General features: G+C 41.4%; 7 protein-coding genes across 11 annotated transcripts; 4 read left to right on the top strand and 3 right to left on the bottom strand.

Annotated features, from left to right (window-relative positions):
- Positions 1-14,846: 14,846 nt before the first annotated feature.
- On the top strand, positions 14,847-45,133 carry ESYT3 (extended synaptotagmin 3). Its single transcript, XM_062498605.1, has 23 exons — positions 14,847-15,116; positions 20,893-20,934; positions 21,765-21,899; positions 22,397-22,473; positions 27,645-27,711; positions 28,335-28,424; positions 29,452-29,507; positions 31,506-31,626; positions 32,586-32,759; positions 33,291-33,373; positions 33,775-33,823; positions 34,442-34,531; positions 35,393-35,455; positions 35,550-35,618; positions 36,841-36,906; positions 38,243-38,329; positions 39,172-39,321; positions 39,839-40,272; positions 41,329-41,418; positions 41,945-42,076; positions 43,461-43,566; positions 44,150-44,199; positions 45,097-45,133. The coding sequence occupies exons 1-23, from the start codon at positions 14,847-14,849 to the stop codon at positions 45,131-45,133; spliced, it is 2,538 nt and encodes an 845-aa protein (XP_062354589.1).
- Positions 45,134-46,389: 1,256 nt separating this feature from the next.
- LOC134047098 (centrosomal protein of 70 kDa-like) lies at positions 46,390-55,357 on the bottom strand. Its single transcript, XM_062498024.1, has 12 exons — positions 55,335-55,357; positions 54,322-54,381; positions 53,555-53,684; positions 53,085-53,173; positions 52,679-52,753; positions 51,536-51,638; positions 50,742-50,912; positions 49,986-50,132; positions 49,306-49,474; positions 47,987-48,101; positions 46,959-47,038; positions 46,390-46,588 (listed from the first exon to the last, which is right to left on the bottom strand). The coding sequence occupies exons 1-12, from the start codon at positions 55,355-55,357 to the stop codon at positions 46,527-46,529; spliced, it is 1,224 nt and encodes a 407-aa protein (XP_062354008.1). The 3' UTR covers positions 46,390-46,526.
- A 13-nt stretch (positions 55,358-55,370) lies between these two features.
- Positions 55,371-57,251, bottom strand: LOC134047459 (centrosomal protein of 70 kDa-like). The gene is made up of 5 exons (XM_062498607.1): positions 57,243-57,251; positions 56,734-56,833; positions 56,461-56,584; positions 55,972-56,152; positions 55,371-55,657 (listed from the first exon to the last, which is right to left on the bottom strand). The coding sequence occupies exons 1-5, from the start codon at positions 57,249-57,251 to the stop codon at positions 55,484-55,486; spliced, it is 588 nt and encodes a 195-aa protein (XP_062354591.1). The 3' UTR covers positions 55,371-55,483.
- A 2,291-nt stretch (positions 57,252-59,542) lies between these two features.
- On the top strand, positions 59,543-70,748 carry FAIM (Fas apoptotic inhibitory molecule). 3 transcript variants are annotated; one of them, XR_009933442.1, is made up of 6 exons: positions 59,549-59,684; positions 60,037-60,265; positions 61,692-61,741; positions 63,113-63,282; positions 65,122-65,213; positions 70,731-70,748. XR_009933442.1 is itself a non-coding variant. In XM_062498606.1 (4 exons), exons 1-4 carry the CDS (start codon positions 59,574-59,576, stop codon positions 63,260-63,262), a joined length of 540 nt encoding a protein of 179 aa, XP_062354590.1. In that variant the 5' UTR covers positions 59,543-59,573; the 3' UTR covers positions 63,263-64,763. The 3 variants fall into 3 exon arrangements, 1 of the variants encoding a protein (XP_062354590.1); XR_009933443.1 differs by lacking the exon at positions 70,731-70,748 and adding an exon at positions 65,873-65,892; XM_062498606.1 differs by lacking the exons at positions 65,122-65,213; positions 70,731-70,748 and having other exon boundaries at positions 59,543-59,684; positions 63,113-64,763.
- PARP9 (poly(ADP-ribose) polymerase family member 9) lies at positions 59,866-74,473 on the bottom strand. Of its 2 annotated transcripts, XM_062498604.1 has the most exons (11): positions 74,408-74,466; positions 74,004-74,043; positions 72,462-73,297; positions 70,912-71,136; positions 70,612-70,824; positions 69,789-69,849; positions 68,983-69,345; positions 67,900-68,045; positions 67,013-67,178; positions 65,727-65,814; positions 59,866-60,030 (listed from the first exon to the last, which is right to left on the bottom strand). In XM_062498604.1, exons 1-11 carry the CDS (start codon positions 74,420-74,422, stop codon positions 59,979-59,981), a joined length of 2,205 nt encoding a protein of 734 aa, XP_062354588.1. In that variant the 5' UTR covers positions 74,423-74,466; the 3' UTR covers positions 59,866-59,978. The 2 variants fall into 2 exon arrangements, with proteins under 2 accessions (XP_062354588.1, XP_062354587.1); XM_062498603.1 differs by lacking the exon at positions 59,866-60,030 and having other exon boundaries at positions 64,875-65,814; positions 74,408-74,473.
- Positions 74,474-74,528: 55 nt separating this feature from the next.
- On the top strand, positions 74,529-82,329 carry DTX3L (deltex E3 ubiquitin ligase 3L). Of its 2 annotated transcripts, none has more exons than XM_062498152.1 (5): positions 74,529-74,705; positions 75,185-75,408; positions 77,288-78,823; positions 79,612-79,699; positions 80,984-82,329. In XM_062498152.1, exons 1-5 carry the CDS (start codon positions 74,531-74,533, stop codon positions 81,010-81,012), a joined length of 2,052 nt encoding a protein of 683 aa, XP_062354136.1. In that variant the 5' UTR covers positions 74,529-74,530; the 3' UTR covers positions 81,013-82,329. The 2 variants fall into 2 exon arrangements, with proteins under 2 accessions (XP_062354136.1, XP_062354135.1); XM_062498151.1 differs by having other exon boundaries at positions 79,482-79,699.
- Positions 82,330-83,969: 1,640 nt separating this feature from the next.
- Positions 83,970-101,303, top strand: LOC134047329 (protein mono-ADP-ribosyltransferase PARP14-like). Its single transcript, XM_062498402.1, has 19 exons — positions 83,970-84,168; positions 84,274-84,380; positions 84,464-84,497; positions 85,397-85,468; positions 86,189-86,386; positions 86,547-86,831; positions 87,729-87,965; positions 88,857-91,111; positions 91,984-92,217; positions 92,492-92,713; positions 93,683-93,764; positions 94,699-94,848; positions 95,541-95,603; positions 96,632-96,799; positions 97,659-97,871; positions 97,976-98,563; positions 98,996-99,141; positions 99,664-99,838; positions 100,061-101,303. Exons 1-19 carry the CDS (start codon positions 83,970-83,972, stop codon positions 100,348-100,350), a joined length of 5,718 nt encoding a protein of 1,905 aa, XP_062354386.1. The 3' UTR covers positions 100,351-101,303.
- The last annotated feature ends 1,466 nt before the right edge of the window (positions 101,304-102,769 follow it).

Here is a 102,769-nt window from a genome sequence, read left to right as displayed (position 1 = left end):
AATGTGTAAATTGATATCCATAATGTGCAGACAAGTTTATTTCCATTCACTGCAAGTAAAATTGCTACTGCTTCCCTTGTTTGGGAAGGATTAATTAGCTAAATGACAGTGCAACGATTTTGCTAATTAAGATATATCCATTTTGCCTGAAAAAGCCTGTCCTGTTAGCAAGGTTAATAAACACTGACTCACTCTTCAGCTTTTCTCCCTCTTATTACATAAATTAGCATTAACCTCTAAATCAAATAAAAGGTACATTTTAAAAATTAAGAAAACGTTACTGTGGAAATGATCCATGAGTTTAAGTGCTCAGTAATAGGATTATTAATCTCACTTACTGTTCCATGATGAGAAAACCCATCAAGGTCTTTAAAATGTAAATTAATTATATTTTATAAGAAGGCTGGGAGAAAAACAGCAGTGTGTCTGATGTAAAGAAATGGGTGAAATTATATTTTCAGTTCATAAGAATATTTAATGAACTAAAGAATCCTTGTTAGCTTTGAATTTGTAATGCGAGGTTCAGTTATTACAAGGTCTAGTTGAAGCGTTTTTGTCATCTGGACATTTTTCTGCACAGGTTTTCTTCTGTCTATACTCACATTGCATACTTTGCCTTATAGAAACAACTCAAATGCTTCTCTCCAGATATTTAACCATGGAGAACTTTAGCTCTTGCTGAGCCCTTTCTTTCCATTTAGTTGAAAACAGCAGGCAGGTTTATAATTTACTGGGTGACATGCAGATGGTGTCATTTCCTTAGGAGGCTGGATAAAGGTAGAGAGGAAGGTCTTCTCTGTGTACAGGTGTGGGTAAATTTCTTTGCAAATGTAATTGTGCTGCTCTGCAATCTGTGAGTGTGTAATTCTTAGGTTCCTTTAGAGACACTAAAAAGCCCATACGAGGGCTTCTGTGATCTTTGAAAATCACAGCTGTCACTAATGTACCTAGGTTTTGCATAGAAGTTATTTTAAGGCAGCATTGGTTTAAAAATTGGGGGTTTTCTCCTCTGTTTTCTGCTTCTCCTGTTATCAGTCTGTGTGTGCACTGGGTACCAGCACTGGTTGCTTGGAATAATTCCTTTTCTTCAAGCAAATGCAGCTTGTTAAGAACAGCCTTCTCAAAATATTTTTGTTGTTTTGGGATTTTTTTTCTGAAGTATAAAAAGCCTTCAGAGAGGAATTCTAAGCAGTGACTGCAACTGTTTGGTCTGGTATGGAATCAGCTCTTGCAGCCTGAGCAACATCCTTGTCACACTCCAGCTGTGCCTGCTGCCAAAGTGTGGTCAGTGGTAGCTGCTTTGGTGTAGGGCCTGGAGAGCCATCAGAAGTACAGTGCTACAGTCACACAATCCTTCTCTGGGCCTTGTGGTTTGGGATATTGTCAGTAGCAGGGTCTGTTGAGTTGCTCAGAAGGACCTCCTGTCATTCCCAGGAATGCAGTTCCATTCATACAGTTCCATTCATACCTCTCCCACAGACTGAAGGACTTGGTCAAAATTGTCTTCTAAGTGTTCATTTTTATGGACGTCTCAAATAATGTGTCATTTCTCCAAAGCTGGAATTGGTCAGAAGTCTCCCATAAACATTGCTGTACTGAGACATCCTTTCATTGGCTGTGTTCCTCTGTGTCCTCCAAGAAAGCTGAATTTGGCCAAAAAAGAAGCCAGGCACATCTGATAGGGCTATCTTTACCACTTAACACCTGCAGAAGGTAATTGGTCGTGAGGGACCTACCAGATTATGTCTGTATGACCACAGCAGGGACTGGAAAATTAAATCAAGCAGCTCTTGAAAAACTCCAGGTGATTTCAGAACACCTGCAGGAAGTATTTTTCCAAAGCACTGGTACATCAGAAAACATCTTCTGATGAGCTTCTCACTTGTGCCAGGCACTGTTTAATTCCAGCACGTTCATGTTTTACCATCCAAGGGTTAAACTGTTTAAGTGAATGAGAGCTCTCCAATGTGAAGAGCAATAACATGTCCTTCTGCCTTTAAAGAAATAAATTTCCAGTTCAGGACCCAAACCTTTTGTTATCTGAGCACATATTTAAGTGGTTTTTTCTTGTGTTTCTAAATACTTAGTCAATTTCTCTGAGTTTTTAATTGCACTAGAGACGGAGTTAACAGTGCATTATTTTTAATCAGTTCATTTTATCTGGCTTCAGAATTCTGAACCAAATTATCACCATCACCAACTAATTACTGGTTTATAATAATTTCACAGTGTGGAGTCTCCAGTAATCCAATATGCATTGCCTACAAAAGAACAATGCACTGTGTCACCTCAGGGATTTTGGCTGTATGTGCTACTGGCTGAATTTCAGAGCACCAGATGAAGAAACCAAGGCTTATTTCCCTTGAGTTTGGATTTGCATGATTAGTTCTCTGTATGTTATCCTGAAAATGGACATCAAGTATCAAGAGAGAATTGCTTTCAAACAATTCTCTTTTTGCTTCCCTGCCTCTGAAGTACCTTTCCCTGCAGGCAGCATCACATTTCAACCTCCTTCCTACTTCTGGTGACACAGCAGGAACAGATGTCCCTGTGCAGGTACTGTGAGCAATCATGGATAGCTCTTTTCCATGTTGGTACAGGAAAGCTCAGGATGTGCAAAGTGTTGAGGAACTATGTCCACCTGGTCCAGAACTAGGGATTAAAAAGCTTCTGATTCCTTGTGTAGGATACAGACCTGAGCATCTCAGATTTCTGAAGTTCAGTTCTTGTAATAACCTCTCCATGTCAATGTGAGGAGTATTCCCATTCCCTTCTGGAGCACAGCATAACTTGCAGTAGCTGTTTACTAACACTGTGGAACAGCTGAAAGAGAACAAATAACTGTGTCTGCTCTAACAGCAAAGTCCACCTTGGTCATTCATTTATCCTTTCTGCAAGCGCCTGTCTGTCTGCTTGGATCAACCCTTCCTCTGTGGATCCTTCCTCCTGGAAAATGCTGAAGATCCTACTGATGAGTTGTCTTTCAAACCTGCCCCATAATGCTGAGATCCTAATTCAATGAGGTTTTGCTGTCTGCAACCATCCCTTTTAATCTCTTGTCACTGGAAATAGTAGTTTATGGAACCAGGGTAATTTCAGTGCTGTTCCTATCCATCATTTTACTATCACTCAAATTAGCATAGTCACATTCTTGCCTTACTAAAAGCAGGTGATATAGAGGCTCTGAGCTTCTATTCATGGTGCTGATGCTCACACACTTGCTGAAGTGAGGAGTGATCCAAACTAACTGAACAGTTCCAATCCTGGTAGTAACAAAGACAGGCTTTAGTGCATCCTGGTCATGAATATCAATGTCCAGCATCCAAGAAGGCTCATGATGCTCACATTTAAATCAACCTTGGTTGAAACTAGCATGGGCAGCTTCTTTGTGCCTCAGTCGGAACACCCACCTTAGAAGAGACATGCTTGATGACTCCTGCATTTTGGAGTGCAACTCTGGTTCTTCACAATTAAAAGTTAACATTGACTAATAACATACATAATGAGTGATCCTGATTACTCGATTAATCAGAAGGAAAAAAGAGAGGAGACCTGAAAGAGCACCCCTGGGTATCACCATGAAGCTTCAGCTGATGCAAACCAATCCAGCCTTCTGGAGAACACACAGATTTTCAGTGTGTTGGTGTAGTCCACATTTAGAAAGTGAGGTAAGAAGAGGTTCACATGATTTCAGCACTAGGGATGAATGTCAAAAGGCAAAACTGCTGTCCAGATTTTAGACAATGTGCTCAGTAATGCTAAACACAGACATTTAAAGCTCAAGACAGATATCCAGAATGTTGCAATTATATTTAACCAATCTGTACTTCTTTCTCTTTTACTTCTGATTTCTGAGCTTCATGTTCTGCTCCAAGTATGTTTTAAAGCCCTTTCTGAAATTGCGAAAGCTAGAACCTTGATTTAATTTATATTAAAAGATGTATTGCTTAATAATCTGCAAACCAGTTATTTATAAAAACACTAGACACTGTTACTGTTACTGCTGATGTCCTAAAACTTGTATTTCTACTCTAGTATCAATGAAGATGAAGCTTCACCCAAGGACTGCTTTAGGATTAGATCCCATTTTTGTGGGAATAAATAAGCCTCTGAAGAGTGACCATGTTTGCATACATAGATTCTTTCTGTCTGTCAGTGTTGTTTGAGAATACTGTCTGTCATCTTCAATGCTTTCTGGTCCAAAGAAGGTGCAGTAAGGGAGGAGCAATCCTCAAGGAAACTTCAGCAGAACATTTCTGTAAGAAATATAAACTGTAAACAGCAAGAGCTCCATTAACATCAAAACTACTTTTCTGCCATTTCCTGTGGAGATTCAAACACTCTCTTGGTCACAAGTTCCTGGTCAATCTTAATTATTGTGGCTATTTCTAGTCATTATTGGATACATTATCCTGATGTATTATTTAGAAGACTGTTTATACCAACAGACAGATAAAAGGAAAGTTAGCTTTGCTAAAGCCACATACTGAAGTGTCTTCAGAAGTTCTGAGTTTCGGTTCTGATGTGCCTTGGCTGAAAACAAAAGACATCAATTCCATTAGCATTAGCCCTTTCGGATTTGGATGTTACTCACTGCATTAAACATTTGCCATGGACACAGTCTTATATTTAGGGTGATAGACTGGAACTTGGTTCCTGAGAGATCACTTCATCCTGCTAGAGGCTGGAATTACACAGAAGGGACCTGACAATAGCCTGCTTCCCGTGGAAATCCTCGACTTTGTTCTGCTGTTAAATGCTGCTAAATGTTCTCTGTTAAATCTTGTGTGTTTATGATGGCATCATATGCTGCTTCAAATCACTGAGGGAGCAGATGGCAAAGAATTCAAGTCCTATCTCCCTCTGATGCCCCTGCCAATGAAGTATCCAAATATTTTCCTAGATCTGAGTGTAAGGGCTGTGCCAGAATGCAAAGAAAGGAATCTTTAATCTCAGTCATTACAGCAGCTTGCTGATTGTGGACTGTCCCCCTTTCAGTCTCTCAGACCTCACAGGTCGTTTGCACTTTTTGCTCCGGAGTGTTCTAGACTCCCAGAGGGGCAGAGCAACATTACTACTTTATACTAATCACTCTAAAAATAACCAAAAAAGCTGTGGAAAAATATCAGGAAGGAGACAGTGGAAAAGCTCACCTATCCTATCTGCTCCCCTGTAAATATAGCATATCACAGTGAAAATCTCATTTTTAGCAAAACATGGTGACAGAATTTTGTAAGTAACCTGAAAGACAAATTCTCCATTCAAAATTCCCCACTCTGTGTACTGCTGACATCTCACATGGGAGAAGTAAAACTATTCTTGTACTCTGAGGAAAGACATAAGAAATTACTGCCATGCTTATGATTATTTAAGTGAATGCCTGTCACAGGAGTTGGAGATTGCTGCACAATTAAATGTCACTGGTGAGGTGGAGTTTATGTATTAGATTGAAACAAATATTCTAGGTGGGGGGGACAGACAGTGGGAGAAAGTGCTTCCCAAAAGGATGAAGTGAAAATAAAGGCCACAAGAGTGGCCCACATGAAAAATATTTTACCAAAGGGTCTCTTCGTCAAATCAGAACAATCCAAGTCTGATAAAGTGTTCATATAGAAAACCAAAAGGGAGCATCTGTGATGGAAAAAGGTGCCTGTGATTGATCACTGGATTTTTTTGGCTTTATGCAGAAATTACTGGATGAGACTAAACATGTTGACCATGCAAGAGGTTGTCACAGTCTCTTATCATTAAGATAAGATAATATATACAAGTCTGTCTCTGTTAAAATATGCAAATGTGAGGAGGTGATGTTTGCAATCTGATTTCAGGCCTCTGAAAATAAAGAAATCCAGACACAATGACCCAGAGACAAAAGTAACTATTTACATGAGATGTTATTTGTTTAACCTGCAGGTAGAACTCAGATCAACCTAAAGTCATTTATGCGTAGATTAGCACTGGAAAGTCTTGCATATGTCCAGACTCTTGTTTGGTTTTGTAATTTCAACATTTGCCTACTTCTTATTTTGTTCCCTTGGAGTATCTGTTGCACTTCAGATGTGTAACAGAAACAGTGACATAAATATAAATGTTCCTTGGCATAGAACACTCTTGGAAGCCCTGTTTACAAGTAATATACCTGAGGTAAATTCTTGCACTACCAACAGCAGGACAGTCTTAGAGTTTCATAGACAAGACCCTAATAATGTTTTATTTTTAATCACTCAATGTAATATTGGAATTACTGGTCCTTTAATTTCACCCATGGTCATCAGATATCAGAGAGCTTCTTGGACTGTCCTTCAGCTAGAAAGATTCCTGGTCACTTGTAGCATTTGCACCTCTGAATGCTTTAAAGAGTGTTGCCTTTTACAAATATTTCAAATATTTGAAAAAGACCAGTCTTTCAAATTCGTTTTTCATGTATCACACCGGTTTTGCATTTTCTTGTGTTATGCTACACACTGCCAGGGAGATACTCTGCATTTTTATAAAATCTCTCTCTTTTATCTTTGTTTAAAAATATGATTATACTTCTGGTTTTCTTCTGTGTGGAAAGCCTGACTGTGTCTCAGACCTATGCCTTCAAGATAACATACTTTCAACTGTTTAATTGAGGATTTAACTGTTTGTTTGAGGAATTATTTAGTGTGTTTTCTTTGATGCAGTTAGCAGCAGCAGCTCAAGTCTTAAACACATCCATAGTTACTACTAATGAAAGCACCTATATCATCACCTTATTTGCATCTCCAGGTAAGGCTTTAATTCACATTACAGGAAACAGATTCTAATATATGTAAAAATGCAGCTGTTGACTTGGACAGATGTTTCATTGGCTTTTAGCAATCTCAGATTTGAGTTTGATTAATATCCTGATTCTGATTAAAATAGACTCTAAATATTTTATGTGGCCGCTATTAAATACTGTGAGACATCTATGAACTTACAGACTCTATGGGTTGTAAAGTGTCTCCAGCCAGGCCCTGAGAATTTCTAGTTGATTTTAATATTTGGCTTGATTGATTTCATTAGAGAGCAGCAATTACATCAGAAAACTACTTGAAATAAATCTGACTGTCTCTGAGTTATGTTTCTAATGCATTTTTAAATCTTTTAACTTAATGTATTTTAGTTTGTCTGCAGCTACTTGAGTAATGTAAGAGGGAACAGCTTGTTTCCTTAGGAATGGAGATACTGTTTGTGAAATAGCCTTTCCAGGAGTAAGTCACTGATGAAAGGACGAAGTTCATTTAATGTGCCCCCATGAAAACTGCAAAAAGAACACTGAGTTTTTGGTTTGTCTGAAAGAAAACCAAGGGTTGATAAAGTCAGGCAGCATTAAATATGGGATCTTCAGCTGCCACATGAAATAAACTCTTTCCTCTTGTTATGATTTTGATAGCACTCAAAGTCAAAAATTATGTCTGGATTGTTAAGGGTTTAACATCTCAAACTGCTGAGCCAAACTTGAGTCCTTGCTAGAAACGAGTACTGCATGAAGTATTTGGTCCAGTCACATGTAATTAACTCTGAGTCACAGCTACTTCCATGGAAGTGGGGGACCTGGCAGTGAAGAGTGCACAGATTGCAGGTCCAGAGAGTGGACATCAGGTGCCCACCCAGAGCAGTTCTTTCTTTCCTGAGCGTGCCCAGGGGCTGGTGTGGCTGTGAGCATGAGGTGGAGCCAGACACCGCTCCTGCCTGTGCACATCCCATGTGCCTCTGGATTGCCTGCACAGCACGGAAAGAGTCTCCCAGGAGGCACCTTTCACCCCAGAGAGCTCAGATCACAAGTCCTGCTGGAGGGTAGTGCTGCCCTGGGAACACTGGGAGCCTATGGGCCAAGTTCAGGCCTGGAATTCAGCTCCACTGATTGCGGCTGTTCTCTGAACAGCGCCACCTAGACCGGTCCTGTTGGGGTTTGCTGACTTCAACTAATAATTGTCATGTTAGGTTTATTTTCATTTTAGTCAATGTCAGTAGCTTCATCTTATTAGATTAAGCTTCTTCTTATACCACATGAAGTCTTACTGGAGCCTGTTTTATAGGCTATAAATTTGTAGTCATTAATGCATTCAGAAAAAAAAGACGATCTCTTAGTTCTTCACTGTCTAGTCCTGATTGATTCATGACAGCTTTCATTCAGCAAAATAGAACTTTAATATCTTTCCTTCTAGGTCTTTTCAGCACATTCTGTCAGATTCAGGCCTGCCCTCCAGTGGATGTATTCTCTGCACTTTGGCCAGACTTGAATTCCCTATAGGGAAAAAGATTATAGAAAAAAGCCAAGTAAAATCACACAGTACTACTGGAAAAGCTGAACAGTTTTGGAGGAGATAATTAAGTCTAGTGGGTCTTTGCCTGCTCCTCTGAATAAAAGATTTTGTAGTAACAAACATATTAGAAACAAATGAAGGAACCGGGAAAAAAAAAAGGTTTTTCTAAGCTAATTTCCAGGAAGAAGAAAAGATGCAAGAAAACTTAGACAAAGAGATGGGTTAGTGAAGGATTGTTGTGTTTCCAGTTTGAAATCAATCATGAGTTTATTTGGTTTTATTAATAGTATATGAAACCCAAATTTTGTAGGAATTCTCTTGAGCAGAAGAGGAGGGGGGTTTATTATCATTATTTTTCAACAAAAGAACTAACCTTTTTATTTTCTGAATCAAAAGACTTTTCCATAGGCAACTAGTGGAGTCAAGCCCATAAGAGAATGGAAACTGTTTGGAAGGTAAGTGAAAGTACCTTGAGCTATGTTACCTTTCAAAGATAAATCCTTCAGTGAAAGACCACCAAATTCCCACAGAGAAACAAAGAGGAAAATACCTGTTTATAATCATAACTTTATATGCTTCTAGCTGCAGAGAATTTACACTCTCTAGAAAAGTAAAAGAGAGGCTGAAAAACTTGAGTTTTTGCTAAGAGGGAACACCAGGAAAGCAGCCCTATTTTTCTGATATTCAGTAAACAGCAGACATATCGGCTTTTTTCCTTTTTTTTTTTTTTTTTTTTTTTGTTTGTTTGTTTTTTGTTTTTTTGTTTGTTTTTTTTTAGGATCTCTCAGCTGAAGTGCTGGGTAAACAGAATGATATTTTCCATATCTTTGAGAGCACTTCTGTTCACACTTTTACCATAAAACTACTGTTCTTGGAAAAGTCAATCACTCCCAGCCATGCACAGTCCCAGTCTGTCTTCTTTGGGGCTATTCCTTCAACACCACATAAAACTGAAGGCTTAACAGATTACTTAGTTTTAAATCCAAAGGCAGCACTCACACCCAAAATTTGTCTTCAGTGATTTTCATTTGCACCCATCAGGGTTTTTTTTTTTGCTATAAATATTTCAGGCCTAAAACAAGCAGCTTTAGTGGAACAGTGATTTCCAGTGAGAACTTTCTGCCGATGATTAATACAGGCCTGGTGATGTTGTCTCTGCTACTCTCACCAATAAAATATCTATTAAATCTTAGCTGGATTCAGGACTGCTGACACTTTAGCAGATGCCGGGATCTCAGTCCTGGCCAGCAGAGGCCACTAAAAGATCGTAGGAAGAGTTGTACAAGACCCTGGAACCCTTGTAGTTCAGCATGCTCAATGCTGAAGAGATAGTGTCTGGATGTGGATCAGTATTTTCCCAAAAAGAAGGAATTTTTGGGAGGTTTTGGAAGGTGTCAGCTAAACAAGATACAATCAATGTGTTTCATGAAGGCTGAACACTAAAATTCCTTTAAGATGTTTCTGTGACCTCAGTCAAGTCCTTTAAGCACTTGAATCATATCAAGATCTAAATTGTACAGATTAGAGACTAAACTGTAAATTATTAATATAAGATTGTTCTGGAAATTCATCATGCACTTGAAAGGCAATTTTTATAGCCTAATCTATCAGTACCCTGTACTAGCAAGCTCTTTAACTCAGCAGAATCAAGAAGGATTTAAAAAAATGGGAAGACAATTTTTCTTCCTAGGGCTTTCTTGCTTGCCTTTCACTAACTGACAACAAAATCTAGAAAATATTTTATACTCCAAGAAATGTGTTGTGCTAATTTTAGACCAAAGACATTGTATATTGTACTCACAAATCCTGTTGCAGAAACAATTGTTCAAACAGAAAATGGAATAAATTCATGTTATAGCAATGGCAAAATTTAAACCAAACAGATTTAACAGGCTTTGCTGCTGAGATTGAAATATATAGTACAATAATAGAAGTTGTACTTGGCAAAGACTTTAAAAAATAAACTGAATTTCTTGGGCTCATTGCAGATCTCTGCTGATTCCTCTATGTGTAAAATATAGTCTAATTTCAGTAAGATTTTACTTTTCTGGTGGGAATTTATTTTTCCTCAATCCAGATTGTAAATGTTGTAATGTTCAGCAGGTGGCACCAGCTGTCTGTGGCCAGTGCTGGCTCCAGGATGACGCCAAGGTGTGCTTATGTGCATTGTGTGAAAATCTGAGTGGTACCCAGAGCCAGAGAAGTTACAGCTCCAACTCACAGGCCACCTCCAGCAGCACTGGATAATGCCCTCCTCACTGTAAGGGAAGTTTATTTTTTTCCTCTCTCTAATGCCATCTTACCTTGTGTTTGTATTCTTTCACATTCTTGTGCCTTACCTCTGCAGTTACATAATTTGTGCGTATATAAGGCAGAGCTTTTCTCAGTGTTTTGCTAACCCTGCTGTCCACTGCCAGGGCAGTGTGGGATTTGCTGGCAGGAGGGACAAGGCTAAGCAAGGGGCCATGGTCCACACCACTGTGGTGGACACACTGCATCCTCCTGCATAGCCCTTGCATTAACGACTGCTGTAAAAATAAGTGGATATGTGAAATAAATTGCTGTTACTGGCATTGTTATCTTGCCAAAAAGTCCCAGCTCTTCAGTGCCTCTCTATTGCCTCCTGTACAAAAGCAGTGAGGAGCCATCAGCCAGGCAGACAGGAGGCACAGTATGGGGAGTGAGCACAGTGCAGCAAAGCCCTTAAAGCAAGGGTCATGTACTCCCAGACTGGCTTTGCACATATTCCAAATGAACGCCCAGGACTTGCAGTTTTCTGCTTGTGATTATTTTTCATAGAAGAGATCCATTAACTTTACCGGTCCAGACCATATTTATAGATAATACCAGTTAGTTCTAGATTTGTATTTTTTATGACAATGCAATGATTCCCAAAACAGGACATCTATACATAATTATTTTCATGACCAAATTACAAATATCCTGCCAGAATACTATCCCTGTCTGAACAATGTAACCCAGACTCTTTTGAGCTGTCCAACTCATATTTAATTTCTGTACAGAACCAGCCAGCTTTCCCTGGAGCAATGCACTCCAGATTTACCTGAGCACAGACAGCAGGGTAGATACAAGGCTTTTGCCCTAATGATAGGCAGGACAAAAGCCTTGGATTTGGCTTTGCTTGACAGAGTGAACAGTGCATGGATGAAGAGTATGAAACCAGAGGAAGCTAAAAAAAATGCTTTGTTAAGTGACTGGGAGTACCAAAAGGGACAATAGCTTTTATCAGGTCTTGATACAGAAGTCATTCTGTTAACATAGGGAGTTAAGGTTTTAGCCTTACTTAAGTGTTTTATATTTTGCTGTGGAGGCACCTACTGCACCTCTAACATTTGCTAACATTGAAGAGAGAATTTCACAGTGGTCACAAACCCTGAAGCCACAAGAAAGTTAAGTCATAAAGTCATCTTCAGTAAACCTTTTGATAGCCTGTTGTTATGTGCTTTAATTGATTCTTCAGGTTAATTCCTTTGTATATTCTCTGTAGTTAAAAAGCGTTGGCAGTTTTTCATAACTCCCCACCTTTAAAATGGGTTGCCTTAGTTACCATGGCCAGCTTGAGAGACAGCAAATTTAGTACTAATACATTTTCAAATCTCTGCAGTTTCTGTAAAATCCCAGTGTCATAATCAGCTACAAGATTATACTTTTATGATAGTGTTTGATAAGCGTAGTAGTGATGTCTAATCAAGTTAAATAAGTAGAGAAGATTGTCACAGGCCAGAACAATAGCCTTGGGTCATTACCTTAGTGACTGTTCTGTGAATATTGGGTGAAACAGCTTGTGGAGTTCCCCTGTAACTGGAAATAAGGTTGGCTTCAAGTGGCTCAGATGTCTGTGCTTCGAAGGGATCTGCTTCAATCAAGGTCATACTTTCCCCAGGAGGAAATTGATATATGTTTTGTTCTTGGTTGGCAATTCAGTATTTCCTCTTGCACTTTAGAAAATCAGAGAAATCAATTAGTATTTTAAAGGGTAACTACTATCCACCATAAACAGAGTTAACAGTGGTCTCAAAGGCTATTGATTTATCTTGGACTCATCAGCACATTATTTGGTTTGAGAATACCTCTCTGTGTAACCTGATGTTATAGGAGTAATTTTCCACCTCTGCTCTATTTCTTTTGTTCATCTTTTAAAATTTTTAGTAGGGTGAAGTAAATTTTAGTGACACTTTATATTACTTAGGTAATTGTTTAAAGTTCCTAAAACTCCTTTAATTACAGAAAGACTCTTTCTCTTCTCGGGGTAGGGAGTTGGCAATAAAGGAACAAGCAGTGCCTGGAAAAGTGTGGCTGTTTCCAAGCTCAGGGTCTTAGGGGGCAGTGGAGGAAGGAATTTAGAGTTCTGTTTTCATGGAAGTATCTCCTTCTCTAAAGAGCAGCTGTGGGCTGTGCTGCAGGATTGGGTCTGGTCATTTGTACAGAGGGAGTACTTTTATTGTTCTTAAACCTCAGCCTAGGTTGTTGTGATCAGCTGAGAGAAGAATAAGAAACCAAAAACTGTGGTTTTATTTATTCATGAAGTTTAATGTATGAGATTAGCCAGTATGTTTTTCACTACTTTTCCTGCTGAATATATTGATACTTGTTGATGCTTCTAAACTGCATGGCTCTCAGTGTTTGAGATAATTATCTCAAACACAGTAAGAATAATAATGTGAAGGAGGAAAACACTGAATCTACTTTTTATATCTTCTCCTAATAGCAAAAGCAACCTTCCAAGTCTTCTAATCATTAAAAGAGCCCACTTTTTCTTAGAAGCTTCTGTTTTTCTGAAAGGTGGGGCTGAGTCTATCCTTGTGAAGCTACACATGGCTGAAATGACTTAATATGTTTTACAAAGCTTTAAGTGACAGTGGCAAGCAACAAGTCTGCCTCAGTCTTTGGTCACAGTTAGGACAAAACCAGGTGGTTTTGTGCACGTAGATTTATCTCCTGAAACAAGTAATTGTGCAAACTAACCACTGTGTGTTTTTTAATACATGGTATCAGGAAAGCAGGTACTACTTCAGCTTCTGTCAGTTTCTGGATGTTCCTTCACAGCTTTACAAACAGAAATGCCCTCTGGGGTCAGCCCTCTGTCCACTTGTTCCCAGTGGTGTTGCTGTTTAGGGGGAGGGCATGAGACCAGGCATTTCCTGCAGTCCTTTCCCCAAAGTTCCACAACTGTTGTGTCTATGATATTAGGGAATACATTTATGGGCCCTTTCCTTGAGAATGTACCTAATCCCTTTTTGAACCCATTGATACCATCTGCCTTGCAGCCTCGTTTTAGAGATTTACTGCCCACTGTGTACTGAAGTACTTCCTTAAGTGTGTTTTACAATGATTTATCTTTGCAACATCCCCAGGAAGAAGAGCATAGTCATCCTCATTTGACAGTAAAGAAAGATTGTTTCCAAAAGCACCTGTTAATAGTTGTCTCATGCATGAGTTTCTCTAATGTGAGGCATTTGAGTTTTCAAACGCAGATGCCTGAACTGATTTCTAGCCCAGAGCAGTAATGTGCAATGATTAACAAACAAATGAGGATCACTTGTGGTGTTGTTTATTTATTGACTGACCCATAATTAGATACTAATTCCACAGCAAAGCAGAGGCAAAACTTCATTCTGGTAGTCAGGGTCAACTACTGTTTCTTGGAGGTTTTTATCTGCCTCATCATTTGTTATCTTGTGCAGCCAATATCAAAAAGGGGCCGCAATAAAAGCTGTCATTATTCACTGATGTTCCAGACTTATCCACTGAACAAAGAGTGGCATTTGCCTGATCCAGGGAAAGCTGCAGTGGAAAACACAGTATAGAACTGTACAATTACAGCCTGTCTGTTAAGGCATGTATATAAAGGTATGGAATTAATGTTACTAGAGGGGGGAAGCATCCCAAAAAGTGTCTTTTAGAAAACATGTCTTACAAGGAATGGTCGAGGTAGCTGGGTTTACTGAGTCAAGAGGAGATTTAGGAGATGTAGGTTCACCCTCTACAATGACCTGACAGGAGGTTGTAGTGAGCGCCTGCAGTGAGAAGCCTAGAGGACTATGACCTCAAGCTGAGGCAGGTGAGATCCAGATTGCATGTCAGAAAAAAATTTTCCCTGTGGTCTAGGGGTGAGAGTGCTGGATTGATGGTTGGACTTGTTAATCTTAAAGGCCTCTTCCAACCCTGATGATTCTATGATTCAATGATCCCATGATTATCGGTATTTCAGGATCTAAACTCCCACATCCCCATCAAAATCAAAAGAGGACGAGAAGAAAGCGCCAAAGAAGAAGGAAAGCAGCAAGCGTCGAGAACCAACAGGTGGTGTGTGGCCCATGTCGTTCCACATCCAGCCGTGACGATGGGTCCCAGGGTGTCCGTAACGCCCCGGGGTACCGTGCTGGCCGGGCGGGTGGCGGGGCGGAGCGGGGCGGGGCCGGGCCGGGCGGGCGGGGGAGCGGCGGCGGCGGCGGCGCGGGGCGAGCGCACTCGGCAGGGACGAGCGTGGCCGTGGCCAGCCTGGCTGTGGCCGTGGCCGTGGTTGTGGCCGTGGCTGTGGCCGTGGCCATGAACCGTGCGGCCGCCCCGCGCCCCGCCGCGCTGCCGCGCCTGCTGCTCTCGTCCGCGGCGCGGGCGCTGCTCTGGCTCGGCCCCGTGTACCTGGCGGGTTACCTGGGGCTCAGCGGCAGCTGGGTGCTGCTGGCGCTGGCGCTGTGGCTCTGCTGGGGACTCAACCGGCGGGGGAAGCGCGACCGCCTGGCCGCCGCCTTCGCGCTGCTGGAGGATGAGCGGGAGGCGGTGTGCCGGGGCCTGGCCGCCCGGCACCTGCCGGCGTGGGTGAGTGAGGACCGCGGGCTCTGCCCCGCATCCCGCCGCACCGGGGATGTTGCGGGTCCCGGCGGTTCCGGGCGGCGGGAGCAGGACAGAGAGCGGGGTGTCCCGGAGAGAGAGGCAGAAGAGGTGGCAGTGATGCCTCGGGCCGAGCAGTATCGTCTTTGATTTTGAAGTCTTGCTCAGGAAAGCGAGGATTAAGCTAGAAGTTGTTTTAGCCCAGGGGATGTGTTCTAGCTGGATGGTTAAAGCAGACTCTTGTATCGCCAGGGATACCTCCCCTCAAATATATGTTGTAGCATTGCAGGTATTTTGCTGTTGAAGATACTTATTTTAGACTTTCTCATCTAGCAGATTTTCTTCCCTTTAGTGTCATTTGAAAAGAAACAAAAATATACAAGCGTAATATTCTCTTCCTGCTAAAACCCCAAATATTTAATTTTAAGGAGTCATGTCTGGACGGTACGGAAGGCCAACCCCGGTTTGTTGTTCACATTTGTTTCTAGTCACCCTACGTTTTAAAGTGAAGAAACTAGAATTTCCGCCTGCACATTTTATTCTGTGTCTTGGGTTATTTATTGGACAGCTGTGGTTGGCTAACGGAAAGGATGATGAGGTGTTTGGGTCTTTTTTTTCTTTTATCATCATTTATTTAGCATTTAAAAATCTGTCAGGGACTGGTAGGGAAATGCTTTTCTTGTAAACAATGTTGCATGGAGGCATTTATAGTCAGCAAACTTTTATACAGCCTACAGCACTTGTCTCTCCTTAGTTCTGTGGGAAATGAAGGCAGCTGGCAGTTCTGAGGAGTGAGGCCAGGGTCTCCTGCCAGGGCTGATGCGGCTCCCTGCACATGTTCACTCCCGCCAGGCACAGAAGTCTGTCTCTGAATGAGGTTTCTGCTTGTTTGTATTGACAGAGGATAAAAAAAAACAATTCAGGGCATTAATGAATGTGGTGGTGTCAGCTGTTGTCCTGATGCTGAGAGCAGTGTTGTGTTTTATCCTCAAGTGCCCTGAATCACTGTAACCAGAAATTGAGCCTCTCAGTCACTGTTGAAAAAATCAGCCTTGCCCCCACAGTGTGCACAAATTCAAAAAGTTCCATTAGGTTTTGTGGTTGAAAGTTTCAGGCTTCATTAGCGTGGGAGCAGGTGGTCCATTATTGATTGCCTTGTACTTGGCCTTCACAAAGCTGCACAGAGAGCACTCTGCCCCAGCCCAGGAGAGGGTTGGGCAAATGGAGAGACTGCAGCACAGGCCACTGAGATGATCAGGGGCTGGAGCACCTGGTGTCTGACTGCACTGGGGCTGTTCAGCCTCCTTAGAGAAGGGAAGGTTTAAGGGGTATCTCATTTCTATCTCGCACTGCCCAGCATGTGCTCATAGACATGGTAGAGTTAGACTCTTTCCAGAGGTCTGATTTGTCACTTGAGAATTCTTGGACCTTACTCCTGGAAGCCAGGATGTAGGACATAATGATAAAGAGGCTGCACAGTATACTTTTAGTTTTATCTATATTGCCACTTCATTTCCTTTTGTGTGTTGGTAACTTTTGTTCATCAGCTGGGTGTTTGCATCCACATTACTCTTGTCCTCGATGCTTTGTAACTCCTCAGTTTTGATTTTCCTTCCATCCCCAATCCTCTATTTGATCTACTTCTTCTATGTGCCCATCTTGGAAGCTGATTCTCACTGATGTCTATTCAGTTTATTCTCTGTAGTGTGGTCTTCTTTATATTTTGTTTTTTCCTTTCAGTGTTCATGGACCTTCAGCTGGGAGCTCTAAAACTTTCCTCTGAGTTCTTCTGCCACACAGAGGTGGCAGTAGGAATACAGTTCAAGGGGAACATGGCTTGGACTTGCAGTGTTGTAATCTTAGGAAAGGTTCTGAAGGTGTGGAATGATGGCAGTGTCTTGGGATTCATAAATCTTTGTCTCTTCATGTGGTCTGTAATAAGATGATGGGGATCCATCCAGTGAAGAGTTAAGAACGATCATTGGTTGTGCTGTTGGTTAAAATTGTTCTCCCTAGGAAGTAGCTTCTTTAAATTGGCTTGGGTTCTGCTCAGTCCTGGTATCAGTTGTTAGATATACAGAGCACAACCTTTCCTTTAGGGGGGATGCTGAGAGGGTTTCCCTAATCTATTCAACCATCTGTTTTGGAGAATTTGCAGGATTGTTTTGCAGCACCAGTTTCTTAGCTGAAGCCAGCCAATGAGTTTGGAATAGATGCATTCCTGTGTCAGACAGTGTACGTGGGCAGGCTGTGCTTCCTCAGGAAACCAGGCTGGAAATCTGTTCATGACAGGCAGTCAGATCCACGTCTTGGAGAGTTGAGACCTTCTGACTTCAGTCTTTGCAGCCTTTAGCATGACTTCTGTACAAGCAGGCAGGGCTCAGAGCAGAGGTAGCCAGGCTTCCACCTTCATTCCGGCTCCTGAGGTTGTGGTAACTGCTGTGTTGCTTTTGCCGCTGGTTATCTCTCTGCACATGGCAGAATCCAAGTATGCTGCATTTCTTCCTGATGTTAAACTCCTTTTACCTGGAAAAATACTTCTGGGTACAGAACTGTCCTTTAAAAAAGTGTCCTTTTAAGTGCTTGTTCATACAAAAGCCTTGTTTACACTTACTTTTTTCCTCCTGTATGAGTAGCTAAAAATCCTGGTTTTTTGTAAAAAGAAACAATCAGAACGCCAAAATCCCCAACAAAACCCAAAACAACCAACCAAGCAAGCAAAAACCCAAACCAAACCCTGGTGGATAGGTTGCTGTGTTGTATTTGAACAGAATGGTGGTGTTGTGTCAGACATGGGTTTTGTTGTTGCTGTGATCCTTGGTGTGGTTTGCTCCAGGGCAAGGTGGAGTCATGCACAATTTACACATTTTCTTTACTTGCTAGTAATTGCCCCTTACCTAGTGCTTTTGATCTTCAAAGCTCTTTTCAAATGCTAAGTAATTTTTGCTGCATTCCTTAAACTTTGGCAAGAAGTATGCCTGCTTTTATAGCTGGGTAAAACTCTTTCTGATACTGGGACTTGCCCAAGGCTACAGGATTAAATCTTACTCTGCGTTAGTATTAGCTTTGGCAGCTCTTAGTGTCTGCTTCTCGGCTTAGTAGGAAGTGTTTTGGGCTCCTCCTACCTGTGCTGTACTGATGACAAACTCGGGGCAAGACCTTGCTGGCGAGGCTCTCACCAGGGCAAGGGCCAGATGTGAGCCTGAAGTCCAGAGTACATTGTTCTGTGTGAACCAAGAAGTATGGAACTGCAGATGATTCTATTTTCAAAACATTTTAGGATATGTTAAATTCTTGGTATAAATGGTTGGGTCAAGAAAAGAACTTGGTAGCATCACTGGACAGAACTAGCCATGTGACATCCTAGCTAGCATGTGTGTTATGGGGATACCCTGTGGGAAGGAAAGGACTTGCTCAGACCTTATGTCTTACTACACAGTGGATAATGCAGTTGCAACACCTGGATACAGAGCTCTGCTTCCTCACAGAACTGCTCATTTAGTTCATACCATTAAGTGGAGCTGAACTTTGGTATTGAGAACCCACTGAAATTTGGTGGCCTGTCATAAAGGGCAGAAAGCTGTTTTTCACCAGTCATGTAATTAGCCAGTTACTGTGGTCTCTGCGAGCCCAGTTGTGTCAGCTCAGGAGCCCCTGGTGCTCTTTAGTCCCAGTCTTTGAGCTCCAGCAGTGCCATTCCTTCCATCTGTCAGAGAAAACAGAGGCACCAAATGCCTGGGTAGGAGCTGGGTTTCAGACACCTGAATGAGGGGGTGTCAGGTGGGGTGGAAATGTCTGCTATCACAGCATCTGAGGTGTGACACAGTGCAGTGTGAATCATTGCAGTTGCTTTAGGAGTTTGCTGTGGGCCATCAGTGGTTCAAGTGTCTGTGGTGCAAATAATAAATTCAATTTTACTTTTTCTTATCGTGGGTTAACCTACAGCCTCATTCTCATGGTTTTTTGCCTCTTTCCTGATGCTCCTTTGTGCTGTTTCAAGGCTCTAGGAGCCTTGCCTCTAGTGAATAATCCCAGATAACTTTAATGATTTATAATGGTCCACATTTCTCCCCTGCACATATGGGCCATGAGTTTCCCACTGAGAAGGCATAGCCTAACTGTTGTCCTGCCCTTTCTTTTGGGTCACATCCTTCTCCTGTCTGTAAGGTGTTTTGAAGAACAAGCTCACCATGCTACTTCCATCTCTGCTCTATCCTTTCTACATCTGATCCCAAGCTGTGGCCCAAGTGCTGCAGGATGCTGGTGCTTGGCAATTACATTGGAGCTGAGAACCCAGGAGTTATGTACCCTGGTGGAGAACCTTTAGGTGGAAGATGAAAGGCTGGCAGATGAAGTGGAGCTCCCCTGATTCACATAATCTGCCTCACTGTAAAATGTCAGCAGCAGTTTGTCTGTGTTGATTGTCTCTTCAGGTGCTGAGTTCTCACTTCATTGTGCAAATAGACTTGTGCAGGCTGACATTTCAGTGAACTTCTATTGTCTTATTTAATGGAAAAGTTGCTATTTAGAGCATCAAAAGAAATTTCTTATAAATAATATGGTAATATTACTTTGGAGTTTTATAGTGAGATAATTTGAAGCATTATTTGAGCAAGGAAAATAGGCTCTTTAATCATCTATGTAGCTATACTAAAAAGCAGGCTACTGTCCATTCCATCCAACCATCTCTGAGCACCTCTCTGAAAGCTGATGAAGAGTAAGCCTTTGCCTGAAAAGTGTAATTCACAGCTCTTGTAAGAGGTGGTATTGTCCTACCCAATGACTATTATCAGGCTAGATGATAGATTCCCAGATTCAGGTGCTCTAATGTCTATTCTGAGAAGCTGCTGCAGTGTCCTTCCTTTCTGTAGTAACCTTCTACCAGCTTGTAACACCAGCTGTAAATAATATCACATCCATAAGGCTTTAATGTGTGATTGTAGTCAGCTGATTGCAACTCTTCACTCAGCAGCTTCTTGATGGGGTCTGAGACATCAGTTATTTCAGCGTGGTCTCATACCCAGTTGTCCTGATGGTGATTAAGCAAGTCATCACTTCAGGGAACTGGTGGGGTTTTATAATGGACAGGTTCACTTTTTGTTGGCATTTGGTGTGTCTAACTTGAAAACATGATAAATGACTGTTTCTTTTTAATTTGTCCTTACCATCTTAAAAAGTTCTGATGTGAAAACACTGGACTGTTACACATGATAGTGTATGCTAATAGGCTTGAACTCTTACAGGGCTTATTTTCCCTGAAGCCATTGGCACCATGTTGATATTAGCAGAGAAATGCTGCCACGACCAATAAATTGACTTTCCCAAGCAGGTTCTTGTTTTCCAGAGTGTGGTGTCCTGGTTGAGGTGAGTGAGTACAGGAAACAGGTCCTGCACAGCTCATGCTCTTAAAGGGAAGTAGGTTCTCGTGGCTTCCCAAGGCATGACACAGAGAAGGATGAGAAATCTAATGCTGCTTTACATCATGAGCAGGATGTGACACTTGCTTTAATCATGTAAATGTGCCCAGAGGCATACTATACATCTGTGCACATGTGTTCTTTTGCCTTTTACTGTTCTTTACTGGCTTATTTGCATTTTACAATTTTTTGAGGAGGTAGTAAATTATAAAGGATGCATGTATGAAGGCAGAGGGATCTCAGCTTACTCTAACACTTGTTCCACATTCCATGCTATCTTTTGCATGCGTTGCAGTGTGCTCAAACAGAGGGCACATGGCACTCACTTTATTTTTCTTTGCATTCAGGTTCACTTCCCTGATGTTGAACGAGTGGAGTGGCTGAACAAGGTGAGGAGCTCTGAACTCCAGATGGTGAGGCCACCTGTGTGAGCTGCATCCCTCCCATCCGAACTCTGTCAGACAAGCCTGAGAAAGTTATCAAATTACTACAGTGTAGCTCAATTGTATCAGTGTCTGCACTGAAGTAAGGAATCATTTAAGTATGGAGTTGCCACTGAGGTTGAGAGCCAATGTGAGCTTGATTGATACAAGTTTGATAAATTCAACAACACTTCATTCTGTGACTAAAAAGAAATAACTAGTGTTTATCTGTATATATGGATACATACATGTGTATGTTATTGTAGCAAACCTAGTGGTATCTTCTCTTACCAGGAAATTTCCAGAGAGCATTGTGGTAAATGCTGCCCATCAGCAGGTGTGGTCAACTCTCAAAGCAAAACAGCTGAACTTGCAAATGAGCATCCAGTAATGCTCTTCTTTTTTTGGTGTTTATTTTTAGCAAGTTTTCTTTTTTATATAAAAGCTCATCTCAGTCGTTTCTAAATAAACCTAACTCCAGGGAACATTGTGACACTTTAGAATAATTAGGGACTGTTGTACTTTAGAAATTTAACCCTGGGCTTTGTTGGCTCCAGTGGTTAGAAGCAGTTGCTATGGTGCTGAATACTCACCCTTCAGTTCCTGAAACAAATTCCAATTCTGAGGAACAGAGATGGATCCTTCCATAAGGATGACTGAAGTGCACAAAGTTGACTTGGTATTTTAAAAGGACAGACATAAATGGCCAGCGTTCTGTAATGGGTGTGTCTCTTTCTCAGCAAGAGGTGTCTAACTCAAAGAATCTTCTGTGTGTTCCTGCTTTCACTGTTCTTTAGGTCCTTGTACAGGCTTGGCCATACTTCGGAACAATCATGGAAAAAACATTTAAAGAAGTTCTTGAACCAAAAATCAGAGCAAAGAGTGTACATCTGAAAACATGCACCTTCACCAAGATCCACTTTGGCGAGAAGGTAGTGGCAGTCTTTTGTAACACTTGTTTGCTCTTTTCTGAAAAGTTCAGGTGCAAGGAGAGTGAGATGTTCAGCTCTGTAATAGCTTTGCTCCCTCCTCATGTTTACTTGAGCATCTTTACCATGAAGGAAGGCTTGTACAGGAAAGACACACTTCTCTTCCCACTTGCTCTCAGTATGCTGGGAGTGGAGATAGAAAAAAGGACCATATCCATATTTATTTCTGTTGTACCCTTGCAACAGGAGTTTTCCGTGTTCTCTAAGACCTGCAGGATGGCCTAGGGCTACTTGCAACTAGCCCTGTGTGTGAGGACTGCCAATGCTGTTCTGTCTTTAAAGAAAAAAAAACAACAAAAAACTGGTGTGGTGTACTCATATTTTACATGCAGTTTTGCAAATTTAATTAATGCTTCTGTACTCAAATTCAACAAAGTGAGTAGGACTTTTCACTTGTGCTTAGCTTGATAGATGTTGTATCTTGCTTGTCTCTATTTCAGTGCCCTAGAATTAATGGAATAAAAGCCTACACCAAAGAAATTGATAGAAGACAAGTTACCCTGGACCTGCAGATCTGGTAACATTGCATCATTGATTATGTTGATAGTTCTTGACTTACTGCCTGTGTATGTGTCATGCTGAACTGGGCATGGTTTACTAAGATGAGCCTGGAATGATATGACATAATCTTGTCTCCCAGCTGGTTGTCCTCAGTAGTTACAGAAGGGAAATGTGCATCAGCCACTAGACCAGAAATAACCTGCACAGCTCTAAGTGTTACCTACTCAGCCCATCACAGCTGCCATGGGTATAAGCATGTGTCCCTTGGCTTTGCCATTGATGGCAGTGAGAACCCAAGTTTTCAAACTGTTTCCTGTTCTTAGGAAAGCTCTCAGGTCTGGAAGTGCTCAGTCTGTCTTGCCCACTATGGTTTCTCATTACTCCAACCTCTCCAGTTCTTCCAGAACTACTTGCACTATTTATTTTTTAATTCCTTCCTCTAGATTAATGCTCTGTTTTAGTCATCAATTGTTCTATGTGCCATCCAACCCATTTGCTTTTTTGATTACAGCTGTTCTCTTAGCAGAATACTGCCTCTAGCTCTATTAACAGCAACAACATTAGATGAAACATTTAATACCTCCCAGGCTGTTTTGAATGAGCTTGTATGTTTTGTTAGCATCAGAGCCATTGAAGAGCTAAACTCTCTCCTGGTTTAGCCCTGGAGAATGGAATTGCTGGGGGAATTACCACTTGCATGCTGCTGTAGCTCTAAGTTTAGTGGGTGACTGAGCTGCCTAATATAAATGGCTTTTCATGGTTGTGCCAGGAAAAAGCTGTGAAATTATGGACTGTCTTGGCAACAGCACAGAGCTCCTCAGAACTGTGCCTGCTGCTTAATGTGGCAATGGCATGGCAGCATCCCCAGCCCTGGCAGAGCATCATAATTCCCTGTAAATTCACGTGATTGATTTTCAGGTGTTTCAGTGCTGTTGGCAGAGTGCTCTTTGTAATACTCAGGTTAGTGTTAGGGCCTTTGACAAATCATTTGTGCTTTCCATGTTGAGATTGAGAGTTCTCTGTTATGCTGAAATCTCTTGATGCCTGTTAAGCCTTGCAGAAAGCTGCTGCTGTTTTCTGCTAAACTGCTTCTCCCACATGCTCTTTTTCACTGTCTTTTGACAATCCTCTGCAGAGGGATTCCCCTACCTCCACATTCCTGTCCCTCTGGCAGACCCATAAACATTTCCAAATTGGCCAAGCACTTCCATTCCTCATGCTGATGCTGATAACCTAACCCAAGCTGATGCCATATGATAACCCCAGTATTTTCTGTATTCACACAGGATTGTGCAGTTTGCCTTGCCTCTCTGGTGGGGGTCCCTTCTCTAGGGCTGCATTAAGGCCTCAGCTTCACTTGTGTTCGTATGCTAACATCAGTGTCTGTGACTAAGCTGTGTTGTGTATCCTGCAGTGTCTGCAGGAGATTGTGTGTTGCTTTCAGAAACAGGGAGAGGCAAATCTATGATCAGTGCTATTATTTACCTGCCTTTTTCTGAATTACCAATAGAACAGGGGTTTTTTTGCTACTTAGAGATGGAGTTGAGTTGCCCCAGTGTGAGGCTGCCATTCACTCTAACTCTTGGTCACTGTGCTGGTGAGGTTTAAATGATTGATCTGTTTACAGGGCTGTGTGCTGTCATCACAGCACTGGAGAAGAGAGTGATGTGCTGTGAGTGCCTGTGAGGTGCACTGTGCAGTGCTGGCACCATAGTGCTTTGGGTTAGGTTTCAGTGCTCTGTTGATGCTTCTTGCTTTCAGTCTCACAACAGTACAGAAGGACAGACTTTTTTTTTTCCCTCCAGTTTTATCAAGAAGGCAACTAGTTGCTGAAGCCCATAGTCTTTGGTTTGACATGGAGAAGATAAAGGAAGAGGGTAGGAGTAGAAAAACCTTTTCTTCTTACCCTTTCTTTGTAGTCTGTATGAAACCATTTGTGTAGTTTATTAGTCACTCATAGACATGTGAAGGGCTTTGTTTCACCTGTGCTCCTGATCTCACCAGCATGATGCAGCACTGAATGCCATGGTTCAATTCTGTGCCATGAGAAGAAGAGCTTCCTTTCCTCTGTGTTAAGTCTGTGGTATCACAAATTGCATCCTTTGCTTTGGGAAGTGTGAAAAATAGCCCTTAGAGGTCCCTTATTTGTATGGGCTGTAGCTGTCAACAGTTAGAGATGCAGGAGATCTGGTACAGCATGAAGTTACCCAAAGAGCTTGAGAAGGTTCTTCACTTAAATCTGTAGCAGCTTACATGACTGTAGCATCACAGCACTGGGAATGGTTATGTAGAGAACAGTCCTATTAGTGTCTTGACTGTCCCATGCAAAAGGACTATATACTCCATTTTTCAGAATGGGAATTGTCCAAGTCCAGCCACTTGACTTCCTACAGTTGCTTTCCTTTCCACTAATTTTGCAGCTGTCTGAGCTTCTGCATAGCTGAATAATCATAGTCTATAATCATCAGAGTTTCCAAGTATTTGAAGACACTATTACCTCCCTGAAAAATGCATTGCAATCCACTTTCTTCCTATTTCATTAATATGATTTAATATTAATAACAATTTCTCATTGGAAATATTCTGAATTTTCTTTTGCATGATCTTCTGTGGCATTTATAGCACGAGATATCATAGAAGAATGTTTTAATAATTGGCATATGTAAAAACTAATTGATTGCAATTTACTCTTAGAAGAGAATCTTTGACTTCCTGTCACATTTTGAGAGCTGGAAAGACAGTCTCTGTCTGATGAAAGAAGTCAAAAGAAATGTTCAACAATACTTTGAGTTTTGGTGGAGTTTGGGATAACTAAGGTTGTAGGCTCTTAAACTGAAAACATTTTGAAAATTGGTCAGTCCTGAGCAAAAGGGGATACCTGTCCCCAGAAGCCTGACTGGGGAGGGAGAGGAGGAAGGCAGAGGTGATCTGGCTTTTCTCATACCCTGTGTTGCCTGGTTATATTTTTTTATCTCTCTACTTTGTGTAATTCTGCGTGTTCATCTCTCAAGCTCAAAGGCAGACTAAGCGTAGTCTGGGTTACAAAGCACTTGGGAAAGTTGGGCCAAAGGGGCTTTCAGCATGGGGGCTATGAGAAGATGGGGCCCAGGGGCATTTACTTTACAGTGGGGGAATTGCCCAGGCTTTTTCTAAAGGGATGTGCAGACATCCAGATTAGTTAAACTTGCCAGCTCTGGTAGCAACCCTGCCTTGAGCAAGTGGATTGCCTTTGTACCATAACTGCTGGGCCCAGATTTTCCAGCAAAGTACAGAAGAGTGCACAGATCTGTGCACTTGAACAAGGTTCTCATCCACAGCACAGCCATAACTGCATCACCTTGTGCAACAGGTGATGTAGCAGAGAAAAGGGGAGTTCTTCCACCCTCCACAGGTGGGTGAAGCACAGTCCTGTGTAGGGTGGAGGGGGTCAGCCCTCAGCTTAATAAGTGTCAAGGCTTGAGTTTGGCTCAGGTGTCAGGACAGCTGAGAGCACGGTGGGGTTATGCAGATGGAAGCACAAGCAGCTGAGATTGGAAATGAGGAATAAACTAATGAACAAAGAGTTCATCCTTTCCTATCAAGCACCCTGGCAGGGGGGTGACACCTGTATGAGGCAGACTTAAGGCTAATTAGAGGCTCAGGCTCTGATAAGATTTCTCTGACATCTTTACTGGAGAAAAGAGATATCTAGGACTGAATGGGAAGAGTTTTTGACTGTGTGGAAAGGTAGAAAGGCTGTAAATTGAAACACCACGGTTCTTACTTGTGTTAGACACTTGCAAAAGCCAAATTAAATCCTCTTGGATTAATTACTGCAAATTAAGGAAGTAATTTTGGCTTCTCATTTAGAATTTTATTGTAACAATGCTCTATTAACACCCAGTGTAATGACCTATAAGATAATGTCAGAATTGTAGAAGTTAACAGACATAAAATAAGTTTAATTATGTCACTAGCTTTTAAGAACAATTGTGTTAATTTTGGCATGGTTTATGAGGTTGGAAATAAGAAGTGAGAATGCTCTAACATTAAAGGCTTTATTCTGTGTGTTATGAGATCCTAAAATTCTTTTAGGTGACTATCTTTAAAGAAATATGCAGAGAACCTTGCTTGCAAAGGTGGGGGCAAATTCATAGGCTTGTATAGTCTTGGCACATTTTTTGGGGATGGGAGTGAGTATGTCTATGTGCAAATTACAATTTGAATTTGTGGCAACTGCAGCACTATTTGCCCATATACATGTGGTCAGAGCAGAACTCCTGCCCTTTTCCTTTGATTATGGAGTGAAGCTATGCATGCAGGCAGCAAGCACAGCACATTCAGTGCTGCAGCACCTTTATATCCTGCTTTACCTGCAGGGTGTTTGTGTGTCTGCAGCCAGAGCTATTTCTTAGAGGGCTGAAAGGGAACTTGGTAGCTCCCTTAAGTTGTTTTCTGCCAGAGGCATCAACAGATCTGCGAGGTTCTGCTCTCTGGGGAGCGGCTATTGCTTTCTGCACAGGGTGATATTTGTACTTTAATAAAAGTCTAAGGTGCTTTCCAAATTGCCAAAGTACTGCATTCAGCATTTGCTTTATTTAAAGCCTGATGTTCTCCATGGCAACTGACCAAAATCTGATCTGAGTTGTTGCCTTTGAATTCACCAAGTTATTTTTGGTGATAAATTTTTCCTTCAAGTGGGTTTTTGGGTTGTGGACAAGAGTGATCAATGGGCTTTTTGGGTGTGGGCAAGGTGGGAACGCCATAAGTAATGACAGGATGAGTCTGCACCAGCTTGGTAGCTGGGTCACCAGGTTGTGGGGAGGGATCAGGCTTTTGACAGAGAAGGGAGCAAGAGGGCAATTGATCCATTCCTCTGACCTCGAATTTTGAATGAGCATCTTGGTCCCCTTCTTAGAGCAAGTTTGCTTCAGCCAACCGTCAGTCTTAGGAATGGAAAAGTAATCTGGAAATACAGATGTTGCTTTAATGTTTTACAGGTACATCAATATCTCAGCTGACTGCAAGGTTTCTCTTGTGAAAGATCTGACCTTTGTTCAACTTCCCTTTTTCAGTCACTTGAAAATCCATCTCTGCCTGTGGGATTATGTTCTCAATCCTTAAACTGATTTTATTTATACCTGTACAGCCCTGAATTTCTCATGGGAGTATTGCAAACTGTGGAATAATGTGAGAATTTTCTTTCAGTTACATTGGGGACTGTGAGATTCACATGGACATATCGAAATTTAATCTTGGCGTGAAAGGTGTACAGGTGCGTGCTATTGTCTGTAGCACTGTCTGTTGTCAGTGCTAACACTGTCTGTTCAGGGCTGTGTGGGGCAGGAGGCAGCACCTCCCCGTGGGGAGGCCATGATACTTAACTGGGAAACCAGCAGCTAGCAGGCTGGAATGATTGGCTTTATCTCCTTGTTCTTGGCTGGGGAAATGAGGCATTTAATGGAAAGCACTTAAATAGCACCCTAATATTCAGAGTGTGACTCTTAAACAAGGTCGGTGCTGGAGCACTGAGTATGTTGGGGCCAGTATCTGCCACTGGAATTCAAAGGAGCTCAGAGTACTGATGGAGAACTTCAGAAGAACTGTGGTGTTCATAAACTGGTGTAGATTAAACCAGCAGCCTGTTCTTAGAATGTTACAAGCTAATGGACAAATGGCTCCATTGTCTGACAGGATTGTAGAGAGACTCCACAAACATAGAAAGCATTGCCTGGTATCAGTAGCAGTGGTATGGGGGGAAACATTTTTTGTTATTAAATTCTAAATGAAATTACTTCAGATAGAATTTCCAAAATTATCTGCATCACTGAAAAGCTCCCAGTTTTGAAGCTGTATCATGGCATACCTTAACACTGAGCTTTCCTGTTCTGTTTGCAGTTGTATGGGACACTGAGGGTGATCCTGGAACCTCTCCTAACTGATGCACCTTTTGTTGGAGCAGTGACCTTGTTTTTTATGCAGAAACCGGTGAGTCAGGAGTGAGCTGCTCTCTGCAGGCTTCTTACTTCTTGGTCTTTAGTGCTTGGTCTTTGGTGAGTGACACAAGCTGTCCATCATTGATAACTCAAACTGCATGACTGTGAATACCTCACAGTCTTTTGCTTAAATGGCAAATTTCTAATTGTTCAGTGTCCCTCTTGAACTCCAGGGCAATGTGAATTAATTCTCTCTGTACTTTTGTAGTAGTGCCTAAACAGTTACTCACTTTAAGGATGGAAGGACTATCTTGTTGTGGCAGCACAGGAGCTTTTTGCTGCAAGGTTTCTGTCTGGTGAATCTTCCCATTCATATATTTTAAATGCAGTCATTTTGGAGACCATTCAGTCATGGTTGCCTTTTGAAAGCTTCCCTGTTAAAGGTCATGTCCCTTGTACTCAATTGTGGTTTAATAAAATATGAGAAAACTTCTAGTCTTGGAAGAACCAGCTATCTTACAGCACACAGCTTTGCTTGTGGTTTAAGTTCTGCTTGAGTTCATGAAAGTCATGCATTTTTGATCTTGAATGAAGCATTGTTGTGTTTAGATGTAGCATCATTATTTTAGCACATGAAAGAGCCTCTTTTTGTTTATTGTACAAATAGGAATACAGACTCCTGAAACTGGTGCTATTTGTAAATATCCCCTGCCTCAGGACATAGCCCAACACCCTAAGTGAAAGGATGAGAAAACAGCTTCAAATCTTACTAGAGTAGCTGAATTTTCTTCATGATCCCAGGGGACTGCCAGTGGCAATTGCTATGGGCTGAATGCTGGCTTTCCTTCTTCTTGCAGGTTAAGTTCCAGTGATACCCTCAATTCAGGATGCAGATAAAATAGATAAGGGAGTTGATACCAGCTGTTGATTCTCATGTACCTATGAAATTGGTGGTGCAGGTTTTCCTTTCTTTAGACATCTGACTTTGTTCTAGAAGCATTTCCCTTTAAAATTCTACATTTATTTTGAAATTAATTTTAATAGACCTGTATAATATTTTCTCCCTGATCCTGTTGTAGCATTTGGAAATCAACTGGGCAGGCATGAGCAACCTTCTGGATGTCCCAGGGATTAAGTGAGTGTCTGCTTTACTTTATTTTCTTAAAAACCTTTGGAAGTTGGGATGTAGTTCTTGGGTAACCATCAGAGCTGTTGTTGAGAGCATTGTATGCAAGGTGGTGTGCTGATGTTCATCCCATCATATCTGCCTGTAGCAAAACCTAATGAGGGTCCTTTTTACGTTCTATCAAAACTGTTTCAATAACTTCATTGCATTTAGGATGGAAATAGTAAATCCCCCAACCAACAACTTATAAATCAACAAAACCAGCCCTTCTGATTCCCATGTGCCAGTTATTTGCAAAGGTAGATGAAGTAGGTTTAGACTGGCAGTCTGCTTATTTTTATTTACAGTAAAGCGTAAAAAGGCAAGGTATATCACAGAGTTGCCAAACTGACAAACTCCAGTACAATCCATGATAAAGAGAACTGCACCAGATCTATAAGGAGAAAAGTTCTTTTCTTTCTGTGTAATCTGCTCAGCTTTTAGGTGTAGCTCTTTTCCAGTGCCTCTTGGGCTAGTATTACATACATAAAATTTGCACAGCAAGGATGAAAATCTTCGTGAGTTTCAGTACTGTTTCAGACTGTTTCACCAGATTGCAGATTCAGTTTGTCCTTGTGTCCTTTATTGTGAGGAGAAAATTCTGTTGCACAAGAGGAAAACACTGCAAATGCAGACACTTCTGTTCCTCTCTGCTCTCCTGCAGCTCATGGTTTGCAGACTCATAAGAAGCATCTGGTCACTTTAGGTGTCAGTTTATGCATTAAAGATCCTCTGAATGCTTTTGATGTTGAATGAGAGGAAGTTTCCTTTTTCTATTAGTTTGAGGCCTGAGTGGCCTTTGCCCTGAAGTTTAGCTTGAAAGCTCCAGTTTTTATCAGAGGAATTAATCTGTTCTTTTCTAACTTGGTTTCCCTAATCCTTGCAGGGAGAAGGCATGTAGGTGTTCCAGCCTACAGCCTCTCATATAATTAAGTGCAAATTTGGTGTCCTAAATTTTTACTGCCTGGTTTTCCCACAGGGATTTGCACACAGAAACCTTTGCTTGTTCCTCAGCAGTGCAATGAAAGCTGGGAGCACAACATGCTTGACCGTGAATGGGCTGAAGTACAGGTTGAACAAGAGCCCTCCCTGTCAAATGGATTTGGTTCACTTAAGATAGCAAAGAAACAGGACACAGTTGTCTGTCCTCGCATACAAGCTGTGTTTAGTTGGGTGTACCTGAGACTTGAGAGAAGGGACAATTCTGTGACATTCCTGTGGTGTTTTTTTTACAGGAAAGCCAAGAGCCTGACCAAGGTTCCTGGTTTACCATCTGGAGTAGAAGACTTTCCTTACATTCTTTATGTGTGAATCCACCCTCCTCTATGAATTAGGACAATTTTGTTACACAGTCTTACCCTTATAAGCACTAGGTCTATCACGAGGATGAGTCTTTCAGATACTTGGTGCTCTTGCTTTTTCCTCTTAATATTGTTTTTTGTGTACACACCAGGTTGTAGCCCCCTGTGAAATCCTGAAACTCTGTCCATCTCTGTTGTCATTCCTAAGGAGACCTAGAAGGACTTGAGTTTGACAAGTTTGGGGGTGTGCACGAAGATTTCACGCAGCCTAAGCTCCCATTCCTTGTTTACAATGATGAGCCAAGTTCACACCCTGAAACATGGATGTTCCACATTGCAAACTTGCACCACTAAATTGAAGTTGAATGGCTGTTCTCCAGCTCTTTCGTAGAATCATAAACTTTGGAAAAGGCCTTTATAGATCGCCAACACTGCCAAGCCCATCACTAAACTATATGCTTAAGCACTTTTACAGGCCTTTTAAATACTTCCAGGGATGGTGACTCAACCATTTCTCTGGATGTCCTGTTCTAATGCTTGACAGTACTTTGGGCAGAGCTAGACCTCGCCACTCACTTTGCAAAGTCCATTTCTTCCGCTGTCCCTCATTTTTCCGGAGTTGTGACTGATTGTGGAGGTTAAGGTTGCCTTTTTCCCCCACTTGCAGTGTAATGTCAGACACACTAATTCAAGACTTCATTGCTGCACGGCTGGTTCTACCAAACAGGATCACAGTGCCTCTGAAAAAGAACATGAACATTGCCCACTTGAGGTTCCCTGTCCCCCAGGTGAGTTGTTTTTCAGTGCCATTGTGTTTATCTACCTGAGTGTGCTGAGCTGCCACCACGTGGATGCTTCCAAGCTTAGTGTCTTTGGATGCTGCATCAACTCTTTCAAGCTGAATTGTGGGCTTTCAGTAGGTAGTATTTCAGAAATATAAAAGCAGTGTTGGATAGCTCATAATTTGGGAGGGGGAGACATAGGCACTGGGAGTTCCTACCCTCTCTGCGTGTCATAAGGAGTCTGTTAGTACTCTGAGCTCATTTGCCAATTAAACCTTTACTCTGTTACTGCAGATCTGTGCTACATGCAAGTTAGAGGATAAATACATAAGCAATGAGTATCAGGCTATTTGTTATTTTTAGTAATGCTGTGAAGAGGTAAATAGGGAATTTGGAGGATGACATCTCTTTATTACAGAAAAAAATCTCCTAAATACTCAACATAATCCAGGTTTTCAATCTCCTTCATCCATCAAATACCTAATACACTTATTGATGAGAATGAATATTAATGAGTGACAAAGGCATGCTCCCTGTTGCAAACTTGCATCACTAAATTGAAATGGAATGGCTCCTGTACAATAAAATAAGAACCTGCCAATGAGTGCTTAGTTCGTCCTTCAGTCAGTGGGAGTTGATCTTTACACTTGATTTGACTGTGGCTGTAATGCTCTGTGCATATGTATATTTCTGATTTTAAAATAAATTTAATAATATTTTCTACACAGTTATCTAGATTGAATTGTGCATCTGCTTAAGGGAGCTTTTTTCCCCCTCTAGGTAAATGGTAGAAAAAGTGTTTTATTACAGCTGTCATTGGAAATGTACTGCATCAAACTGTGTCTTTGCAGAACTGTCATGGTGACTACCCTTGCTGCCTGAAATAAACAGTTTTAGGAGGCAGCATATTACAATTATTCAAAGGTTGAATTTTCATTACCAATTCTGTATCTTATTTTATCCAGGGAGTAATAAGAGTTCATCTGTTAGAAGCTGAAAACCTTGTCCAGAAAGACAGTTTCCTTGGTGCCATCAGGGGGAAGTCTGATCCGTACGCTCTCCTCCGCGTTGGCACCGTGCAGTATCGAAGCAAGACAGTCTCCCGAGATCTTAATCCCATTTGGAATGAGACATTTGAGGTACTGAACCTTTTGGTCTTTCCATCTGTACGATACAGACATTTACATCCCTGTGCTTGCAGGACTTTCTCTTAGCTGGCTGCACTGGGGCAGGTGGACTTCCTTGTCTCTTGGTTGAGGCATTTGTGTCTCTTAACCAAGTTCAAATTTACATTGTAAACTTGAAATGTCATTCAGGTTGATCTGATTTACATGTGTGGGTTTTTGGAGGAGGTGCAAAGCACTGCTTTAAATATCAATCAATGCATCAGTCTGTGCAGCTGCAGGCTGCTCTAGCATTGGTTCCTCTCTACTTATTAAGGATACCAGTTTGAGGGGTTTAACTTGTAGCTCAAAAACAAGCAAAGTGAATGTGGAATATTTTCACTTATAATCAATTGTATTTGTTATGTATTTAACCATAAGAAAGGACAGCGAATGTCCTTAATGTGTTGGACAGCTGTCAAGTGTCATGTTCTTGTCCACAGCCTGAGCCTGAATATGTATATGTGAATGCTTTTTATTTTTAATCAATACCTCTTTCTCCTCCAGTTTGTTGTTCATGAAGTGCCTGGTCAGGACTTAGAAGTGGATTTGTATGATGAAGATCCAGATAAAGATGACTTTATGGGCAGGTAAATTAGCAAGACCTTTGATCAGGGTCCAGTAGCCTCTGCTGTGGGATACCTGGATTATTCATACTGGAAATTTAATACTGTTGGAAGTGATTCCCTTTGCCCAGATATTGATACTGTGTCATTAGTTCCTAGTGCAACTAATGCTGAACAAGGTTACACTCCTGTAGGGAATCCTGGGAAACACTTAAAAGTGATAGTTACTTGAGATTTACTTCAAGTTTATTTTCATTTTGGAAATATTTCAAGGGGGAGAGTTCAGGAGTAAAAGCATGTTCCTGCACACATGGACACAGGTAATGTGGAGAAGTTTTTGTTTGGAACAGATTTGAGAGTGAGCTCTTTTGGTAGTTTATGCTGTATGCCTCAGTATATATTGAAATTTGCCTTTTGCCTTTCAGCTTGCTGATAGGCCTAGTGGATGTAATGAATGACAGAACTGTTGATGAGGTAAAGATCACCGCTTATTTCTAAATGTGGCTAGTGGTGTATGCCTACATGCACTCATTTGTGCTGCTCCTCTGCCACTGCAGTGTTTCTTTGTACTTAAAGATTCATTGCACACATGCAGTGTGGTATTTTCACAAAAAAATAATACCAAAGTAGCCATTACAATAACTTTTACGACCAGGCTGGTAACCCCAGAGAGCTCTGAGGTTACACTGAGCCAGCACTGGGATATCTTGCTGATACCTTGTGTATCAAATGTTTTGTACAAAGCTGCAGATAAAGTTTGGTGAAGCAGCCTGTTGTCTGAGGGGAGAAATGATCTGACCTTATGGTGGTTCATCCTGCAACCCAGCACTCTACAAACAATGCCAGGATGCCTGTCTTGTGCTGCTGCTGGTTGGAAATGCCCACATGCTTTGCCTGTTTATGGGTGTCTTATTTTAGTTTTCTTCTGCCTTGTACCCAAGTAGATGCTACAGTCTAAGTGTCAAAAATGCAAGATAAGGCATTCGGAGTAAAATTCATGTTGCCTGTTGTGTGTAAGTCTCAGAGTCTGCAATACATATATGAAAGCTACTGTGCCTCTCAGTTCTCAAGTTGTTGTTTATCTCCATGTAGTGGTTTCCCTTAAGTAAGACGACAAGCGGACACTTGCATTTAAAACTGGAGTGGCTTTCACTAGTAAATGACCAAGAAAAGCTACATGAGGTGAGTGTATTTGCTCAGAGGATTCAGGTACTCTGATCCCTGTCCAGTCATCAACAAAGGAGTGTGTAAAATTAGAAACCTCAGGCAAACTCAGGGGAGTTTATTTTTGTCTGGCAAAGTGTTTATGTGATTCCCTCCCTGCCACTCCTGCAGAGGAAGGGCATTTGCTTGCTCCAGGTCTCTTGGTAATTCAGGAGTAGCTGAAATCTGGCAGCTCTTTTTGCTTGAATTAGCAAACCTTTTTTGGACTCACTACCAAGTGGCCTCTCAGGGGTTCTTTTCTTTCACATTTGGTCTCCTCCCTCTTCATCTAGGATTTGCGTAGGATCCTGGACCACTGAAATAATCTGTACTAGTCATAGGCAAATACCCAGCACTGGTGCTTGGTAGGGCTGTGTTTCCAAATGGTGTATTGTTTGTCCAGCAGAATTGCTTGGATGAAGCTCATCTCTCAAAGAGGCTATTTCTTCATAACCAAGCAAAACCATTTAAGTTTCAATGAAGTGAATAAAATTGTTCCTAGGCTTCGTTTTGCTGACACTGGATTCATGTTGATGTATGTGGTTGAACATGTTTTTAGGTGTCTTGCTGCACTGGAGAACCCAACCAGTTCTGCACTGAGAGACTGACAAACATTACAGGCAATGAATTGAAAAGAGTTACACATCTTACTGGTCTGCTTACAACTGTCATGCTGTGTTGAGTTGGGCTCCTCTCAATTGCAAGTTTTAGGAGAAAGGCAGAGAACTGCTTAGCTTTCAGAAGCTGTCCTTGGGATTTTGCTATGTGTTGCATTGTCCTTGGTGGGTGACCATGACTACTTTGTGTTTTGGTTTGTTTTATCTTTCCCTGCCTTTGCAGGATAAGAAGGGTCTGTCTACAGCAATTCTGATTGTCTACTTGGACAGTGCCTTCAACCTTCCCGTGAGTACAAATCCCACATGGCAGCCTTCACTCCTAACCTCCTATTTTTGAAGACAACAAATTAATTGCTTTAAATACTCTTTCACTAATTCAGAAAAACCACTTTGAGTATTCGAATGGTGAATGCGGAGCAAAGAAGATCAAAAATAATAAGTACCTCAAGGTAAAATCTGTATTCTTCTCCCATGCTTGCAAAACAATGTTCTGGATAATGTGGTATCATAGGAACTGAAACTGGCGGTGGTTAAAAAGAAATAATCTGTCAGAATCTAAGTGAGCAGGGGTTCAAAATAGCGATTGAAAGCCCACCCCAGTGAAAGTCTAGGAGGCCAAGGTAGGAATGCAACACGGAAAACTTTGATTGTGTGTATGGTTGTCTTTCCTCCTTACACAAAAGAGAGCCTCCAGACATCAGACTAAGTGATAATATCCTTGCTGCTACTGCTGCTGCTCTTTCTTCTGAGCTGTTCCAGCTTGACATTGAGCTGGGAGGAATACGCTCATTTGTGTTGACTGAAACTTGACCACCAGATTCTTCCCCCCTTGGCTTTAGAAGGAGTCAGAGGCCTCTCTGTCATTCATACCTTCTCTCTCATAGCTGCTGTTTACTTTTCCCCCCAAATACTGCATTTTGCTACTGTGATGTAAATGGCAGGTATAGGGAAGAATGTCTTTCTCCTTTCTTGGACAGGCTACTCATAAGTACAGCTCTGAGCTATGTAGAAAGCTTCCTATTTTCTCCAAGTTGCACCTCTCCTAAATACCATTTTTACAATTTAGATGTGTTACAAGCAGTGTGATACACATCACATTTATTTATTTTATTTACTTTATTCTGGATCTCACTGCATGTACTTTGTATGTAGTGTTGTGCCAAGACCAGATCCTCATCCTTAACTTCTATAGCATTAATGCAAAGAGGTGCAAGAGGTTCAGTATTGTTGCTTCCAGACAGAAATTGTTATATGATGCCAAAGACTCACTTCCAGCTGCTTTGGAGCAAGTCCTGAGCCTTGGAAACCAATTCTGAGAGTCTTGGTTCAGTCAGGAAAGACCAAGATTTCCCACTGAGCCTTCAGCTCTCCTCTCTGTTTCCTCTCAGCTTCTGACAAATTTTTAACTGCTCACCTGTTAAAACATAAACACGTAAAACTTTGGCTTAAATGTGTACTTTTGATAGTGGAGGGTTAGACTGTGCTGTATTATGGCTGGAGGCTTTCCTTTGTGCTACACTCCTCAGATGTCCCACATCCAGAAAATCCTGTCAGCTTTCCAGCAAATTGCTTCAAGTAATAGTGGTTTGATGTTGCTTCCTGAAAACTATAAATTTCTTAATGTTTTTTCTGCCTTTTTTTTTTTTTTTGCTTCCTTATATTAAATGACAGAAGATGGAACGAGAACCTTCCTCCTTTGTCCTGCTCACAGTTGGGAACAAGACTCAGAAGAGTAAGGTGAGGTTGTTTAATTCTTCTGCTTTCATTAGATACTTTCCATCTTATTGGTGACTGTCTCCAAGAGTCCCCTAGGAAGGGAAGGACTTCTTGTGAAGCTGATGTGAAGAACTGTAGTTGTAGTGATAGCTGTAGAGCCTGGGAGTGGAACCAGTGTGTCACTGAGTTATGGTGGTGGACGGTGTCTGATCAGCTGCTGTACACATGTTGTTCCATGCCTGTGTCCAGAAACCATGTTAGCCCAGACATTCTAGTTCTGTAAATCTCCAATCCAGCTCATGATTTCTCAGAGCAGGATGTCATTTGCATCAAACTGGTCTTTATTCCTTCCTCAGTCTTTCCTGGCTCCTGTGTATCATAGTTTTACTGTTTTGTTTTGTGGGTTTTTTGTGTTTTGTTTTGTTTCGTTTTGTTTTTAAACCCAGACAAGATGGATCTGCATCTCCTCCACTTCACTTTCAGTTCCTTTTTCATTATTTAGAAATTACTTCTGCCCCATGAGTATGAGCAACAGTTGAGCTCTGCTCTCCCAGTATCTGACACGTTCACTGTCCTGCATCTGGATGTGCCCTTTTTTCTTTTAGACTCCCAGCAAATAGGAATGAATCCTGTTGGCTACACATGAGCATACAGAACTGGCATCCATTTTCCTTTGTTTCTTCCACCTGCTCCACCCAGAAATGGAGTTCTGCTTGCATTTTTACCTTTTGTGGTTTTACCTTTCCCTACCACATCACCTGCCTGTCCTAAGTTAGGTCAGGCTTCCAGGCTTTCCCTGCTCCTTTTCACTTGCTGCCAGCACTCATGGCCTGGCAGGGATAGCTGGTTTACAGAGCAGCCACAGCTCCCCTGGGTGCTTTCCATGCTCTTTCATCTTTGAAGTGGATGGTGCTGAAGCTGTGCCCTCCTACTCTTCCCATTAGTCCTACACCCCTGAAACTCCCCCTCCAGCTTTCTTGCCCTTCCCTGTCAGCTCACTGCAGCTTTAGGAGCTGGCTCAGAGTGCTGCAGGCTGGAAGCAGCACTCTGGCTCTCCCTGGGTGGGAAGGTGGGAGGGAGGGAGCGGTGCTTTGCTGCAGGTGAGGCAGGCTGTTGGTCCAGGCAGCGCTGGTGGGGCCAACTGCAGCTCACCAGACTTGTTCTTTGGCATTTCCACGCCCCAAACAACTTGTTCTGGTTCTGTCAGAGATTTTGCTTCCATATGCTTCTGACCTGGAATTTCCACTCTCTCTATACACTTGTAGCATCAGTGAGGGTCACCATGGCCATCTCTGGTGATCAGTGTAATGGATTCTTTGCTTCTCAGAGACTAAGCTAATGTATGTTCTTGTTGCAGACCTGCAATTTCAGCAAAGATCCCAAGTGGGGCCAAGCTTTCACCTTCTTTGTCCACAGTGCTCATTCCCAGTCACTCCACATTGAGGTGAGAGAAAAGCCTTTTCTTTGAAGACCAACTGCACATCTGTAGGAAGAAACCTATTCTGTGGAGCTCAGTGCTGTTTGTTTCTGTGTGGGATTGTCACATACTCGGTTCCCCCAACTAAAGGTGGAAGAAGCATATGTTGCACAGACAATTCTTTATTAGGTGGTGATGGCTATATCTCTGTTTTTTGGTACCTATCTTTGTTCTAGCATTATGTAATGTGCAGTATCTTAGTTCAAAATGTGGGATGTTCCTGGCTGCAAAGGACATTTCATACAGGCCTGTGTGTAGTAAAGACATAAATATTTTGCTGTCAGAAACTTGCAGCCTTCATGATTCTCAACCAGAGCCCTGCCTCTTCACCTCTGTGTTCTGGCTCATTAAGTAACCCTGTCTCTCATTAGTAGCATTGCAGCCACAGCCAGTTCTGTGGCTGGTCACTTGGATGCAGAAAGGAATTGAACTTGGAAGGTCTATTGAGGTTAAATAGGCTAAACAAGCTATTACCTAAAATACAGCTGAAGATTTAGACCAGTTGCCATCTCAGGTGCTTGGGACATTGTCCCCAAAGCAAGTAAGGAAAATCAAGTAAGTCTCAGGACATGTTTCTTTTGCTAAAGCAGTTCTTTCTCTGCATAGTTAGAGATGGGATTTTTGTTCCAAACGTGTACTAACTTGTTACACTCCTGAAATAATGGCATCACCCATTTGGATGTAACCATACTGAAGTAAATAAGCAAATTTTGGTTTCTGTCTGAAATACCTTCTTGCTTTGCTGTTCCCAGTGATATGCTTCCCAGTTTTCCGGCTAATAAAACCTATTGTTTTCTTCTGTCCTCCAGATAAAAGACAAGGAGCGGGATAGTGCCCTGGGAACTTCAGTGGTATGTCTCTCCCACTTACTTAAGGACCCAAACATGACTCTGGATCAGAGATTCCAGCTGGACCATTCCAGTTCAGACAGCTTCATTAAGATGAAACTTGTATTGCGGGTAAGTTGTTATTTCCCATAGTCACTCTGTTTCCCCTGCAGAAGCATCCAGTTGTAACCAGGCAAAAGAGATGAAAGGTGGGTGTGGAGAAAGGCAGCTTTGCTTCACAGCTGAGTAGAAAGTAGAAGTGTGAAAAGGTATTTAAGTGAAATTGGGAGTGTATAGTGGAGTTGAGAGGTATCCCTGAGGCTTCCTAAAACTTAGTGCAGTGTCATGGCTAAAAATTTTCTCACAACAATAGAGTTGGACTGAGAAAATCTAAGCTGGGGAAATCAGCACTGATGCATAGGAGTTGTTTCCTCATCATGCTCTGGATCAGTGTTTATACACTGCTGGGTACAAACACAGTAGGACAAGAGGAGAGAACACCACAGTGAATCCCAGGGGCTTCTTTCATCTCTAATGGCAGATTGCTGCTGTTACAGTTTTGTGGTGAAATTTCCTTCTGGGTGGTAATGCTGGCATTCACCCCAGTGCTATGGGAGCAGCACTCACTGTCTTCCCTTGTGATTTTTAGGCACTGAATGTTGAAGAACCTGATCCACAAAGAGTCAAGGCTGGTGTCAATGCCTCGAAGCCAGGTCCTGTGCATGCCACAGAGAAGGCTGGAAACCAGCAGAAGTTTGCTTCTCCACAAGTCTCAAAAGTACCTCCCATGAGCAAAGACTCTGCAGCACTTGAATCTCTGCCAAAAAAAGACAATGGAGAAGACCTGGACATTAAAGACAGTTCAGGAGCCCCTGTACCAAGTGAAACTGTATCTGGCCTTAATGAAGCAGAGGGCAAGCAGAATGCAGAGCATGGCCCACCGTCAGCGTTGCCCCGCGGAGCAGTGGCTGTGCCCACACTGCCTGTCCTGCAGGAAATGAGGGTGGCACCCAGTGTCACTTCACTGGGGTCCCTGCCTTCTTCCTGCTTTGAATTAAGTAGCAGCAACCTAGACATTCATAAGTAGGTGTTTTTCCAGCTGAATTGTTCTTCTCTTGGGAAAGTGTAGGTGTTGCACAGAGGTGAATTCAAGGCTGTGAAGTCATTTGGGGTCTTGGGTCTCAAGTCACCTTACAAAGAATTGACCTAAGTATTCCAGTCAACAGCAAAGTAAATTACAGGGCACTGACAGAGCAGGTGTAAAGAAAAAGCATTTACTATATGGCTCTCCTAGGAGTCCTGCATGTGTTGCCTTTATATTGTTGAAGAGCTTCTCAACACTGATTTAGCAGCAGGATATTGGGAGTCTGAACCTCCCACTTCTGTAATAACTTAAGCACTTGATAGGCACCTCTGGCTGCCTAAAGCTCTGAATTTGTTTATCCAACACATTTTAAGACTGATAACGTTGTGAAGAAAGCTTTTGTGGATAAGTGTGCTTGTGTGTGTTCTTCCCGCAGTGCTCAGAATGAGGCTGCTCTGTCAGGTAGGATGGAGAGAAGGATTTGTCCCTCCTGGGGCACAAGAATGGAGCTTGTGGAATCCATAATGAACAGAGGTTACGAAGATCCACCTCACTGAAGAGAGCATCAGAGTAGTTACAAACTTGAACATCAAACTCAGGTCCAGCTGCAGTTTGGTGAATTGGTGACTGGTGAATTCTCTAGCTCTTAACAGGGCTTAATTTATAAACTATTTTTAAACTATTTTAAACAATGTTTTGGATTTTAAGTCACTTTAATAACATGCAGAATGAAATGTGAAAAAGCTTCCATTTTGCATATACAGACATTCCTGAGGGAATGTGTAACACACTGATCTGCACTTTGCTGCTCCATCTACAGTGGGCCATGTAGGGGCTTTTTTGTCATTTTGTGTTGTGGGACTGAAATCAGATACCTGCAAAGAAGGCAGGGACAGGGCTTCTGTGGAATCTCTGTGGCCCAGCTGCTTCCTAGACAGCAAACCTTAGGATGCCAGGAAGAAGAATGGTGCCCTGAAAGCTGGTTTTTAGTCTGCCTGTGGGCTGTTCAATGGCTGTATTTAAAATAAAAGTCTTGCCTGTGCAATGTCTTGCAGTGGGACTGAGATGCCTCTGGGGGAGATCCAGCTGACGGTGCGTTACGCTTCCATTCGGCAAAGCCTCGTCGTGCTGGTCAACGGCTGCAGGTAATGCTCGTGATGGCTCACAGAGAGAAGAACTCTCTGAGCTGTGTCAGTCATCCAGCAAAGCTGGAGCAGAGCCACGTGCAGCAGGAGATGCCTTAGCACTGGCTGGCTTCCAACTGTGCAGCCTTTCTGTGCCCAGCTCTGGTCAGTGCCAGCAGCAGGTCAGGGAGAGAACCCAGCGAGTTGTGCTCACTGTAGTAGAGATACTTCAGCTGTCATCCAGCCAAAATTTCCTCTGAACAGTATTGACAACTGGTGTGTGTCTTGGGGTGTTGGGATAGGCATCGTGACAAGGATGATACCTATGACTGAATATGTAATTGCTAATTTAGGAACCCCAGTGAGTGGCCACACCTTCAGGAGTAAAAATTTTAACACAACAGCCTTAAAGTTTTATTTGCTTATGTTCCAGCTCCTGAGATGAATGTTTTTGGCCTGTGAAGGTTTGGTCTGATGCCAAGAGAGCCAAGGTATTAAAACACACAGTGGGAGAACCTGCCTTGCTTGTCTGTATTTCTTTTAACAGAAACTTGGTGCCCTCTTCCAATCGTGGGGTCGATCCATATGTTCGTATATACCTGCTTCCAGACAGAAGATGGACAAGCAGGAAGAAGACTTCTGTTAAGAAAAAAACTCTGAACCCCCAATATGATGAGAAGTAAGAAAATGTGAATTATTATTATGGTTGGAATAGTTATGATACCTGTGTAATAACAGGGCTTCCTAAGATGTGCTGCTGTGGCTCCTAAGGACTCTTGTGTGAACATTTGCAACTTTTCTGAAACAAACAGCAGTTTGACTGATTTACAAGTACTTGGGGCTGGCCTTGCTCTGCCTGTGGTGTTGCAAGTCCCACAGAAGGATATCCCTTCCCTGTCTCCAGGCTGCATTTGCTTCTTTGCAAACTGACATTCTCCTACCGTGTTTAACTCCCTGTCACAGCAGAGGCAATCTGCCTATTCAGGTACTCCCAGAGCCTACTGCTCTGTTCACACTGCTTTGCCTGATGCTTATTCTGACTTCCTTCCAAAGGTCCAAGGCAGAAGTACAGAGCCTTTTGAGACTGGACCATCCAATGCTCCCACCTCTTTGCTAGCAGTGTCACAGCTCTGCCACTGAAATGGAATGTGTTTTGCATAAACCTCAACACAGTAATGCTTAGAAGTAGAGCTCTTTTGAGAGGTGGTTTTAATCCCATAATTAGAGGAAGGTGCACATGATAATATGTGAATATTAGGTGATCCTAGGTGGCTTATATTTTCCCTGTGTTGTGTCCTTTCTGTGTAAGCAGAAATGCAGAAAAGATTTTAAAATATTCCTTCTTAACATTCAAAACACCAAAGCTGAGGAATTTGCTTTTGTCTATTCTTAAATAACTGCACTGATTTAGTGCCATCCCAGCAGCTGGGAACAGCATCTCCTTTACCTCATCCTCAGTACTGACGTATCCTGTACATCCTCAATTAAGGATAATGCTTAGCTTCAAAACATGTTACCTGTTTCACAGCTCTGACTTGAGGAAAAGCTATTCAGGTGGGCAGAACTGGAGTGATTTAGCTTGGACAAAACTCACTTGACATTAGCCATGTGTGCCAGAGGCTTGAGTCAGAGCCATTAAGAATTTAATTGCCACAGGTTTCAGCCTTTGTCTGTTCTTGGTGTGATGCAAGGCTGCTCTGTAAACTTGGGGGGTTGGCTCATGACTACTTCCTCTTGAGTAATGAACATCGCGTGGAAAACACACTGATCTTCCATGGAGGGGAGAAAATAATGTAACATGGCATTTCGTCATGGATGCATGTTTCCCTCCTTCCCCCTGGCATGGTGGACAGTCTGAACAGTGTTGTCATCTTTCATGAGGCCTGGAACAGGTTTCCTGCAATGTGAATAAAACTTCACTCTAGAACTGCCTTTTCCGTATGTTCCTTCCCTGTTAAAGCCCTGGCTAATGATGCTATACTCTGTCACTATATTCTGCCCACTGGTGCTCTCAGGATTTTAGTTTTTGCCTTAAGTCTCTTCTTTTTAAACTTTATTTCAAGGTTTGAATTTTTTGAATCTTTGGAAAATGTCAAGAAAAGGACACTGGACATTGCAGTGAAAAACAGCAGACCGTTCATTTCACAGGAGAGGAAGGAGCTGGGGAAAGTAAGTTTAAAGAATCTCCACTACGTACATAACAGAGCTGAACACTGGGCGGTTCCTGGAATCATGAACTGTAGCTCCTGATGTGTAACTGATTCTCAGTAATAGGACTGGCAATCTGGAAACAACTTCTTTTTTGCCAGATTTTCATCTAAAATGAGGCTGTATCCTTGTGGAAGCTGGTTTTATGTCAGAAAGGTGCTCCTGAAGTAAGCTCTGGTTCCTGGGCCCTGGTGCTGCCCGTGTGGAATGGCTCTAAGAGCACAAACACGGAGCTGAGAAAGGCCTGGGACTAAACCCCACCATTTGCCAACAGTGCTTTGAGCTTTCTGTGAACAATTTTGATTCTGTGAAAAATAAACTGCAGTGGCTTCTTCTATGACAGGTAAATTTCCAAGTAATGCTATAGGAAACCGAGCTGGTCCATGCCTGCACCACCCTGGGTGTATGGGAAGCTCCATTTTTCCTGAAGCCTGAGCTGCAGCCCCACAGCTGGAAAGTGGGTCTGACTTGGGAGGAGTGGTAGTTCAGCTAATCAATTTGTATGCTGAATAACCTACAAACAAATAAAATTTGCTTTTTAAAGGTGCGCATTGACTTGTCCCAGGAGGATTTAATAAAAGGTTTTGCACAATGGTAAGTACTCATCTCCATACTTCCAAACCCTGCCCATTGCTTTGCTGGGAGCTTGCCTGACTGCTGTGGGAATGAGTGCTGGTAACTGGGCTGTGTTTGGGTGAGCAAGAAGAATATTTGACCTGCAAAGGCAGGACTAACTTGAGCTAATCTGGTAGTTCTATCTAAATTGTGTGTTAATCCACTGGCTGTGCAGTGCCTGCCCTGTGAGAACAGCTTTAATGAGATGCCTGTGTCAATTATAGTCTTCAGCATATTTCAAGTTGCCATAAAAGCCACAGGGGCACATAAGCAAAATAATTTTGTTTATTAAAGTAACCTTGCAACAAATTTTAACTTGAATAAAGATCTCGGCTAAATACCCTGATCAGCAATATATATGTATGATAAAACTTTAATTACAAAGCATTTATAGAAACTATTATAATAAGCCACTTAAGAGTTTTGCCTGTACGTTCATTGTGGTTCTGAGTTTTGTATGTTCCTGGTCTGAGGCAGAACAGAGAACCAGGCTTGGGTGGTTTTTTTCACTTCTGTGTCTTTAGTTAATGGCAGGAGTTCTTCCTTCTTTCTCCTTCAGTGGAGCCCAAGGAATGTAGTGTGGGTAGTCCAGGAGCTTGCCATCTGCACAGGCAGTGAGCCAATATTCCAATAGGAAAACCACACTTCCCTGGCCAGCTTGTGTGTGTGTCTCAGGGCAGCTATGGGAAGAGGAAAAAGGACACACCCAAAGTTCCTGGTGAAGAGCTGAAGTTTGAGGCCATCGCTGGAGCCTCCTTTGCTGTGCTGCATGTCAAGCACAAGCACTAAAGCAGCCCAAGTTCTCTCTACTGTGCCAGTTAAAATTTTTAAGAAAGTTTTCAACTACTGTAATTATTTATTGTGTCTGGCTTGCAGGTACGAGCTGACAAGGAGCAGACGCAAGAAAATCTGATCTCTTCTCATGTACATAAGTTACTAATTTTCAACTTTATATGAATGTATTATCTCTTGTAATTAATGTGTTTTGCACAGTCATTGCAAATTTGAAGCAGGCTCCAGCTCAGGACATGCAAATTTAATGATCCTATTCGGGGATTAGTTCTCACTGAAGTTAAACATATTTCCCCCCACATAGGGAATAATTTGTCCTTAAAGAATAAGTCCTTTATTTTTGCTATTTCTGGCAAATCCCCCCTCAAAGGACCTTTAAGTGTGAAACCTCTCTTAAAGAAGGGTTGTACCTGGGAAGATTTTAGACTGTCAGCCAAGTACCATTGCTTTGCTTGGCAGCCTGATGGCCCTAGGAACTTGTTCATGTTGTTTTAACATGGAAATGGTGTACTTTTAAAAGAATACATTTTGAGACAGTATTCTTCAGCTGTAGGGCTACAGAACCTGTTAAAAGAGAAACACTTTAACAGCTATTTTTTTTTTTTTTGAGAAACTAAGAAGTTGGTAGCCCACTGTTCAGAAGTACCTTAGCAGACTGTGGCTGCAGGTATGTAAATAATAAGCTTCCAAAAACAGGGACATAAATTTACCAAGATGTCATTAAGGTTTTAGTTTGTGATGCCTTAACTGGTTTTGTCCTTTGTTGCAGTACATTTTAAAAATCTTGTAAACCTGCATTCTGACTAAGGAACAGCAAAGTTTTGTAAACTAAGCCTTAATAATATTGAGGCAAAATATTTTTGGAAGCTTGGTGTACTTGTTTCTGCACAATAAACTTCTAATTGTCTTGCATAAGAGACTTGATCTATTCCTTTCTAAAACTGACTTTTGAAATACAATGCTGGTAACTTCAAACCATCACCTGAAGCAAATTTCAAGAATTTTTGGCTAGATTACATTAATCCAGTCTGACTCAGTCCATAATCGGAGAGAATACTCACTGACTAAAAATGTGTTCCCATCTCAAAGGATCTGGAAATGTAAACAACAATTTAAAAGAGGCTCTACAGAAAACCAAGGTTGAGCATTTGTGTAAGTGTGATGGCTGTGGCAGTAAGGGCATCTTTACCTCATACTTACTATGTCAGCAACATTGAAAATGGTCAGTGGTTAGAGTTTGCCTTGGTGGTGTGCTGGGTTGTTTCCTGGACTGATACAGAGTATATTGGTTCTCTCTCTAGCACTGAGTAGACCATTTGATAGCAGTTAAAGATATTCTTAAATTGACCAAGAATTAAAAAAAAAATAAAATTAAAATGCAGTATCTTTTATTTATGTTAAAAAATCTGGAATTGCTTGGGATAACAGTGCTTGGAGGTAGCTGCAATGTCATGTGCATCAACAGATACATTCACAGGTAAGAGAAATCTTGGTCAGGAAGAGCAGAGTCACCCCTAACCAGCTCCCCATTTCAGGTGTTGCACTGCAGGTAAAATATCATCCACATTACTGATCTCTGAAACAGAATGGAAAGCAAAAGGGTAAGGCTTATGAACCCACGACACCTTTGAGTTCAAACAAAATTCTAATTTAAACAGCTGTTGAATTAAATAAACTCATCAGACCTTTTAATGCTTTCAGAAAAAAATCAATTTGGCTTATAAATAATATGTTTAAGTAAATTCAACCCTATGTTCAATGAAAATAAAGTGCTTTGTTCACTTTCTGAGGGAAGGAGGAAAGAAGGAGAGTGAGGCAAAAGGCAGCACCTGCCCTCACATTCTCCTCCTGTTTTAGCACAGCAGAAGTAAACAAAACACTTGTTAACTGCTTAGAGTTCTGTGAGGAAGTATTGGCATTAAGATAATTACTGTTGCAAATATTACCTAGAAGACACAGCAAATCTTGAATGAGAGCTTGAAAGGGTGGAAAGAAGCACTCATGTTCTTCAAGCTTATTGATGATACTGGAATGAAAAGTGAGACTATCATGTAAGAGGTGCAAGGACATAGCACGTTCACCCTCTTGGCCGTTTTGTTGTTCTGTGCCATGACTTTGTGAAAATACTGCTACTTAGTACACAAAACCATGGACACCAGTGTTCTGGTCTCCAGTTTTGAACCCTGCAGCCAACAAGGATCACGAGGATCTCTCATTCACTACTCATGCTGTATACACATCCTTTCTTTCCCCCTCACATGGCACAAGGTAGTCTGGGACCTGAAACATTTGTCTGTGTATGCTAAATATACTGCCTGGGGGTGGCTGGTATAACTGCCTTGGAGGTGGAGCAAGAAATGCTTTGTAAGCAGCTGTTCTACAGTTAAAACTGAGAAATGAGTGCAGAAAGGTTGAGGGAGTGAGTATTGTTAACTCAGCATGTGGCAGACTTGCTGCCTGCTCCTATTTTAGTCTGTAAGGCACATGCTGAATGCAAGCCCTTAGGATCTGCTACCACCTAGATGTGGCTGTCATCTGTTGAACATATAACTGGATTTGTCCAGTTTCTGAAGTGTTTATAGACAGCCTGCGTCAAACCCTGCCTTAGCAACTAGAAGGCTTCAATATCACATCTGAGAGAGACTTGCATCACTTTCTCCTCCCCATCCAGTTGCAGGATTTGTCTCCTGATGAAACATGTATCCCATTAAGGCTTGTTTGATCACATTATCCATGCAAACCAGAGGGTGTTTCAGAACCTTCTGGCCTCAATTTTTACCTCTGTGAGCTTTATCCTTTTGATAGGATTCAAGATTTGTTTCAAGCAGGACAGCAGTAACTAAAACCTGCACTGTCACAGCTCACTGACTTTGTAGCAAATGATGAAAGTCTCTTTCAGCATCAATTTTTGCCAGCTCTTAATTACTGCATTTGATGTTTGAAAAATGGTCAGCAGTGGAACAGCCCCACATACCTGTGGATGTCTTGGGTGCCCAGAAGCCGCTGTACCTGCTCAGTCACGTTCTTATTAATGATGTCACACAGTTTCCCAACAGTATCCACTACCACAGTGGGTGGAGCTGAACTGTCTGTGGAAAAACAAACACCTCATGATCCTTGTAACACTAATAACAAGGAAGTGTTTTAGACACAGTTGAATTCTTGCAGGTGCACAGATGTTACTTGGTTTTCATAGATCTAGGCATACAGATTCCACATTCACAGGAAACAGAGTGCCCGTGGTCACAAATAACCAAATGTTAGCTAGGAATGGGGATTCTCTCACTAGTCCTTCAGTTGCCCAAAAAATTTTGGCAGACCTGTGTGTTCACAGCAGAAGGTGTACTAAAGTGCACCCTTACAATGTCATTGGAAATCAGCCAACTGAAATTATTATACAGAGAAGGGGTTATTCATTAGGTTCTTGTGACACAGCAGAGACACTATAGGGGCTAGGCCAATAAGGAACCTGCTTAACAAACATTTTGTTAATGCCCAGAACTTGTTTTGGTATTGAGTTTTAGCCTGTCTGTAGTGCTGTGACTGAAGGTAGCAGCCTCCTTGTCCTTTTCTCCTTCAATTGCACTACTAGGCTTGGACAAAGCAATCCTCTGAGCTGCAGTTATTAGAGGGAGGCAAGGTTCCCTCATCTCCCCCCTGCTGGCTGCAGGCAGGAACACTGCTTCCCTCCTTGAATAAGGCTCAGCAGCCCAGGAGGCTTGCTCTGGGGCTGGACATCCTACAGCCCAGCCCAACCTTTTCACCCGGGAGCAGCAGCAGCTGCTGTTCTACAGAAGTTCCCACCAGAAGGGAAATAACCAACTACACCTCTGAGTACTGTCAGTTTTTGACATTCAATAGCTTGTTTTGAAGTTTAGCAGCATAAGATTGACTCAATTACACTTGAAAGAATTACTGAGTAGAAATTTATATCCGAGGCTAAGTTATTTTCTTCCTTAAACTTGTTATCTTTCAAATAGAGGATAAACAATTATGAAGTCAGCTCACCAAAGAAAATGTTCTGTGGAAAGAATAAGAATTCCATTTTCCCTGTTACTCCCTTCTTCTGCCTCCCTGTTATTCCTCAACAACTGCTAAAGGCTTACAAATAATGGGGATTTGCTATCTGAACTGTAAATTTACAGGCATGTATTTTTATCTTCCCAGTGAAGGAAATACCTAGTTAATTCATTTCTCAATAGCTCAACATTATTTTCTATGAAGTAAGACAGCTTTTCACTTGTCTCCTTTCTTTGAAATGGTGTGAACAAGCAGCAGGTAGTAAGTCCTTACCTAGTTCCAGGAGCTCATGGAGATTCCTCATGGCATTGGTCATTTCCCCCAGCTTTGTGTAAACCTCATTCATTCGTGGATAAACACCACTCAGTGAATTCACATCAAACAACTTCTGGAAGTGAGAGACTATGGCAGACAGGGTTTGCAAGGACTGTGTCTGGCTGTCCTGGAGCAAGCAGGAAGAACTCATCAATGATACTGCTTAATAAGGCAAGGGTGCTTTCAGCTGTGAAACATTCTTAAAACCAGTCTGGAGAACAGGTGTAACTTCCCTTATGAAATCTCAGAGTTTCAAATATTTTTAAATCTGAAGACATAGTTTCAGTAGTTTTCAGGAGTAAACACACACCAAACCCAAAATACTCCTTTGAAAGCTTTCTTCTCTGATGCTGAGAGAAGCATTCATGTATTCTCAGCCCTGAGAGACAGAACAGGATAATTCCTGAGACTACAGACCAATGCAAATTCACTGCTGGTCAAGTGCCTTTAATTAAAGCATTCTTCCACAAGGTGAATTTATCCATTATGTTAAAACAATCATTGACTATTGAATGTCTTCAAACAGGTATTTCTTAAATGCTGCAAGGCTTTCAAATGCACTGATCTAATCACTGTGTGAAGAATGCATTTAAGAATTCCATAGTAAGTTGTGATCATAAATTTCTGGCAAAAATTACCTTTTCCTTGTGTTCTAATTCTTCCAAAATTGCATCTACTATCAACTGGAGGTCTTCAACTCGTATGGATTCTCTGTTTTCCAGTGGATCTTTAGTGTTCCAAGGCAGCAATTCCAGAGACAGTTTTCTCAAGGACCTATGCAAATCCTTTTGAAAGAAATGAGGGGACCCAACTTATTTTAGAAACTGCTTAAAGTTGTTTTCATTATAGAAACAGGCATTTTTCTGTTTCTCATATGCAGTAACATTCCAGCACTGGAGAAGTTAAGGTTTTAATTTTTATGAATTTAAGGACGGTCTTGCTGGCATTCTTTGATTTGAAAAGAACAGAGTAAAAAAAATATTATATTTGCTATGTATTACAGTTTCAGTGAAATAGGAAGTACTGGTCACAAAGAGTTTGGCTTTAAACAAAACTATTTCACTTGCATTTGGATCAAAAAGTCACTGTTCTGTTCTGGCCAGACAAAAGGAAGGAAGAGAATGCATCATCATTAATGTGTGAAGTCCAGACTCTAAAGTTTAAGTTTCTTTTCACGGACTCAGTTAATAAAATGAAATAAAAGATTTACACAGACAAATCTCTCTGGTACATATTTCACATGGACAGCAGATTATTAGTACAATTTATCACCAAGTCAGGCAATAATAAAAGCTGCACACAAAAACCCCCACAACTACACAGAGGGAGGGAAGGAGGAGTGGAGAGCAGATGAAAGGAAGACCAAGAAGCAGAGCACAACAACGTGTTGTTACCTTTAGGGCTATGAGCTGATCTGCCCACATTTCTATAGTGAGTGGAAGGTGCTCAAATCCACATCCCTGTCCATTCTCTTTCATGTAATTTTGCACTGGCCCTTTGCTGGGCCAGAATATTAATGGAGGAGCTCTTGGGCTTTGCAAAATAGAATCAATACGGGACAAAACCTTCAACAACAAATAACAAATGTTATTGCTTAAATATGTATGACATTTTGTAATAAAATCCCTCTCTATCACAGCCCTGATTGCCTAAAATTAAGTAATAAATAGCTCCAATATTACTATTGATGAATTTTACACATGCATTCAACATGGAATAGACTCAAAGATTGGAACATATACTAGCTAAAAGATATGTAAAAGTAATGCAAGTATATACTTCCCTTTGAGGGACAGTTGACATTCATCCACTGCAAGGCATTGTAATTTCCACAGTTTACATTTTGCTAAGTTTTATTATATTTAGGCTTTTTAATTAAAAGAAAAATAAAGGCCACTATCCCCCAAGATCTTGAACAAATACCCTGTCCTGAACAGGCTTCAGCTAAATCATATTTACCAGCCTAGTGTCTGCTGTCTTGCTGTGTTTTCAAGTAGTTTACACTGAGATAGAACAACAACCTGCCTACACCGACTGCCAAATCCAGAACATGATTCATCCTGCATAGAGGATTTGATAGGTCTTAGCCTCAGACCAGCATGCTCCAGTTGACACAGCTAAACAGAACAAGAATAATATTTCATTGTAACACTGCTAGAAACATGCAGAACAGATATAATTTGGGTACCTGCAAGTATTGCTGGCAAGCTGCCTGCAGCTGATCCACTCCTGCAATTTTCCCAGAGTCTTTCTTTTCTTCTTTTTTTTCTCCAGTCCTGCTCCCTGAAAATCTCCAGAAAAATACACACAGTGAGTCACACAAGCAGCCTTAGCAGGAGATGCTACCTTTTAACCTGATGGAAGAGACAGGTGTGAAGCACTTATACATACAAAGTAAATATCCATGTTATGATGCTGGCCAATAGAATTCCATCAGACCCAAGTAGCATAGACTGACGACACAATACCTAATGCAAATATCATTAATTTATCTCGAGTCTCCAGGCTGAGGCTAAGTCAGACTGCTTGCTGATTTAGAAGGGACACCACCAGCTTTTCTGTTGCCAGAGTTCTACTATGGCTGAAGACTTAAAATACAGAATTTTACTCTAAATGCTCAAATTCCAAAGTCAGTTGTTACCCACTTCTGCTGGAACATCTTTCCTGGTTTATTATACAAAGCTCACTACTACTCTTCATCTAAATGATACCTACTGTATGAGAGAATAGGCCATTTAAATATACACATGTATATTTATTTTAAAGTTTAAGTGATGTCTTTTTCAGGCTAGAAAAAATTTACAATTCAGTATACACATGGACAAATGACTAAATGAAATTACAGATAAAAAACACTTGGTTAGTACTGGGTCTGTTCTATCTTCCATGTATTTTCTTAGCAATATTTCAGAAAAAAAATTTCTAAGAATAATACAGACATAACTTCAGTAGCTGCAACATTCTGCCAACTCACACTTTCACATTCATAATCCACAATGAAACCAGTAGCTTCTTTTAGAGCTTATGGAAACAGCAAACACCATGGATGGCCCTGTACATATTGCCAGCAAAAGAACTCAAATCAAATCCAGAAAGACAAAATGAAATAAAAAACCCCCACACTGCTGTGCTCCCATTTGGAGACCCTGCCATCTTTTCAGAAATAAGGAGTGCTTTAGAGGTCCAACAGCACTTGCTGCCCATAACCAGGCTCCAAAGAATGCTGATAAAGCACATGCTCTATAACCTACCTACTCTCTACACTACAGGTTGCAGAGTAACTTTGCCTTCAAAAGTCCACAGGATTCATGAAAGTCCCTGATATACTTACTGGCTAGTTTTCTTTAAAGTTTTCTGTAGTTTCTTCACTTGGTGCTTGTAAAATTTTAATTCCTGTGCAGTTGGCCTGTTAGAAAGAAAAAGTACCATGTTACGTGTCTTGTCATTGGAAGGTATCTATACAATTCATTAAAGCAAAAAAATAAGAAAGCTTTGCCAGTGACAAACATCATTCTGGAAATGGAATTCTGCTACATTTCTACATTACAACAGGCAATAAAGAGCAAACTAACCATTAGCAGCCATTATTAACAGCGTAGGGAGAAGAGTGTGGCTGTTGCTGCCGTATCTCATTTCTCTGATCACAGATTTACACTTCACTTTTACAGCTGCTGGTGCTTTGTAAAGTCAAGTCTACTGAAATGGCATTACAAAGGGTGATACTTATCCTTTCTCACCTTATTTCCAAATCTTTTTTGAGATTTATATTTTCAAGCAAAAGCTGTTCGTTCTTGGCTTTTGTTTCAGTGAGTTGCTTCTGGAAAGACTGCAACATAGACTGGGTTATTTCTTTTATTGCACTCATTTCATAATGAACAAGCTTCAACAATTTATGTACAATTTAAGAAGGGTTCCCAATTGGCTGGACAGCAAAACAGCATGGATGAGGAATCAGATGATCAAGACCAAGAGCCTGGTGCATTAGACCCCAGGTGGAGCACTGTGACTAAAGAGATCTATGGAATCCTCAACAGACTCACAACATTCTGCTGAATCTTTGTACAGGGAACTCTGCCCACAGAGGTTACAAGTTCAGAAGACATGACAAGAACAAGGCACAGAAATCAAACATGCTTATGTTTCTATGTTGCTCTTGAAGGGTTACCACTGAGAGATCTGCACTGACTTGTTCTTGGCACTTCCATACCGTGAGCAGTGCTTTGTAATTAGGAGTAGCATCTAGATTTAAGAACTCTTCATTGTTTTTTACTTCTCTCTGCACCTCGTCTTCATCTTTTTTATATTGCCTATTGGGAAAAATAAATTGGTTCAACTTACTGCAGTTCAATTAGCTTGAAAATTTAAGTTGGTTTAGTTAGCAGTTATGTATGATAACAATGTTTCCATAAACTACAAAGTAAATGGAATAGAAATTCTGCCCTAAGATCCACGCTCTAATTTCTGGGAAAGCTGTTTCATATGCTAATGAAGTGCACTTATCCAGAAGAGAAACTCCAGTACAAGCAAATCCCATTCCAGTTTTCTCAATAGTAATCTCAAGATATAAGAATATCTATCACAGTTATCTGTTTTTTGTTTTGTGCCATGCAGGCACTGGGATAGAGCTGAAAACCTTCAGTTTTCTGGAGATCAATCAGCTGAGCAACAACTAATGCAGTAATTCTGCCTGTGAACCACAGCAAACGAGAAAGGGAAGGGGGAAGAAAAAAAGAAAGACATAGTTCAAGTATCTGAACACCCCAAACTTCCTAACTGTCCTGGTATCCTGACTGAGAAGCTGCTTAGCCTGACTGCCAGTTATTCTTTGGAAAAATTTACCATTATAACACTTTGCTGTTTCTTACATGCTAGTGATACCTGGAGCACAGAATATTTACCACTGAAAGATTTAAGAACAGTAAGGGCTAAGAAAATTTTGAACAGTAGAACCACAAGGTATTCAGTGAGACCTACCTCAGCTCCTTTTTAATCTGACTAATTTGAGATTCATAATAATCAATTAGACAAAGGTACCTGAAGAAAGGAAAAATGTTAATTTTGAATTTCAGATATTCTCACAAAACTCATACTATGACCAACCCGGAGGAACAGGTCAGCTTACACAGCTGCACTGCACTTTGGAAGTGGCTACTTCAAACAGTGGAGTTTCTCTCATACTAGACAAACACAGTCACACTTTGCCAAAAATGGAAAAGTGGACACATTGAATCTGTATCAGTTTAGAAGTAGCAAAATATTCAAGAGGAGAAAAAAGTTAAATCTGCCCACCAGCCTCCTCATCTTATGCTTGTTGGTTACCCAGCAAGATTAACAGAGAGGTACAGTCAAAATAAAGTGTCTTGAGTACGCTGAGACTGCCTGGTTTGGAGAGACAGATAAGAGAGCACAGAGAATCAAATTCAGTGATCTTTCCTCTGATACAATGAGGACTCAAGGAAAAAGCTGAGCACAGACAATCCCTCTTAAAATCTTCCCAGGTAAACATTGCTAGCCAGGCCTAGAAAGCCAGGTGGTATCAGCACAACAAAGCAATGGCTTCCTGAGGCCTAGGAATTGTGACTGTATGACTGACAATATGTGACTGTAGCAGAGCTATGGAAATCATACTAGCAAGAGACACAGCCTTGTGATACTTTGGGAACTTACCCAAAAGTACTTGGAAGTTCACAGTAAGCCTGCAGTCAGCAGATGCAAACTTCACTTCCCAAAAGTGGAAAGGCTCTTTTCTGGGGAACTAAGGATGGTGATCGTTGGGGAGGTATGCTTATTTTTAACTTACATTTTTAAATGTTCGAGTCCAAGGATGAGATCATCCTAGCTGACACTGCAGCTGCAGAGCAGAGTGAATCATTCCCTTCCCTTTGCTGACATCTAGTGTGGGCAGTGGGTGGCAATTTTAAAGTTTCTGCCATGAATTTATCAGGCTTACAGTTTCACAAAAGAAAAATATCACTGCACTGAGGTACCTTCTCAAGAATTCATATTTCATTTTGTACTCCTAAAGTCTGCAGATTACTTTTTTTTTTACATATAAATATCAAGAAGCATTACTTTAAAATCTGTTTCTCCATTTAATTTCTCCATTTAAGGTGGCTCAGGAGTAGAAGAGAATCACTTACCGCTGATCTAGGAGAGACTTGGGAACTCTTTTGCAAAACTGACAAAACATTTTGTTTTGAGCAGCAACTCGCTGCTGCTCCTCCCTCCCAGCTCTGCTCAGCTTCTTCTGCAAACGGGCAATAATCTCTTCCTGTTCTTGCAGCTTTTCTTGCTGCTGTTGGTATTTTACCTGTGAAGGGAGTGTTATTCAATTGTTCCTGTTCTGACCCACAAGCTGCCTGTACTGTACAAGCCCAGGTACACACCTGGTCCCAATGAAGATGAGCATTTGGGTTTTAGCTGTGCTGAAGAGACAGTGGAAGAGGGATACAGATATATTTCTAAATTTTTTCTAGAAAATTCTGCATAGTTTGAAAAAAGTTAGCTATAAACAGTGTACTAACCCTATGACCCAGGACTCATGTTTATTTAGATCAATGTAAATATTCTAAGACCTATTTTAAGTCAAAAGTTTGAATCCTCAGGCAGCACTATCTGAATTACCTGTGAAGCCTGTTGCTCTTTTTGAAGTTCTTTGACTTGGTTCTGTTGCTGGCATGCTTTAGCTATTGCTTCATCTTCCAGCTGACAAATTTTGGCCTTAATGCTTTTCACCACATTTTCCAAATCATTAGCCCGTTGCTCTTGCCGAGATGCCCGACCTTGTTCCAGTCGTACCACATCTCTGAAAAAAAGAAATCAATCCTTGATTTTAAATTAAGCTCATTTCACTATAGACAGTGCAGGAAGCACACACCTGACATGGGATAACATCCTATGGCAGCAGGTATGGGAAATACACTGATATGAGAAGGACCAGCACTTTAAATAACAGAAGAGCTTGAAAGGAACTGGGATAACATAGCTGCATATTGAAAAATAACCTCAGGAAAAAGGTCTTAGGCCTCTGCTGACATAAGATCTCCACCAGGCTGGAGATGCACACTGATAGAACTTTTACTCCACAGGTAAATTCCTTCCACAGTGTCTTACCTAAGACATCGATTTGCCTCCATAAGTCCCTGCATCACCTTCTGCTGTCGCTCATTGTCTTCCACCAGTGTTTTTAATGCAAGTCTTATTTCTAGAGAAGACTGACAGTCTAGGACAATCATATCTGGAGATACAAAAACATAAAGTCACAATGAAAGGGTTTCAACAGTCGAAGAAGATTGCCTGTCTGCTGCCACTTGGAAGTGACAGCTTTGGAGATGCTTTATGAACTCAGGGTTACTATTTCCAATTACAGAAATTACATTTCCTTACCTGATGTATCTTTGCAGCTTTGGGGGGCAGCAAGACTCACAGGTTTCAACCCATGACGCATTAATACCTTGTTTAGGTTTTCCCACTCTGCCTTCTCCTGCTGCATTGGGAGAAAGGAAAAAAGAGGCAGAAACGTGAGTTCTGCACATCAGCTGTGCAGCAGAAGGTGCCAAATGCCCACAAATTAAAGTAAACCAAGAGACCGCTACAGGAGGGCTTGTGAGAAGCTCCAATAGGATCTGCAAAGTGCATCGAGGAGGGAAAAGCGTACTTAACAACACGCAGCATGATCAGTTTTCCTGATCCCTATTTGAAAGCCAAACACGCGCAATGAGTTGAATTCGCCTCTTTAGGAAACCCAAACCACCGGCCCTCGGGTCTCTCCAACGCACCCGGGGCGCGCGGAGCCCTCAGGGAGGCGGCGGCGGCTCTGGGGGTTCACAGACAGTTCCATCGCGTTTCGTCCCGCTCCGACCACCCCGCAGCGACACCCGGGGCCAGCAGAGTACCTCGGTCATGGCGGGGGCCGCGGGGCAGGAGAGGAGCCGCTCCTCAGGCCGCGGAGCCGCTCGGGCGGGAGCGGAGCGGAGGGCGGGCGGGCGCGGGGCGGCGCTGCGCGGGCGCCGCCATCTTGCGGCGCGGGACGCGAGGGGAGGAGACCGGGCGGAGGTAGGAGCGGGGACACGGCGGGAGCTGCGGCGGGGCGCGGGGCTAATACCAACAAAAAAGAAAAACAGGGAAAAAAGAGGGGGAAAGCTCGTTGCTGGCGGTAACGGTGGCGGCAGATCTGCCGTCCTCGGAGCTTACGCGCTTCCCGGTACGCCGCCGCGGGATGAGCGCTGCCGGGATTAGGCGGATAGTGTGGGAGCCGTAATCTCAGCCTGGTTTTCGAAACGAGCCGTTCCGTGTGAAGGAGTAAATGTCGCCTTGGGCTGCCGGGTGGGTGGGTGAGTGGAGGCGGTGGGAGCAGCACCGCTGCGTGTCCCTGGTTGGGAGCAGCGGGGCCGGAGCCCGCCCGCCCCTGGGGCCGCGCACTGCGTTCCCTCGGGACGGGGCGGGATCGGCTGGCCCGCTGCAAACACCCCGGCCTAGAGTCTGCCTGCGCGTTTGGTGTTAAAATAAATGCGTATTGCTTCGTTACCATCATTTGAGGCGAAAAAAAAAATTGCGTGTGTTCTGGGATGCTTCTTAACCCCTTCAGCGTTGATCCCAATGATGCCCAAAATCCGCGCCGCGGATGCGGCCTGCGCGGGGTGATGAAGGCTCTGGGCTGCCTGGAACTCCTCTTGCGGCATCTCCTGACAGCTCCTTGTGCTGTCCCTGCCGGGGACACGCGGGTCTGTGCCGAGCCTGCTCCTTGGAGCACAGGGGGGAAACATTTCCTGCCCGGTTCCCACCGTGTGCCCGCCTTCGCAGGAACCAGCAACTTCAGGAACGGCCAAAGCATCTCCTCGGCATTTATTAGCACGTGTTATTATCTGTTTGCTTATTGATAGGCACAGACAAGGCAGATGATGATCAAATTAATGAGTGAAAATAATACATTAAAAATCAGTGGTTGTAAAACACTAAGGTCTAAAATTCTCTGAAGTAAGATGTTAGTTCCCTGTGGCTCACAAACATTTTGCTACTGAATTGCCAGGTCATATTTACTGATATGCTTGTTGAAAGCTGCTGCAGTGGTTTAGAAAAGGGAGGAGGTGAAATTACTGCCTGTGCTGTTTCCCAGTTCCAAATTCATTACAGTCTGGGACTGAGATGGGCAGCTCTGGATTGGGTTCCTGCTTTGGTCAAGTTGTTAATTTCTAAATTTTTGTCTCACAAATCTGACAGCCCATTTTCCCATCCAGTAACTGTCAAAGTTATCAGGAGCTAGTAAAGTTAGGACAAACTGCACTTACTCAGTTTTGTAACATATAATATTTTTTAAATTACACTTGTCTTTCTGTCCTAGAGAAAGATGGTTGTATTTTAAGTGTTTTTATTTCATCATATATATGACAGCACTGCATGTTAGTTAATGATGCTTTTAAAAATGTCCTTTATCTTAGCTGGAGAAAATGATGAAACTTTAGACCTCAGCGCTTCTCTGCTACTATTCTGCTTTTCTATTTTTCTTGCTGCTAATTGGATTAAAAGCTCTTTTGGCTTCTATGGCATCCGGTGAGGAGATTACTGTCTGTGACGATGAAGTAAGGTAAAAATTCAGAATGTGGTATAAGCAGATTTGGAAAATTCCAGTGGTCACTTATGACTGTATCTAATCTTTAAAAATTACTTAAATAAAAGGATATCTTGCCAGATCCCTTCCCCTGTGTCTGTGTGTGCAGAGTTGCATATCCAAATTATGTAGGTAGTGTTTATGAGATTACAGACAAATCTGTTACCACAACAAATAGCTAAACTGGTCATACTATTTTTTGAAGTTTAAAAAGCTGAAACATTTTCTTTGAGACCAATCAAATACTATATTTTAATGCCTACCAAGAAATAGCAGAACTGTCTAGGAGTATCTTAAAACTAAATATAGTTTTGTTACCTATTGTCACCTGAAATTGGAGTTTTACAGGTTAGATGGGTAGCTGCTGTGTCTGTACTTTTTGTCAAAGTAAGTCTCTTTATATTTTGTGATGTTTTGTCATATTTAAATGTCTGAAAAACACAAAAATATAAGCAGTTCTGTAAGCTTATTCTTTCAAGTCTCATTTTTTATTTGCAAAAAGTGACTTGCCAGAAGCAGTTAAACTTTGAACTGCAGACATTGGGACTTTTAACTTTTAACGACAATTAATTTACTTTGTTGGTTTCTCCTTAGGTCTCGGTACAGCCACTTAGAGAAGATGACAGATTTGGTGGCTGTTTGGGAAGTAGCTTTAAGTGATGGTGTTCATAAGATTGAATTTGAACATGGGACCACTTCAGGAAAACGTGTTGTCTATGTTGATGGAAAGGTGAAATTGCTAAGTGCTCAAAATTCACTGTGATACAGATAAGTGCACTTCCATGCAGCACACATCACAACAAACAAAAGACTAATAAATGCAAGTGAGGTATATTCAGTTAATTACCTGATTTAATAAACTGCATCCTTCTCTTTTTCAGTTCCAATTAAGGTGTGAATATTCATGAAGTGCTTTGCTGTCCTTAGGCAGAGGCACTGCATACAAAGCACCATGTATGCATTTATTCCCAAAGAACAGTTCAGTTCTGAGCTGTCTCCTGAGTTCCAGTTCAATTTTTTAATATTAAAACATGCACTCAGGTTTTTCAATTAATAACCACTGTTGTTGTTTTTTTCTACAGGAAGAAATAAGAAGAGAATGGATGTTTAAATTAGTGGGTAAAGAAACATTCACTGTTGGAGCTACTAAAACTAAAGCTGCTATTAACATTGATGCAGTCAGTGGCTTTGCATATGAATATACTTTGGAGATCAATGGAAAGAGTCTCAAGCAGTATATAGAGAACAGGTTAAAAACAACCAATACTTGGATATTGAACTTGGGAGGTACAGACTATAGAATTGTTCTAGGTAAGTAAACATTGAGTGACTACATGTTGCTGCCTTTGAACAAACTTGTGTGCATTAAAAAACTAGTAATTAACAGAAAGCATAGTCCAGCGGGTAGCTATGATGCAGTATGAAGTCCTGGGGGATGTTGAAGTTTGGAATGAGATGCCAAAGATAGTCTGAAAAACAATGGTCTTGTTGTACATGTATGAGCCTATAGCAGCATGGTCTAGATTTGGGGGAAAAAAAAAAAGTTGGGAGGTATTACTGCTGCCCTAGAAAGGCAGTTCTCCAGATAAAACCTGTTACAGAAGTTTTACCTGCTTTGTGATCAAACCTCATGTGTGTCTTAAGTTTGTTCAGCAGGTAACCAGGCTTTCCTTTCAAAAATCATCAGCTATGGTCAAGAAGTCTTTATCTGAAGTGAAACAATATTATCCCACATTTTTGATAGATTGATAAGCATCCTTTTTTTCTGCATCACTTCTTAACTACAAACTTAAACTAATAGCTTCCAGTGATGTTCATTCACTTTCTTAACAGCAAGGCAATACATTGCTTCTCTTCTGCCCCCCTTTCCCAGTTACATTACAAGCAGGTGGGAGGAAGGGATCCCTTGAGGAATTTGTCCATGGCATCTACTGGGAAAACTTTCTCTTGGGCACTGCTGTATGGTTAGAGCTGGAGACAAGAGATCTCAAACTACGATTTCTTCTTAAACCTCAGGACAGAATGAACTGCCCTAAGATGAAGGGGAGCAATGAAGAAAGACAGTTTTAGTGCCAGAAACAGATAAGTCTCTTCACAGAATTTTAATCTCCCTATGCTTACTGGAAAGGCAAGCAGGGTTCAGCTCTCTGCTGACATGTGTATCACAGTGTCAGTAAAGGGAATTCTAGAGCTAAGAAATTTAAGGAAGATTTGCTGGGAGAAATAAAAGAATATTCTCTTTCAAATGCCAAAAAACCCCCAAAACAATCTAAGATTCATATTTAAAGTGGTACTTGGTGCTTTTGAGATGTTAAGAATACAGTCTGATAGATGTTAAATAATGCTGCTTTTGAATTAAATTGACCTGGAAAAAGAGTTAGAGCTTTAGTGAATAACAGCACTCAAATAATTAGCAGAAATTACTTTACGTTTCTGTCTTTTAATTTTTTCAGTTTAAGACTGTCAGAGTATCTCTGGCACTATTCAGAACAATACAGTGTTAATACCCAGGGCTAGGGAGGGGTAAAAATGTATCTTCAAAGCAAAAGTTGATGATAGAGCCTCCCCTCTCTCCAATGCGATAACAAAACCCTGTAGCTCAGGTACTAGGGCTACTTAAGAACTTCTTTTGGGAACTGACTGTAAAATTCAACAGTAGATTTTTTAAATCCCTAGATCCTTGTTTGTAGGGAGAAAAAAATACCTTGTTCTACCTTGTTTTCCTTTTCCTTCACAGAAAAGGACACAATGGATGTGTGGTGCAACGGTCAAAAAATGGAAACAGCGGTATGTGATCCTTTCCAAAGGCTCTTCCCAGGCAATGGATATGTAACCAAAGCTTGGCAGAATAAGCCCCAGAGGGGCACATTATCTCAAAGAGGCTGAGGCAGCCAGGACACTCCTGGACTGCTCCAAATGGCCTTCACTGAATTTTATAGTGGGCAGTATTTCAGTTCAGATGCCAAACATCTGCCTGTTTAAGGATAAATGATGTTTTTCTTTACCCTTTTTAGACAAACAGAAGAAATTTGATTCAGTTGTGCATGGTTTATAGGGAGAAGACTTTCTGGGGACTGGGGAGGATTTGAGTTTGATGCAGAGTGTAGAGTCACTGCATCCAAACCTGCTTTAATAGTTGTCACTGAAAGTTGAACACATGTAGTCTGCTATGACTAATGCTTTTTTCCATCTAGATATGTTCCTAATACTTAGGGCTTAAGAGCCTCATTAGAACAAGAACAATCTTTTTATCTTGATCACATCTGCACTAATTTTTTGAGCAGGCTGACAGCTAGGTAGTTTAATCTGTTTGGTGTATTTCTGCTTATGATGGCTCTCAATATGCACACCAGGTAGGCTTCCCCATCCTGGAAGGATGTGCTCTCTCACAAGGGGGGGTGACAGAGTTGTTACTGCTGCCACAAGGAAGCCCCTGTAAAATCAACAGTTCTGCTATACCTGAGGGTAGGATGAAAAGATTCACCAAATGTTTGCTTAGTAATCAAATGGAAGAAACCTCCGCTTTTGGTAAATCAGGACTTCTGATCCTTGTGGCTCAGCCTTTTCTATAATGTACTGGAAGCACTCAGAGCTGTCCTTGCAAGCTGTGAGTGTAGGTTTAGTGCCAAACTGTGCTTCCATTAGAGCAGCACAGAGATTGTTCTGCTGCTGGCAAAATCTGTAACAGGAAATTACAGAAATGCAGCAGGAGATGTGTATCCAAGATACACAATTGTTGTACTCGATTCACGGAGATACTGTAGAAGGCATCCTAAATACTTCACCTTTCACAGCCACTTGAGCATAGGTTTGTGTGGCACTTAGTGGCTGTGTAGCACAACTCAGCAGGATGCTGTTTTTTCTGTTTTTGTTTACTGACATGAATCAGTAATATTGATTCACAAACTCCAACTTTACCATTTCTGATTGTGTGAAATTTTCATCATCATCTGATCCCCACAAATATTTAACTGGGCACCTTGACAGAGCCCTGCCTGAGATCCAGCAGCTTTGTTCAGCTTTTGGGCAGTATTTGTCACAGGTACGTAAAGCTGCTGTAACTGTGGGAAATGCAAGTGATCTTGACATTGATGCACTTGAGCTTTTCATTTATTAAAATATCATGTGTCTGTTTTTATTCTTGTCTCCTTTCTCCAGGGTGAATTTGTGGAAGATGGGACTGAAACTCACTTCACTGTTGCTGATCACAGCTGTTGCATTAAGGCTGTCAGTAGTGGGAAACGAAAGGAAGGAATTATTCATACCCTTATTGTGGACAACAGAGAAATTCCAGAGGCTGTGGAATAGCCTCTGGTTAACTGATTATGGTAGGACTAAGATCAGGAATTGTCAATTACTGTGGTAATTATTTTAAAATGTGCTATTTGGTACATCTAGTTTGTGCTGGGTTGTTTTCTAGTTTCTGTACATGAAATTATTCTTTTTGAGGACCAGATGAAAATAGTTATGTACAACCTCTTACATTACCAGCTTTTTAAAAAGCTGTATATATCTAGAATATATAGCATATTACTATGTGTGGAGAACACTGGTGAAATAGAAATTATACATCAGGAAAAAAATCATGCTATAATAAAATGAAAGATAAACATTCAGTAACACTGAATCCTTAACTGCAGGTGTCTGTGGAGGGAAGAGAAAGCCTGTACTGGGCACAAGAGTAAGATGTTAAAAGCTTTTCTCTATAATTATTTTTCCTATTAAACTGACTACAGACCTTTTCACATGCTGTTAAGGGGGGTGACAAAGTTAATGAAAAGATTAATAATGAAATACATAGTTACCAATATTTGTGTTACAGAATTAAATTAATACTGAGTTATGAAAGCTGTTCTTTATTCCCACTAGGAGCAAGATGTTACATTGTGCCAAAAATAACATTCCTTTAGGTGTTCTGAAAACTGATGCTGTAGTTCAGAAACTGTTTACTGAGATTTTTCTAAAAAGAAAAGAGAAAGAAAAAAAAATTCCTGCCATGAAACCCCTTTAAAAATGGCATCTCTTAAAGCATGCTGACATAAGAACTTCCCTTTGTTCAGTACTAACAAATCTTAAACCTACAATTCTGTGTTTTCATGGCAGTAATGTGTGAATCAAGAGATATGAGGAAAAAGGGGACAGAAATGGAAAACAATTGATTAATGGAATAGTTAAAATAGGAATAGACATTCTGTTTTCAGAATTGATGCATAATTTCTAAGAGCAACCTTTGGATTTCTTGAGAACGAAACTTGTGTTAGAGAATCACACTACAAAACTACTCTTTGCAAGAGCAAGCATAACTAATCTAAAAAATAATTTTAAAAATCTCAAAATATGAATATATTTATCTAGAAGTTTCTTTTGTAATGGTTAAAAAAATTTCCACTTGTAACCTAAGATTTAAAAAGTTTTATAACTTAATTTCTTTTGGACTTGTGAGTGGTTCCTAGCATTCCAACTACTAGCTCAAGAGTTGCAGGTACAGTACAAGCATCCTGGGAATCCATTAAAAATTATTTTGAAAAGTTGTATTAAATGCTAATTTCATCTGTGTTTTGGAGATCAGACTGCTCCCCATCAGCAGTCTTTACTAGAGCACATTTCCACATACCCAAGTGCTGGACTGAATCCCCTTTTACACTGGAATTACTGTAACAGCTCTTGGGCTTTTCTGTGTATTTGCTTCCAGTCACTGCAGAAGCAATGTGGGGATACCTGGCTACAAGGCTGACAATGTAATCTTTAAAAGATGCTGGTAAAGGTAGATTAATTGAAAAATAATTTCAAGCTGTAGCTTGAACCATTTCTACTATTTTGCAGCCTTTCAAAGAGATTGAATGTTGCTGAGAAATCTGAAGCTCATGTACAATACAAATCACATTCTTAAGATTATAGAAAAATACAAGTTAACATATAGTGACATTCATACTTTTTATTTTGAATATGTGAATCTACAATGCTTGAAATAACTAATAAAAACTGTACAGCAACCACTGTAAGGAATCATGAAGTATTGTCTCAGGTTTGTTAAAACTGTATATAATATCATGTCCCTAATTAGAAAATCATTACTACATTCTCCTATCTTAAGTCAAAAGAAAACTTAAGACTCAAAAGGCAAAACCAAGATTTCTTGTGTTTCCCTGACATATGCAATATCTCAGCTTAAGAAAATGCAGTGGAAGGAGAGCCTACACAAACATCAAGCATACTGCCACAAACTGAGATCACTTTATGGAATTAAGTAAATGACCAGGTATGTTAAATGTTACATTGTATTTTGGAATGCTTTCCCTTCTGCATCCATTCACATGTAATTTTGCCTTAATCTCCTTATTAATTTAACTATTTTGTTCATTAATATTTCAGACTGCTTTTCAGGAAGCACTCTGACCATAGCACACTACTAAGCAGAGCATCCTCTTAAATCTAAGCACTAGACTTCATTCTCAGAGGGTCTTCACCATAGCTATAGTTCTCCTTTAATCCCACTGATTAAAGCAGGATTCTGCTTTAGGAGAATGTTAAAGCAGGATCCTGCTTATTTCTTCTGGGAGCTACATACCTCTCAGTCACTGGGGAACAAGTCAGCAAATACTGTGGAAGGGCTGCAAAACCATTGAAAATGACAAAGATCTCAGGACTGTACAAACTATCTACTAAACTGTCATATAACATAAAGGCATTGCTGTCCACTGCTGGTGGCATAATACAAGATGGGCGGCCTTTAGTGTATGTGCCAGTCACAACTTCAGCCTCAAACACGTACATTTTGGAATCCATTTCCCGTGTAGCTTTACCCTTGGTCAGGTACCTCGGGTTCCTTGTAAAGTAGATGCCAGCTCCATATTTTTGTTCTGGAAAGAAAAAGAAGAATTTTCAGAAGACAGAGCATTTAGCAACTGGTTCTTTCAGGGTGGTAATTCCAATAGACTGCTGCTTGATTCAGGGTTACAAGTGATTTGACTGCTCAGTGCATGCCATCCTTCTGGAAGTTCATTTGCATGGAGTGATTCTGATGCTTGCACTGACATCCCACTGAAACCACAAGTAATGACAGCTGATGGCCATTCCAATTAACTGTTACTCCAGTGATAACTGTTCAGATTTATCTGTTAATCAGATTGAATCATTGAGTTGTAAAGAATTTATGGAAAATAAATATATGATTCACACTTCAGTCGTGATGTATGAGGGACTGATAAACAACAAAGGTAGCAAGATCTTAATAATGCAAACTACAAAACAAAGCTTTGAGATTTATATGAAAAATATCACATGAAGTACTGTTACAATATCAAATGGAAAAGTGCAAAGAAATTAGACCATCATCTTACTGCTTTTAAAGTGTAGAAATCTGCCATGTACATTGCACAGACAAAGGCTAATCTCCACTTTTTGAAGTTTATTGCTTGAAATCTCTGAAACAGTTTATTGCGTGAAATCCCATTCTGCAATTGACATGCAAAATATCACACACTTCACCTACTGCAGGATGAAGCACTAAATGCTTATTTTTTCCCTTTCTGAAAGCATCTGTCTACTACAATATTTCATGGATTCACAGCTTCCCTGCAAGTGTACTTTACTCCCTCCAAATGGCAGCCCAAGCAATGAGATTTTCTGCTGTCTAACCACACCTGATCTAAACAGATGCCTGAGAAGCCCCTTCTAGCCTGAGTTCTGTGATGCTCTTGAACATGCTTTCAAGTACCAAGATGCTGAATGCATGTTTGCAGCAGCTACACAAGGACACTGACTTCCTTTACAGTGATGCCACAAAATAAAACTTGGACGCGGAATTATGTCTATACTAGTAATTCTGTCCAGTGTTTGGGCTAGGCTTGAATTCAGGCTTATCTTCCTAGAGCCTTGCTGGCCCTACAGTATCAGGAAGGGAAACCTTACTGTATATAATAAAGTAAGTTCATACAAATCTAAATACAACTAAGAAAGAGTTCTTGTTTAGGAATGCCATTTTTTTTCTAATTTTAACCTGAGTTTAGCAGTCAGTCACTATTCATTTTGATTAAAGATGCCAAAGCAAGTTATTACCTTTTGATGTAGAATACATCCTGTGAAATCCAACTTGGCAAACTGAGCAACAGAACTCGGCAGGAACAGCCTGATACAACCTGTGAGTTGTTTTGGAGCTACCATCTACTTTTTTTTTCAGTTGTTGGAATGCAGCACTTAGAAATGGATTATGTATCTTTTCAATCTGTAACATAAATAACAATGTAGCATAAGCAGATGGAGACTAATTATGAAATCTTTAAGTGCTTTTTATTCAGGCTCTGTTCTTCAATGTAAGAACCTTTGCTTTAGCCTCTATGCATTGACCACATAGTGGACAGAGTATCTGAAGCATGCAACTGGCCCAAAGAAAAGAACCATACCACTATCCCATCCCATGACTTCTAGTACTTGAGTTGTGCTGAAGAGATTGAGTCCACCTCCTGTTCACTAAAGCAGTGATACCCAAGTATGATTCCAGTTTTAACACATAATCAGATCAGGACTCTGGCAAATTCAGGTGGTAATTTTTGGTGTCAAGCTCACAAAAAGAAAACATACACTGACTTAGTGTCATGGAATATTGTACTTAATTTACCCTACCCATCTTGTATTTCTGCATGCCTATACAGGGGCATTTGAAGCATGAAGTATAAGGTAGAACATACAGTACAATTAAAAAGACTTCTCAGAATTTAATAACTTTATGAGTGATTATTTGCGTTGTTTAAAATACTTTTCATTGGGATTAAAGACTGGATGTGTTTTAAGGATGAGGTTGACTTGATATTAATTTTTAAAAGCAATGCATTGAAATAGTTCATCTGAATTTTTTAACCTTACTTATTATGTTATTTTTTAATATTAAATATGTTAGATCAAATATGTGAGCTGAGATTCAGTTTTTCCACGAATATCCTCTTTACCCTGAGAACACGAAGTCCAGCTTTTTCAAACTCTTTCTGTCTGTCTTTAAACTCCTGGAGGTGACATTCTACTGGTGAAATGTTGATGTAGTCAGCAGTACTTGTCTTGTGAAAGTCTCCTGAAAGCTGGTCTGCTTCTTGTTGGCCTGGGAATAAGGGAGTAAAATTTTCATATATTGTAATGTCTGAAGCAAAAGCAAGGGAAGCAGATCCACTACTTTCATTTGTGGTTTAGTTAAGAACAAAGAATGTTATGTATTCTCTGGAGTAATGACTGAGGCTAATATTGAGAGGGACTGCTATATATATATATATATATATATATCTATCTATATCTATATATCTATATCTGTGTGTGTGTATACATATATATATATACACATATATACATACGTGTATATATATATACACACATACATATATACATACACACACACACACACATATATATGCATTTTTCTACATTTATTATAAACAAACCAGGGAGAGAAGAAACCAAAGAAAAGCAATTTATGTTCTCCATTATGAAAGCTCTCCCCAACTAAGCTTTCATATAAAGGTGTCTATGTTGAATGACTATCCAAAAATGAATTAAAATTGATCACTCAGTAGCTTTCTGTAATGCCACTAGTTTTATCAACTGTTCTTGAAAGCCAAGGACTCTGCAGAAAAAGTCCACTGCTGAGCCCTACAACAGTAGTCCAGCTGTAGCCAGCAAGAGCTCAGCAAAGGTGTGTGTTAATTAAGTGCAAATTTTGTAAATCTCCAGTGGCCAGGCTTTAAAGTGAAAGCATCCTGGAGGGAGCTCCACTACAGCTGGATGTACATCATGGCCAGCCCCTGTATAAACTGTGCCCTGCTGGGAATACTGCCAAGTGAATGACCACAGCTAACAAATGGTCTTCCAGGGGCTCACATGATAAAAGTATAACAGGGATATCAGTAATTAAAGCAATGCTCCATATTGTGTGTGTGAACTGAATGTATGTCTGTCCACGCTCAGCAATAGAGAGATACATGTTGCTTCATACCTTGTTTAGGCACTTATTTACTTAGTGTTTGTGCACTATTTACTTTACATACATATTGAGTAGCGCAGTTTCTGTTGATCAGCTATAGTCTTCTCTTGCATATGAAGCAGTAATTCTTCAGTTGTGAGCACCGCATCAATCAAAACATCAGGAGGCCCCTGAAATTCCAGTCTTGCTTGTCCATCTCTCACTTCTTCTGACACACATACACTAGAAGGCCGCTTGAGAGAGAGTTCTGCAAACTCCTCTTTACCAAGGCAAAAAATGTAGTTGTTTTCAATAACAGCATGGCAACCTCCCTGAATCTGCACAATATTTTGGAGCCACGATTCTGCTGCTTCCAGTGCTGTGGGTGTGTTCCCTCTAAGTTCAATCACGAGTTCACTGCTTGCAGTCCGACTGCCTGCCTCTGTACCTGAAATACATATATATATATATATATACACACACATATATTTTAATAGAGGTGCATTGGAAGAGTGAGGAACTTTCAAGGGCTGACGCAAATTCCTACTTGTAATCCCAGCTGTGCAAGAAACACATTGGTATGCTCAAAGAAAGAGATTAGCTACAAGGAGGGAAGGTTTCCAGGATATACACATACACATGGAGAATTTATCTCCCTTTCACAGACTTCCAACAAGTTAGGCAATGACAATGGGTTTTAAGTCTTAAAAGGGACTGCACAGTTCCACTCCTATAAATGTAAAACTACAAAGTGCTCACGAGTTTTTGCTTCCTCCTCTCCCCAAGACACATATGAAAATACTAAGTTCCCTACTTTAAAGAAAAGCAATTACATATTCCCAAATTGGGAGTACTAATTTACTGGAAATGCCCCTTCTGTTCATTACTTACTTAAAGGATCACTTCTGTTTTCCAGTTTGTGTTTTGCTGAATAAAATTTTCTCAGGACAACCTTGAAAGATAAAAATTTAGGAGCAGTTTGCAATCTCTTATCAAATATGCAATTAATCTTTTCAAAACTCTGTCAGACAAGCAGTTTACACCCCCACTCCTGATTCTGGAATTGTTAACACTGGCATTAGTCAGCTTTTCCCAGAATGTTGTTCCTGAAAATATCAAATGCCTTCCTGTTCTTCTGCATCTCCTAAGGTAACACACCTTATACAGAGTGGCACTTTTACCAACTCCTTGTGGTTGTGGCACTCTCATGCAATCACATAAGATAAAGGTGTTCATTACCTGCAGTTTAATGCTGATGCATCCTTACTCAGTTTTAAAATCCAGACTATTCTCCTGCCTGTCTACTTGAAATCCTTCTGTTATGTTAGCTAATATAATCTGTTGATAGTGTTTTGCCTTAGGAGCTCCACACAAAAAAACGAAACTGACTGAAAGTATTTGGTGAGGAGGAACATTTGTTTCTCTATGAGTTAAAAGTAGACTATTTCTTATACATTCACTGACAGACATGAGAATTTTCAAGTTCTCCCCCCTTTTTATCAGACTACAGGCTGAAGACTTCTAGTTCAGTGAAGAGAAAATAAGTATTGGCAAAGATTGAGTATCTGTTAATGAGAGTAATAGTTTCATAAAGGGACCTGCTGCTCACAACTGTTGTTAGTACAGAATAGATTACCTTAATTTTTAGTCATCTATGGAAATATTATAACTGTATTGTGTTTTCCTTATTAGTAGTTAGCAACAAATTTGTTACCTCATGGGCATCATTGTCATCTGGGCAAATGACAAACTGCACTTCTCTCTTCTTTGAAGGATATTCCCTGGCAAAATTTAAAACTGCTTCAATCATGGTCTCTGCCACTATGTCAACAGGCAGCATTGGTGACCAAGTTACTGGAAAAGAAACTGAGGGAGATGAGTGGTCCTGAAAATGACCCAGACATCTTTTCACGGCATCCTTCAATTCCTGCAGGAAAAAAAAAAACAACTTTTCAGTCCTCACATCACCCAACATGATGAAAATCCATTAAAATCCAAAGTAAGTGATCATCACCTCACACTGTAACACAGGATGCTGGCATTTCAATGCCACGTGCAGTACAAATGTAGAGGGCAGCTCACGCCTTTTGGTTACTAGGGGCTTCTTAAAATGTGTTGGATTTCTAAGGTGTTGCTGAAGTTCCTTCTGAAAAGCTGGACCCTCTTTTTCTAGCAGCTGTTTTGAAGATTGAGAGGAAGGCTCACCCTTTGCATTCAGGGGGTTAACAATGGCTGTATTCTGCAAGGAAAGGGTGCAAATTTCAGTGTACATCAAACTGACTATGTGCAAGCTTTGCTATTATAGAGAGCATTCTTTCTAAGCACAACTCCTGTACAAAGGCCTGACTGCCACAGATCACCTGCTTGAATTTCCCTACTACTTACTACTACAGCACTGGAATACATCAAAGTATGCACCTTGCAGTGGCAGTTCAGAAATCAACAACATGCACAAAGCTGTTCCAGTCATCAAGAGTGTATTGAACAGAATTGTTACTCTCACTGTCTAAGTGACCCACGTGCCAATTATCAGCAGGAGAAAGCTATGGATATAGCTGTCATCCCAGCTCTAGGGTAGCATGGACATATCACCAAACTAGCATTGTCAGTACACACAAGAGAACTGCAAAGCTGTGGTTGTTTCCAATACCCAGTGGAAAAAGCAGATTCCTATAGTAGGTGCCCTGTATTTCAAATATGGAAAACACAAAAAACTTGTTTACAGAATGCTGATAACAGCACTAATTGTTCTAACCTTAAGTGTTGAATATTATCTAAAGACACAAGAACATGTTTTCCTCACAATCTTGAGGGCATGTGCATCATTCAGTGCTGTAGAATTGGTTAATAAAATTCCCTGCAAGGTGAACTTTGCAATCCTTTGTTCTTACACAAGAAAAAAAATAAATAACTTCCTTTTCAATTATGATACTTCTTTAAAAGAAAAATTTCTTTTTTAAAATATAGTATTTGCTAAAAGTAAATGTCATTCCTGTGATGTATCTTGCAGTCTAAAAGCTCTGTTGAATTCCTATGACTGAGGTCATATATTTTGCATCAGATTTTCTAGCTAAAAAGTTAATCAATTCAAGTAATGTCTTATTTAAAGGCAAGGCGCACATCTGTGTAAGTTATTTTCTGCTGTTTCAGTGTTTGCTGAGTAATTCCAGTAATGGAGTATGAGAACATAAGTTATAGGAAAAAAAGCAAGGCAGAAAATAAGAGAATACTTCTATGGAGTGCAGGATAAAGTGTGAATTCCTACATAAGAAGATAAACCTTAACACAGAGATGTATTATTAAATCATTCAATCTTTATCTGCTTCCTATTATAACAGCAAGTATACAAAAATGAAATAAAAACATTCCAAAGTTTTGATACCCATTTAGACAAAAAACAAGTCCTTGCTACTATGATTTAATTACCATATGTAAATTCTCATCACACAGAGAAGCAAACCATTTAGTGGACTGATACAAAATGCATTCTGAACTCTTGGGCTCCAAATCCTGCAAAGACTCAAGAGACAAGACCATATTCCACAAATTACAGGACAGACTTACCTTCAGATTTTCAGGGTGTTGTTTTACGATGCGCAAGCGAATGTTTCCATGTTTGAGGTGAGCTGGAAACTGGTTTGCTGAAGCTGACACTATGTCCTCAAGTGAACTGGTATCACCCAGAAACTTTTCACAGGCCTTCTTTATTTCTGCAACTGTAGACTCTTCAATGTTCACCAGGCGGATTTCCCTGAGACAGCTTGGTGGACTTGTCTCAACAAATTTCTTTACAGCCATTACAATCACTTGAGAACACAAGTCAACTGGGAAGGCATAGATACCTGAACTCACTGCTGGGATAGCCACAGACTTTAAAGCTTCTTCTGAAGCACTGACATATTGCAGAACATTCCAAATAGCTTCCTCAAGTAGGCAACAACATCTTTCCTTTTCATAAGGATTCCACTTTGGACCAACTGCATGAATAATTTTCTTACAAGGAAGCTTCCCTCCATCTGTCACTGCTATATTGCCAACTTTGACTTTTCCATTTTTTTGAACAAAATGATCGCTTTGCTTTTTTATTTCTGGCCCTCCAGTTTTTACAAGGGCAAGAGCAAGACCTCCTGCATGATCAAGATACTCATTGGCTGCATTCACCACAGCATCAGCCTTGTGTCTCGTGAGATCATCCTTATAAACACAAACGTCAATGCCCAACCTTACTTTTTTCCTGTATACTTCAATAGAACTTTTTGTTACTTTTCCAAAGGCCAACGCACAAGCAAATTTTTTTGAAATTAGATAATTTAGACAGTTGTCTCTTCTCTTAAGAGCTTCATAGGCATCTTTACTGATGGGGATCGTCAAAGTGACCTCATCCATTACCATGTTTGACCCTAGGATACAGAATATAAAGTGAAATAGAAGTTATTACTATCAAAACTTTTTTTTTTCGATCTAGAAGTGTGATTTATAGCTCTCCATTTTATCCTACTGTCATTGCTAAACAATATTTTTTTTTCCCTTTGTTATCTCTTCCCTTTTCAGGGCTTTAGAAAACCCAAGAAGGTTCATTTAACTGTGCCGCAGAGATCTTACACTGAGTTTTAATTGTGACTCTCATTTGGTCTGCACTTAAAGCCCAGAAGCAAGTTCTTTCTCTCTATGGAACTTTGCATGAACTCAGAAAGGCTTTTTTAACCACTTATTTTAAGGAACAGTTTTTACATTATTACTACGGCTATACAGCCCTCTCCTGGCAGATGTCAGCAGTACTACAATGCAGCAGTTATGTTAATTAGTTAAATCAGTTTAGTCGAACTTTCCTCCGGGCTATGCTACCTGCTTGTAAAAAGTCTGACGTTTTGCACTTTTAAAGTATACATGCCGACTCATCCAAAACACTTCTGAGCTCTTGCTTTCAAAAGAGAAATGCAAGCAAGTCCCGTTGAAGTAATTAATAATAATGCTGATTCATAACAGTGTCTATTTCACATTAATTAGGAATTTCAGGTTGCTTTTGACTTTTGTTTTCCAGTTTGCTAGCAGTTTTCAACTTTCATACAAGTACACACTTCGTAGATGGCTAAATGAGAGGCTTACCTAAAGTGGGCGTCCCTCCGAAGAAATCTGAAACGAAACTCTATCGGAATAAAAAGAGAGAAAAGGGAAAAGAGAAAGTAAATGTTACAAGCAACAAGGTACGTGGACTGCCTTCCTACAGGACAGATTCTGTTACAAATCAAACCGGCAGCAGCAGCTTTTCAAACACCTGTACGAAGTTTTCTAGTTTTTAAAGTGCTGCTCGGAGCCGCGTGAGCTGTGTGGGTGAAGTTACCCACAGCCGTTCCTGGCTCTGGCCAGCTCGCGGGAGGGAGAGGCCGGGCACAGTCACTCCCGAGCGCCAGGCCGGAGCACGGGACTCTTCTGTTCCCCTCAGCCCCGCCGGGAACCCCCGAGGCTGCCGCCGCCCCGGGCCCCCTGCCCCCCGAGCCCCGCTCCGCTACCTGCACGACCCCCATGAGCCGGCTCGGGGCGGATCCTCACGCTCGGAGCCGAAGCGAGGTCTGAGGCGGGGAGCCGCGGGCGGGGCGGGAAACGAAAGCGAAAGCGGGCGGCGGAGTGGGATCATGGCGGGCGCGTCGCTGCTGGTGCGGCTCAGCCCTGCGCCCACCGCCGGCGAGAAGGTGATCCTCAAACTCCAAGCGTACTTCCAGTCGGGAAAGAGGTCGGGGGGCGGCGAGTGCAACGTGCGCCCCGGCCCCAAGCCCGACATCTACTGGGTGGAGTTCTCTAAGGAGGAAGGTACGGGCCTGGCGGGACGGGATGGGGGCGGCTGGGAGGGGACTGGGAATGAAATGGCCGCCGAGGCACCGCTGGGAGTCCCTGGGCAGGGCGGCTCTGGGGCCGCTGGTAGTTATCACGTTTTCAGGTGACTTCATCAGCCTTATGTACCTTTGTCCAAATCCAGAGGGGATCTCATTAGTGCGTATAAATATCTCAAAGCTGTGCCAGTGGTATGTTTCGGTGGTAGCCAGCGACAGGACAAGGAGCAGAGGGCATAAACTAAAATACAAGAAGTTTCACCTTAACACGAGGAAGAACTTCTTTACATCGAGGGTGGCAGAGCAGTGGAGCAGGCTACCCAGGAAGGTCGTGGAGTCTCGGTCTCTGGAGACATTCCAGGTGACCCTGCCTTGGCTCTGGGGTTGGGTGGGATTATCTCAAGAGGTTCCTTCCAGCCATAACAGTTCTGCGATTCTGTCATTCTGAAATTACCACAGACAGGAAGAGTGTGGAATCCCGCACGAAACACACCTTGGAATTGGGTGCAAAGTGCCTGGAGATATCCATCCTGCCGGGAGAAGGGGACCCGGGCAAGAGCCGGGTGACAGCACAGGCCTCTGCCAGCGACAAGGAAATCGCTGCCAGCCCTGCCCTGCCCCAGCAGGAGCAGCGGGACAACGGCAGCCATGGGGCCACAGCAAAGGAAGACCTTACCAAAAAGGTACATCAGGAAGAGCAATGTCACAACCTGCCCTGCATGTAGTTCTATGAGTCCTTTATGTTGTACTTAAATACTTTGTGCCAAAAAAATGTCAGTTATGTGATCTGAGTCAATAAAATGGGGACAAGGAGTGGCATTTGAGTGCCATACCAATCTACACATGTTTAGAGGCAGCGTGTTTTCCAGCTTGACTTTGGCACATGCCAACCGCTATTCCCCAAAGCAGCACTCTGGCAGGTTTCAGGGGATAGTATGCACTAAGGGCTGCTCCCAAAAGGTAGAAGAATTGTATGAGATTTGGATCATCTCTACCTACACAGACCTCTAACACTCTTTCAACATGGTTTGCATCTTGAGGCAACCCTAATTATCCCTTACTTCAGCATTAAAAAAATCTGATGTGATGTAGTGCTGCAAACATGATTTCAGACACTTTGAACTAAAAGTTACACAGAAAGGATCAGCTGTGTTTAGGAACATGAGACAGGGCTACATGGTGTGGATGTGGCTTTGCCAAGACACTGATATCTGGCTCAGAGGGTTTTACCCTGTTTTTTGTGGTAACACAGATGTAGCTTTTGAGGTGTAGCATGTGCTAATCTAGTGTTTACCTGGCATCTATACAGCAAATTTCCCTATCCTTCTGTCTGTGTAAAGTAGAGAAGTGAACATATTTGTTATTATTTTTCAGAATCCTGTTTTCTGCCCTAACTCTTGGAGTTATTAAAGCATGACTTTTGGGAAAGTTTTAAAGATAAATGAAAAGTAGAAAGTCTCATATTAATAAGAACAATGAAATATAACTTATAGGTTGTGTTAAAACATGTTGTATCTGTGTAACCTGGCTCTAAGGGGCAGATTCTTCTGGGGATCCTTGACAGAACAATGATAGCACTAAGATGTAATTACAATTAAAGCTTTTTGTGTTTTACAAAGGGTTTTATCATTAGTTTAGCATAGGGTTAATGATCAGAATACTGCAGGATTTCAACAAGCAGAATCAGTGTAGGACAGTTTTGTAAGAAGTGTAAGCACTGTGTTTGATAGCACAGTTTAGCTTATTGTTTCTAGTCACCTGGACCCTCTGCAAGTCATGTCAAATTTTAATACTTGGGTTGCTGTATTGATAGAACAATCACAATCTAGACTTGAAAACACATAAAAGCATATGGGTCATCCAGTAAGTCCTCAAAAGAAGCAGAAGGCAGTGAGGGTCTCCCTGGCCACCAAGGGTCCCATGGGTTTCACTGTCCAGCCACAGTTGTGGTCCGAATTCCCAGTTAGGACTTGTAACTGGTTGATCTTGTAGGCAGTGCCATTAAATCTTCCTGCTCTGTGGTGGGGTCAACAGCACTGGTTGGCAGGGTACCTGGGACCTTCAAGGCCAGTAAGGAGGGCACCAGGCAGCCTAATGCCCAGAAACCTTGAGGATGGTAGGGAGGGAAATAAAAAAATCTGTTTGCTTTGTCTGCTTGGTGTGCAGGACTTTTAGGGCCTGGTAATGATGGGAAAAGAGCCTAACACACAATGAGCTCAGCCACAGAGGTTGCCTGCCTTAAGCTAACCCTGTTGTCAGAGGTTGGGAGCAGAGAGTGCTGGTCGTAGTCCCAGCCTAAGTAGCAGAGTTACTGTCTTTCCTCCTGCAATGCTGGTGACATCAAGACATTTCTTTTTTGCTGCTGACATAGAAGCAGATTGTATTACTTGCCTGTTTGTACTGTTAGTGTACATGACATAGAAGAAATACTGTGTGCAAACTTGTTTGTCATGATCTGGCTCTACTGGGATAGACAGAGCTTCTCCGTGCTGAAAATACTGAAGTAGCAAGCAGAAAACCTTAGAGAAAACTAATGTTGATGTATTTTTGTCTTTTCTTTAGATATTTCTTACAGTATCTGCTACTTTGAATACTAGTATGTTCACTGAAGACCAAAGGGAGAAAATTACCGTTATGTGTCCAAACTTAAAGAGAGAAGGAAACCCTGGTATGGATGGCTCTGAGAAATTGACAGGAGATTTTACAGATATTGAAAAAGTTTATCACTACTTTGAGGATATCCTTGCAGGCAAAGACCCAAACTGTGATTTTTCACATTCTGAAAGTAAGAATGGTTTGAAAGATGAAAATGGTCTGAATGCTGAAGAAGTAAATGAGTTTACAGTTGTGACAGCTCTCTATGAGTATTTTAGTCATACCCGCAAAGAAGAAATCAAACAACTACATGAAAAGTTTGGAGCATGTCTAAGAGTTAAAGGTCATGATGAGGATAACACGTTAATATACATATCTTCAGATAAAAGTCCTGCATTTTTAAAAGAAGCTGGTAATTTTTTTATCAAAACTTTTCAGGAAACTACAAAAGATCTGACACAGGAAATAGTTCCCATAACAAACAGTTACACATTAAAAGAGACAGTAATGAAATTAAATGAAAGGTTTAGAAATCTTCTTGCTAAAGAGGAAGGGAATCAGTTGCTACTTCGTGGTCCAGGGAGGGAGATTTTAGCTGCCCGGAAATTTCTAGCAGAGGAAGGTGAGAACAGCCAAGCTGACAAGAATATGAAAATATCATCTGAAAGGTACAAATACAGGAATGGAATTGAAGTTGATGCTTCTGTGTTTAAATTGTTGGAAACCATGTTAAACAAAGAAATTGAAAACATAAATCGCAAATTTGATACACTAATAGAAATAAAAGAGGATTCATGTGGCCAGAAGATCATAATACTTAGGCCTAAACGCAAAACTTCTGATCTGTCATCACATGCTACTGAAAGCTTCATCAATGCATTTCAGAATGCCTCTGCAATGTTAAGAAAAAAAATCATCAGCATAAAGCTTTCAGAAGAGCAGAAGAAAATTTTAAATGAGCTACTTCATGCTAAGAAATTTGAAGATCTAAATGTAAAACTTCAGAAGAATGAAGATAAGTTAATCATAAGTGGTTTACCAGAGCATCTTTATGCTGCTGAAAAGTACATGAAGGACCTTCTTAACATTCAAGTTTCAACACAAACTACAAATAGGATACCACTGTCCTCTAATCTCAGCTCTCAAGAAGCTACAGGAACATCTAAGAAGTCCAGTGTTACGCAAAAGAATAATCTTTCTTCTGAAGGACAAACTCAAGCAAAGACAGAAGAAAAGGAAGAAGATAAGTGTCCGATTTGCATGGACAGAATTACAAATAAAGAAACACTAGAAAAGTGCAAACATGCATTTTGCAAAACTTGCATTGATACAGCCATGACTTACAAACAAGCTTGTCCTGTTTGTAATTCCGTCTGTGGGGTCCTGACAGGAAACCAACCAGAAGGAACAATGTCAGTTAAAACAATCCCTTTCTCACTTCCTGGTTATCCCAACTGTGGCACTATTCAAATTGACTATGCTATGGATGGTGGTATTCAAACTGTAAGTATACTTCAGTATTTCTTAAAGATATTTTTCCCACAACAAAATCAGTACCTATTTTCCCTTTATTTTAATGCATGTTCAGGCAAGCTATTTCTTTGTTTTGTACAAATCTGCAAGTGTTTAATTCAATATTTTTGGGTGCAATTAAGTTAATACAGTAGGAATTAAATAGTCAGATGGCCAGCCTCCATTTTACATGCACCAGAGCACAGGTACCTGTCTTTAATTTGTGCGTTGGGAATAACTGAACTGAAATCTATGCAGTGATATCATATAAGCAAAGTTTTCCAAGTATAATGAACATTTCTGGGGCATTCTCTTTGCTGTGGACACCAATGGACAAAAATAAGTACTGGGCTGGCTTGGTGAGAGTTTTCCAGGTGAGAAATCTCCTCATGCTATGTGCTTGGATTTGTAATTAGGACTGAAAATGGAGTAAATAAAAAAGTTACAGGTGCAGCACCATGCATTTGGGAGAGAAAAAAAAGGAAAAACAAAAATAACAATGGATGCATGAGTGATGGCAAGAAAGTGTGAATGAAATTTGTATGAAAGAAAGTATCTAAAGAGAAAAAAATCTCAGAGTCGGTTGCTATGTCCTTCTGAATGATTTATGATATACAGTATGGTTTTGTTTTGTTTTTCTGCAAAACAGAGCAGCCATCCAAACCCAGGGCAGCATTATGGGCCAGCACACCGAACAGCATATTTACCTGACAATAAGGAGGGACAAGAAATTCTGCAGCTTCTCAGAAGGGCCTTTAACCAAAAATTGATTTTCACAGTGGGGCAGTCACATACTACTGGTGCACAAAGTGCTATCACATGGAATGATATTCACCACAAAACTGCCAAGGAGGGAGGACCTACCCAGTAAGTAGTCTTCTCTTTATACGATACTGTTGTTACTCAGGTGTGTCAGGAAGGCTGCCTTGAATATATTCCACATTTAGAGTTTTCAGATTTTGTCACTAACAGAGTGATTCTAGAATGCCCTACGGATCCAGATGTTGATCACCTTCCCCTATTAGGACAGTTGGAACAAGGATGAGCTTAGTGTTCTGCTGCCCCTTAGGCTACTCATTCACCAGTGAGTTTGTAAGGCACTTAGTTAATAACTGTTTTGATTAGAACCTACAAGACAACAAGCTCTTGATGACACCTAAGGTTAGACTCCTGGTCTATGCCTCTCCTGCTACCTGGTGGTCTGCACCAGGAGGTGCTTGTCCGTTGTGATCCCAGTAAAGATGGCACTTGGACTTTGTAACACACTATTTGAAATTCTGCTTAACAGAGCTAACAGTAGGAAGTGAGTTTGTAGTGCAGATACAGTCATGCCCTTTTAGATGCTGGGAACCATGAGTTGTGCAGCACTTAGTGGGTCACAGCAGAGGACGTAGTGCCAACCCCATCCATATAAAAGGTTACCCCATTTTGGCTGTTCAAGCTGATTTTCTGATGAGATGACAGCCCTATTCAGTGTTTCTTGAGGACTTGCTGCACTTAAATGAAAGGATCAATCACCAATACTGAGTGTGAGCTGACTGCAGCAGAGACTTGGAGGGAGGAGGGACTATGGGACCAGTCCTTCCAAGCTTGTTGCAGCCTCTGAGGGGGAGGTGGTGTCCTGCAAGCTCTAAAGGCTTGTGTCCTTGTGTCCAGATCCTCTTGACTGGGCTAGGATCATTAAAAAAGCAAAAAGTATCAGTTTTACTTTACCCTCCACTCTGCAAGTTCTCTCTCTTGTTTATCACTTGCTTCATACACAGTTCTGGTGTTGCACTACTTCAAGTACAGAGGTGGCATTATGTTTCTAATTTGAATGCTCACTTGGGTATGCTTCAGGTCTGATTTTCTTTTTAAAAATATGTATACCCAAACACCCTATCCTTTTGAAGTGAGACCCCAGGCAGCTTTGAAAATCAAGTTCTTAGTGTCAATTTGGACAACAAAATGTAGCAGCTCCTTAAATTTGTAGCTTTATACTGACTGTATTACTTCTGTGACTGGTAGTGAGGGTCTGTTTTCTCTCTAGGGCAGGAACTGCATAGAATTTGTAAAGAGATTTCTAAAAAGATTTTGATGAGATAGTTCTGTTGAATTGTCAAGTACTTCATTGCAGAAATAACCCAAACAATTCTTCTCTTCTTCTCCTAGGTTTGGTTACCCAGATCCTTCTTATCTGAAGCGTGTTCGATCAGAATTGAAAGCAAAAGGAATTGAATAAGGAAATCAATCAACTCTCAACTCTTAGTGTAATGACTGAACATAGAGCAGTTAATGTACTATTCAAGCTCTGAGGGAAGTTGCTTTTTTAAACTGATTTAAATGATTTGTTTAAATCGTTTGTATTTCATGGTTAGCTAAGAAATCTTTTCTCATCAAACAATGTATGTTCTTTTCACAAATGACTTACTTGCCTATATATGTAGCCTTTACAGAATTTGGTTCTTTTGAGTATAGTATCAGTACTGTTTGCACTTTGTAGATCTTGCTTTACTGGCAAATCTGATCTGCACTTTCCCCCACAGCTCTCTAGTCTGATTTCCAAAATCCTTAGATCCACTACTGGCTTTTATTAGATGAAACACTTCTCTTAGCTTTATGATATCTGTCAGCATGGCTAGAATCATGTAACCCATCTAATGGAAAATGTTTATGCAGCTGTGACAGTGTTAGCTGTGATAAGGCTATGGACTTTGCTTCTTTTCATGGTAGAAATGGCCTTAGTGATTTGGGTTTTGCACATGAAATTAGTCATGGATCACATACAAGTGGGTACATGGATGCTGCTGTATTTTTAGCTCTGCAGAAGTGCTGAATGCTAAGAGCTGCGTTGGACAAATGGGAAGTAACAGTGTCTGGCCATATCTGATAGTGGGCTCCTGGTTCTGTGCCTGCCATTGTGCTTCAACTGAAATACAACTTTTAAATCAGTTTTTCAACTATAAAACTATTCTTTCAATTGCATCCAATATAGGTTTCAGTTTTATCATAAAACTACTCTGCAGTGCCTAAATAACCTGCTAATTACTTGTGTGGTGGTATGTCACATAGACATAATTTTTAGTGAGTTGAACCATTTCTCTAAGGCTATTGAGCACAACTAAAAGAAAATATAAAAATACCACTTATGTTTCTGCATTCTTTGGAGAAGGTTTTTCCTCCTTTTTGCTGTATATTTTTTTCTTATTTAGGGGCTTCCCTGCAGCACTGTATTTTTGGGGCAGTTTGGACTCCATGCCACCCCCCTTTTTAAAAATGTTTTAATTTTTTCTTTTAATTTAAGATTCCCACGTTGTGAATAGGCAGTACAACTTTGCCACCTTGACTTTCAGGTTTAGTAGTAGTGGGCATTGTTTGGTTTCCATATGGGTTGGGATGTCTTTCCAGCCCTGGTTATGTGTCACTGTATTTGTTTTAATATTTTACATTATTCCATGTCCCCCCTCCCTTTTCCATGCAGTAAAATCCCAACATTCCAGTTGTTTCTAAGTTTCATGAGCTGTTCTGCACATGGAAACAAGCTGCTGTGCTTCAACCCCAGCCAGCAGCTGCGTACCACACAGCCACTCGCTCACGCCCCAACCCCAGCAGGCAGAGAATCAGAAAGGTAAGCCTTGTGCATTGAAATAAGAACAGTTTATTAATTAAAAAAAATTAAAAATACTATTACTGATAGTTGTAATGAGAAAGAGAGATGAGAGAATAAAACCCATGAGAAGCAAGTGATGCACAGTATGGTTGTTCACCAGCCGCTGACTGATCCCTGTCCCTCACTGAGCGGCAGTCGTCCCTCAGCTGACTGCCCCCAGTTTCTGTACTGAGCATGATGCTCTGTGATGTGGAATATCCTTTTGGCCACTTTGGGTCACCCGTCCTGGCCATGCTCCTTCCCAGCTTCCTGTGCATCTGCTTGCTCGCAGAGCATGGGAAGCTGAGAAGTCCTTGGAGTAAACACTTAGCAGCAACTAAACTGTCAGTGTGTTGTCAACGTTGTTCTCATACTAAATCCACAACACAGCCCTGTACCAGCTACTAAGAAGAAAAATTAAGTCTATCCCAGACCAAGACAGGTGCAAGGATCAAATTTTCTCAGCTACTTTTTGTCTCTCCTTTCCTTTCTGTCCTGGTAAGCCAGTTCACTGATGTCAGATCCCTATCGGGTGACTCACCAGCTCCTATTTTGTCTGTGTCAAAGTTTAGATGCTGAATTGTGCAACAGAGTCCTGGTAACTGTCACGGAAATCTCCTGAAGCCTTCATCCTTTAACCAGCCCTAAAGACCTTTATTTTCTAATCATAATTGTACAGGTTAGGACTAAAAGTACTCAATTTACAATCACAATCAGGATGTTTTTCAGGATTACAGCAAGGGAGGAGAGCATGTATCTGGGCTAATTGTGGGGAGGACAGTGCATTAGGAAATAAAAAATAAATCAGTCACCCACCAAGAAACAAAGGCATTGCCATGGGTTACTCAGCAGTGTTTGATGACATGTAGGCTTAGCTGGATGCTTGTAATTTTTAATGACGGTTATTTATCCACTTCTTCAATGAACGTTCAGTGAAGTTAGGGGGGAGAATTTAATTTGTCTGCTATTTTAGTGTCCTATATTTGGCCACAAGAGTAAAATACACAGCATGAAATAGCTGAAGACTGACCTTTGCAAAGGAAAGTTCTGAGCGCACAGTTGAAAACTTCTCAACTAGCTGACAAGTTGGTCTGAAGTAAACTCCCACTGCAACTTTCCAGACTTGTAGAAGCATCCCTAGCGAAGAATGATGAAAATGGTAATTTTACTTTGCATCGTGGCTTCATTTGAAAGGGTGAGAGAGCGAGTGTTAGCCAGTGGGTTAACCATTGTAAGTTCAGAGGCTGAAAAGACTCTGACGCTTGGTTCTCGCACACTTGGACACTTGGCTCTGCGCAGCCCGGGCGCGCTCCGAGGGCGGTGAGAGCCTGCCCTACCCCCGTAGGGAGGCGCGGCGGGACCCGGGGCCCCTGGTCATCCCCGTGGGACCGGAGGAGGCGGCCAGTTCCCGGCTCGGGGCGGAGTCCCAGGCACCGCGGGTTTCGACGCCGAGAAACGAAACCGAAAGCGGCGGGAAAGGGAGAGAAGAGTGGAGAGAGCCGGGCGGCCATGGAGGGGCAGCGCCCGTGCGCCTTCCCGCTGCTGGTGCGGGGGGACTGGGGCCCCGCCGAGCCGCCGCCCGCCCTCAGGAAGAAGCTGCTCTGCTACTTCCAGAGCCAGAAGCGCTCGGGCGGCGGAGAGTGCGAGCTGCGAACCGGGAGCGGCACCGGGAGCGGGCACATCCTGGTCTGCTTCGCCCGCCCCGAGGGTGAGCGGCCGGGCCGGGGCGAGGGGCGCTGATGGCGATGAGCCCGCCGCTCAGGCGGGCGGGGGGCGGCCGCACCGCCCTGACCGGTGCCTGTTGTGTTGGCAGTGAGGGAGCGGGTGCTGCACCAGCCGGTCCACGAGCTCGTGTGGGGGTCCGGAGGGCGGCTGTCGCTGCAGGTCACCGCGCTGCCCGCGGACGGCGACCCCGCGCAGGTGAGGCGGGCGCGGGTGAGGCGGGCGCGGGTCCGGGCGGGGGAGGCACCGCGGGTGACCGCTCTCCTCTCGTTCCCTTGCAGGATGCGGGTCCGGCCGCTGGGACACAGGCGCCAGGTAGGAGCTGGGCAGGAGCGGCGGGGGGCTCCGGGGCCGGCGAGGGACTGGCCCGGGGAGCCCTGCGGGGCAGCGGGGATGGGGATGGGGGGATGCGGACGGAGCCGCCTGCTCGGCGGTGCCGGGCGAACGGCGCTAGAGCGCTGTGATTGTCCTCCCCAGCACTCCCTTTCACTTTGCGAATCCCAAACACGATGTAATTCGTGAGGTACAGCCCCTGAGCCACATCCCAGGCAGCGGACTGACCGACACACACACGTGGCCAATACACAACTAATCAATATGTGACAATCAGTACACAGGATCCGGATTGAAAGCAATCCTTATACACGGGGATAATACACACAGCTCGCTGAGCTCTGCTTTCCAAGTACCTGCTTGTGCATAGCGGGGTGACTGTGCAGGTGAGGGCTGGGGGCACAGTCTGGAAAAGCAGTTTGGTCAATCTTACCATTGTCTTTTGTTTTCTGATGTAGCTGTATTTCCTCTTGTTCTAAACGAGGAAGTTCAGCAGTCATGCTGAGTCAAATGCATCCTGACAGGCTCTTCCAAAGGTCCCAGTTTTCAAAGGTGCTTCCCTCCCAAGGGCAGAAGTCCTCAGTACTTCTGGCGTTCAGAGAAGCTTTTTGTGCGAGGAAAGTGCTCTAGTGCATGACAGGACCTGCTCATGGTGGTTCATGCAGCATGACTGTGGGCTAACGTTATGCTCAAGGCTTCTTGAGCTCAGTGTTTCTATAACCAATTCAACATATGGTTTAAAAAGAGGAATCTGCAGAGGTCTGTGATTCTGGCAGTGTCCAATGAAACTTAACCTGTATTAGGTCCTGGGTGTACATTAATGTGTCCATTTTCTTCTTGAAGTACTCAGCAACTGAGAAATCATTGTCATTTATCTCTAGTTAATGAACCCCTGGTGTCTCTTCCCATCTGCCAGAATAAGGAAACTCCTGTGTGTATTCAGCAGAAGGCAGGTAAGTGTGTCACTTATCCAGTGGTGACCATTGTATTCTTGCTCCTTTGGGTTTTTGGACCCTTCTGCTGCAGCAGTGCCCTGGTCACACTCGTGGCTTGTGTTCTTTGTCTAATGTAGTGTAGGAATTGTGATCCCAGGCTATAATAAACAAATGTATTTTTTCCTTTGTGTGAGTCCCTTCAGAGCGCCCACTTCACTGGCTGCCTCAGACACATCAGTTCCTTAGGGGCTAGCAGCAGGTGCTGGCCTTTGTTCTGGCTAAGGCTGTCCCTACCCAGACCTTCCCAGCTGCTGCCAGCCTTGCTGGGGCAGCCCTGTGCCAGGGAGTCCTGTGCCAGAGCACTGGGAGCTGTGTATCCCAGGTACATCTGAGCAGCCTTGGCAGCCAACAGATAGAGACCCCAGGTGACCCACAGTAATGTCTGGAACTGTGAATGGGGAGCACTGGTTCCCCTCATTGTGTGTAGGTGGAGAAGCTTTTGTACCTTTTACTTCTGCTGTCCTTGCCTGGTGATGAACTGAAGCATTTCCTCCCTACGTGCTGATACAGCAACTCCCACTAGTGATATGCTTAACTTGTTTGGGATTCTTTCCCTGTTCTTCTCCTTGACCTTAAGTGTGATCTGAACAAAAAGTGGTGTAAAAGCTTGGAAGATGGGAAGCTTGGTTTTTTTCTTAACTGTTGCCTAAGGCATTAGGATGTGATCTTTTATTTCAGAATCATGTGAGAGACTGGAAGCAGAGAAAGCAACCACTAAGAATTCTGCTGTAGTAGTAACCACTGCCTTTGGGGAGGAAATAGAAGAGGAGATTTTGGAAATGTACTTTGAAAATAAAAGGAAGTCTGGTGGGGGACCCATTGAGTCTTATGTCAAAAAGGATGAGCAAGTGATCATCACCTTTCAGGACGAGCAAGGTATGCTATGGGAATTACACTGCTTAAGCTCCCTTTTAAAATCAGGCCTTTGCCAGTGAAGGATCTCTCTATGGGTATTGCTCCAAGCAGGAATGGTGTATTATTGCTATTGTTTAACATGCTACTCCACTGTGACATCTTTGTTTTTCTGTGGGACTAGATGCCCGAGAAGTTTTGCAAAGAAAGCATCACTTGAATAAAATTGATCTGGTTGTGAGGCCATGGCAAGTGGAGACTTCCCAGGAGTTGTGCCAAGTGGAGAACTCTGAAGGATCCCTGCTTCCCACTGCAGTTGTGCTGGAAAATGTGAAGGAGATAATGAAAGATTGCATGTTAATTATGCTGGTAGAGAATGTCAGCGGCTTGTCAGAGGATGATGGTGACTTCAGTGTGGAAATGATACCTGAGTTATGTGCTGCTGTAGTTACTTTTACTGGAAATAGTGGTAAGAAGGAGTCAGAGTTGAAGCTCTTTCTTATTAGCTACATGTTTGCATGCATGTGTGTGAGTGAGATTAAGCTAGAAGTATTTTCTTTCATATCTTTAAGGTTTGATCTGATATTGTGTCCTTTTAAAGGAGGATTTACTCCACCAAAGTTAATGCCATAACCTTTATCTGTGAGGTATAGAGGCCTGTGCAAGTCAGAAAGAGCTAGCTCTGGTTTGGATAGTAAACACAACAGGTAGGACTAAAACCAAACTATAACTTAAAACAAGCAATGAAGGAAGTGCTTGGTCTGAGAACAGATTGATAGTAAAAGCTGTCCTTGCCAAAAGTTGTCCTTCAGAGAAAGTGTAGGTTTTTCTGCCATAGAAATGATTTGTCTCTCAAATCATGCACTAGCCCTAAATTTTTGGTGTAGTCTTTAAGAAGTAAGTTGATATTTGAGAAACTTAATTGTTTTTCCTTGACAGATGAAGAAATGATTTGATTGTTGTTTATTTTGAGGATAATAGAGGAGGAATAGCCAAAGTGAGAATGTATTTATCATAAAACTGAGAGAATTTAAACTGTTAATTTGTGTCTTGCTAGTTGTGTGCAAAGCCATAGCCCAAAAATGAACCTGATTTGTTTTCTGCTGGGGTTAAAGAAGCCCAGTGATAGTAAGTAGGAAAACTAGTGGCAAATTCTGGCTGTGGTCATTGTTGTCAACAATTGTGATCAACCATGAGGGGAGTAATAAGTGACAGGTACTGAATATGTGGAAAGAAGTAGCTTTGTGGGCAGCTCTGAGCTGATTTTTTATCAGTGTTTTGATCAGTGCACACAGTGATAGACTGCTAACATCATGGTAGAAAAACAAGCTCAGAGTTTGATCTTTCTACTTCTTTGTCTTTCTAGATGCAGAGGAATTTGCTAAAAAGTTTAATCAGAACCACAGAGCAAAGAAACAAAACATTACTGCACGATGCCTTGAGCAAACAAAAAGTGTTCGGGCTGAAAACATCCCACCCAACACCCCCAGCCACTACATAACCATCTACTTTGAAAATGAGAAGTATGGAGGTGCACAAACAGTGGATGTTCAACAGCTCCCTGATGAAGATGCAGCTATCATTACATTTGGTGACCAAAAAGGTAATGCAGAAATGCAGAGCCCTCATTTCTTCTGAGAACCTCTCATTTAAAGACCAAAATGTGGATTTTCTAGAGAGATTCCTTCTTTACCCTTCGAAAACAGCAGACCTGGTGCTTTGCCTACAGGTCTCATGCTAACTGGAGTGCAATCTTCAGTTTTGGACCAGCTGGGCATAAAGCTTAGACATTTTTCATTTTCTAGACAGTTGTTTCACCCAGGCCTTGATCCTTGCAGAGTTGAGGTTGCACTTTGAGTTCACAACCCCACAGGATCAAGGGACTTTACCACCACCTGTCATCTTGACCATCATCTGCCCATGGCAACATGTCCTGTCTGGCTGATCTCAGGACAATTTCTTGGGCAGCTTTTTGGCTGGAGAGTCCATGCTATGGGCTGTTCAGTCAGTGGCAGAAAGATGAGTGACTGTGAAAAGTGTAGGACAAGGGGAGAAGCTGGAGGCATTGCAGTGAAAGGGAGAGATGAAGGGGAGTTGAAGGAAAGAGATGGTCTTTTGGGGGGAAACAGAGAAGCTCTGGTTTGAACTGCTGAATAATAGCCCAAACAGGTGTGGAGCTGGACACTTCCAGTACAGCATCTAAGAGAAGTGAGGGCAGATATTATGCACACTCCTCCCAGAGGTGGATGCTGTTGTGCTTGACTGTGTCTCTTCAGCTTAGTTTCTGGCATTTAAAATAAATAATTCTTTAACAATTTGGAATTCTTTCTATCTGGGAAGGGGAGGAAATGAATCTAAAATGTTCTTAAAAATAACAACCATTATTATATAGAAAATATAGTTTAAAACAATGAAAAAAAAACAAAACAAAATAAGAGAATATCTTAAGTGCTGACATCTATAACTTGGGGGGTTCTTTGTTTGTTTTTTCTAGATGTAACAAATATCCTGGCAAAGAAGCATTCACTAAACAAAACGCCAATCTTTGTCTATCCTTACTACACCTCACTGGAAACAGCTCTGTATGGAAAGGACGGGCCACAGATAAAAAAGCCAGATCCAATTACATTGTCTCTGGATCCCTATATCTGGAAATATTTGCAAGGAAATAGTAGCTTAATAGAGGCAATAGATCATGAAATGGCAAAGTGTAATTGTGTGCCAACATGGCCTGACCGCCTCTGTGCAGATCCAAAAGTTACTTTGCATCCTTCAGCTATTTTTTCTGAACGGAGGAGATCAGTATCTCAATTGGTCAAGGCATGGAAAGAAAAAGTTTCCACAGCATTTTCATACAGCATATCAAAATACGAAGCAATTCAATGTCAAGTAAGCACAGAGGTGTGGGAAGCCATTAGGAACAGCTTCCCCCATGACAAAGTTCTGATTATCCCACATATTTCCAAGGATTTACATGTTCTAGTAGGTGAAAAAGAAGTTGTGAAGAAGGTTGAACAAGAACTGAAGCTTCTGATCCAAAAGGCTACCAGAGAAATTGAAAGAGAAAAGCAAAGAACTGAACTAAAAGTCAAGACAGTGAATCCAGGGGAATACGGAATTTTACAGATTACTGGTCTTGAAGAAAAATTTCGTGCAGAGTTCCCAGACCTGCAAATAACTTACAATCATTTGCAGAAGTGTGTTAACCTATCTGGAGTGCCCGAGGAAGTTTATAAAGTAAAAGGAGAAATACTTGATCATGTACACAAAATGGCAAAGAAAACAATCAATATCCACCCTTATATTTTTCAGTTTTTAGAGCATATTGATAATGAAACCCTGTCACACAGCCTGTTTGTATCAAAACAAATTAGTGCCTTTTATGAGCTTGGTGCAGGAGAGATCATCCTGAAAGGGAGTGATCCTGAACATCTCCAAAAAGCAGAGGAAGAAATAAAAAAAGAACTGGATCATAAAAGTATTACTTTGGACGATGAGTCAGTCCTCCAGAAAGAGGAATGGCAGATGCTAGCCAAGGAAAACTGCTCTAATGGAGCTGTAGCTGTCACTCAGGCAGAGACTCAGATCGTGATTGCTGGTCTTTCTGAAGCAGTAGCAAAAGCCTTTGAGGAATTCTCCAACTTTATAGATGAAAACACAGAGGTGCAAAGGGTCATTGAAGGAAAGCCGATGGCACTCATAAAGTTTTTTGAGAAAGAGAAGGTCAGTGATTGGGCTCCCTTACAAGGAAAAGGTGTGAAAGTTGACTTCGGCACACAGAGAAACTGTGAAGTTATATCCTTGAGTGGGCCAAAGACAAAAGTGCTGGAGGGAGTCAGCTTAGTTGAGCGCATTCTGTCTGGCCTGCATTTTAAGCGTGTGGTATTTGACTTTCCAGGAGCCAAGGCATATATAAAAGAGCAAGCACACTATTTGGATCGCCATATAAAACAAGTGTTCAAGTGTTTAGCCCTACTGGAAGAGCAGCCAGAAAAGCAGCTGGAAGAACATAAAGTACAGACTAACAGAGGCAAGCTCTATATGCAGGTGACCATGGGTGAAACTGTAATAGCACTTTATGAAGCTGACTTGTGTAACTACCCTGTTGATGTTGTGGTGAATGCATCCAATGAAGACCTAAGACACACTGGTGGCCTTGCTGACGCCCTGTCACGAGCAGCTGGGCCAGCACTGCAGCAGGAGTGCAGTGAGCTGGTGTGGAAGCTCGGGAATTTGCAGCCCGGCAGCGCAGTGATCACGGGCGCCGGGAGACTGCCCTGCAAGAATGTCATTCATGCTGTTGGGCCCAGGTGGAACGAGAAGGAATCACAGAGGTGCACGTGGTTGTTGAAAAAGACAGTGAAAAAGTGTCTACAGCTAGCTGAAACATACAACCATCGTTCCATTGCTCTGCCTGCTGTAAGTGGAGGGATTTTTGGCTTCCCACTGGATGTGTGTACTTACTCGATTGTATCCTCCATCAAGAAGACCTTGGAAGAATCCAAGGGGAACAGCAGCTTGAAGGAGGTTCATCTTGTGGGTTTTACACGGGATAACATTCAGGCTTTCAGAAAGGCATTTAGAGAAGTGTTTCCAGATTCTTTACCTTCCTACAGGTCACCTCATCATGTCAGTAAAGTTCCTCAGCCTAGGCAGAGTAAAACTAAGTGCATGAAGAACTTCCCGGTCATAACAACTCAAGAAGGCCTTAACATTGTGCTGCAAACAGGAAGCATTGAAGATGCTACAGTAAGTGTTCTAAATTATCTCCTCTTGAAATATCAAGTGGGTTCTTTTGTGTCTTTTTGTTAAACTAATAAACACAAAACTAATGTCACTGGTGACCACTGGCATGAAACATGCAGTTGGTATTGCACTTCCTGTGGAGAACCAGTGTCATTAATTGATTTCTAGTTGCTTCCTGCACTGAATTTCTGTTAGCTGGCTGATAGATACTTTACTGGGATTGCCAATACTGGAAGCAGTTCCATCCAGGGTCCTTCCTGTAACGAGCCTGCAAAACCTCTGAGGAGTGGATGCCTCCCACAACTTGTGCATGCAGTTCCTTCAGTGGGCCAGGGCAGAATATATGTTAAAATGTGTATAGGGGCCCTTCCTGAGGAGCTGAATATAGGTTTGATACAATGTTCAGTGCCCTTTGTGTTTCTCTCATTCTTAAGTTACTGCTTTTCTCACTTCTTTCTCCTTAGATTACCCTTAGTCTTTGTCTTCAGCATCTGCTTGTTCCCCCAAACCTGCCATGCTTGGGAGGCTCTGCCTACTTCAGTGAACTCAGATGTTGGTCTGCAAGCCTCTCTTTAAGAACAAGCTTGCACAAATGTTTTTCCAGTGGAGGTAGAAAGAATAAACAAGGAATGCAGAATTGTTATGTTTCTCCCATTAGGTTGAAATCAATTTGTTAACTCAGTTTTGTGTTTCTTTGGGCAGGCTCATGATATTAGAATTGAACATAATTTCTGGTTTATTCCAAAATTTGCACGCTCTGGTTGCTGTCCCAGAAATTTACTTTGTAAACCATCAGGCAGGCTGTATTTGATTGTTCAATGTAAAATTTAAATTTGATACTTACAAGCTAGAGTTTTTGCTTGTGTGTTTTTCAGACATCCATTGTTGTGGTCAGTGTTGGCAAAGATCTCCAGCTTGACAAAGGGCCACTTGGCAAAGCTTTGCTGAGCAAGGCAGGGCCAATGCTTCAGACAGGCTTGAAAAAAGAAGGTGGAGGAAGAGCAGCTGAGGAAGGATCTGTGTTGAAAACTAAAGGCTACAATCTGGCTTGCAGTGTTGTGCTTCATGCTGTGGTACCTGGGTGGTCCCAGAAAAACACACCTTCAAAGGTAAAAGGGTTTTTATTTGCCTGAATTTGTCTGGGATTTATAGTGTGTTTAAAGTTCACTTTTCCTTTGAAATGGGGGACAGTGTCATAGAAGGTGAGAGAGATTGACTTGTTCTTTTTTAACTGGGGGCCCATCTCTTGTTGACTAATAAATTCCTTGTGTATGGAATCAATTGTATTTTAATGCCAAGAGATGGCTGAAGGGGGAAGTGTTACATTATGCATACTGGGAAAAAATTACCTCCAATAAATGAAAAAATAATTGTGCTTTACAGGTGTTGGGTGACATAATCACAAAATGCCTGGAGATCGCTGAAGAACTGTCTTTGAAATCAATTACTTTTCCAGCAATTGGAACAGGGAATTTAGAATTCCCAAGATCTGTTGTTGCTAAATTATTGTTTGACAAAGTGTTTGAGTTCAGTAGTAAAAACAGAGTAAATTCTCTTGAAGAAGTTCACTTTCTGTTGCACACAAAAGACACAGCTAATATTCAGGTGAGTTACTGTGGTTTCCTCTATTATATTATGGGATATCTGAGTCTGTCTCATGATACTTGGCTATCTGATGATCTTCAAAGAATCTGCAAGGGCTTGTTCTTATACTAAAGAAAAGGTCTGCTGACAGTGTCTCTCATCCATACTGAAAGTTCTCTTTCTGATTCTATCCCCCCATGGTCACCCATGTATTGAGTACAGTCCTGCTCCCTTCCTATCATTTTCTGTTTCCTGGGAATAATACATACAAAAGTGTAATTACTCTTTATTACATATACTCACCCAATTCTTCAGTCTGTAGGTTAGACAAATTTGCTGTAACTCCTGCTTCAGTGCCTGTACCCTTAGAAAAAAAAGGTGTGCTTTTAATGGTGCTGGTGTCTTTTTAGGAGGAATCATTGTGCTAGGATTGTTGTGCTGGTAAACTTCTCCAGTACAAACATACAAGTATTCTCCATGCCCTTCTCTTCAATGTCTCATTAGCATATATTTTCTATATCCACACTTAAGTTACTCATTTCACGTTGAAAGAGAGCAGTCACACTGTGAATTGATATGCAGATAAGTGTTTCTACATCTGTTGTTTTCTGTACTTTGTGCAAGAGCTAATACATTTTGGAAGGCTAAACTTGAAGGCTACTGCCTCAAAGTCTGAGCTGTTGTGCATAGAGAAGGGTGACATTACCTGTAAGAGCTGAGCTAGTGTGAGCAACTCACTCACTGTAAGGATGCCTTCTGCTGCTGTATCCCTGTGGAATAGTAACTAGGGCTTTGATCAGTTATTTGTGATTCTTGTGTGCCTTGCTCTCTGTGAACAACATCTGTCCAGACTTGCCATCAGCATTGTGGCAGATGATGTGAAGTAATTTGCATTTAGCTCTTTCCAAATGTTTTTAGCTTTGCTTTTCAAACCTTTATTTCTACTGTGTAAAGATTTTTACAGAGTTTGATTGTAATTTCATTCTCTAGGAATTTTCAGATGAACTTGAAAATAGGTCTGTGGCTGTTAAAGGGCAGAAGCCTTCTTCAAATGATGCTAGCCAAAGCCTGGGTAAGGTTTATTCACAGAAGCTGTGTGCCTACTGATTTTTTTTTCATTTATTTCAAGTATTCCAGGGCATTCATTCATTACGGATATTTAGGTACTTGCCTGATAAACAGACTTCCCAAAGTCTGAGTGGCTGCTGTAGAGGCAGTGTTTTCAGGCTGAGTGTCTGTTATGTCTGAAATAGTGTTAGGGATGCTAAAAAAGTGTTCCTGTGATTCCTTATCTGGATAGCATCCCTGCAAATTGGAATAGCAGAAGCAATAAGATGTCAAGGGCATAAACAGTGCTTTTTATTTTATTGCTGCAACAGCAGATTAAAGTGTAAACAAATCAGTGTCTTCCTCTGTCCTGGGAAGGCAGGTGAGATCCTGGTTATGTGTATTGAAGTGGTCTCTTTGAAATACTCTTAAATCTTTCTCGTGTTCAGATAAATAGCAAAACCAAAATGAAATGTCTTTGATATTATCCATCTTAATGGAACTGCAGCCTGTAGAAAAATGAGTTACACGTTGAAAACTTAATTATGATTTTACAAATAACACATGGGTAAAAAGTTCCACCTTTTCAAGAAGTAGAGAACCTGCCTGAAAACTCTGTGAGACACAGGGGCAAGGGAGTGAGACTTGGAAGTTTTCTGCTCTCTTACATTGGAATTCTGCAATAATAAAATGTCACTAAGTAGTGTCTGCATACCAGGTGTGCAGCAAAACACATTTTCCATGCCATCCTGCCATGATAGAAATTATGGGAATGAGTGCAGGTTGAGTACAGACTCCTGCAAGAAGGAATGATTTTCATTTGTCATGGCAGGCAATTCTTTTCACAGGCTGTCTGTAGCCAAACTGTGGTCTCTGTAGGCATTGTACCCCCAAAAAAGTGCCTTATCTTTTACATCATCACTCCCTTCTGCTCAGGGTCTGTGTTTCTTTCCCTGCAGATTTTTCTGCTGTATCTTCAACCTCAGCACACAATGTGCTTGAAGTGACAATTGGCTCCCTTGTGTTCCGAGTGGCAGAAGGTGATATTACCAAGGAGGAGGAAGATGCCATTGTAAACATAACAAACCTAGCCTTCAACCTCAAAACAGGTATTTTAATTGATACTATATGTGAAAAAAGTATGTGTGCTTGGAAGGGCTGGGACAGAAGAGGAGCAAGTATTTTTCTTCAAAGCTTTAAACCTTTTTATTTGTTTGACAGTGTAGTTTCAGTTTTGCTCTCAGGGTACAAAAGTTCAACGAGGAGATGTCTGAAACTTTATTCACTTGTTAATCTAGGCTACTTATTAATCTCTTTCTCTTCAATCCTTTAAACCTTTTTACTTGTTTGACAGTATAGTTTCAGTTTTGATCTCAGGGTACAAAAGTTCAACAAGGAAGTGTCTGAAACTTTATTCACTTGTTAATCTATGTTACAGGACAGCATGTTTAAGACTCCCTTGCAGAAAGGGAAACATACATATGTATGTGTGTGTATATATATATATATATATATATATATATATATATATATATGTAATCTTTTTATAGAACACCTCTCGGGCTAAAGGAGGAGACAAACCTCAATGAGGTTTTGACATTAGTGAAACTTGTTAGGTACTCAAAACATCAATTTGAATTGAAAAGCAATAAGGCTAAAATTTTGGCTACCGTGTTTTTCATTTATAATCCATAATGTTATCAGAATTGAGATGTTTTATATGTGGTGAGGCATACAGTTCTGCCTCAGATGGGACTTTAACAGCAGTAGCAATGGATTCATGTTGATCTTCTCATTTTAGGTGTCTCCAGAGCAATTCTGAATGGTGCTGGAAAAGCAGTTGAAGATGAATGTAGTGTACTAGGTATGGTACAACATTTCTGACCTTTCCAAAGGTGTTAATGCCTGTCAGGGAATCTCTTGGAATACTTTCTCAGTACTGACTACTGTAGTTATATCTGTATTATGCAGTGTGTTACAGCAACTAGTTTTTAATCAGCTAGTGTGGTATTTGTAAAACATCTAATGAGGGAAGGAAAAGAAAAATCATCAAGAGGAGACAGCTTCTATGCATATATAAAGATCCAAATCTATTAGTTATTGCATCCTCTTATTCCAAGAAAGAGTTCCATGATAAAAACAGAGTCAACATTGAACAGAGCCATGAGCAAGGCGTGATGTTGGCAAAAATGTTAATAGAGAAATCATCTCTCACTGGAATCAACTGTGTAGCTGCAATTCCTTTTGTTATTTCTCAGTAAGAAAATGTTTGCTGTTGGCTTAACTAGTAACTCGGTACCACATCCTCTGGGTGACTGCTTTTCAGTAGCGTGAAGCTGGGTTCTTGCCTCAGAAGAGGCATTTATTTGTAGGCCAAATACAGCTGTTGGACAGCAGCTATAATGAAAGAGGAGTAAAGATGCATGAGTATGTGGTTTAAAACACCAGAAGATAAGGGAAATATGCATGTGTGGAGGTCAGCTTGGAAGACCAACTAGAGGAAAAGAATTATGTGGAAAAGATCCAAGGTAAACAAGCTTCTCTTGCACAGGCCAAGAGGTAATTTGGGCTAGGTGGCCTGCAGGTAGATGGCATGTTTATGTGCGTGTGAAGATAGAGTGCCAGTCTGCTTGAAGTTCTCCAAGTTTACTGAGCAAACCTGACAAGGCACACACTAAATTTACCAAAGGAGGCAAATATTAAAAAAAAAATAAACTGAGTTCTTGTGTCTTGGAAGTGAAAATTGAGCAAAGGGTTTGCTTGCTTTATGGAAGGAGACACAAAGCTTATTCTGGGGCATATTTGTAACCATTTCTTATTTCCCAATGAGGACTAGTGCACGTCTGTATACAGGGGATAATCATTGATCATTTTCTCCTACTTGTGTTTCAGCCCAGCAAACTGACAGCAAGTATATCATCACCCAGGCAGGAAACCTGCCATGCAGAAAGATAATTCATGTTGTTTACCAAGATGATATCAAGTCCCTGGTTTCCCAGGTGCTCCAGGAGTGTGAACTGCAGCAGTACACCTCTGTTGCTTTCCCAGCAATTGGAACAGGTCTGTGTCTCCCTTTTCTGAAAAGGGTTCAGTGCACGTGATTCTGCTGATATCAGGGCTCCAGTGATGAGTTTTATTTATCTGGAGAGGTTATTATTTGGTGAAAATATATTTGGAAATGTGCAGTCTTTAAAAATGTTATTAGAGGCTTATGAAAGCTAGAAAGCTTCACTCCTTACAGTGATCTAGTACATAAAGAGCATGAGTTTTCTAAAGCCAGCACTTCCTTGCTAACAGGGATTCAAAGGTATGTCTGTGCTTGCTGTAGAACCTGCAGCCTGGTATGTGTGAGCAGCTCATCAGAGAATAGCCAGGGACCTACTTCTCCACTGCTGAAATCAGTAGATGATGGAACAGCCAGCAGCTGCACAAGTAGGTTTGATACAGATGGAACACAAACCTATCAGAAAGGCCAGATTATCCCTTTTTCTTCTCTTATTTTCAGTTAGTATGGTAGAAATCCCTGGAGTCAGAGAATCCAGAACTGCACCCCATGCACATGGGAACCTCTTGCATGAATAAAACTAGTCTTGCATTTTGAGCAAGGAATAGACTGCTGGGCCACTGAGCAGCAGTGGCCTATTAGTTACCCAAGCCATATCATCTTCATCATGAACTGTTTGATTGCCAAGCCAACAAAAGGAAAGTTCCATTTTTCCCTTGCTGGAAAGGTAGTCCCCAGCTTTCTTTTTCCTGATAAATAGACACCTTTCTTAATTGCCAGCCTGATGTTATTCTTAACCTGTTTGTGATACAGGTGATTGTGGGTATGTTCATAGCTGTTCTTTAAAAGATGTTTTAATCATCTCTAAGAGTTATTATCATTTTTTAATGCAAAATGTCTCCAACTTTTTTTCAGGAGAGGCACGCCGCAATCCAGCTGAAGTAGCTGACAACATGATAGATGCAGTAACTGACTTTGCAAAAAGGAGTTCTGCTACGTCTGTGAAAACTATTAAAGTTGTCATCTTCCAGCCACATCTGTTGAGTGTGTTCCAAGCAAGCATGCAGAAAAGGGAAAAGTCTCCTGCAACACGAATCAAATCATTTGTTTCCAAGGCATATCACATGGGTAAATGTAGGTAGATGTAATTTAAGAACAGTTATAGATCAATCTGTTTAGGACCAGCTAATAAAGATTAATGTTAATGACAATATTTATGTATTTCAATGTAGCACTCTGGAGCTCTGAGAAAAATTCCCCGAAAGAAAAAACCAAAGTAGTTTTGGAAAAGAAAATCGATCTGGCTGTTGTGCAGATTTGTGGTGAAGATAAAAAAGAAGTGGAAGAAGCTGAGAAGTGGCTGAGAAGTGCAATTTCAAGAGAACAATCTCAAACAGAAATTGTAGATGAGTGTATCTCTCATTTTGGTGAAGAAGAGCGTGAAGAACTGGCTGACCTACAAAAGAAATTTAGAATTGGTCTTGATTTGAAGAGTACCTCTATTGAAATTACAGGGATTGCAAAAGATGTCTACCTGGCTTCTTTAGCTGTTCATAAAATGATCCTCACGGTAAAAGCTGCTAAAGAGACTGAGGCAAAACTTTTACAAAATTCAATTGAATGGAAGTATTTGGAAAAGGATTCTTATGTGCCCTTCAGCAGTCTCACAAATATGGAGTTGGAAAATGCTTACAAGGGAAAGCAGAAAACTATTGAAGTCACCATTGATGAGAGAACATACACAATAGATATGGACTATAATATTGCTGTGGATGCCCAAGGAATACAGATACCCATTATACGTACTGACAAATCTGAAGGTAAGTAAAAGCATCTTTCACATGTTCCCATGTGAAAACCTGGTTGCATCCAGTAAGAGAAAGGAGGAAGGAATGATGAGAATATTTAAAATATATGTTAGGAGCTTTGTGCAGGTGCTTTTCTGGAGAATGCAGAAAGGCACCAAATTGGGAAATAACAGAGCAGCAATTTAAAATATTTTGAAAAGAGAGTAAGGCATTCTGATGTTCTTAACAGGTTTACTGGCAATAGTTTTCTTGTAGCAATTGTTCTAGATCTCAGCTCACTTCTATTCTTCCATTTACTACTGGTCCTTTGCAAGAGAAGGAGATACCTCTTTCTGAGACATCCATAAGCAAGATGCATGGACTTCTAGAAGGATTTGTAGCAGGTCATGTTTAATTTTAAGCAGGGGATTTGGGTGAATATGATTGATTGTGTTTCTTCTGCAGATCAAAAGTCGATAGTGCTCCCTCCAACATGGGACCCTATGGAAAATGAGCTAGTCAAAATAGTGGAACTAAAACCAGACTCAAGAGAGTATAAAGAAGTGCAAGAAAGGTTTCTGCAGACCTGTCAGTCATTCAAAATTGAAAAGGTAAAAGCAAGTCATCGTTTCTGTGCATAAATAACTTGATGGCAAGTGATGAAAGCTACTGCTAACAACAGAAAAAGGAATTCCCCTGGAATTTCTAAAGTTGGACAAGTCTTTCTGGCTGTCACTAACATTATTCAGCTTTAAGCAGTTTAATGCTCCAGTTCAAGTGTTTGGAGCAGCTCTTCAGCGGTCACTTCTTCAGCTCCAGGAATGGTTTTTGTTGTAGCAGAGCACATCTTTTACTCACATAAGCCACATGTGTTGTACAGGCCCAGCAGGCATCTATGGCTTGGAAACCTGTGAAAAGCTTGCCAGGAAGTGTTCATCTCATGTTTTGGGCTGGGTTCTGCTATCTGCCATGCCAAAGTTTGTAAGGATTTGACTTACTTCATCATCTGGTATATGTGCATTGGAGCTAGGAAGGGAATCTTGGAAGCAGATTCCATGACAGATGTGCTGATTTTTTTCATGATAACAACCTACCCACTTTCTTTTTGTCTGTCTTACTTTCAAACTTCACAGATTGAAAGGGTACAGAACCGATACTTCTGGAAAAACTATCAAATAAAAAAGTGTGAAATGGATAAAAAAAATGGTGCCAGAAATAATGAGAGGCTTCTGTTTCATGGGACAAGTCATGAGTCATTAAACTTTATTAACAACCAGGGATTTAACCGGAGCTATGCTGGAATGCACGGTAATGTAACTTTCAAAATAACTCTTGTTTTCCTCTATGGTGCTAGGACTGATTTGTCATGCCAAGTGTAGAGCTACCTTGTATACAAAATTAATTCTTTTGTTGTATCTCCCTATTGCAAATACAAAGCAGAGTTGTTCAGAGATTCACAGGCTTTGAAGGTAGCAGATAAGGAGTTGCTGCTACTGAAACACTCACAAACCTTTGCTTTTCTGACTACAGCTGCAAACTTTGGAAACGGAACGTACTTTGCTGTTAACGCCAAGTATTCTGCCCAGGACCTCTACTCTAAACCAGATGTGAATGGGAAGAAGTACATGTACTTGGCTCGAGTCCTTGTTGGAGAATATTCTCTGGGGAAAAAAGGATCGATTACTCCAGCACGAAAAAATGTTAGCAACTCTGTAGATCTGTTTGATAGTTCAACTGATAACATGATCCAGCCATCTATGTTCATAATTTTTAATGACATTCAAGCCTACCCAGAATACCTTATCACTTTCACTAAGTAAGTATTTTGATTGCAGCTACAACTGCATGTCTTTCAGCCTTTATGTAGGATAGAAACACCTGTAAAACAACACACAACAAAAATAATACAGAATTGTGTCAAATTAAATTCTGTCTTGATTTAAGCAATCTCTGGAAATTTTTGATCCCCCTGAAGCTTGTTTACACTTGGAGCAGCTGAATGTAGTAGCCCTCAAGCACAATATTGTACTGCAACCCTCTTTTAGGTTACATAGTGAGCCTTTGTATGGTATCAGCCTTTCCACATAGCCTTAGGGCTTTCCTAATTGCTGGTGGGGAATTGGAAGGGATAATGCAGCCATGCATTCAGTGTTGCATTTCTGATGCCTTCTTACACTCTGTGACAATCTCATAATGAATTATGTTGAGCAGTTTTCAGTAAATTAACCAGTTGTATTTAATGGCTTCTGTTTGTCTAAACCTCTTGAACACTTAGCATTGGTTTTTAACCAGTGAACTTGACATTACAGACATGGATTGACTTGTTTTTAATACAATAACCCTGCTGCTTTTGCAGCACCCCCAACTTTATAAAGTCCTTGGCTTCTCTGAATATATTGGGTTTGACTTACTTGGTTATATGATTAAAAAAAAAATCTTCCAATGCTCTCTTTACATAGTTAGGCTACTGTTAAAGTTTTACCTTGGGTTGGTGTGTCTGCATGAGCAACAAGTACTGTAAGGTAACTGGCCAAGGGACACCTTTTCTAGGAAATATGGTGTGAAATATCATGAATCTGCAAGTGTCTCAGTAGAGCCATGAACCTCAGGCTGTGCATTTGCACCCATCCCATCACTCCTTCTGCAACAACACTGGAACCTCCCCTTTGGGCTTTTTTGCTTTTTACTATGATTTTTACTCTTTTTCTAACCACTGAAAATTGCTGACTATTGAAATCAAGTGTGTTGAAATCAATTTAACCTAGAGCTGGAAATCAAAGTATTGGTATGGGGGACAAAAGTCCTTAAGTTTGGCTTGTACAGTGAATAAACTTATTAAATCCCTGAAAAAATACCTGTGGCCAGTGGTGGTTCATCAGTGTGACAGGAGCCAGAGGAGATGACTCCAGGTGCTTCACTGCTGCTGATGGGTCACTGGTATCAGGCTGACCATTGTCTCCAGGAGCCAGTACTGCATCAGGTCTCAGCTTCCCCAGTGCCACAAGAAGCTGCTGAGGACACCAAGGTGTTTTTCCACCAGTGCTTGCATTAGAGGTGGCTAGGGCATCAAGCCTGGAGCAGAAACTCATCACCCTGGGCTTTGTGCCGGCCATGAGTGACAGATGATGTTTCTCCAAATGGGTTTATTCTAACAGGCAAAGGCCAGAGGCAGGAGAGTGTACAAACGGACTGAAAATCATTGAATAGCCTGAACTGGAAGGGACCCACAAGGATCATCAAGTCCAGCTCCTGGCCCTACACAGGACATCCCCCAGAGTCACACCATGTGCCTGAGAGCATTGTCCAAATGCTTTTTGAATGCTGTCAGGCTTGGTGCTATGACCACTTCCCTGGGGAGCCTGTTCCAATGAACCACCCGTCTTGAGTGAAGAACTTTTTCCTGACATCCAACCTTTATCTCCCCTGACATAGCTTGTTCCACCTTGATCTTGTTCCTCTGGCAGCAGTGATGCAAAATGTGGAATGTGTAAAAAGTTTCTTAAGGAACTATGTTCTTTGGTGTTTGATCTTTGTATGCTTTCAAGTTTAATCAACAAGAAAGGAGATTTCATCCAATAAACAGGTAGCTAGCAAATAACCTCTAACTGATGTCTGGGTATTTGGAAAACAAATTACTTGTTAGTAGAACTGCCTTGTTAAGGTTTAGGGCTCAGCATGTTTCAGTGATTTGAGACTTAGGAGGAGGTTAGAAAAGCTTGGGAAGAAGGATTTGTCACTAATAGTGGGCACAAAGAGTGCAGAATTTACAGGCCACAAGGACACTTGGCAGAAGCCCCGAGGAAGAAACTAATAAAGACAGCTCAGCAAGCATACTGAATCAGCTCTTACTGGATTTAGGTAATTCCAGCAAGGGGAGATCATGACCACCAGCTCACGGCCCACTGAGTAAAGAAACCCACTGAGCCAAAAGAAGAGAAAGACTGAGCATGTGAACTAATTGGCATGAGAAGGGAATCATTAACCAACAAAACATAGAATACCAATTATTAACTTGTAGCCAATGAACACTAATGCAATTTTTTTGCTAAAATGTACAAAGAGTGAAAAGTTTCGGTAGTGGCCGTGCTGGCTTTGTGGATTTGCCACCCAGCCCCCTCTGTGCAGAGCTGTGGATGAATCAAATGCCTCGACTCCGTGTGGTGGATTGGATACTCAAACTTCTCTTGGGTGGTGGAAGAACTCTTGGGACAGCAGCGAGAGGGGCCGCCAGCCCCCGGC

This window comes from Cinclus cinclus, chromosome 9, assembly GCF_963662255.1.
Source record: "Cinclus cinclus chromosome 9, bCinCin1.1, whole genome shotgun sequence".
NCBI classification, from domain to species: domain Eukaryota; kingdom Metazoa; phylum Chordata; class Aves; order Passeriformes; family Cinclidae; genus Cinclus; species Cinclus cinclus.
This window is presented reverse-complemented; position numbering and strand designations above follow the sequence as displayed.

Coding starts and splice junctions, on each gene's coding strand:
- ESYT3 (XM_062498605.1), top strand. CDS start 14,847: ATGAACCGTGCGGCCGCCCCGCGCCCCGCCGCGCTGCCGCGCCTGCTG. Junction 32,760..33,290: donor TTTGGAATGAGACATTTGAG/GTACTGAACCTT, acceptor TTTCTCCTCCAG/TTTGTTGTTCATGAAGTGCC. Junction 39,322..39,838: donor AGATGAAACTTGTATTGCGG/GTAAGTTGTTAT, acceptor TGTGATTTTTAG/GCACTGAATGTTGAAGAACC.
- LOC134047098 (XM_062498024.1), bottom strand. CDS start 55,357: ATGAAATATGAATTCTTGAGAAG. Junction 54,382..55,334: donor AAATATGAATTCTTGAGAAG/GTACCTCAGTGC, acceptor TCCTTTCTTCAG/GTACCTTTGTCTAATTGATT. Junction 49,475..49,985: donor AATTAGAACACAAGGAAAAG/GTAATTTTTGCC, acceptor TGCTTGCTCCAG/GACAGCCAGACACAGTCCTT.
- LOC134047459 (XM_062498607.1), bottom strand. Junction 56,585..56,733: donor AAGCTGCAAAGATACATCAG/GTAAGGAAATGT, acceptor TTGTATCTCCAG/ATATGATTGTCCTAGACTGT. Junction 55,658..55,971: donor AAGAGCAACAGGCTTCACAG/GTAATTCAGATA, acceptor CTCCCTTCACAG/GTAAAATACCAACAGCAGCA.
- FAIM (XM_062498606.1), top strand. CDS start 59,574: ATGACAGATTTGGTGGCTGTTTGGGAAGTAGCTTTAAGTGATGGTGTT. Junction 60,266..61,691: donor AGACTATAGAATTGTTCTAG/GTAAGTAAACAT, acceptor TTTCCTTCACAG/AAAAGGACACAATGGATGTG. Junction 61,742..63,112: donor GTCAAAAAATGGAAACAGCG/GTATGTGATCCT, acceptor TCCTTTCTCCAG/GGTGAATTTGTGGAAGATGG.
- PARP9 (XM_062498603.1), bottom strand. Junction 73,298..74,003: donor CGGAGGGACGCCCACTTTAG/GTAAGCCTCTCA, acceptor TCTGTATCCTAG/GGTCAAACATGGTAATGGAT. Junction 65,815..67,012: donor GATGTATTCTACATCAAAAG/GTAATAACTTGC, acceptor TTTTCTTTCCAG/AACAAAAATATGGAGCTGGC.
- DTX3L (XM_062498151.1), top strand. CDS start 74,531: ATGGCGGGCGCGTCGCTGCTGGTGCGGCTCAGCCCTGCGCCCACCGCC. Junction 75,409..77,287: donor AGGAAGACCTTACCAAAAAG/GTACATCAGGAA, acceptor TCTTTTCTTTAG/ATATTTCTTACAGTATCTGC. Junction 78,824..79,481: donor TGGATGGTGGTATTCAAACT/GTAAGTATACTT, acceptor TCTGCAAAACAG/AGCAGCCATCCAAACCCAGG.
- LOC134047329 (XM_062498402.1), top strand. CDS start 83,970: ATGGAGGGGCAGCGCCCGTGCGCCTTCCCGCTGCTGGTGCGGGGGGAC. Junction 92,218..92,491: donor AGAAAAACACACCTTCAAAG/GTAAAAGGGTTT, acceptor TGTGCTTTACAG/GTGTTGGGTGACATAATCAC. Junction 99,142..99,663: donor AGTCATTCAAAATTGAAAAG/GTAAAAGCAAGT, acceptor CAAACTTCACAG/ATTGAAAGGGTACAGAACCG.